The sequence below is a fragment of the Haliotis asinina genome, chromosome 2, assembly GCF_037392515.1.
Source record: "Haliotis asinina isolate JCU_RB_2024 chromosome 2, JCU_Hal_asi_v2, whole genome shotgun sequence".
Classification (NCBI taxonomy): Eukaryota; Metazoa; Mollusca; class Gastropoda; order Lepetellida; family Haliotidae; genus Haliotis; species Haliotis asinina.
The window spans coordinates 64,957,834-65,096,712 of record NC_090281.1 but is presented as its reverse complement, the minus strand read 5'-3'; the positions used below and the strand labels follow the sequence as shown (position 1 = coordinate 65,096,712).

General features: G+C 41.0%; 3 protein-coding genes and 1 pseudogene across 3 annotated transcripts; 1 reads left to right on the top strand and 3 right to left on the bottom strand.

Annotated features, from left to right (window-relative positions):
• Window positions 1-2,156: 2,156 nt before the first annotated feature.
• Window positions 2,157-19,431, bottom strand: LOC137274162 (uncharacterized). The gene is made up of 17 exons (XM_067807197.1): window positions 19,362-19,431; window positions 17,552-17,656; window positions 16,416-16,505; window positions 14,750-14,820; window positions 14,399-14,569; window positions 14,080-14,220; window positions 12,605-12,718; window positions 9,811-10,062; window positions 9,566-9,692; window positions 9,040-9,244; window positions 8,816-8,962; window positions 8,279-8,627; window positions 7,759-8,065; window positions 7,435-7,558; window positions 6,900-7,103; window positions 4,861-4,979; window positions 2,157-4,371 (listed from the first exon to the last, which is right to left on the bottom strand). The coding sequence occupies exons 1-17, from the start codon at window positions 19,418-19,420 to the stop codon at window positions 4,047-4,049; spliced, it is 2,910 nt and encodes a 969-aa protein (XP_067663298.1). The 5' UTR covers window positions 19,421-19,431; the 3' UTR covers window positions 2,157-4,046.
• Window positions 18,768-32,108, top strand: LOC137274171 (uncharacterized). The gene is made up of 7 exons (XM_067807209.1): window positions 18,768-18,811; window positions 24,659-24,862; window positions 24,948-26,134; window positions 26,793-27,124; window positions 27,309-27,510; window positions 27,829-29,328; window positions 29,719-32,108. The coding sequence occupies exons 3-6, from the start codon at window positions 25,957-25,959 to the stop codon at window positions 28,104-28,106; spliced, it is 990 nt and encodes a 329-aa protein (XP_067663310.1). The 5' UTR covers window positions 18,768-18,811; window positions 24,659-24,862; window positions 24,948-25,956; the 3' UTR covers window positions 28,107-29,328; window positions 29,719-32,108.
• A 9,756-nt stretch (window positions 32,109-41,864) lies between these two features.
• LOC137274177 (uncharacterized) lies at window positions 41,865-88,965 on the bottom strand. Its single transcript, XM_067807215.1, has 53 exons — window positions 88,887-88,965; window positions 67,488-67,577; window positions 66,384-66,454; window positions 65,566-65,736; window positions 64,529-64,669; window positions 63,973-64,086; window positions 63,350-63,601; window positions 62,891-63,026; window positions 62,454-62,658; window positions 62,229-62,375; window positions 61,454-61,802; window positions 60,919-61,225; window positions 60,546-60,672; window positions 60,095-60,331; window positions 59,757-59,966; window positions 59,233-59,507; window positions 58,331-58,490; window positions 57,876-58,097; window positions 57,599-57,743; window positions 57,225-57,508; window positions 56,366-56,563; window positions 56,131-56,269; window positions 55,688-55,737; window positions 55,093-55,219; window positions 54,532-54,764; window positions 54,273-54,446; window positions 54,004-54,175; window positions 53,661-53,906; window positions 53,356-53,576; window positions 52,556-52,661; window positions 52,259-52,375; window positions 51,872-52,004; window positions 51,084-51,258; window positions 50,549-50,825; window positions 50,279-50,468; window positions 49,925-50,139; window positions 49,611-49,840; window positions 49,231-49,384; window positions 48,947-49,125; window positions 48,718-48,858; window positions 48,469-48,634; window positions 48,088-48,229; window positions 47,841-47,962; window positions 47,564-47,700; window positions 47,335-47,476; window positions 47,025-47,219; window positions 46,712-46,915; window positions 45,851-46,609; window positions 45,291-45,506; window positions 45,032-45,127; window positions 43,839-44,164; window positions 43,231-43,432; window positions 41,865-42,836 (listed from the first exon to the last, which is right to left on the bottom strand). Coding segments are annotated over exons 4-53 (9,771 nt in total). The 5' UTR covers window positions 65,567-65,736; window positions 66,384-66,454; window positions 67,488-67,577; window positions 88,887-88,965; the 3' UTR covers window positions 41,865-42,561.
• A 1,260-nt stretch (window positions 88,966-90,225) lies between these two features.
• Window positions 90,226-131,327, bottom strand: LOC137274140 (uncharacterized; annotated as a pseudogene).
• Window positions 131,328-138,879: the final 7,552 nt, after the last annotated feature.

The following is a 138,879-nucleotide window of genomic DNA, read 5'->3' as shown; positions in this document are numbered from 1 at the left end:
GGATTGTCATAGGAGTTTCCTAAAATCAATAAAAATATTACTTATGGACCCATCTGAAAGTATACAAGGTATTGTATAATCGATTATGTGTTTGTGTGAATGTGTCACGTATGTGGTACCTATTGGCTGGATCAGGTGTATAATATGGCATCTGGATGACAATCGTGTTGGTGTGTGTCAGACGTTTTAATGGAGTCGGTAACTCAATTTTATGTCCTAATGATGGACATATGCACGCATATGATATATCAGTTCGATTTCTAGGAATTTCAACACTTGGTACAAAATCAGCAATCCATGAAAATGACTCGTGCCGAGTTTCATAGATATTAATTGTACGTATTGCAGTTACATGATGTCCTCACACATGCTAGTAAACAGCCGGATCGTAGCAAATTAGGTACGGTAGTATCGTCCATTGAACTCAAACATTCAGTCCTAAGACTCTGAGAGGATTGATGTGAAAGGTTTTTAGAGATGTGTTATTTAGGACATTGGCATCAAAGGGCTTCCGTAAAGGTCAAGGTCACTTGTCATTAATATCAATTAAGATTCTCGAGTACATCAATCATTCAGCAATGACTTATAGATTTTTTTGTTGATGGGGTATTAATTAATATAACACATTGCTGATTATTATTGATGGAGATAGACGTCTATCGCGCTTAATGATGCAAGGCCAATGAACGCTGGAGACTGGGTCGAATTGATCATGTCCCTCATTGTGGACATGAAGTACACTGACTGGATGTGTATACTTACATGTGTATAATTACACCTGTATACTTAAAGGTGCATGCTTGCGTGTGTATGCTTACACGTCTGTATTTCCATGAGTATGATTACACCAGAATACTTACATGTGTATACGTGCGTGCTTATACTAGCGTACGTGTATAATTGCATGTGTATACTTACACGTAAATATTTACGTGTATATACTTACATGTATGATTACACCTGTATACTTACATGTGCATACTTGCAGATGTATATTTACATATATTTACACGTGTACACATACATATGTATACGTACACGTGTATAATTACATGTGTATACTATCTTTACATGTGTATGCTTACACAAATATGCGGTGTATACTTATACATATGTACACTTACATGTGTACACCAACATGTACACTTGCACATGTATACTTATACGTACACGTATACTTACATGATAATACTTACATAACATGTCTCTACTTACATGTGCATACTTCCATGCTAATATTTACATCTGTATACTTACAAGTATATGATTATATGTGCATATTAACTTACATGTGTAACACACGTGCACGCCCACACGCTATGAACTGACCCTCAGTCACTCAGGCATGCCTTTGTCTTGAATAAAGGGTGACAGTAATAATTGGCATTGTGCAAGTTTGTGGCCGAAACATTGAAACAACCCCGCATTGTTGATGAAATGTAACATGGATATAACATGGTCTAAACTCAACTTTTACTTCACTCTCGGAGTACCCGTGAGATACAACACATAACAGAGCTGCACCACAAGTATGCACATTTAAACCTCCCACCTAATTCAAACCGTGTGTCTGGCTTCAGAAGACCGCTCACTCGATACCGTTGCGTGGGTAGTACAGACGAATAATTTTATATAAAACCATGTGACTACTCCGGGGTTTAAGAAACACACAAAGGGACATAGCTGTGTCGGTTAGTTAAATCGTGGTCGAACTGTATCTACGGAAATAGCCGGCGCTGCCTCACGAAAGACAGGAGCAAGCTGTCCGTTCTCGTGTTGATGCCGTCGTAGCTTGATTCAGCTGTACTTGACATGCCATTGATAAACCATCTCGTTGTGGTATTTGAAGTGATTTCAAACAGATTTCCTCATGAGATATCAGAACTGTCATTCTTCATTTAATCGGTAATAATTGTAGCAATTAATTCTTGACGGACAGTTTCACTAATTATACATAATTATCGTGATGATTTATTATTATTATATATGTCTAATTGTCGTCAGGGGAATTGTTGCTTCTCATTCTATCTTGGGAATATTCACTGTCTGTGTGTAGTTGGTTTTCTGTGTAGTTGGTTTTCCCATTCAGTATTGGCTTTGAGTTTGTAATCAGGACTTTTGAACACCAAGAAACATACACACACCGAACCCTCACAATCAATGGTATTAGTTTAATGATAGAGACACCGGCAATACAAGCATATCTTCACAAAAACCGGCCAGTCTCAGGAACGAAGCACGGTGCCAAACACAAATGGCTTTGGTCTTGATTGTAATACTTGGTTAAGGTTTCATACCTGCAGACATATGTACAGCTGTAAATCATGTAGGCATCAGTGTAATATTTAAACAGTTATTGAGTACGTACAAACCCATTGTTGTCAGTAGCGTGTTTAACCTTCAACAGCTGTCGAAGTAACATATATATTCTGGAAGCTACTTCTGGTGTTCCCAGACAGGTTCCATCTGCTACAGCAACAAAATATGTCAGAACAAATCCATAGACTTAAGTTAATAATGTATAGTATTGATATTCGGAGACTCACGATATAAGGCGCCCGGTAACTTGCATCGTGCCCAAATAGTTCCTGGGATATCATACATAATACTGGATTCGAACCAAGAATGTACATCTCATTCAATGAATTATTAATGGGATGGATATACGAAGCCTATCCATATGTGTAATCAAGAAAAACTGTTCAGTATGGAAGTTTCCATAAGGATAAATAGATAATTAGAAGATGTATGGCGACGTTGACGTGAACCCTACCGCAAATCTTGAAGGCGAATGGGATGCTGAGCTATGACTACTAGAGTTACGTCCCCTATGAAGCCTGACCGCTAAGAAAACAAGCTTTAGCCTCACTGGCGTTCCTTTCAATGAGTACAGAAACTGGTCAAGATGTAAAAATGCTATATGTGGGATCACACGTATTTGTAAAGTACAATTAAATCAAATTTCTAAGCCAGTTGACTCTCATCTGGGACTCGTCTCCCTCGGCTCTCTAACGATGCTTAACCATCAAACTCAAGGACAATCTGTAAAGTTTTGAATACACACAGAACGTACACAGAATGCAAGTGAAACACAGAACAGTATATTTTTGTACCAAAGAACACTTCTACAACGGCAAAACAGCATATGGGTATGTGCAATACTCTACAGAATGTCTATTCAATAGAGATCTGGAGAGACTTCAGAGATAATTGGCAAAACGTAACAATTACAGTGATAGCGAAACTCGTCTCCAACACCGATGACTCGTGTACAGACACATTCTAACCCTAACCCCAGTTTCATTTGTCAAATTATCATTTGATACGTGAAACGTCAAAATGCTCAAATATTCAAAACGAAAAGAGTGAGTAAGTGATTTAAAATTTAACGTCACTTCGGCAATATCTCAGTCATGTCGTGACGAAATCAATTTATATGAGAAAAATGAAAACATTTTGAAGAATGAAACCTGTCACGATGGACAGTAAAATTCTAGGGCATCACAGATATGGGTATAAAACTAATATGGAAAAGTAAACCATTCTAGCAATTAAACAATCCAAAAGAACATTTTTAGATGAATGTAGCTTTGATATCGTCTCGCACATTTTGAAACCATATAAATCCTGTCATGACGTTGATGAAAGGATCGGTCATAAAAATATTGCATTTGTTTTAATGTACGAAAACAACAAGATTATCCCCAACGAGTATATAATGAAGCTGTGGGGTAGTGAGTGTGATAAAGGAACACCTGGTGGACCAAAGTGACAGTGAACAAACGGATGAAGGTGAGCAGATAACCGCGAACACCACAATAAGTACACACTAGGTAGTGAAAGTGTATCTCTATATCTCCGCATTGTTCCTTTAACAATTGTTTCCTTTGCCGTTATCACATATTTGGTATTTAAGGTTACACTATTCCAACAAGTGAAGACTGCTTAAAACCAATTCAAACTACGATATTACAAGTAAATTAAACAGACATTTGAATATTTCTTTAGAACGTATTTACCAGTGATTAATTTGTAATTGGTCATATTCAGGTTGGTTCTTCTGTGTCATCCGTGTGCAATGTGGAAGGTAACACTTGGTCGTAGGCCAAATTTTCGTAAATCTGACATTCAATAGGTTCGTATATATTTGTTTCGGCCGTCCCATGTGTCCGTATAGAACAGTATGGGTCTTCCCCCGGGCCTCTATCGCGTAAGGTGAGATCAAGCTTGTCATAAGTCGCAGCATTAGATTGTTGTCCATTTTCTTCATGTTGATGTCCGTTCTCTTTAGTGCTATTCCTCTTAGACTGACCCTTTCTAAACGGTCCCGTGTTGTAGTATACAGCTTGATCAGAGATCTCAGGTTGACCCCTGAAATAAACATCAATATATGAACGTGAAATAACTCACTGAAACACATACTACACCTGATAAATCAGTACACCAGGTCAGGTCATTCTGAATAAAACTCACTTGCGAATTTCTTCCTCGTCACTGTTGTCTTACGATCCCTGAACATCTCTCAGCTTGTTAGAAGCAATGTCAAATTCTTCATTCACAAATGAGCACAAATATTTAAAATCTGGTTTATTTACAGTGTAGTATAATGCGGGTACATTTTTGAAAATGGTTGTGAAATGATATTCATTTGTGATTATGCCCGATTTGTAATAAAATGCCAGTATTTCAAACCAGTCAGCAATCTATTGAGCAGGCAGACACTACGAAGATGTATGGATCTAGTCAGTTCACTTTGCGAAGTAACTTCATCATTATGGTTCTTCAAACTGGGTCTTCATATCGACAATGTTAAGTGCACAGGTCATTGACTTTAGAAGGCGTTGCAAGAGAATATAGTACCTTCGTCTCCTCTTCCAGACAACAATTCCAACGATGATGCTAGCAGTTGCAACCACCGGGGACACAGTAGCCGACAGCACCAGTACAAGATTTAGTTCCGTAGAATAGATTACCTGAAACTAAATGATCTGGTAATAGCATTGTCATGAGGGAATATCATCCAAGCATAACATCCAAGATGGCAAAATAAAAAAACCCGTTCAAATACAAATAATAATAGTAATTTATGAAACAATTTGGACTAAATGACAAAAGAATTTAGGTAGCCTGTCTCGGAAGACATTCAGACTTATTATGAAAGTAGATGGATTGCACCAGACTGCTAATTGCACTGATGATTATTCACAAGCTTACGAGGCTACACAGTCAGTGATTCAGGCAGGGGTTCATAGGGGTAGAACCAAGGAAAGAATTTTATTTCTCGTTCAAACGTTTCAAAGTCTGGTTCTGAGTTTGTTGAGAGAATGTCAAGTTCTACTCTAGTTGGTCAGTACCTACTTGCAATACATGCATAAGCCAGGGCATATATATTTATAGTCGAAAGATAGCCATTCTTCTCACATGCGTGTCTCTGAAGCTATCTTAAGTTTCGGATGAGAAACACTGACAGTTTGGTTGAGAATCCTGTCTTGGACCGGGATCAGCTGGTTAAGTTACGGAGAGAAGGATTTAAAGTTCTTTCCAATACACACGTCCATCTTCGTAGAAGAAGCTGACAAAGTGTTCTTGTTTGTAGTTATTTTAGGGATAGCGTTTAGATGAGGATTCAGAGGGCACCAGATGTACTTGCTGAAAATGTATCCGAATGTTCTGAAAAATTCTAAAATAAGTTTGAGTTTCGTACATGGAATTCCTTTGGTCAGGTCACCTTGGTGTAAACAAATCTTGTGAGAACAACTTAGCCCATTTTTAAAACAAACTAATCTACGTCATGCTGTGGCTGCATTGCGCAAAATCTTCTTTGCATGTCAGATGGTTGGCAAATCAAATCATAAATATCACTCACTGAAGCCCATTCCAGGTCTTGAACAAACGTCAAGATCGTCGGTACTTTCTGAACAATAATTGGTTGTGACAGATTTCCAGGACAAGAATAAAGAGCAATGACTGATTGTGCTGGTCTTTCGCCTAATCTTTTGCCAGGCAATCAGTACAAGGTTACTGTTACTTAGTTTCCACAGGACTATTCATACAGATCATAACTCCAATTTCATCCTAATGGGAATTCGGGTGAGCTTAGACAAGACTCCGACTTGTGCATATCATCCTAAGTCCAGAGTTTGTTGGACAATGTTTCATCATTGCAGACAATGCAGCTCGTGCATTTTTCCAGTTCTAGGTCAACCATTATGCACCATGTGCATCATGGGTCACCATGATAAAATTGTTAGCAATACTGACTATGTTGTCTCTAGACAAGACCATGGTACAAAGTCACAACTTTGTCATGTCAATATCAATAGAAAGGATTATGAAAGAAATAACAATGCGCCTAGTCAGTGTGTTGCAACTGGTGCTCCTATGTATCTGATTGTGATACTGACGAAAGACTTTGTATAACTGAGTATGCAAGCAATTGTGAAATTTAAGATTTGATGTTAAATCCAGTTGTTATGCCAAGTCATTTGACATAGTTGATGAGTAAAAAATTGACTACTTGCTTCCGGGTATATCTGAAAGTACAGAGTTAGTCTCCTTGATGTAGATGTAGGTGACACTATGCTATGAAACAACATCCATACTTTATGACTGCAGCAAGCTTGAAGAAGGAGATTCAATAAAGGCCTAACAGTTTCGTTACTGAAGCAAAACTTACTATATAGAGTGCTTACTCTATATTCTTCTGCCAAAGCCAGGGGGACGTTACAGATGTTTTATTGGCATGAAACGTGTGAATACTGTTTTTCTATTTTTCATTTTCTAAAATACAAAGAAGTGATGACTGCGTCATCAAAATTGGTCAAGCCAAGGACATTAGCAAGTTTGACTGATGCCATATACAAACAAACCGGTTCGTTTAAGAATTTAGCTATTAATACCTTTACTTCCTGTTTAGTTTTGAGTTTAGCATGATTTGAAGCTGAGACTTCAAACCAGTATTCCTTTTCTTCAGCCAGTTTGACGTCCCTGATATCTGCCAGGGCTGGATTCACTTGGAAATGGGGATGATAACATGTGCCAGCTGGAGTACAATAACAGTTACCATCTCTTGCATCATGCATGGTGTTGCAGTCATCCGGAGTCTGGAATCATTTATCAAATTATACAATATAATACAGTGCAACTGTAGAATAACTTCCTATTGCGGTTCAGTTGGTTGCTCAAAACAATAACAGTTACCATCCCTTGGATCATTCATGGTGTTGCAGTCATCCCGAGTCTGTAACCGTCATTCATGAACATAAGCAATATCATGTAATACCAGTACAGTAAATACTTTTGAGATATTGAGTTTGGTTTGTTCAAGTTCAAAAAGCCAGGAGTACTAATGTGTGAAACGCATGGTTAGTTCTCTTAGTCACTGACGACATTGTATCATCTAACTTTGGATACCAACAGAAAACAATGACATACTCCATATCTTTGAACCGAGATACCATGGGCAGCTAGAGCAATGTCTCCTTCTTGTCGTTTTTCTAGGATTCTCCATTCCAAAGTTTCCACTCCACTGTCTTCATCGCGCACATCAAACTCCATTCTATAGTCAGATAAACACACACACACAATGTTTCAATTCATTTTCGGATTTATGTTTGAGTAAAACAGATACGCCATAACTTTATATTTATGACGTATTTCACTTTTCAAACATTCAGCATAAAATGTAATTGTTTTGGAGAAACGTGAGAAACTAGTTGCTTAATGATACATTGGAAAAACTACTTTTAACATTCTTACATTACATCATGTAGTTCCTCCACCCGAGTTATACTGATGTTGAGACTCTCGGTTGTGTTGAGGCATAGGTTCTCTATGGCTGGAGGTGATGTGTCTATGTTGACTGTCACATGTTCTTCAAGGAATTCCCGTCTAATGTCATAGGCTCGTACCCAAAAGCGTAGAGTGTCACCGTCCATTAGTGAGGGCGTTATGGTCTGTGACTGATTCAGACCTTGACTGATGAACATGTTATTATCTGGTTTACTGGTGATGGAAGACCCTCCTTGGTGGTCCACTTTGTATGATGACAAGAATCGTGTTATACCTGTTGAATATTAATGACATACTCGTTTATCAGAGGAGGGGAAGCCACTGTGATCTCAGTGTTAAACGTTGAAAAACATTCAACATGATTGGAGTCTTCTAGAGTATATGTACCAATGAACGGCTGTCGCATGGTATGGTAAATGTATGTTGCGTCGTTAGATTCAAGAAGGTATGTCTGTTGTTAAGAAACAAACTACTGAAGTGCGTCTACCCTGAACATTGTTGATGGCAGCAATAGTTCTGTCTCCTTCGTTGTCATCATAGTCCGAGCCCATGTCACCAAAAGAAGCGACGCCCAGGAGCCACTTGTTGTTGTGATGGACTGTGTTGATGTATCTGTTGGTCCAGTCTACTGTTACTGCAGATGACGTAGTTTGCCATTTTGCTGTTGCTGATGATGCTGTTATCACGCGAAGAGATGTATTTGCTTGTGTTGTTACAGTTGAAGTTCTATCATGCATCAATATTCTTCTGGCACTCCTGTGATTACCTCCCTTGTCGTAGGCTGTTAGGACAGCAGAGTATATGCCCGCCATAGTGAATGTGTAGCTGTTGGACGTCTGAAACATTGATTATGGAAACAATACATCAATATGTTCACTGAACACGTAACCACCATACAGTTCAACATCATCTAAATGATCACTGTTCTAGTATTACTGTTCTAGTAAACAATTTCTGACGGTAATTCACGCACACTAACACTGGCAAACAAGTTGATCTTTTTTAACCTTAACAACTTCCTCACCGTTGAGTTCGTCAACGTTGTAGTGTCAACACGATGTTTATCTTCGAGTACATCTTCAACAGCATGTAGTTCATACACGTCCCTCACAAAGTAGTCGACTCCTCCATCATCATCTGACCAGTCACTCCAGTGAAGGTTCACTGTGGACTGAAATAAGGCATGGAATCATTCTTCCTGTAACCATTACCATCAGGTGTGAAATGTAACTGTGGTCATTTACTTACAGTCTTGATAACATCAGGAGCAGTGAGCATGCTGCCAACACATGCAGCAGTACCAGTACAGTGATAGGGATCCACTAGGTCTATGGACAAAATGAAGGTGTGGGTCTGAGTGGCACCGTTGTAGTAGTACGTGACTAGGGTGTTACTCTCCTTGTTCCTGACCTTTACATACCCACCGTTGCTTGTTGAAAAAGTAAATTCAATTCTGAAAATAATGTTTGAATTTGGAAGTCTTGATGACAGTCACATTAACTTCTATAACTTATATTAAATGGATTGTAGGTTACTAACCTTCAACGATCCGAGAACATAAATAACCACTTCAATATTTCGTCATCAGCTGTGTATTACATATGCATGGAATTGATGAATGCAAGTCAGCATAATTCCCATTTAATTCTTCCTTAATTTAACATTTAGTTTGTATGACAAAGATTCAAAACTTGATGCTGAAAGCAAAAATTCGAAGTAACAGCTTAACTAACTGCAGTTAACCTGTCAAGCAGATTAATCTTCCAGTACTCACACATCTTTGTGTTGGAAGGGTAGAGGTAGTCCCGATGAGTTTCCTTCACAGGTGTACAGGTCTGTGTCTGGGCTGCTTCGACTGGCACCTCCACAGTTATGAACCTTAGTGGCGACAACACCTGCACCTTGGTACAATAACACAGTCCGGTGAGTGAATAAAGCTGTGAGTGCATAATTCTGCGAATAATGCTGTTCAAATATGTTGTACATATTGATACAGTTGAATGTTGATATTAAACATACCTCTCTTTAGTTTGAATGTAGCAGAGCCATTGACAATTCCAACACGGAAGTCTTCAATGAAGTTATGTTTGGATGGAGATACCATTTTGTATTTTGCCGTAAACTTGTAGTACATTCTGGATGGAGAATTGATGTTGGACCAGCTGATGGACTGAGATGGACCACTGTTGATGCCGGGAGGTGCCTCTGTCGTGTCGCCGTTGCTGGCGGTCAGTCTTAGGAGGTTCTGGTTTATTGCGGGCTTCGCTGTTACTGTAACATTCACGTATAAAGATACGTTCCTAGTCTGTGACTGAAATACATTACGCTGTAATTTAAATGATTTATAAACTCGGTAATACACAAAGTATACCTGAATACGAAATGTGGAGACTAGTGAAACCGATTAAAAGAATCAAAATTATAAGAATGAATCTTTGAAAACTAATGATGCCACCAGGGTTGGATATCATACCCAAACTGAGTTTTCTCATCTAATTTCTATTTTTTTAAAAGCTCTACTCAGTTAAATGTGAGAAATGAGTTGATAATTAAAAATATGCTAACTCAAGAATTCTTTTTGGGACAAGGGGAATTGATACCATGTGTCTTTGCTTACATTTTAGAATCCGAGAAACAGACCGAGTTCTGTTCTGTCGAAACACTGTATACCACTATCCCACATAACAAATGTTAGGATGAGGAGCCTCTTCAGAGGTTCAGGACAATATGTCAAAAATGAAAACAAATGTCCTGTGAAATACTGGACTTTCTCATTGATAAAACCTATGTGAAAACTGGTAATAGAACATTTCGCGACGGAGTAGGCATACCCACGGTCACTAATTGTACTCACGCCTTGTGGATCTATTTCGTGAAGAATATGAATTAGAATTTCTGCTTGAGTTGGCAAAATCAAAACAAGGTAGTCCGGCCAAGAAGTTTAACATAAGCTTCCATTACATCAGTGATCTGAAGTCCTTCAATAACCATCAAATCTTCAATAGCCTTCCACTGATTTATCCACCTGAACTTGAAATCAAGCAATCTAGTGAGACAACCGCCTCAACTGTTTGATTTTTAGATGTATGCAATAAGATACAGAATGACACGAAAACTCTTCGCAAAGCTGTTTGACAAAAGGTATTATTTCAACTGTCCAATAGTCAATTTCATTTTCATGCCGAGCATCTTTGATTTCAAAGATCGTCATGCCACTGAGTATGCTTCTCTACACAAACAGTCAGGGCTGTTTGTTGTCGCTGTTGGCGGTCTTCTGGATAATGCGTGAGATCACGGCAGGCCACAGCAGCAGGGCACCTGGCATACCTTCACAAAGCAGCTGGAGGACCTGAACTTCGCAGATGACAGCAGCCCTCTGTGCCAAAGGCAGCGTGATGCTCAAAATAAGCTATGCAGTGTTACAGAGAGAAGAGGAAAAGACTGACCTCAGAATCAACATCGGGAAGACAGATATCACGAGGGTGAACAATATGAAAGAAGACCCAGAGTAACTACACCAAGAAAACATCAAGGACGTCGACAGGTTTGGGACAGTGTCATCAGTAAAGGTGGGGACAGATGAAGACACCAAGTGCCAAACCAACAAAGTCCGTCAAGCACTGAACACCCTATGGCCAATGTGGAGATCAACAGACCTCTCAGTCCACAACACGATCTGGATCGTCAGCACCAACTACCTACTTTACGGCTCAGACAGCTGGCGGGTAACCAAGACCATTAGCCACAAAACTCCAGGGATTTACCTATAGGTGTCTCAGGAATATCCTCAACATCAGGTGGCCGGAATCGAAGTTCTCCCCAGCGAACAACTATGAGACAGGACCAGACACGTCCCAATCGAGTCCGAGATGAAGAAAAGGAAATAGGGACGATTTGGTCAAACGCTCCACAAGCCTGCCTCTAATGTAACCATGCAGGCCCTTGACTGGTATCAGCAAGGGGAGTGGAGAGTGGGTCGACCAAAACAGAGGCAAAGGCAGCCGAAACGACTAGGGTTGAGCTGAAGAGATTCTCCCAGGACCACGTCCGTTGGAGGGGTGAATTTCCTTTGTTCCCCGAGGAATTAAGAGATGGAAGAAAATAATTAATCAAGGTTACAACATTCACGGCAATATTATACACCCTTTATCCAGTGAAGGTTTCAAAACGTTTTATGGTAAGTTTCGAATATAATTCATCAGTAACAAAAATGTTATCCGATGCCTTTCCCTATTATTTCAGGTGAACAAATAACTAGCATTTGTTTATGACAGGTGCCCAGTGTGGGGCAGGATACACTCACCTTTTCGCGAACACCTGCTGTCATCACTTTCTTAAAGTGAATCATAAATACATTATTGTCCTGTAAATATTTCAATTATTCTCCTTCAAAGTAGAATATGTAAACATTTCCACATAGATTATTCTAAACTATTCCTAGTTCATTATACTAGAATACTCCTATCATCCACACATATTCAGCGTGTTTACCCACACCCAATCATAAGATTTATTGGCAGAAATTGCCAAACAATCCCGTTTCAGGAGTACATGCATGATAAGACGAATCTTAAACGTTCCGTCAGAAAATGATAAAGAACTACAAGATCAGCTAGTTGTCTCAAGACTTTCTCAGACTTTCTTTCCAAACCTTGTTTCTTTTTTTAATTAGCGCCGTTTCTTCACGAAAATTGTAAGCATACCCTTACGCTTCTGGCACTACCCACCACTCACTGACTTTTCTGAGGAGAGAACCACATAGTATTTGTTTCTATTTTGTTGTGGCTTGTAATTTCATAATACGTCAACTCACTTGTCTGGCAGTGTTTACCCGTGAAGCCGCTGGAGCAGGCACAGTTACTGGCGTACTCGTTCCTGCATGTCCCGGGATAACACCGGGTGCTGTCACTCCGCCACGAACACGCCTCTGAAGACAAAAAATGTAGGACCTACGATTCGCACACAATCATATTCAAACAGTTACGCATCGAATCTCATTCATAGACAGTATAAGAGATTGTTCATACTTACGAGCGGAGGTCAAAAGGTTTTGAGAATTTATATACAATTGACAGTCTTTTTTCACTATAGTCTCCTTTCAGTTCAACAAATTTCACCCATTTGTGCTGCAAGTTGACAATTCCAAGTTTCTATTGTTGCCTTGAGTACATCGCTGGCAAATCGTCTTCCATACAAGTGAGACTTCAAACAGATAATAATCACTGGGTGCCAGGCCATGACTGGATCTGCTCGCGTTGGTGCCATCTATTGCGAAGACACTACTCAGTTTTAGAATTTTCTATTGTATATCTCTTCCAGGTATCACAATATTAATATTGTTTGTTTCGGGACGTTGAAACTTTCACATGTATCTCATGAATGATCAGTGTATACAATACTACTAGCTGTGTAGCTTTTTCACAGCTTTAGGTTGTGAGTTCTCAAAACATCGCACCACACATTTCGCATACGATGACATGAGTCAACCAGGTCAGCGAACCTGACCACTCAATCCCGTTAGTCGCTGGCAATGACAAGCAGCTGTTACCAAAGACCTGTTCTAACCGGATCTTGTGATATAGGCATGGAAGTCAGACACTTATGGATAACAACTCTAATATAATCTACATAGCCACTGCAGCAACTCTTCCGCTCCCTCCAAACGACCCAAACCACAACAATCACGCCAACGCAACATAAACAGCAAGCAGACACTACACTGCCTTCTCACCCTCCCGCAGCCTCAGCAACCTTTTCCATGTTGATGGAAGAAAATCACAACAGTCACAACCCGAAATGTGTTTGTATAAATTAACTGCGATATAGACAGACAAGCTATTTCAGCTGTATAACAGTTTCCCTTGTCTAAATTATCCTTTTATTCCATCTCTAATCCATTTGGTCATTGACTGGCTTTGACAACAGATAATTATGTTGTTACTTTGGTTACACTCAGGGTGTGCCCCCGTTGCGTGCCTGCTCGACGACGGCTGAACAATGTACCGTTGCTGTTACAAAATAAACGTGTTATACATACGAATGTCATTAGTCATTAGTGTACTTTCATACTTCTAAAATGCCACTCAAACAGACCATTGAAATATGAATCAACATCTTGGAGTAACATTTATCTATTCAAAGTTGGTTGTGCGAGTGTCATAGCGCGGTGAACTGGAAAAGAGCAGCAACTGCAATGGGTCAACACAACGACACTTGTTGCCATGTGTCCTCTAACAAAATGTTCCAACTGCTATTGTGAACATATCGTTGACTCAATATTCAACTTACGTATACATGTTCTGTTATCCGAGGAAGCCACATAAGCCCTGTATCCTGCCTGGTCCAGCACGACACCCTCACAGCGACTACACATCTGATTGCTGCTGCTGGTGCATGTCTCAAGAGGACAGTTATTAATAGCACCGCACACTGGAGACAAAACATATAACAATTGTTTTATGCTGAGTAGACAACTAAAAAATGTGATATTGTGTTCTTACTGTTTGTAACATTACACAAGAACATTTCTACTCACACAAATGCCAGAAAGTGACCGAAAGGTCCTAAATGAAATTAAAGATATGACAGGAGACCTATATACACGTACTTCTGCACCGTTCTCTGCTAGGGTAAAAGCCTTCATTACAGTTGGTACAGATCCCAGGGGAAGTACAGTTGCCCCCACTCTTGTACTGTGTCGTGCCGTTACTGTAGACGATGTGGGATGTCCTGTAGTCGATGTTGCAAGCGATGGGATTGATCTCATTGTCACATACAGCTGTAATATACAAGCAGAGTACTAGTTTTATCATTATATCATTTATGGCTGTTACCTCAGCTGACTTGTTGATAAACGAAATTTAACAGAAGATTCATCTAACTTGTTGTTCCTGAGCGAACCAGATCGCAGTGTGACTGTTGTAAGTTTTACTCAAACCAAGTAGCACAATTCACATACGATGTGGGCAGCCTTTGTTATCTGTTGTTCTGTACCCTGGTCTGCATCTGAGACTCTTGTTTGACCGCTGCCTGTCGGAAACAAACTTACTTATAGACGTATGATATTATCATGTGCAACTTACAAACATGTTCAAGTGTGTCTACGGAATAAGCATGAATCAGTGGAATTTTTATTAGTGAACGAGGTCTTAGAGAAGGCTGTATTTTAAACCTTTCCTTTTAGCGTTTTTCATTAATTAATTGGCAGTGGAACCCAACTACACCTGATACATTACAACTTTCTGCTATTCTTGGCCGATGACATTGTATTATTATTTCGTGCTGTTAGCGGTTTACAGAAACAAGTACAAAAAAGACACATTTTCAGACCAATATAAGTTGTGTGTGCACAGAGACAAAACCCAAATTATCGTGTTTACGAAACGCCCAAAACTTTCTAATTATACATGTTATCACAAAGGACAGCTACTCCAAAGGCGTACCATGCTTCTTCACTCTAATAGTCATTCCTGGTCCAAACACACAAACAGTGTCATTACAAGCCTTGAAAATTCTAATATGTGTTTGTTAAATTAAAAATATGAGATCTTCAGCTGAAATATCCTTTAGGACATTTTAAAAAATATTCAGTGTGAAGATAAGTCCAGTACTTTTATATGGCTCTGAAATGTGGAGATTACAGCAAAATAACAGTTTCGGAAGAGTTCATAAATTCCTTGGTGTAAAACCAAACACGTGTACTATGATGGCTTACAGAGAATTAATTAGATTTCCTTTATTGGGTAACATTACTGCAAATGCCATGGCACAGTTTTTTGGAAAATGTTATATGATGAAATTGTATGATGAAAATGGAAAAAGAAAGTGTGTGATTGAAATTAGAGAGATGTACAAAACTGTTTATCGTAATGAATGAGTGTAATCACAATGCTCACCCCCCTCATCCCCATGCAAACTTTATTTCATCATTTACACAAAGGATGAAAGATATGTATTTCCAATCTAGATCGGAATCTTTACTTCTCTCCACAAAATGTTTGTACTATGAAAAGCTCAAATCGGATATACGTTTTGAAGACTATTTAGCACAAATCGACGTAAAGTAGTATCGCATAGCTCTCTCTCGTTTTCGTTGGTCTTCCCATGGATTATTTATCGAAACTAGCAGGTTTATAAAGAGAAAACAGAACATCATGTAATATGAATACCGTTGAGGATGAATTACATCTCCTTCTAATCTGTCCTGTTTATGCGACTCTACGAAAGAAATACCTTCCTATTAAAAGCATCCAAGTGTTACAAAATTTTCACTGTTAACAGATACTACCACATCACTGTTACAGAATCTGGCAACGCACACAATAGTAAATGACTTTTACCTACTAATGTACACTTTAAATGTACTACGGACCTGTGGTCTTTTAAGTACTGAAATAAAGACTGATTCATTGAACTTGTTATTTATAACAGGAGTAACAGCTTGAACTATGTTTCGGTCACTACAGTTCTGTCAAATGATTTTCCAGTGTGCAAAGAGGTGCTGTGACCGTTCGTTTGATGCAGCTCGTTCTTAAATACTAGAACAGGATTGACTAGTACCATAAAGAAGATAATTAGTATATTGATGAAAAATAATATTGTAAATATGAACAGCATGTGTTTACCGGTATCTTGAGCATCGATGCCAATTCAAAAATCCACACGCTGTTGTGTAACGCGATGACCTGTAGGTTATGACCGTCTCTACATTTTTCCTGAAAGATAGTGAAGCTTGCAATTGATGTTTATCAGCAGCTCCTCGCCCCAACCAAGGTGGTGTAGGGTGTTGAGAGGAAGACCTACGGATTCTTGCAGGCGGATTACAAAAAAATGTATGTTCCATACAGCTAGATCTGTTCTCTTTACGTTCAGTTATGACACATGTACACAGACATCTTTGCAAGAATGCATAACAAGTAAAGTGTTTCTCCTGAGACTGTCATTTGCCATACCAATGAGTCACTCCGGGATATAAGGCATAGTTAATACATGTTACGTTGGCTTGAGATACACACAGGCGAAATTAGACTACTAAGCTCACGACATTATACTCCGGGCATCCCGCTTCAACAGATGTTGAAATCACTGGGGAAATCACAGAATCGTTTGAACTCCAATTTTGTCGTTGTACACTGCGTGTGTAACGTACTTTAAAATGTTTATTTATTAAACGTTCACAAAATATCCAAAAGATATCAAATATTTTAATCTCAAGAGAAGCCTGCGCCTTCAGAGGATCAGGAGGCTGACAGGGGGTATGAGGAGGAGAGTGCTGTCTGTCATACAGTCACAAGCGTTATTGACCTTGAATCGTGTAAGACGTGCAAAATGACATTTTACATGTTCACATTCACTAACAGGCTGAATATTAAACATTTCTAGGCCATACTTGTACAGATATGGTTTTGCATGAAAATCAGTGGGTTCTTTTATGATGAGCAATTATCATCTCTAAACCAACATGGATTCCACTCATTTTTCCTCTTCTATGAATCAAAGGATAGTAAGAATAAGAAAAAAAACCATTATAGTTTTCCATCGTGGTCACCACGACAAGTTGGATGCACGTGTTGAGAACCTATCTTTGAAAACTTATAGGGGTACTTGACTAAGTTCCTTGTGTCTATATTCACAAAGCGTTCGAGTGAGAACGTTAATAACTGAAACCACACTTCTTCAGCCATATTGTGACTAGACAGGTTTTGCATATATATGAACATTTTGACAAAGCTCTAACGAGAAGACAGAAATGTTTTCTTACCCATTTTCTTGCAATCCTGTGCTATAATTCCACACAACAAGTGTACACACCCAAAACATTACATAGTATTGAACAGACATCGTATCTCCTCTCTGCCAACGTTCACTGAAGGACAAAAACAACAGTTACTGCATTCTATAGGGCTGTTGTATGCATTGTTTAATGTCCGCATTGCTACACATAGTGCATGTAGATTCAGTAAGGGTCAGTGAACTGGTATATTTAGACGTGTGTTGGATGCATACAGAAATATCTGGAAAGTACTACAGGGTGTTGTTTCCAAGGTGTTTTGCCACCGAGAGTTTTCTGATGTAGTAAGGAGAGATGGCTATTTCCGCTCATGTCGCATGTGAAAGATTCACTGCGTGTGATAAGTAGTATGGCTGAATACTCTGCCCAGCTGCAAACTGATTACTGTTGCTTAGAGGCGAATATTCCAGCTCTTATGTTAAATTGCCTTTGGATTTGTATTCATTTGTTATTCTACTTTGTACTTACATGATAGCGACACATTAATATTAACTTTAAAACTATTGTCTTCAAATCGCATTCTTGTTTTACTTCTATTTCCGACTTGGGAATCAACATGTTACGTGACCGAAATAATGACAGAAAGAAGAAAGACAACAACGCTTACTTATTCCACAAAACAGATCATAAAAACAGTTTATTTACCCAATGGAATCTGATTGGGAATCTTGTGAAACGTTGACTACCTGGGTGTCAGGTACTGGGCAGTAAAACATACGATAGCGACAGAAAACAGTTCTTCATTATAAGGATAACGCTATTTTTCAGGGCATTATCATTTGCAGAAGCCTGAGGTCTTTCATTAACTGCCCAACAAAGGAGGACATCTGAAAAAACCGATGCGACTAAAACTTTTAACTCACCCATTCACTCCTAACACATACGTTAAGTCCCATTTCAAATTCCCTATCCAATGTGTTCAAGTTGTACTGCAATATACATTATATAATTTTATGTTTCTTAAACTTCAAGTTATCTCATTAAAATGAAAATCTGGCTACAAGTCCTTCCCTGATTTTGCCGTTGACATGCTAACTGTTATCAGTACTGCAGTGGGCATGCTTATTCAGAAGTCGGGCTGACATTTCAAGTTACTGTGTAATCAGTATTAGCGGGAGATATCGCACTTTCAAGTCATGTGTTACCTCAGATATTCAGATCAAAGTTCAAGTGTATCATTGTAAATAGTACTAAATACTGCCTTGAGCTCTGAGGGAACAGCATTGAAAGGTCAGTTTGCGCAGCTTGTATTTCATTCGGCGCATATATGTAATTTATTCATTCGAGATAAACTCTTAACTTCAAATGCGGCCACTTGGTTCACGTAGCATCAGACAGACAGACAGACAGACAGAAAGTCAGACAGACAGACAGACAGACAGTCAGTCAGATATATTTTGTTTGCTTTTGTTGTGAATCAAAACAATCCAATATTTTTACTGCGTATATATTTTTGTATATGTTATTTCAACTAATGTAAGTACCAATGGTCCCTAGTGTGGTGATCTATCTTCAGTTGCTGACGATCTATAGCCTGTTGTTATATTGTATTGTCCATTTAATGATATTAGTTTTAACTTTCTACGCTAGTTTTAATGGTAATTGTGATATTTTAGTTGTTTCACTGTCCTTTGTCGACATGTTTTTATAATGCACATATATTCCATTTCAGTGTTAAATGTTCACGATATGGCTGAAATATTGCCGATGTGACGTTAAATATGAACTCACTCCCTATTTCAACTAAATTTTATATTTACTCACTCACGTAAATGTGTACCTCCAAATCTTGTCTGTGAGACGAACAGCAGTGTTCTGACCCGCCGGTATGACATTCATATATCAAGCGCAGGTATACCCTGGACATAAACAGGTTGATCCAAGTGAGCTATACCAGGAAGTTTGAATGTGCATGACATATAGTTTAAAAAATGGAATGCGATCAGTCCGATAAGATTAGAGCAAGGTAACTGTCTCCTATCTAAACTGACAAACAACAAATATCTTGGATGTCAAGGAAGACAAGTTTGACATTCCACGACAGCCATTCTAGGCCAGGCGTCACAGGCATCTATGCTTGTGAGACCAATCAAAAAACGCAAGTGCCACTGAAATTCAAAAAGATAAATTGTCAACACTTCATACACGTCAATATAGAAGCAGCAAGACAATGCAACATTTGCTTTTTAAAACTGCACTGACAAACGGTTCCGCGAACTAAATTCACGTTACAAAAAACAAAATAAAAACATGTTAACTGCACGTACGTCATACAGTGGCTTACAATACATCAGCCTGTGCTGGAGACTGGGTGGTCCAAAGTAAAGCCATTTTGTGTCCAATGAATCTCATCTCTTTGGAGACGTTCATCATGGGAACACGAGAGATTTGCATCGGACAAGTGACGTCATGTCAGCAGGACCTCGACATTTCGGCTAACTCATGTAAGGAATCGATTGCAGATATCATGTTCAGACCCTTCCTGGCTCACGTCCAGTGAGCGGACTGAACGGAACTGACTGAGGGAGTATAACCTCCGGTCCGGACGCTGTGCAATACGTCCAGTTCTGCTCAAACGTTATCAACATGGTGCAGGCAACATATCTGCGGTACAGGAGATAAGACTTGGCATCAGGCTTGGTTCACAGACGAGTTCAGATATTACCTGGACAACTGACCAGTCAAGGGTGCACAGACAGTGAGGTGGAACGTATGCGTAGGCGTTATGGTATTGGCTCGGGCAAGCAGCACATCCTATTGTCAAACACAACTTGCTATTTCCGTTGTCTGACAGGCATGCAGTCCAGGAATGAAGTCGCTGTACAGTTCATTCAAAGACTTCAGTTCAGTGGGTTTCTGAACTTCAGAAAAAGTGGACGCTCTTACTTTAGGAATTTGAAGGGAGGTGTGGGGTGTGCTGTGTGGGCTGTTGTCAGAAGGTTGACAATACACACACGCGCGCGAGCACACACACATACGCTAGCACGCACACATACACACTGAGAATGGTGGGCAGTGACAAGATATCACATGAAGGAGAGACCGTGAATATTCCTCACCTAACCATACCCAAGCATATCGATACATGCATCACATGTTGCGTCGTATGTGTGTGGCGACCTGAACTGCACATGACACATAGCTGACTTTGTCGAACAGGGTTGTACGTGTTTGTTGCATCTTTTAGCAATCTTCCCGTAATATTACGGCGGTTGACCCCAACAACTGGGCTTGACACATTGTAGGCATGTGGGGTCGCCTGGTTGCTGCTGGTGGTGCATGTCCCCAGGTCACAGTTACTGATGGCGCCGCACACTGGCAATGGAAAGATAAGACCTATCTTGAATACAGGAAATGCCTGGATTTTAACACAGATACAACAGTAACAAATTACCCATCATAAGCTTAGACTCACTTGTGTAAATGCAGTCACTTACTGCAGTCAACTGTTCTAAACTAGATTTTCTAAAATAGTCCAAACAGTTTAAAGGTACTTTTATACAACAAAAACATTTCAAAACAAATAAATAACGTCGAAATTCTTATTGTCCTGACTTCAATAAATGTTGAACCTCAGTGTAAATTGGCGAATCCTTCTCAAGACCTCACTCCAAACCTCAGCTGTTCAGGTATCTGCACACGGATTTCAGCAGTGTGATACATTACACTCGGGCAATTTATCTGTTTGCACTCGGTTCCCCAAGTTTGTGGAGAAATGCACCTTCTATGTAACCACATATCAGTACATAACATAACGTGAGGGCTCTAAATGGGTCTAAACCTTTGACGGGTTGTATATATTGTGATTGTTAGAGTGTAGGACTGCGTAACGGTGTGTCAGCTGAAGAAGAAAGCTTCAAGTGATGCACTTTTCAGGCGTTTTCCACTTCGGTAAAAGTACGAGTGTGGCACTGATGGGATACTGATCTGTGTGCATGCGTTGAGCATGAGTCAAGCAGCGGACTGGATTACTACTGTCACATACAGCTGCAAAGAGTAATATTTCATTGTTGGTGTATGGGCGGTTGAACATGCTACGTAATAATCACATGAATTCTGAGAGTCACTACTGGGCAAAAGAAAGTTATCACTTTTAAAGTAATTGCACAAAAAAACCAAAAACGCACGTACAGGTTTAATTGAGTGGGTGAGTGGCAGTATTTCAGCCGATTCGTAACGTAATTATATAAATTGTTATAAATTAATGATAAATGCACTCATTTTAAAAACGTACAAGTTTGAACCAAAGCAGAGAGCATTCACCAAAACACAATACGGGTGACATGGCAGCTAACTGAAGACCTCTTACGAATCGTGCATTTTTCAAAACGTTGATCCAAGTGCACGTGCATGATGGTGTTATACAATTATTGACGCAGGACAGAGCAAGCATGCAGTAACCAACCCACCACAACGAATATGACAAGACTTACGAAAGTACAACGAGACCGGTCGGCCGGTATGACATTATGTGGGATTCACAAGTGTGGTGGCGCGGTGGGCGAGCTGTCTAAGGCGCCAGGCTAGTAACCCATTGTGATTGGAGGCGCCGGGATCGAGCCCACCTATGACCAGGTGAAAAAACCTTGGAGTCACCTTTGTGTGCGGACTCTTCCAGTGTTCTGACAACTCCTAGTGTGCTTCTACCAAATTTCCTGATGCAATAACACTTCGTAGGTTGTTGCTCCTGTGATTGTCGAGGCTTTGAACATGTGTTTCACCTCAGATGGTTTGCCAGATGTTGTTCAGTCTGATAAAGGCTCTAACATTATGTTTCAGGTGTTTAAACAGGCTATGTAGCAGTTGGGTATTACGCAAAGTAAGTCTAGTGCTTATCGTCCAAAGTCGCAATTATCTTTAGAGAGTTTTCATCACACCTTGAAGAATTTGATCAAGACATTGTTTTTAGACAGAGAAAGATTGTGATGAGGGTATGTATTTGTTGTTGTTTTCTGTCAGGGAGTCAGTTCAGGAAAGTTTAAGGTTTAGCCCCTTTGAGGTTGTATCTGGTCACAGTGTGCGTGAGCCACTAACATTTAGAAGAACAATGTCTCAATGACAGTCCTGAGATCAATCTCAGTGAGTTGGAAAGACAAAACTTGAAACAAACTATGACAGAGTCAAAAGGAGTGAAATGTCATTTGTGGTGAGAAAGTGTTAGTCTTATGCCCCATTCCTGGTCAACGTCAGAGAGCCAGATATAATGGTCCAAATGTTGTTGACAAAAAAGTTAGTGACGCAGACTATGTGGCCCTGAAGGTTGGCCTTTGTAAACACAAGAGGGTGTGTCATGTAAACAAGATAAAAAGAAATCATGACAGGTTAGAAACCAAACAGGTCCATTGTATTGCCACATTCTACCCAGTTACCGATGGTACCACAGACAATGGTGAACATATTAACAACACTGATGATGGTGTTACCAGTGTGAAGTGTGATGACCTTAGTTATAATGTTCCACCAAAGTTAAAAAATTCTGATGTGTAAGCTCACCTACCTTGATTAGAAACTATCACATTTATCCCCTGAGCAGAAAGTTCAAACGTCAGATTTTATTCAGGAGTTCTCGCACTTATTTCCTGACGTGCCTGATCGAACTGATGTTGTTAGCCATGATACAGATGTAGGTGATGCTGTGCGTGTAACACCCACATCGAATAGCGAAAATTCTGTGGAAGGAAGTGAAATAAATGTTGGACAATGACATTACTGAACCCAGTGACAGTCCTTGAAGTTCAACATGTGTTCTTCTGCCGAAAAGTGGTGGGGGTGGTTGGCGCTGCTGTGCTGACATGAAAGCTGTCAATGCACTCTCACAAACTGATTCATATCCAATTCCGAGAGTGGATGATTGCATTGACTGCATTGGTCAAGCTAAACACAGAAGCAAGTTTGACTTATTGAGGGACCTCTGGTAGATTCCATTCACAGACCGTGCCAAGAAAATATCGACTACACCAGATGGACTGTATCAATACAAATTGATGCCGTTTATTCCAGCGTTGTTCCAGAGACTCATCACGTCTGGTCTTGATAGTGTTGAAGCGTACATTGGTCATCAGTTACGATAACGAGTGGGAAGACCATCTGAAGAGAATGCCTTCTATCTCTTCGAAAGGGAGTCTGAAGCAAAACTGACTGTGAATCTCGCCAGTGTGAATTTGAAAAGGCACATGTTGAATTGTAGGGCATGCAGTAGGGCACGGCCAGGTACAATCAGTTCATGCTAAAGTTGAAGCAATAGTACATTTCCCCGTACCTCAATCTAAGAGAGAACCCTTGGGTATGGCAGGTTGTTATAGAAAGTTTTGTCAATATTTTGAACATCCAGTTTCCAAGAAGTTTGACAAGCATCAGAGAAAATATTCTACCACTGGGAAAGAGACATTAGGTCTTTTGTTACCTTTACAGCATCTTGAAGTGTATCTACGAACCACTACTTTGCATGTTGAATTGTTTACAGAACACAATCCTTTGACTTTCCTTAATAAAATGAAGAACAAGAACCAAAGACTTAAGAGGTAGGGTTTGACCTTCCAAGGGTTCACTCTAGTGACCATTAAAGTCAAAACCAACGTGCTGATGCACTTTCCAGGCTGTAAGTGTATTGTGAAGATGCTGTATATCACAGTAATACTGCAAGATGTTTCCCATGTTATCCGTATTATTACATGCCTACTTATTATGTCAGTTATCTTGCTATGATATTAGTATTTTAGCGGCACGCCTTTCAATGCACCACTTTGGCGTTGCCACCCTTTAGGAACTCTTCTGTATATTTGTGTGTTTTGACTGTTGGTAAACAAGAGGCCAATCGCGAAGGTTCCATACTTCGCTGGAATACTCAGTATTCAGGAATCAGTAACTGTTTATGTAGTCAAAAAAGAAACTTCACAAAATGTAATTTTTAAATGAGCGAGTGAGTGAGTTTTGTTAATGCAAATAAAGCTAGTTTTGTAAGAAAATTTCAGTGCAGAAATGTAAACAGTGGGTATTTTCAGATTTAATGACACATTATAGAGCCACATATTTCTAGCTTGCGGGAACACTGCAAGACTGTTTCTTCCAAATCTGCAGACGTCCATGACGTGGGCTACCAAAGTTCTACATCCGAAGTCTCTGCTTCCTGGTACGGCTTCTCTGACACAGACTCTACAATCGTCTAGTATTTTTGGTGTGTGGGGACAAGAAAGGACACATCAGATTGCAGTGTGGTGGACTGATTTGATACTGGACTACACACATCCTTCAGTAGATCGCTTCCAACCCCATTGTCTGGAGGTAAGTACATCTAAACACTTGTGCCAGAATATACAATGTAGTGATACATTTCCTAACATCAAATATGTGCTAACTTTATTTATAGGTACAATATGGAGCAAAGTATATGCTGCTGACGCGGTTGGTCATGCCTCAGATGTGACTGTATCTGATGGAGTTGTCATCGACACATCACCCCCTGAACCTCAGGCGGTAGCGTATCTAGGATACAATGTTGTGAAGAATCCATCTTTCGAGGTGGACAATATTACAGAAGGTACGACACCCTGCAACCTTGTCATACCAAACTCATGGGAAACAGACCCAGCGTTGTGTATCAAGGTTCAGGCGCCGGACTCACCTTTAACTAAAGATGGACATATGTTTGTACCCGTCAGTGGAAGCATCCAACAAACAATCTCCGACATTGAGACTGGGAGGCAGTACAAGCTGACGCTGCATGCTGGATACCTTGAAACTGTTTCGAACACCCAGAGATCAGTTGATGCAATAGTTACTATTGGAAGTGAAGTCTTCAGCTTTACTCTTGACCCTAACCTCTGTAGAGGCACATGTAGTGTCGGAGATCACTCAGTCATCCTCTGGAACAAACACACATACGTGTTCACAGCCACAGATGCTAGTGTAGTGCTGAAGATATCGTCGTCGTCAAGGATAATGGAGTTTGTACTGGACCATGTTAGTGTCCAGACTGTTGATTATGTTGCTGGTCCGGACAGTATGGACACCGAGGAGCATCTGGTGGTCCACTCTCTGTTTCTCTCTCACTTGTCATCATGACATGCCTCCTGGCACTTTGAGGAACAACAGTCTCCAATTACACAGTACAAATGGGCTTACATAAACATGAATCAAGTCAAGTAAAATCATTTTTGTCTAACTCGTGTACAAAGTCTTGTAAGAAGCTAATTAGTTTTGTGGTGTCACAGATTTCACTTCGACAAGTGAACAATACTTTCATCAAATTTAATTAAATTCAAAGGAATGGCTACAGGACGATTCATATCTCACCTACTGATAGATACATTGTGGCCAGAGACTTTAACCTATTACAGGCAGAGTCCCAGGTGTCAGTCAAATTCAGGAGTATACGGATGTATGTATGCAGGAAGGTTCAGGGGGATATTTCAGGTCTGAAGCTGACCCACAACTCCACTATTTACATCACTGTCATGGCAACGAATGCTGCAGGACTGACCACTGTTTCCCATGGGCAACCCATTATTGTTGATCTTACGCCGCCAATCTTCAGTCACATCGGTGATGGTCCAGGTAAATGCTACAAAACACGTGACAATAATGTCGGTAATATCCAAGTTATGTCCATATCATCACGTCTTGGCCGGCCCGTAAAGGTCCGGGCTAAAACCGATCTTCAACAACCCATGCTTGTTGTGACAGACAACTAACGTGATCGGGTCGCTGGCTTGGGACGCATGTCATCGGTTCCCAGTTGTGCAGATCGATACTCATGCTGTTGATTACTGGGGTGTCTTGTCCAGACTCGATCATTTACAGACGGCGACATATACCTACTTAAATGTATCAGCCACATATGTATGGTTAGTCAAGAGGCATATATTTCTCTCTCTAAAAGAGCAGCAGATTATCCCGCTAGTGAGTGATCTGGTTATCAAAGTTATTAAAGCATTTCGAAAAAGTAAATAAGATTGGGATACACTGAAGATATCTGGTGAGATTATTTTGAAGTGTTATATATGTCATTCCATTGCGTTAAGGTTCAGATGAAGATCATCAAACAACAACTGTGGTTAGCCTCAACTGGAAAGTGACAGATGACGAGTATGGTGTCGACCACTGTGACTGGGTTATTGCTACGTAAATCCACACACATATATTACTATGCACGATAGCAATGCATAATATGCGTACTGCATCGTTTGTTTTATATTCTCTGTTTCCCAAACAGGAGGAAAGAAACGAGGCGATGACATCATGGCGTTCCGCACAATTGCTTCTGGACAGTCGATAGCTATGGTGGACATTCGCGATGCATTAAACACCTCGGCAATAACAGTTTACTCAACAGTACGATGTTTCAACAAGGCAGGCTTAGTGGTGGCTACGAAGACTGATGGGGTTGAAATTGTCAAAGAAAAGAACAAAATATCGCTACAAGAATTGAGTGTCTTGAGTGGAACCCAATCTGAATCCATTTACTCTAGAGGGGTGTATCATCAGGACCAGAACATAGTCAGGTTCCACTGGAGCCAGGCAGACCGACAGCTGAGATCCACAGTGGTAGGTGACTCACTGTACTCACAATCTGTACACATTAGTACGATCTACACTAATGGTGGAACAAATTGTTGAGGTAGCGAGATTTAGTTTGCATATTGTAAATCTGTACATTCTGATCTGTGTAGCTGTATGGAAAGAAACTATGGAGGCATATATCTCTACATTTTTTTCTACTGTTTTGTAGGTTGAAATTGTTGGTCACAGACATCCCTACCAGGATGATATACCAAACCATCTTCAGTACACATATGCGACATTGTCCAATGTAAACTTTGAGACTGGCTCAGCATGTAACGTCAGTGTAGTTCCTGTAGACATCTTTGGTGCAACTGGAGAGAAAACTACTTCGTACTTTACAGTTCCCACTGAACCACCAACTGTAGCTGGTAAGTTTTGTCTTATGATTACTTGGGCAGCTGCAGATATTTATTTGAATCGTTACCAACAACAACAAAAATAAGGTGAATGATTTAATAAGCAGTGATATTGCTTTTGGTCATTAAATCGAACTTGATTGGTTAGATTGCAAAATCATTGCCTTCGAAAGGAACCGTTAGGGACGACCTCCCTGAGTCCTTACACTTGCAAAGCGACTCCGAATATGAACGTTCATATTCGGAGTCGCTTTGCAAATGTAAGGAATCACTCTTATAGATTGGGTGAACCTTGCTGCTATATTGTCTGTTACTGATATGCTGTTACAGATTCGAGAAGCATATCGTTGATGCAAAACGACATAAAGCTGACGGCGTCGTGGAAGAATATGTTTGTGTCTCCTTGGAATGACCTTGACTACGAAGTTCACGGGGGAACATTGCTTGGAGGAGCTGATATTGTCGACAGAATGTTAACAAACAAGGAAGAAATTGTCCTTCGGCTCAACTCGAGACAAGCTGAATATATCTCTGTTATGATAACTGCTATCGATGTCTGTGGAGCTTGCAGTCAACGTGCTCAGCGATTAAAGGTCAAACAAGACTAGCTATTAGTCACATATTGTTTTTCAACATTTTGTAGGGCCTTGAGATATGATATTAGTCCACAATTTGAAAGAGTAGCTATCATTATAGTGCCACATATATCAAATCATAATTCACATGTCGTAATGGAACTTCAGTATTCGCTGTTGTATATTTATGTGTTAAGTGCTAGTACATTTAAGGCTGCATAGTTAGCCGCCCCCGTATGTTTGCAGTGATAGGTTTTCAACACGTACATAAAACGTCTCGTGTTAAAGCTTGACTTAACATCTGGCGGGTTGTAGCTACAAGGACAAAAGGGCCGTGGGTGAAAATCAAATGGGCCCCAAAAAGGGCCGAAAATAAAAAAAAATTGTTAAATTGGACACTGAAATTGCGGAAATAGTGTTTAGTTTGTTGTTGTTTTAGTTGTTTTGATTGTAAATTGAATTAGAACAGTGGACTAAAATGTTTTTATTGTGAAGACTCTTGACTCAGTGCCGTGACTAATTCATATGGGATTTTTGGTTGTTGTAAGTTTTTAATCCAAATCTAATCAAAACATGGGATATTTTGATTTTTTTTATTGTTTTATTGTTGTTGTAAGTTTTTAATTCCAAAAAAAAAAGAAAAAAGAAAGAAAGAAAACACGGAAGTCTAACGTTTTATTGTAAAGTTTCTCAATAAAGTATATAACCTGCATTCTGACACAACATTCACAACTCTAACCATGGCTGCCCAGTGTGTGCAGTGCTCCAAGACTGTAAGAAGGAAACAGCATGCCTTAGAGTATGGTCAGCGTCAGTCATGGACACACAGGATTTGTGGCACAGGCTGACCCGCGACGACTACCTGAACTTGTACATATCTGGAGAAGAATTTAATTCCTTGTGTCACCTATGCAAGACAACTACATCAAATTCACTCTCCAGTTAGATTCAACAGATGCACCATCAGTAGCTTTCGATCACGCTCTCGAAGTTCAGAAAGTGTAGGTATATTTAATGTATAACATGTATCATAAAACTTACAGAATGCCGATGGAACGATTATAAATAGTATAATCATATATTTTATGACTGTAAAAGCACGACGTTTTATTGACATAACAGATGCATGGAGGACGAGATTCTATCGGAGGAGCGGGAGGTGGAAGATACTCCATACACGTTGGTGTCGGACGGATCACAGAAAGAAAACCCCCAGCTGGTGGACAGGAATGGATTCACATTGGTACTAGTAAAGGTACATCTCAATCTTATATCAACCATACTATACCTGAATATTACCATATTTGATTTTACTGCTTTTGACATTTTAGTAACAATATTCAATTCCACCTTTCAGAAGAGCACTACGAATACGACTTACTACAGATGTACATGTACATTTACATGTACTTGACTGATTGATTCCTAAATAGAAGTAGTTACATTGTGTTTCCTTAATTCTTGACTGGAGATGGTCAGTAGCTGAAGATATCACCAGTGACATGGTGTGTTAATTGTGGTTACTTGCATCTTTTGACATGTGTTAATTTTAGTTACTTGCAGTTAATTAAATAACACCACAAAATAACTGTAGTTGTAACTCATGTCTATAATATAATATTTAACAAATATTTTTAAATGTTAGGTTGGCATCGCCGGATGAATGTGCCATCATCTGATCAGCAACTTGGACTTACAAGTTGGTTCCAGCGCTCCATAAAGAAGCCATCCTTCTGTCACTTCAAACTCTGCCCTTCATAGTGATGGACAATCTTTGAAGATGTACCGCCCTTATATCCTCAGACCCCTGTGATTTGCAAAATATGTTAGATTCTTTTCATAATTACTGTAAAAAGGAAAGCTAAAATTGAACACATCCAAATAAAAGGTCCTTATTTTTGATGGATCCCCAATAGAATATCTAAAAAACGTTTCAATATTGCAGATAATATCCTGGAAAATGTCGACTGTCATTCCTATCTTCGCATTATACTACAAAAGAATAGCAAATTTACTAAAACCAAACGTATACTAGTGGAAAAGGCAACAGAGGCAATGTTTTTCGTATTAAACCAAAGCAGAAAGCTTAAACTTTCCATTGCTTGTCATTTGAAACTGTTTGACTGTATGGTCACCCCTAATCTTTTATATGGATGTGAGGTCTGGGGTTTTGAAAATACCTCTTTCTTTGAAAGTGTTCATCTTGGCTTTCTCAAATATTTAGTATCACTCAGGAAAAGAACACCTAACTTTATGTTATATGGCGAGTTTGGCAGATTCCCCCTTGTAAATTTTATTAAAAGCAGAATGGTATGCTTTTGGGTCAGACTTTTAATCGGAAAATCGTCAAAAGTGTGCTTCTTAATATATAAATTAATATGCAACGATTGTATATTTGGCAGATGTGAACATAAATGGATAATGTATCTCAAAAGCATTTTCGACGATCTTGGACTGACTTTCATCTGGAAATCCCAAAATTTTGAAAGTTTATCTTAAAAACAGCTTAAAACTGTTATCAAAAGTAAATTAAGAGATATATATCAGCAAACATGGATTTTAATAATTGGAATCTCCTGCAAAGGAAACATTTATAGCATTTTCACAAATCCATCTCTCAAATTTGAACCATACCTCAGTTTTCTGCATTATAATAGATTGTTAGAATTCCGAACTTCCAATCATTTCCTTCCAATCGAGACAGGTAGATGGCGACGAATCCCAGCAAATGAAAGAAAGTGTAGTTTGTGTAACCTAAATGATATTGGTGATGAATTTTTCATTAATTTTTTATATGTCCCGAGAAAAATATATCCAAAATATTATTATATTAGACCAAATATATATAAAATGAATGTCATTTTTAACACGAACAAGCTAAGAAAACTTTCAATCTTCTGTAAAATAATTTTGGCTCTATTTAAGAGATAACTTCATTAACATATATGTAACTTCTCTCAATGAACATTGTATCAATCATACAGCTTGTCTAATATGATAATTTCTACACATGTAAACACTATTCATGCACCTCTTATGCTGCACTTTTGCAGTCTGAGTGAAAAAATCAAAGTTTAGTTCAGTTCAGTCTGTAGATCAAACTGAGATCTTTGCGGCTTGGCGAATGAACTTGTGTGACTTATGAGCAAATGTGAGCGTGTGTAAATATTGAACGAATGTGAACTGAATGCGAACTTGTGTAATTAATGAACGAACGTGCAAATTATGAACGAATGTGTGCAAATTATGAACGAATGTATGTAAATTATAAACGAATATGGCACTGTGTGAATCATGTGAACATTTTGTCAATGTTTTCATGATTTGAGTTCTTATTAATTACTATTGCGGTAGTTGTAATTGGGTCACAGTAGTTAAGGTTTTAGTGTTTGCTATTATGGATCACATTGCTTAACACAGAATTATTTAAGCGACACGCCTCTAAAGCAGTACTTTAGAGTTACCTTCCTTTGAAAAACAGTAACACGAGACTGTTCTAGAGCATTCCACGTTAGTGGCGATGATCGTATGAGCTCGAACTTTCAGGAAATGACTGGAATGTATATATACATGCTAGTTGCCGTGTTGGGACGGACACATTCACGGGAGTATACATCATAAATATCCGTCAACGTAGTTGCTGCCTGACCGCTCGCTGTGTTACATTCTGCGTAACTGTTTCTCACTCTCGCACTAAGACTTTGGTGACTTCCCTATATATATATTTTGTGACCCATTGCCTTAGATATTGTCTCATTTGTATTGTATTGTGAAATTGACTTGTGACTTTGTATTACTTGCTCTCTTTGCTTAATAATACAATATTTGAATGTTTTAGACTTGTCTTTGAACTGTTTTGCTGTTCACAGGGGATTTATTACACCTTTTGTCACGACAGAATTCTTAACCGTAACACTATATATGTCAGTAAATAATGTAAAACCTTTGTATATATTCTAATTACCGTTGTATTAATGGTATAATGATATATGTGTATTTCAATGCTTTATATGTCAATAAATAATGTACAAACCTTTCTATATAATTATTCTTATAACCGCTTTAGTAATGGTATGATGATACACGTGTTTCAATACCATATGTGTCAATAAGTATTGCAAAACCTTGCTAAACATCTTTTCTGTTCGGCCTTTTCGACTTTCACGTCGACCATTTGTCTTTTTTTTGTCCCTTTGACTTTGGACTTCTCAGTTCTTTTTGTCCCTTGACCCTTTTGAGTAGTTCCCTATCTGGCAATGTCATTATTCCTCACCTCATAAGAAAACCGTGCAGGAAGCAAATGTGATGTAAGTCCCCATAGCCTTATTGATATTGTATTGCCATCTTTGTTTCGATTGTGTGCCTTGTTTTCTTCTTTGCATATATGTTCTTAAGTTGAATAATGATAATTTGTATGTCAATATTTCTAACCTCTGAACACTAACAATACGAGCATTCTCAAGGAATAATCAATACAGGTGTCACAAACAAAGTCATGTATGTGTAACATTGTTTTCAACGGAAACTAATACGATGTGCGTATATCTATTGGTAAATGCACGATTCTTATTTATGTAAAATATTACATCTAAATCACTCTTCCTGTTACAAAAGCTTGCCACGACAATGCTCGATAATTTACGAACGGCCAATCATTTACTGCATCTGGAAAAACAGTACAAAGCTACAACACTATTTGGTTTGTTAAGTGTATCGAGTGTGAAATGTATTCTTGGCATACACGGCATCACCTTGGTGATCGAGTACAAGCAATACTTTCTAGTCATCCTTTTTCACCAAACAGAGAAGAATGGATGAGCAATCTTTGTTGTAATGCCTAAAATACTAATTTACCTCTAATTCATTGACATTCAGTGGGAATAAGTTACTGTCACGGTCAATGTAGTGTTCGTGTGCTTGATCTGAGCTTTGCTGTGGAACCACAGTTCAACAGGGGATTTTACGTCTTCTGAATCACAGTTCGATCTCAACATCGCATGTGCAACAGAAAGAATTCCATCGAAATCAAACGTCGGCACCCCAGACAACACAAGCCCACCTATCAGATGCATGTCTGTCGCAGGAAGCAAGAGTGAAAAAGAGTAGTAACTGTTACAGTTGCCGCCCTTGGACCGTATTTGTGTAGTACGTGACACATTTAGATGTATGGCATATTAAAACGAGTCTTGATACACGCCATTAGTCATGTCAACATCACATCTGTGACACGCATACAACAAACGGAATCATTCTGTCAGGTTCATTGCCCCTTGTTCGTAGTTATCACACGGGAAGAAAATTGTATCAATTCAAAGCAAGGTACATGTATTGACCAACAATCCATAAGAACAGCGCACCCAGCACATGCTAATGAGCCACAATACATGAGGTGGTTCACAGGCAAGTTCATAGGCAAGTGAGTGAGTAAAAGTTTTATGCCACTTTTAACAATAATCCAACAATATCACGGCGGGGACACCAGATATAGCCTTCACACATTGTACCCATGTGGGAAATCGAACTTCGGTTTTCGGCGTGACGAGCAAACGTTTTAACCACCTAACCGCCCCTCATACGGCAAGTAGCGAGTGATTTGTGTGTAGGCCTGTCAAAATCGTCTCCAAAGTTGTCCTGTTCAACCTGGTGAAGAAAGACGCTTAACTCACCTGTTACGAAAGCCCTTCTCCACTGCAATGGGCGAGTAACGTCGCCTAGCAAGCCCCAAAAATAAAGCATAGCTGCACTTCTCCAACCGTTATTTTCCTCGGAAACACTTCACACTTGTTTCCTGAACGATGAACTGAGGTGGGTTTTTCGTTTATTTCTACACGAAAACTACATTTGATGCATCATTTAGGGCTATTTTTTTCTCTGACATCTTATGGTTTGGGGACGTGTCTTGTAATTCGGTTGCTTTTCTTCTACCATTCTGAAGCAATATTTTTCTGCACCAAATTCAAATATCATGCACAAGATGACAACATTTGCCCCTGAGTATATACAAACAGGAGTCAGATGGGACTGAGTGAGTGGGTTTAGTTTTACGTCACACTCAGCAATATTCCAGCTATATGGCCACAGTCTGTAAATAATCGAGTCTGGACCAGACAATCCCGTGATCAACAACATGAGCATCGATCTACACAATTGGGAACCGATGACATGTGTCAATCACGTCAGCTAGAATGACTACCCGATCCCGTTAGTCGCCTCTTACGACAAGCATAGTCACCTTTTATGGCAAGCATGGGTTGTGGAAGGTCTATTCTACCCTGGGACCGAGCCAGATGGGAGAGACCCTTGCCCACGTTGATAGAATTTTCGGATGCTTCCGAGTGACTGTAACTAAAATGACACAACGCCACAGACAGACATGTCTGCATATGACAGGCCAGGAAAAAGCAGATCATGGCTAAATTCACCTCAGGAAAACTCGTACACACATACTAAACGTACGAGTCACGAATCGACAGTGACGTCATCACCGACACATATCGTATATTGTTAGACGACAGATGGAGTCCTGCCGACTGAGGTCTTACTGTTAGACACATATTAGATGATCCTGCGCACTAAACGCATTTGTGATAAGAGAGGCGGTACAACGATTTGGGCGAGTACACTTGGCTGCTACAGGTAGCTTGACGATTATGCACGTGCAATACATGCTAACCGTGACAAGAAATCAACACCGCATATTCCTTCGAATGATAAGACTGCAATTTCAGGCATAAGATACTGATATTCCACGCTAACCTTTAGTAAAGACGAAGACAAATAGATGCTTGGGGTATTGACAAGCATTTTAGATATTCAACAATTTTGTTAAAAAAAAACCAGGAAAATGTCATTTGCTTTGTGAAATGGATCGCTGGTCCTAAACATATTTGCTCAGTATACTGTGTTGATTCAATTCGTTGGGACTGTACGTGTTCCAAAATCGAGTGTGCTATAACAATTCATGAGTGAAACGCATGGGGAAAATGAACTTCTCGATATTTACCAGACAACCTGTCTCCCTCTTGTTTCAAGTGGATCGTTCTGTGGGGCGCTCCCAAGTATGCAAATTGGGGTCATTTGTCAGGTCGTGGATCATCTTATATGTGTTTACCAGTAATTAGTGCTTACAGGCCTTGGCAACAGTTACTGACAGTGCAAGATCGAGAAATTGAGATTGGTACGGGTCATAAATTGCTGGAAGGCACGTAAAAGACACAAAGTCTTCTCCTGTCTGTTCTGAGCGGTTTGATGACAATGGGGTTGTATAGCATGATGGAGGCGTTGCTGCTGCGTGCATGTGTGGGTAGGGAACGTCACCGGGTTACGTACATTTGCCCTGCACATTTCCGATAGAACGAAACGGGGATGTCAGAGGTGATCGTGTTTGACATCGACCATATCTCTTTTATTTCTTGTTTTTTTTAACGAAATGTAATCATGAGATAAATTTTGAATTTTGAACTGTTGTAAAATTAGTGTGTTGTTATGATTAACCTAGATTATTGGTGACGGTACCACTCATGGATTTAAAGTAGTGTCAAATTATTGCCTCCCTGAGAGTGGCACGTAACTCCTTACTAACTGAAGACTAATATATTATAGTTACGTTTTCAATATTTGTTAGTCCTGCATACCATTTGTGGCCACAGTGATGACCTAAATCCACCTGGAAGAGAAAGAAGCACTGTAACTGTGATATGGACGTTACTGTTTTATTGTCATTTGTAGACAGACTTTAGATATTGTTAAACTTGTTCTCATCGGTGTATGACTTCAGTACTGTCGATGCGATCTTCAATTTTAACCCACTAACTCATTCTGAGTGTTGCAACCGATTTAATGTAGATTTCGATCCGTTCAATACGTTTTGGTTCATGTGCATTTCTTTCTTTTTTGTGGATTTCATCAGCCACCAAATGTCATCAGCCACCATGTGATATTACAGGTTTTCTTTTTGTTTATCTAGCATTACATGCAAAAATGAAACTAAAGCATATTAAGAAACAGCTACAAACTTAGCTGGGAAAAAGACGGGTAAAGAACGCATTGCTACTCATAAATTGAAAAAAAGAAGTTAATTTACAGCATTATATAAACAAATATAGTCATTATGTGTTCACATACTGAGTAAGGTATTTGACCTCACTTCGGACATGAAAACCCAGATGACCCAATCAAACTTCAGTACACCATGGATCGGGTACGTTATGAGCCCACAACATACTGAGACGCGTGTAAATAATAATAAAAAAGGACAATTAATTGTTTGTAACGTACGCGTGTGTCTTGCAGTACTACACCATTTCGTTCTATTCTGCTCCATTAATTCCACAGCATATTCTTCATTTCAAATGATTGAAAGAATGCAAATCATTGAAACCTGATTCACACCATATGTTATACAGTGTCGTAGAAAGAACTAGTCTGGAATGAGTAAATTGGCTGTAAGCTCCACAGACATCGATAGCAGTTATCATAACATGGATATATTCAGCTTGTCTCGAGCTGACTGGCAATTTCTTCTGTCTTTGTAAACATTCTATCACCTATATCATCAGCTCTTCCGAGCAATGTTCACACGTGAACTTCACAGTCAAGGTCATTCCAAGGAGACACAAACATGTTCTTCCACGACACGATGACCTTTGTTTCGTTTTGTGAAGAGGATATGCTTCCCGAATCTGGAATTGAAAATCGAAACAGGATTTATTATAATGATATTAAATACTCACATAACGCTACATCCAACCACTAACTAGGTGGTCAGATATTAAGCCAGAGTGCATCGGATTTTCATACACTCGTTATTCAGGATATCGGACTTTAGGGGTATCGTTCCTCAGATATTCACGTCACATTCTCACCAATTAATGTTGCTTTGGGTATGATTAACGATGTATTTTAGGACTTGATATCCTTGTTATCTCAAATGACAGTTCCATTAACAATGGGAATTCATTACCTTACCTTCGGGTATACTGAATGCTTGACATGCATAATGCACCGTTACATATCATATCATGTTAGAACAGTGAACAGAGGCTGATTGTGTGACATCATCAGTACTAAACATATAAAGGTGGAGGTTCATGAGTAACTGTAAAGTACAAAATCGTTAACAGGAACGACAAAGACATAGCATATGCATATGCTCTTGTTGTAGTTTGGAATATCAGCCTGATAGGTACGTCCTTTATGTTCAGATGAAACCTATAGAAATATAGAGATATATGACAATAGCAGCTGAGTAACAACAAAATGTGTGTTACCTGTCCTGTGAAGGTCTAGCTTAGAACTACAGCTTGTCGAAAGAATCCACGTAAGTGATCCGGTGTTCAGGCACACTGACCTGATTGACACATGTCATCGTATCCCATTTGCCTAGATCGATGCTGATGATGTTGATCACTAGGTAGTCTGATTCAGTCTCGATTCGTATATATGTACCGACCGCCAACATATTGATGGAATATTGCTGAGTGCAGAGTTAAACAACAAACTATCGAACACTTTGCACTATTTGTTCCACCATTAGTGTACATCGTCTACAGAATGTGGGTACACCGAGTCACCTACTACTGTGGACCTCACCTGTCGATCTGCCTGGCTCGAGTCGAGCCATTTTGGAACACATCACAACATATCCTGACCACAAAATCAATTGGGACACTATCAAAACATGATTACAAGCAGAGAAAATTGGCAGAAGCTATTCACATCCGCAGAAACAACACTTCCATAAACATGGATCAGGGTATATTTCTACCTAACCAATTTGACACTTTAATAAACACATATTAATCTCTGGCTTCCGTCACTAATCCTCCATTAATTGGCCCCTCAACGCTGTATTCCCCGATCCCCCCCATCCCACCCCTGGCTTCACACTAATCACTGGTTATATCAACAACTCTAGTTATATCCTGATGTTTTTGTTATCTCATCTCCTCAATGATGTTGTTGTTATTGTTAATCTCCTCAGCTATAGCTCTTGTACCTGTATACAAACACCTTGTCCTCTCATATGCTTGAAATCGGTTTAAGAATCCATACCGAAACATCGTCATTGTGAAAATAAAGAAGTTGATCATTCATAAAACTTGTTCCTTCACCTTCACCTACACTGTTGACGACAACTACAAACAATTGGTAAACTGTTTGTTCTGGTACTGTTTGTTCTGGCAGATCGGGTGGATCCTTCAAGATGCAGCAAGTCCCTAGTGAGATATGTTTCGTTTCAACACACCTCATTGCCGCTTAGACTGAGTGAGTTTCTTTGTTTGACTGCATCATACACGTACAAGAGGTTTCACGTTTTATGTGTACCAGCATCATACACGTACAAGAGGTTTCACGTTTCGTGTGTACCAGCATCATACACGTACAAGAGGTTTCACATTTTATGTGTATCAGCATCATACACGCACAAGAGGTTTCACGTTTCGTGTGTACCAGCATCATACACGTACAAGAGGTTTCACATTTTATGTGTATCAGCATCATACACGCACAAGAGGTTTCACATTTTATGTGTATCAGCATCATACACGCACAAGAGGTTTCACGTTTTATGTGTATCAGCATCATACACGTACAAGAGGTTTCACGTTTTATGTGTATCAGCATCATACACGAACAAGAGGTTTCATGTTTTATGTGTATCAGCATCATACACGTACAAGAGGTTTCACGTTTCGTGTGTACCAGCATCATACACGAACAAGAGGTTTCATGTTTTATGTGTATCAGCATCATACACGTACAAGAGGTTTCACGTTTTATGTGTACCAGCATCATACACGTACAAGAGGTTTCACGTTTTATGTGTATCAGCATCATACACGTACAAGAGGTTTCACGTTTCGTGTGTACCAGCATCATACACGTACAAGAGGTTTCACGTTTTATGTGTATCAGCATCATACACGTACAAGAGGTTTCACGTTTCGTGTGTACCAGCATCATACACGTACAAGAGGTTTCACGTTTTATGTGTATCAGCATCATACACGCACAAGAGGTTTCACGTTTCGTGTGTACCAGCATCATACACGTACAAGAGGTTTCACGTTTCGTGTGTACCAGCATCATACACGCACAAGAGGTTTCACGTTTCGTGTGTACCAGCATCATACACGCACAAGAGGTTTCACGTTTCGTGTGTACCAGCATCATACACGAACAAGAGGTTTCACGTTTTATGTGTATCAGCATCATACACGTACAAGAGGTTTCACGTTTTATGTGTACCAGCATCATACACGGACAAGAGGTTTCACGTTTTGTGTGTATCAGCATCATACAGGTACAGGAGGTTTCACGTTTAATGTGTACCAGCAACATACATGTACAAGAGGTTTCACGTTTTATGTGTACCAGCATCATACACGCACAAGAGGTTTCACGTTTTATGTGTACCAGCATCATACACGTACAAGAGGTTTCACGTTTTATGTGTACCAGCATCATACACGTACAAGAGGTTTCACGTTTTATGTGTACCAGCAACATACACGTACAAGAGGTTTCACGTTTTATGTGTACCAGCATCATACACGCACAAGAGGTTTCACGTTTCGTGTGTATCAGCATCATACACGTACAGGAGGTTTCACGTTTTATGTGTACCAGCAACATACACGCACAAGAGGTTTCACGTTTCGTGTGTACCAGCATCATACAAGCACAAGAGGTTTCACGTTTTATGTGTATCAGCATCATACACGCACAAGAGGTTTCACGTTTCGTGTGTACCAGCATCATACACGTACAAGAGGTTTCACGTTTTATGTGTATCAGCATCATACACGCACAAGAGGTTTTACGTTTCGTGTGTACCAGCATCATACACGTACAAGAGGTTTCACGTTTTATGTGTATCAGCATCATACACGTACAAGAGGTTTCACGTTTTATGTGTACCAGCATCATACACGCACAAGAGGTTTCACGTTTTATGTGTATCAGCATCATACACGTACAAGAGGTTTCACGTTTCGTGTGTACCAGCATCATACACGTACAAGAGGTTTCACGTTTTATGTGTACCAGCAACATACACGTACAAGAGGTTTCACGTTTTATGTGTACCAGCAACATACACGTACAATAGGTTTCACGTTTTATGTGTACCAGCATCAAACACGTACAAGAGGTTTCACGTTTTGTGTGTATCAGCATCATACACGTACAAGAGGTTTCACGTTTTATGTGTATCAGCATCATACACGTACAAGAGGTTTCACGTTTCGTGTGTACCAGCATCATACACGTACAAGAGGTTTCACGTTTTATGTGCACCAGCAACATACACGTACAGGAGGTTTCACGTTTTATGTGTACCAGCAACATACACGTACAAGAGGTTTCACGTTTTGTGTGTATCAGCATCATACACGCACAAGAGGTTTCACGTTTCGTGTGTACCAGTATTATACACGAACAAGAGGTTTCACCTTTTATGTGTACCAGCATCATACACGTACAAGAGGTTTCACGTTTTATGTGTATCAGCATCATACACGTACAAGAGGTTTCACGTTTTATGTGTACCAGCATCATACACGTACAAGAGGTTTCACGTTTTATGTGTATCAGCATCATACACGTACAAGAGGTTTCACGTTTTATGTGTATCTGCATCATACACGCACAGGAGGTTTCACGTTTTATGTGTATCAGCATCATACACGTACAAGAGGTTTCACGTTTTATGTGTACCAGCATCATACACGCACAGGAGGTTTCACGTTTTATGTGTACCAGCAACATACACGTACAAGAGGTTCCACGTTTTATGTGTATCAGCATCATACACGTACAAGAGGTTTCACGTTTTGTGTGTATCAGCATCATACACGTACAGGAGGTTTCACGTTTTATGTGTACCAGCAACATACACGTACAAGAGGTTTCACGTTTTATGTGTATCAGCATCATACACGTACAAGAGGTTTCACGTTTTATGTGTATCAGCATCATACACGTACAAGAGGTTTCACGTTTCGTGTGTACCAGCATCATACACGTACAAGAGGTTTCACGTTTCGTGTGTACCAGCATCATACACGTACAAGAGGTTTCACGTTTCGTGTGTACCAGCATCATACACGTACAAGAGGTTTCACGTTTCGTGTGTACCAGCATCATACACGCACAAGAGGTTTCACGTTTTATGTGTATCAGCATCATACACGTACAAGAGGTTTCACGTTTTATGTGTACCAGCAACATACACGTACAAGAGGTTTCACGTTTTATGTGTACCAGCAACATACACGTACAAGAGGTTTCACGTTTTAGGTGTACCAGCATCATACACGTACAAGAGGTTTCACGTTTTATGTGTATCAGCATCATACACGTACAAGAGGTTTCACGTTTTATGTGTACCAGAATCATACACGCACAAGAGGTTTCACGTTTTATGTGTATCAGCATCATACACGTACAAGAGGTTTCACGTTTTATGTGTATCAGCATCATACACGTACAAGAGGTTTCACGTTTTATGTGTACCAGCATCATACACGTACAAGAGGTTTCACGTTTTGTGTGCATCACGTCTGATTATTTTCCTTTCATATGTCCATAGTATATACTACTGGATGTGGTATTAAACCCAACTTACACACTTTAAGGTCCTATTTTCTATAAAAGGACGATTTAAAAACTAAACGAACTAGGAACCAACGATGCATTGTGCATTGTCGGGATTTGCTTGCGATGGGTTCCTCCATGCTTGAAAATACAAAGAATGCATACCACGTGCACGAATGAAACTACACAAAGTTACAAAAGTCACGTTTATTTTTTCATATAGCTTCCAAAGTGAGAAATGTAAGTGAAAGTCGGATTGTGACATAAGGGAGAATATCTTAATAACTCTCCATATTCAGGAGCAGCCAGAAAAAGAAAAATCAGAGTTACTGGGCTATTTGCAACCTGGGGTATTCCCCTATTCTTATCTAGTATACTAATCGATACAGCATCTATACTAATCGCTACGATCATATTTCCGTTATTGACGTGCTCAAGTACAAGGATGTACTTGTGTTTGTTTTCTTGTTTACTTTCAGTTATGGTGGTTACTTAACTGATCGAATATGTGAATAGGATGGGTGAAATATGTAAATACCAAAGTTTAAAGAGAATCAAAAAGCACGCCGGTTAAGTATAGCAAAATATATATATGTGCAAATGTCCATGCTTCTTTTTCCCCTTTTCACTTTAGCAGTCTGCATTCATACAGTCGCGAATAAATTCCATCTTTTTCCTAGGCGACATGCTCATGACACTACGAGTGTGTTTACGCTGCACGACAGGAATAATGTTGTTAAAAAAGCATAGCATGTACAATTCAGTGAATTGCCATTCAGACTGAATAATTGCATAATATATCATAATTGAAGAAAATGAAAACCAGTGCACCGTTCTAGTGGTTGGTTTTAAATTGTACCACTAATTAGGAAACGTGAGTGTAGAGCATTCAGTTTAAACTAATTGTTTGTGTGGACCAGGTCAACAGACCACATGTATCAATAGCTGTTAGAGTGACATAAATCTCATCAAATCGAATTTGCGAATTTAAAGTCATTGTGATTTCATCATTCTCTGTTAAGAGCTTGTCTACAATATCGGCGCCTCCGAGAACTGTTCCAACGTGAACTTCATACGTCAGGTCGTCCCAGGGTGACGCAAACATATTCCGCCAGGCGACGGTCAGTCGGTCGCCAGCTTTGACCATAGACAAACGGCGGGAAGCTGTGGGAAGATATAAAACATGTGAATATTTTCACTCACTACTTGACCGTACATGACACTCCTCAGCAGAGTGAGTGAGTTTGGTAGCAATATTCCAGCGATATCACGGCGGGGGACATCAGAAAATGGGCCTCACACATTGTACCCATGTGGGGAATCGAACCCGGGTCTTCGGCGTGACGAGCGAACGATTTAACCACTAGGCTACCCCACCCTCAGCAGATGTCATATTGGCTACATATTGAAATACTTCTACGAAAACTATCCATTCATATACCTTCAGACTGTGTGACTTACTTTATCACTGTCGTTGAGGAATATAATGCAAGATATCTAGCATAGACATGCATTTGTTTGGCACGCCTATGCTGTTTTTACAACACAAACCACATACCTGCTATCGCTGGTGAAATCCCATGCACCGTGAAGTTCAACATTGTTGTGTCTCCGCGTGTTCCTAGTCCGCCAACAGGAAATCTGAGGGCATGATATGTCGATCCATTCTTCAGTGTTACACCCACAAATGTAGCAAAGGTGTACTCTAGCTGGACGGGGACGACGTTCTGCTGAGTCAGCGCATCTCCCTCAATACCAATCTGAAACACCAGAAAACACCAGCAACTACTGAAAGTACTGTTTCACTATAGCTTCTACTGGAAGTACTCTTTTACTATAGCTGCTAGTGGCAGTATGTTCTTGCTATAGCTAGTACTCTAAATACTGTTTTACTACAGCAACTACTGTAAGCATGTTCTTACTACAGCTACTACCCTACGTAGTGTTTTACTATACCAACTACCGGAAATACTTTTCTACTATAGCTACTACTGGAAGTATATGTTTTTTTACGACAGCAACTATTATAAGTGCTGTCTTACTATAGCTATTGCTCTAAGTTGTTGTACTTCAGTAACTACTTTTAGGATTATGATAGTAATCAGCTACAAATGTATACATCTGCAATAGTTGATGTTTCTTGATTTTTAAATAATATTCCTTTACCACTGTTTTAAAATGTCGGCTGGTTTTGTCCCATCGGAGTCGGACTCTCTCCTGACTCTGGTGACACACATCCCTCTCTCTGTACACCGACTGACTTTCTGTCAGGACACTGAAGCCCGGAACTGATGTCTGGTTCCTTGTCTGGACCACTTCAACTCCATCCGACGTCACGGCCGACGCCAGCCCCGCTTTGTTGAAGCAGCGGACTGTAGAGAAGACTGTCACAGGCGACGAGTGGAGCTTAGAGGTGACGTCATGTTGGGCTGTGGACCAGCCTGGGGGTACCCTCTCAAACTGCTTCATGTCACTGCTGCCTCGGGCTCTTCCTTGTCATTGAACAAGACACATCGCATACGTTCAAGAAATGGTTAAGATGTATGCATACATACTCATGGGAACGAATAAGGGAACACATGAAAGCACAAGTGTTTCTATATTCTCTTCAAGGTTTCTTCACAAGGTATGCATTGCACTGTGGGTGAAATCCTGGAAATAAGTAAAGGAACACAAATGCATTTATTTGTTCCCTTTTTCGTCTCTATAGGTATATATGGATACAAAAGAACTATTTATAACTACTGTGACCCTAACTCGCTACACGTTGAACTGTTTCCATCTACATTCCATATACATCTCAAACAGTGTAGATACGCTTCTTCCATTGTAATTAATTATATTGTATGACTCATTTTCGGTTCCATACACACATGCATGTTCTATACTGTTTCTATGAGTGAGTGAGTTTAGTTTTACGCCACACTCAGCAATATTCCAGCTGTATGGCTGCCGTCTGTGAATGATCGAGTCTGGACCAGACAATCCAGTGACCAACAACATGAGCATCGATCTGCACAATTGGGAACCGATGACACGTGTCAGCCAAGTCAGCTAGCCTGACCACCCGAACCCGTTAGTCGCCTCTTACGCCAAGCATAGCATGGGTTGCTGAAGGCCTATTCTACCCCGGGACCTTCACGGGTCTGTTTGCTTACAATTGTCCGAAAATCCCTGAAATATTTATTTTCATTTTGTACAACAATGTTGATTGTGTTTAAAACTGCCTGCATTTGTGTCTGAAATAAGATGTTTTACTCTTTGGAAATATCCAAACATGTGCAAATGTTTTTGTCCCTGTAAAACAACAGAGAAAATGCCAGGTTTTAAGATTGTTGGCAATGAAGTATACCACGTACCAATAGCCCAATCGCAGTGCTCTACACCTGATTCTTCATCTCTGACTTGCCAATAGACAGACACAACACCTGACGTCTGATAGTCTTCATCTCGTCCTGAACCAAACAGGAAACACCCATAACAATGTGTGTGCACGAAACATCTAGATTATTATGGTACGAAAAACTCTTTCAACTATTTGATTTAATATGAATCCATAAAGAGATGTAGACTTCCACGTTAGTTTTGATTCAACTACTCTATAAATATCATGTTTACCATCCAGACCATCACTGACGAGGTCGAACTGTGGTGCAGTCATATCTACTGTGATGGCGTCAGAGTATGTCACAGCAGACAGCCCAGCGGCATTCGTCGCCATGACCGTGATGTAAATAGAGGCGCCATGGAGCAGCTGCACATTAGACAATGTTCCCTGTGTGTCTCGTCCTAGGTCTGTGTAGTCCTGGACATGTATGCCACCTGGACTTGCGCCTGCAATACAAGGACCCTCTGAATTCACGAACGCACAGAGTATGTTATGAGAAGTAACTTGTACAGTGACTAATCATTATCAAATTAACAGCACTTTACAACAATAGTGGGTTGGTGATCTCCCGGAAGGTTGGAAAGTTCTGTGTACAAAAAGGAGTGAGTGTCTGTGTGTGAATGTGTGTGGTTGTACGCAATATTCTAGCAATATCAAGTTGGAGGACACTAGAAATGTACTTTACACATTATATCCGACATTTGCCATAAACTCAATATCAATGTATTACATAGTGTTGCATTACTAACTTAGAAAAGTCTATAACGGTAATGACAATAAATTTAGTCACCAATCGCCCACTTGTACTGTATAATTGGAGATTGTTGATCCGCAAAGTGCCAGGACGCATGCAGAGATGACCAGTGAGAGAGGAACACGGAGTGGACCACCAGATGCTCCTCGGTGTCCACACTGTCCGGACCAGCAACATAGTCCACAGTCTGGACACTTACATGGTCCAATACAAACTCCATTATCCGTGTTGACGACGCTATCTTCAGCACTACACTGGTATCTGCGGCTGTGAATCTGTATGTGTGTTTGTTCCAGAGAATGACTGAATGATCTCCGACACTGCATGTGCCTCTACAGAGGTTAGGGTCAAGAGTAAAGCTGAAGACTTCACTTCCAATAGTAACTATTGCATCAACTGATCTGTGGGTGTTGGAAACAGTTTCAGGGTATCCAGCATGCAGCGTCAGCTTGTACTGCCTCCCAGACTCAAGGCCGGGGATTGTTTGTTGGATGCTTCCTCTGACGGACGCAAACATATGTCCATCCTTAGCTAAAGGTGAGTAAGGCGCTTGAACCTTGATACAGGATGCTGTGTCAGTTTCCCATGATGTTGGTATGACAAGGTTGCAGGGTGTCGTACTTCCTGGAATATCGTCTACCTCGAAAGATGGGTTCTTCACCAGATTGTCTCCAAGATAAGCTAGATCCTGACGTTCAGGTGGAGATGCATCAACGACGACTCCATCAGATACAGCAACGTCAGAGGTGTAACCAACACCATCCACAGCATACACCTTGTTCCATATTCTTGTACCTGAACACACGATAATTTGAGCATGTTTTATGTAATTTCGTATTTTCGTATTTTACTATTATACGTGATATTGGCATAATGTGCCTTTGAATATTCACTGACCATTTACGATTGGAGATAGCATTGACCTCCGAGAAAATGTGTGTAGTCCAGTATCCAACCAGTCCATCACACTGCAATCTGTAGTGTCCTTGCTTGTCCCCACACACCAGAAATACTTGACGATTGTAGAGTCTGTGTCAGAGAAGCCGTACCAGGAAGCAGAGACTTCGGATGTTGAACTCTGGTAGTCCATGTCATGGATATCTGCATTAGTTTTCAACAGAATGTAAGCATGCTTATACATATACAGTATATATCATACCTATATAAATAGATATTCACAGAGAAGAAAAGGATTAGCAATATTACGAACCAACTCCGTCTTTCACTGTGCCTGTCACTGGAGGCTTGACGTCCACCTGTACTCCATCAGAGTAGGCCCAGCTGACCAGACCAGCCTCGTTGTAAGCCAGGACACTGCAGTAGTAGACTGTGTTTGGGCGTAATCTCAGACCTGTCGCTGTATAGCTGGTGGAGGTCAGATCCCCTGAAGCGTGGATACTGTGACCTGCATCATATATTGTTTTAATCTAGGGGTATTGCCACGCAAGAATGAGATCCTTCAAATTCGACAGTTACACCATTATCTGATGAAATAGTGAATTGCAGTTAAACGAAATTACCTCCTTGCACTGTGCTGACAAAGACCCTGTATCTGAGGATGCCGCTCTGAATGAACTTTCTACTCCACTGGACAAATAAAATTTCTTTCTCTCTTTGGAAGTCTGTATCTTTGGTTTCAGATGGGCGTGAAAGCTCTTTTACCTGTTATAAACATATTCATCTTTCACAATACTGAAAGCAATGGCAGGTCCGTAAGGATATGTAAACAATATGATAGCAAATACTTACATCTTTTCCAGTTTTGGCTGCTACAGTGGGTGGTGTAGTTTGGATAAGGATGCCATCCGATTTGAAGATGGTGTAGGTTTTGTTATACCATGCTCTCACAAAGAACGAATATTTAACACCAGATGTCAGCGACGTGCCTGTAAAATAAAAACACTAATAACAGTTTGTAACGTACATTGAAATGTAGTGTTATACAGAATAGTAACTGAATGAGTACCAACTGATTAAAGCATATTTGTATCGTGTGAAGTTGTACGCTAGTGTGATTCATCCTCACCTGCAGGTAATGACACAAAAGCAGATGTTTGTAGACCTGCATCAAACCAAACCCTGCCGGTCGTGGCGTCAAACACTCCCACTGGAAACGGCTCAATACTCTCTCCAATACTGTATTCATATCTGTATCAAAGGGCAAATATTACAGATGAAAAAACCCAAACTATATGCCAGGGTCCATCTGCTAACTCAATGCCATGTATAATATTTTATAAAGTATGTACAGAGTATATGGAGTAACCGCTTACCGTGTCACAGGTGATCCCTTGGACGAGTCAGCCCAGGTGGCAGCCATGACGGTGTTGAACAGACTTACGTCGACATCATTAGAACCATCCAGGGACATGAGGTCCACCACATCTCTGATTGTGATGTTTTTCTCTGCTCTACCTTGGTGTGAAAGGGGTTTGAAGGTTTCGTTAGAAAACAGAAATGTAGGTTTCTAGCAGCTGCGTAATGGATAAAATCCTCATCCGTCCTGCTCTCCGACTGTTAACCTGTTGTGAGTGTATTTACTGGACGCTCAGCCATAAACGCAAGAAAAAGTGTGAGATATACCAACTAAAATGATACAATGTGATTGTAAGGACTAATGCTTGTTCTGTTTGGTTTCTCCTTTCTTCACAAACCTGTATTATCTTTTGGACATGCTTTACTGGAAGAACAGGTACGGTCCTGCACGGCACAGACGCAATGTCCCACACAGTTGTAGGCTTGGCACCTTCTCACCAGCCAGAGAGTAGAGTCTCCCTCCAGGACCAGTTCAGCGTGGTAGGCATCACTCTGTAGGCCAACCTAGAAGTAGCATTGGTTTCTATTGGTCTGAGTATCGTATATCTTCACTTTCAAAAGGTTTAGGACAGTGTCAAAGTACCTACCCCATTCACACCCCAGATAGCTACAAATACAGATCCTGATGACGGCAGGGTACGAGTGTGTACTGTGAAACGTTGCAGAAATCCTTCATCACCCTTGTTCCCACCCGAAGTGCTGTGGAAGGCCTTCTCTGGTAGTGTACCCTGCAATAAACATATATCTGTGCATATGCAAGGTAAATCAATTCTTTAATTCTTGCACATTTATTTCTTGTTACAGCTATATTCTCACCGTATTGTAATCCGTTCCGAATTCGTAAGATCCTATTGTTACAAGGTAATGATCCATCCCTGAATGTAGGTCAGAGAAGCCAAGCCACGCCAGGTTCACACTGTTCCTGTTCCAAGTCATCCAGCCAGTCTGATGCCGTGAGAGTTTCAATGCATGGTCAGTTTCTATGGCGAACGTACCTGTACATTAAATATTACATCATCATCATCATCGTCATGAGATGTCTCAGTAGAGTACGACTACCATTCCTTGATCTGTTAAGTTGCATCACAACAAAATCATACCTGTATTTGGTTTCGAGCTGTCAACCAAAATGTTGTTTGTATTTGCCGATACACAGAGACCCGCCATATTGCACGCAGTAACCTTCACCTTGTATTTACTTCCATCATGCAAGTCAAGGTTCACAAAAGTGTATTCTCGAAGTAAAGCAGGAACCTGGAACAAACATACATGGATGAATAAATGAATGTTCAGTATTTCTGTGTATTGTATTTTTTAGCTTGACGTTACAAGACCTGTTTATTCTTTGTCAAACTATGTGATGACCAAGTCACCGAGCCTGACCACCCGACCCCGTTACTCGCATACGATTTGCACCGTTATGATAAATATGGGTTGCCAAATATACGGTGTTTCAGATATATATAAGACAAACCATTACCTCAAGATTAGAACTATCTATCTCTCCAAGCTGGTGAGATGATAAGGAGAGGTATTGGCGTTCTATGGAGGATTCAGCGTCTTGGAACTCCCAAAGTAGACTAAGAACTGTCCGACTGATTGTTGTGTTGGGAACAAGGGACATCAAACTTCTCACTGTCGGAGGAGTAACCACAATGGGAACGCTGTCATCCACCAGTAACCCATTAGATGTGGCCTCTGAATACAACCCTGAAACAGGATGCATTGTGTCACGTTTCTATCTACCTGCTTCACCTACAAGCCGACTGTTGTTGTCAAATGTCTGCAACATACCTGCTTTGTTGAATGCCCGGATAGTGATGTACAATGTCCGACCTAAGGGTAATTGTTGGTGACGTTTCAGGGTGTGGAAGATGACCTCACGCAAGGCTGCAGTCCTGGCTGAGAGAATATCACCAGCCCCTGGGTTTGTTCCGACACGCCATTCGTAGTGATCTAATCCTGATTCAGGGTCGCTAAATCCTCTCCACTTGCAACCGATAAATGTCCTGTGAAGCAGATCAACTGTAAACTGTAAACACTGCATAGTTCCATTGAATTTCAATGATCTTTCCTTCAAGATAGACCTAGCTCTACGTAATCATTTCTACGAGATACACTGATGTAATAACAAATACTCCGTATCACCTCGTCGCCTGGAACTGTATGTCTACGTCGCCTGTGCCATCCTGCACTGTTCCAGGAACTGGAGGGGAGCTGTCCAGGATCACACCGTCTGAGGTGGAGGAGCTGCTGCAGAGGCCTGCTGTGTTACAAGCTATCACTGTGGTGAAGTACTTCACTCCAGGGGAGAGTAAGATGTGCTGGAGGCTGATGTCTGAAATTGAATCGTGTCGATATATTACCTTGACACTATTTTAAGAAAGCACTGTGGTAAAAGGAATGAACAGTCCTCACATTTATGTTGTCCTGTCTTGGCTTCATTCATCTTGTCATCACAACCTTTGCAGGTTCCGACTTTGACCTTATACAATGCGACACTTGAATGAGGATCGTCGAAACCTTCCCAGTAGGCTGCCATCTCTGAGACAATGGTGATATAGTCCTTGTCTTTGTCGTCATGTGTGACATCTGACCGTACTCCGTCATAAACGTGGCCAGTAGATGGACACGTGGTGTCCACAACCAGATTTCTTGATGAGGACAGTGTGTAGAGGCCTGCTCCGTTGACGGCCTGGAAGAAGGAACTCGCCTGACATAGTGGCCTCTTGACCATTCCTAATTTAGTGCGAACAATTCTTTTGTGTTTATTTGTATCTTTAAAGCAGAAACGAATGTTTGTTTTAAAGTCTGACAGACTAGACTCCTACGACCACTTCAACGAACACGATCTAGAATGAATAAATAGGAATCGTTTGGATTATGACTGTTTGTGTATATAACTTCGACGTTCAGTTGTTTTTTTCTACAGGATAGAAACGTCCACAGTTACCTTCACAGTTATATAATACGAGTGACCATCCTCTGTTTTGTTAAATGTGTCAATGTCCAAGCATTCCTCAGCGGTCATCGTGTAGTCTGACACATCCGCATATGCATGTCTGGTGCCCATAGCAACACTGTATGACTTCATCCCACTTTCCTCGTCTGAGAAAACGTTCTTCCAGCTGTGGGGCATATTAACGCTTTCATTTTATCCATCAATAGTTGCGTGATAAAGCACACGAATTTGGTACCGTCGTGCGACTTCCTCAGTGTATGTTTCGTTCACCACTAAAATAAATCATGAAACCATACTCCTTTGAGGTTATAAACAAAGTATAGCTAACCCACAAAGTTTATTTTTTTCTGTATTGTACTTTTGCGAATGTTCCCATGTAAACCAATTAGAATTCAACACAGGAGAATAATTAATGATATATGATCAACTGAAATCAGTTTTAAAAAGGCGAACTAGTTTGGTAGCTATACGTCATTGCGAAAATAGAAGTTAATCCGAGCGGAACTTCAGCTTCAATAAGACAGGAAGTACGTTCTCCACAAATGCAGAGTTGATAGATAGAATTTGGGTTTAGAAATGAATATATATATATATCACGAACAAATGAACAAAGCCTATGCATTTATTGACTCAACAAGGTCGGGGAAATAATAATGAAATTAATTTTTGTAAATGATGCTAATTTGGTTCGAAAACCCGACACATTAGCATCAACCTGTTTTTTCTTAGGTTCGTTGAAAATATTTGTAGCAGCTCGTATGTTACTTTGTCAATATTACCAGACATGCATAAGACGTGATGAAATGTATCGTTCCTCTACTTCAAGGAGCTGCCCTGTTAGAACTGGAGGTGTGGCATCGACAAGGAAACCAGCTGATACAGCAACTGTTGTCTTTTTCACAAAATCTGTGGCTGCAAGAAATATTATTAGTGGTATGACATTTGTTAAGAACTGAGGCATAATTACCTAAAGTATACCAATTGGTGTATGTATACCCAAGAGTTTTCATCCTATGACAGAGACAATGAATAATGCATTGATGCCACCTTTGTTGGATTTGAATGAAAGTGAGTGTCAAAACTGACACAATAAACATATCAGGTCTGTAGCTGGGTCTTTTCCAAATTATGGAGTCTAGATAAAAACACATACATTTTCTGCATACCTCTCACTGAGACATAGTATGTACTTCCAGTGTGCAGATTAAGGCTGTGTAGAATATGTGTGTTTACATATCCAACACGGGTGTAAATGACAACATCTTGTCCACCAGGGAAAGTACCTGAAGATAGAAAACATTTATATGACATTTTGCCAGGAGTGTAATAGATATACCCTTGACGGTGATGCTAGCAATTGTCAAGAAATTTGAAATTAAACATTTTTATGGTAAATCAGCATATTCAGCTTTGAAGCACATAGAAAGTGGAAACTGTGTTTGAAGAATTAATATGTTCATTACCCAATGCGACTTCATAAAAGGCAATCCCAGCAGCATGGGCAGAGAACTCTTCCTCTTCCACATCAGTGAAGCCTGTCCAGCTAAATGCAACTTCTGTTCTGCTCACCTGTACAAAATAAATGTATCAATGTATATGTTAAAATACAGTACGGGTGCACATTACACCACTTGAATTGCTCGTTTTGTTTTCTTCACCGAGTAGTCAAACATATCAAAACCATGGTCTCTGTATTCAAGGAATCCCAGGACCTAATTAGTGCATTGCCATGTTTCTGAACGACGATATCAAATTGAAATCCATTCGGAGCGGTGGGGTGACCTTATGACTACGGTGTTCCTTCGTCACTCCAAAGACCCAGGTTCGAGTTCAGTGTGTAGAGCTAATTGATATTTCTGGTCTTGATATTTCTGGAATATTGCTAAAAGTGGCGTGAAACTAAACTCATTCACTCACTGATATACGTGATATCCGTGACAACAGTGCATATGAATAATATTTGCCCAAATCGCGAAAAAAGAAAATTTCCAGTAACCTCACTCTAACAACCCAGTGACTTTATGTGCTGTCAAAAGCAAAGGGACCTTTGTTGAATAGGGTTCAATATACCTGAAATGTTCCGTCTAATTTATGGTGGTCCCTGCCGTGGTATATATGACCCAGTTGAATAATATTTGCCCAAATACAAGATGTTTCTTTTGAAGTTTTAGCAACATCATTTCCAGTGGCCTCACTCGTGCAAACCAGTGACATTACGAGCCGCCGATACAAAGGAAATATTGTTGAAAAGGGTTCAATATACCTGAAATGTCCCGTCTACAAGGTTCTCGACGTTCACTGTCCCCGGTGTAGGTGGAGTTAGATCGACCGTGATGCCGTCACTGCAGGCGTTCACTTCAGTCAGACGTGATGTCCACTTCTCAAAACGAATGTCTTTGCCATCTGCATGGATGCACACATAAAATCTCCTGCCATGTTGTAAGGAGGGCAACTCTGCAAATTCCACGTTGATGTACTCGTTGGCTTGATAAAATGAAAAGGTATGGATGAATGCAACATCTTTTGTAAACATCAAATTTCCGAAAGATTGTTAAAACACACACTCACCCGTGTGTCCACACTTGATGACGTCCGGCAATCTACAGGGGTCAGGGACGGTCATCAGACTCTCTCTCTTGTAGTGAGATGAGGGGTCCACCCGGTCACCTGCCACCACTGCCCACGTGTAGTTTCTGTGACGCAAAGTCGGCCACACAGCAGACAGGATGTTCTTGTGCGGAGTGTAGTCAACATCGTGCCAGTGACTGTTCTGATCTAAGGTTATTCCTTGATCAACGTTTTCTTTGTTTTCTCCTGTAATCAATCATGGATGTATCCATGTGATGTTTCAGTGACTGGGCATTCAGTTCATGACAATTTTCCCCGAAATTTATTGTAACTTTGCACTTACCGATAACATCTAGGACAACTGCAGGCACGATGTTCGGAGGATCATATGCTGCACATTCTTTGACATCTGCTGACACCGTTGTATGTAAACCAGCATGGTTGTAGCCCCTCACTGATAGTCTTCTGCACTTGGTAAAGTGAAGCCGTTTTGGTAGGTTGACCGTGAAACTTATCTGGTGATAGAAGAAGCCAACGCATATATCATTTGGTTCAGTGATATCGCAAGCGTATTGAAAGCACAAATGATGCATAGTCATTGGACATTTTTACCTTGTCATCAGCCACACTTTCTATAGAATTAGCATCCACCGTCTGCCAGTCTATCAACATTTTGTCGTTGTGACTGTCATCTGTAAGACCCCACTCGTATCGGTCCATGACGTCATAAGCTTCTTGTAGTTGCTTTATATCAGGATCACGAAACCGAGACATCTTCACCCGAATCTAAAGCACCACCAATAAATAGTATAATAACAGAGCAAGTTCGGATGTTAAGAACGGAACGCAAGGGAAGAGATATGTATCTTACGTTTGTTTGTCCACTCTCAGATTCATGATACGTCAGCGATATATTGCCTGGTGTTGGAGGGTGTGGTATGACAGTCACACCGTCACTGTAGATGGGCTTACAACATACATTCACCACACAGAACTTTACAGCAGCTCTGTAGGTTGTCCCTGGTTTTAGAGACAAGTTGCTAGCCACCACCATATCCGATGTTCCAAGAGGCTCAAACGTTCGTTCAGTATCCCAAATGTCCACTGTTGGAATACAAACTGAATGGCAGTTTCAGGACTCATTACATCTTCATAGAAACTATTGCATTTTTTATATGAGATACATATTTTACACTTAACATTTCGTGGCGTTTACCTTACAATACATCTCTTCCGTCATGCACAATGATAATACGACATCACATCAATGAGGAAGGAAACACATCGTGGTTTAGACATGTCCATTACGTTAATGTCTATATTTCACACATCTGTGATACATTTCCAGCAGGTAAATAGGGACGTTCAACTGATTTTATACTGCTCTGTGGACAATCGTAACTATATTAATCATTCAGCGATCTCTATTTACCAGTTCGATGAACTTTCTTTTGCAAACTCCATAGTACATCAGGATAACTGAGCAGCCAGTTGTTTGTCTTCCAGTGAGCCGCATATGATGAAGTAGACACTTGGTATGTGTTATCTCGTGAACATCTCTGTTTAAATATTCATCAAAAGAATCTGAAATCTCATGCATAAGACTGCAAGCGTAACGACTTTGCATCACACAAACAATATATTACTTACATGGCTAAGGATATTATCACATGAGTGTAGGAACACAAAATTGTATTTTCAAAACGATCGAGGAATACATGTACTAACTGTCAAATAGAATCGTGAGAATACACGTTAAGAAATCTTCATTGTGGAGATTGTCCATATTAGTTCAACGAATAGGGAAAGAACTTGTTTTATCTACCTTCGAGGCGTAGCCTCTTCCGTACTGAATGCCTTATTGACTAGATATCGTGCTGACATAAACCCGACGATAACTGACTGAGACGGCGTTGTGCATGTCACAAATCATGTGCACAAAGTATAAGGTTTACGTCTAATGTGTGCCTGGCTTTGTTCATATGCAGAATAACCCACTAATTTGAGTTACAGAATATACCACTCACCGTCTGGTTCCCTGCACTTCGGAAAGCAGCATTCACTGAAATCAGATCTCCTAGAAAAATCAATCAAGAGCATAGTTTGACGGTCTGGTGGATTTTAGTTCACTTTGATTTTCTTAGCCTAATAAGAATCCTGCGTTTTGATCATTTTTGTATGTACTAAAATAAACAATTAAACTTCTGAAACTAATATTTCTAATTACAAAGTATCTTTTAGTGTGGAAAAGCCATGTCTCTTGGCAGTTCCTATCGAAACTGTCAAAATGGGAGAATTACAGAATTACATGTAAATTTTTAATTTTTCATTATGTCAGACAAATTGGAACTGTTCCTTATCATACCTTATCATTCCTAAGGTTAAAGCAGCTGAGTTACAAAAACTGTAACAAATCATAAAGTATATGCAACATTTTGACACAGGTTGTCTTGACAATGACAACAAATACCAGAATCATTGCATCCTAGGCCATCTTTGACAATGACATCTGTGATGTCAACATTAGACCTGATGATCGTCACACCATTAGAGGACACCATCACGTCTCCGCCTCCGCCAGTTGAAGCCACGACGGTCACAAAATACTTCTGAAATTATCCAGAGAGAACACATCATTGCACTTATACAATCCTGGAAACAATGGAACAATTTGCAAGTTTTTCAGTAAACATAAGTTTGCCTACCTTTCTCCAGTGCAGACTCAAACCCGTGAAAGAATGAAAGGCTGTATTTTCAACATCGACATGCTCCTGAATATCTGTTGTAAATGGCTGAGACCCAATTCCAACCCTGTACGTAGTGACAGTTATTCCATTGTCAAAGCCATACCATCTAGCTGTTAAAGTTCGTGTTGATATTTGGTAGTCTGCGTCATCAGTATCCTGAAAGTATACACATAATATTTCTGTCTTTTACGGTTGTAGCACATACTATATGTATCGATGTATAAAACAAACATTAAAAACGTTGGGCCGTCTTCGTAGTAAGCTTTGACCTCATCAGGTAAGGAGAGATTTACAAACACATAATATAAATAACGCAAACATAAAACAATCAAAAGAAAGCATTTGTTTTGAAGCAAGGCTGAATGAATTTGACCCTATTTACAATGCCCAGTTGAGAGTTGTACTTTTGATATACTTTTGGCATTCAAGAACTAAACAAAATGTTCTCAAAATATTCAGAATCTTAATCCCTTTCTTTAGACGTCAGCACGACTTTATCTTCATTATAGCAAACTCACAAAAAACAAGGTTGTATGAGCAAAGACGTATTCTACTAATCACAACGTTTATGACAACACGTTTTGATTATTATAATTTCTGACTTCTTACGCGATGACTAAAATGCCCACTATCGTTACAAAGAAAACTGAAGAGTTTTTATTATCATTTACACGATGGAGTCATGTATATCATCTAAACATACAAATTATAAAAAATCACTACCTCAGAATTGTGTGAATCTGTTTGTTTCCTATTCAAACGCACATTCAATTTCGTTTTTCTAACACGTGATTAATAACATTAAATATACACATACGTGTATTCTGAACAATGTTTCTTCTCCAGGTGGAATAACGTCTACTACTACACCATGTAATGGCGGCATGACATCATGGACGTAGGGTTCAGATACTGCCACTGTAGATAGTCCTACTATGTTGGTGACTCTGACTGACACGAAGTAGGTGTGGCTGTGATGGAGATCCCATTGCAGGTCTGTGGTGGCGAAAGCTGTACACGTGGGTGGAGACGTCAGTGTACAACCTCCTCCTGACTGTAGCGTCGTGAAGGGGATCATCGTCGACTTGCCGACCTTAGTTCCTGATGAACGTTATGTACGTGTAATGACAGATTCATAGGCATTTGAAATAAGATGAAGGAAATTAGAGGTATAATAAGAACAGCACATACCCACTGCAGCTTCATATTTCAGATGTCGTGTGTCAGTGAGGGCTGTCAGTGGCCAACGTGCTATTAAGTAGTTGTGTTTCAGAGTCACGGTCATTGATCCAATAAATGCTGGATGTCGTGTATACACGGTTACAGGTCCAACCACCTTTAATGAAAAAAAGTTATATCTGGTCATTGCGGCCAAGGGCATGTGGTTATTCTGTCATCAGTCCAAAGAAATTCATTTTTTTATAAACATACATCATGGATCAAAACTAATTCTCATCTTTTCCCTTACTCTGACAGTTAAGATCCCAGCTTTGTTGATGGCCTTGATGGCGATGTAGAACTGTTGCCCTTCACTGAGATGTGGATTGTAGCCCTGATACTTAGGATGGTGATGAGTGGATGTGTAGGGCAGAATATCTGGAGCTGCTTCACCAGAAGGATCTGACATCAGTCCCAACTCGTAGTCATAAATACCACTCTGAGAGTCACTGCCAGTCCAGTTTACAAACAGCTGGTGAAAAAACACTTTACCGTGAAACAGTTTGTAACTGACCAAGGTACAATCAAAGTCTGAACAAGGATATGGATAACGAAAGTGTTACTGTGCATATTAATCATGTAGTCATATTAGATGCATGGGGAAACGAAAGCTAAGTTTGACCAGTTATGAGTTATAAAAAGACACAGAAGTGGTGAGCATGTTGGTACTTCATGACCATATGCTTGAAGACATAAGGAACTCACGTGGTGTTCCCTGTAGATGTAGAGTGAGTTGATGAAACTGACGGGAAATGTTTGTAAACGTTTACACTCAAGGTTGTTGAGCTGAATCTCACTTCCGTTATTATAACGATGTATTGGAAACAGGGACAGTCTCTTGTCATCTACTGACGTGGCCTGTGAACTAGAGATACGTGTTATATGTGTATAATGGGAAACTGAGCTATGTATCTATACACTGGGGTATTGGAAACAGTGTAAATTTTGCCCGTGACCCGCTGATTTCTTCTGTTGAGGACATCGATATTTAACGATAGGTATGCTAAAACTTGTCCGCGTTATCAAATGACTATTTCATCTTTGATTGGTGGTGTCGAATCCGATGCTCATGAGATAAACTTCAGTTGACTGTGAGCGAGACACCAAAGTCGGCTAATCACGACGACATTCACATCGTCAACATAACATAATTTGCGTTTATGTCGTTGAAAAGTAGGATTCTCTAATAAGAATGATAGCCTGGAGTTCAGATGCATATCAATTTGTTTTCCTGGGTGCATACGCTTTATGTTTGCTAGCAGTTCTATGTATACAAGTAAATGTACAATTATACTTTTAAACCTCCAACCGTATTTCATCTATCGAGATAGAGTGTGAAAAGGAGAAATGTAAATGAATTGATACTGGAAGAAGTTTCAGTGATACCGGACGTATGGACATCATACGGGACAGTCACAGAATTAGATAAAATATAGAAAAGGACCACATATACTTTTCAATTAAACGTTTTTGTACAAAGTTTTTGCACTTGATATCTCCAGTAATGCACATGCAAACATGAACCTCCAAAGCCATTCCATATACGCTTATTCAAAAAAATGTAGACACGTACCCGAGAAAATCTAGTTTTCACTAAACTGCTGTACCTGCATCTGACATCTGGATTGACCACCAGGGTACGTCTTCTGTGGGCATCGATGTACCACACAACGTTATCTGATGACTTGACCAGCCCTTCCATCACCCTGGAGTCTCTCACTGCAACCTCACTGACGCTGGGTGGGGTTGTGTCTATAGTCACTCCGTCAGAACACACTGGATCAGACACCTCAAGTGCTCGGTTGACGGCCACCACTGTCACGTGATACTTGCCTACAGATGACGCTGTCCAAGAAGCTGATGTGGAATAGGTTTCCGTGACCTAGACGTGAGGAGTGAATGAGACATTTTGATATGGATTTGTGATTAATTTTTACAAGAGAAAAAAGAAGAGAAAAAACATTATTACATTATAGTGCAGGAGATCCTTGATCTTTTCGCGGGACCACGGTGTCGTTACGTGTTTTCAGTGATCCAATCGCCTAACACAGCCCGTTTCCTCTTTACAACAAATTTTATTTACAGGATAGACATGACTGTTTGTTGTTTAATACTGACGCTCTCTATTCACCTCAGATGGATATCTATTAACTCCAAATGCACTCGGTGAGAGGCAGTGAGGGCCAAATTTATATTGGTAAAATTTGACTCCGCTTTCTTTATCAAAAAATCCGTCCCAGTGGCTAAAGAGTCGGAGATGCTGCTGGTAGTCCACTTCAGGGTTTCCCAACTGACCATCGTGAACAATGCCAGGATGAGGCGGGCTTGCATCAATTGTCACCTAGACAGGATCGTGGAACAGCATTTTATGAGACAGATCATGTGTATATTGAGCAAAAGGAAATCATTTATACTGGGACATAATTCACAAAAGAGGGATCCACGAATCACACGACTGAGTCCACTTACTTTAAACTCCATCTTTGATGTAAGTTTGGCGTGGTTTGTCACAGTGACCTCCAGATAGTAGTCCGAGTCGTGTGATCCCCTGCTTCTGTTGCTGAATATTCCTCCATGTTGGCGACTACTGTCTACTACGATAGGCTTTACTTGGAAGTGACGATGGTAGCACCCTTTAGCTGGCGTACAGTAACAGTTAACTCCCCTTGGGGCATCAGCGTTGGCACTCTTGCAGTCAGCAATACTCTGTGTTATTTACGTATAAGATATTTTAACAGTACAACTAACATTTAAAGCAAATTGGTTTTATTGATGATGTTTGACTCCATTGTCGAATATATAAGTTACATGTGAGTTTGCTTAACAAGAGAAGCAGTATAGAGAAAGGAGTACAGCGCATGTTCCATTACCGCAAGAAGAACAACTGTGATATACCAGGCGTGTACACGAAATTGCTTACATTTGTTTCTCCTTGAGCTGTGATGTGCTGATCTCCATGCACGATGTCTAAACCCTGGAATGTATCTACAATACGCCATGACACCGTCTCCAAGCCACTGTGCTCATCGTATGCAATCCACTCCATTCTGAAGTTGTATAACAAGTTTTGACAATTTATCACATCAGACCTTTGTCTCAGACGTTTTACTCCGATGAGGGTAGTTCACTGTTTTGAGTAGTACTTAGGGAATGTTGGACGAGGGGCAAAATACAGACCATATCCCCAATATATGTACCAAATGTTTTTGAGGGAATCTACAAATGAACTAGCAATAATAATATTTATTTATAATTATTCATTAATGAACACCATAATGAAACGAAAGACTTGCGTCATTTCGGAAAATTCCTCTGTGCTGTGAACACTGATATTCAGTTTGTCTCCCTTGGTCAGCCACAGGTTTTGTATGACTGGAGGTGAAGTGTCGATGTGGACTGTCACATGTTCTTCAAGGAAATCACTTCTGATGTCATAGGCTCGCACCCAGAATCGTACAGTGTCCCCGTCCACTAGTGAGGGTGTTATGGTCTGTGACTGACTCAAACCTTGACTGATGAACAGGCTATCAGCAGGTGGACTGGTGATGGACGACCCTCCTTGGTGGTCGACTTTGTATGACGACAAGAATCTTGTTACACCTGTTGAATATACATGGCCATACTTACTTATCAGGTGCGGGGGTATGCTTAGGATTTCAGCCTTAAACTTTATCGAACAATACGATTACGAATGCTTTTCTATGGCCATTATTAGTCTGTTAATAAGTCTGTATACACCAGTGATGAATTACAGTCAATGAAGCATGTGTCGTTAGATTCCAAACCATGAGTCTGTTCTATGTACACAAGCTGCTAAATCGTGCCAACCTTGAACATTGTTGATGGCATCCACACCTCTGTCACCCTCGTTGTCATCGTAGTCCGATCCGATGTCAGCAAGAGAAGCCACGCCCGAGAGCCACTTGTTTTTGTAATGGACTGTGTTAATATATCTGTTGGTCCAGCCTACTGTCACTGCTGATGGCGTAGTTTGCCACTGCGACGATGCTGATGATGCTGTTATCACACGGAGGGATGTATTTGCTTGTGTTGTTACAGATGAAGTTCCATCATACAGCAATATTCTTCTGGCACTTTTGAAATTACCTCCCGTGTCATAAGCAGACAGTACAACAGAGTATACGCCTGACGTAGTAAATGTGTAGCTGTTGGACTTCTGAAATATACGATAACAATACATACATATGTTAACTGAACATGTGATCACTATTTGGCAGGTGAATTAATGTCTTTGGAACTATGCTCACGGTAGGTAATGAATTTTTATCTTGAATCAGTTACATGATGATTCATGCTACCTATTATCACACAACCACAACCATAAGCATTTGCTGCTTTTAAAAAGATGCAATACATTGTCAACGTAATTTGCTATATATTCCTCATCATACGTTTTGGGCGAAGTACAGTTGCCGGTATTTTCTGTACACATAGTCAGTGATCTCCTGCAGAAGTACGGACTTTTTGTAACCCTCTGACTGACCATCCGACCACTTTCTAAAGGGCAACTTGTGCATTCATATTCATCCATGATTAGAGGTGTGTTTATAAAATTTTGCAGCTACCACAACGATTCCCTCACCATTGAGCTGGTCAACGTTATAGTGTCAACACGATGTTTATCTCTGAGTACATCCCCAACAGCGTGGAGTTCATACACGTCCCTCACAAAGTGATCGACTCCTGCATCATCATCTGACCAGCCAGTCCAGCGAAGGTTCACCGTGGGCTGAAACAAGACATGGAATCATTCCCCCTGTAAACCAATACCATCAGGTGTAAAATATAACTGTGATCTTATACTTACAGTCTTGATAACATCGGGAGCAGTCAGCATGCTGCCAACACAGGCAGCAGTACCAGTACAGTGATAAGGATCCACCAGGTCCATGGACACAGTAAAGGTGTGAGTCAGCGTGGCACCACTGTAGTAGTAGGTCGCTAGCGTGTTGCTCTCCTTGTTCCTGACCTTCACATACCCACCATTACTTGCTGAATAAGTGAATTCGATACTGAAAATAATAATGTCAAAATACTTGTGTAATCCTTCTGATAATGAAAATCATATCAAATGACAAACAATTACATTGTTCATGGGCTGTATTCATGTTTTTTTCTTTCGAATATATTTTGACATTCAGATTGAAAACTGAAAGATAACAGTACGGTGTCTGACCAACCGAAGTTAAGAAAACCTCGCCCCCTTTCAACACCCCCACCCTCCCTTCCCTGGTCACGACCTACTCATCTCTATGCTGGAAGGGTAGAGGGAGAACAGTCGCCCCTGGTGGGTTTCCTTCACAGGTGAACAGGTCTGTGTCCGGGCTGATTCGGCTGACTCCTCCACAGTTAAAGACCTTAGTAGCGACAACACCTGCTCCTGCACAGTCAGGTGAGTGAATAATTTTGTTTGGAAAGATGACCTCAGCAGCACAAAAGCAAATAGCATGAATTTATTAGTTAGATGTTTCATAACATTATCACTGTTTGCTGGGGATTTGAAAACTCGTGATACAGTAGAAATTAACATTCGGCTTGAATGTGAAATGAGAATTTGAATTTAAAACTAACTACCGGATAGTATATACCGTTGTGCACCCAGATAAAATTAACTCTATAACACCTACCTCAGTAAGGATACATTAGATAGTATGGTGAATAACCTCACATTATACAGATTGTTCCCTCTGATATTCAACAAACCTCTTTTGAGTTTGAATATAGTAGAACCACCGACAATTCCCACACGGAAGTCTTCAATGAAGGCGTGTCTGGATGGAGGTATCATTTTGTATTTTCCCGTAAACTTGTAGTACATTCTGGATGGAAACTTGATGTTTGACCAGCTGGTTGACTGAGATGGACCGCTGTTGATGTCTGGAGGTGCTTCTGTCGTGTCGCCATTGCTGGCGGTCAGTCTTAGGAGGTTGAAGTGTATTGTTGGTTTCATTGTTACTGTAACATGGATGCAGTGTACAAATGTGTGAATAATAACAATAAGACGAACGACGATACGGACCATTTCAGGGTCAAAAGATTATATACGATGGTTATTCCTCTAAACAGCATACGTTCAATCATAGAAACTACGTAAATATGAAACGCCAGTGAAAGACCAGTGACGACCATCCATAGAATCAGATTCAAAGAATCCTGATACAAAATAGCGCTGACAAGTATATGAATAAAAGATCGAAAATCAATGATGAGACAAGGGTAAGCATATCCTGCGCCCCTGGAGGCATGTGAAATTAATAACCTGCAAACGAGAAGGAATTCGAAGTGTTTGGGTTTACTGTCTGTAATCCGAGGACGAGTCAACTTACTTGTCTGGCAGTGTTTCCCTGTGAAGCCGCTGGAACAGGCACAGTTGCTGGCGTACTCGTTCCTGCAGGTCCCGGGATAACACCGGGTGCTATCACCCCGCCACGAACACGTCTCTGTAAACACAATTAGGGGATCTAGCTTTACATGATCAGATAAGTGTTTGAGTCTGTTTTGTTCGGTGAGGTGACGGCAAGTCAAATTTTGGCTTCTACATGTTGTCAAAAGACACAGTATACACTGACCTGATGTCTAGTTCCTGGCTTTTGACTGCAAATGATTTTGCTTTATTAGACAGGTTTAGAGTTAGAATAGAAGTGTGCGATACAGACAAAACGCAACAATAAACATCATTTTAGTAATTAAAGGTTAATGATTCGTAGGACTTCTCTCACTGTAGGATTCTTTACATTTATGATTAGATGTAACACTTTCAGAGTCAGAAGTCTTGCAGTTTGAGAGTGCTGTTTCCATTCATAGCTAAATGATGTCGAAAATAACTGTAGCAGGAACCTGGTGGACATAATGTTGACTGGTTATTCATCGATTAGAACTCACGTTTGCATGATCTCCGATTATATGATGCCAGATACGCCCTGTGTCCTGCCTGGTCAAGCACGACCCCATCACAGCGACTACACACCTGGTCGCTGCCGGTGGTGCATGTCTCCAGGTCACAGTTACTGATGGCACTGCACACTGGCAAAGGTAACATATGACCTATCTTGAATACAGTAAATATCTGACTTGTAACACAGGTAGCAGTATTATACTTTTACTTTAAAACAGCAAGCATAGGAACAGTTTGATTTGTAGGAAAATATATACTATTAGGCTTTAAAACGTCACATCAATGGTACTCCACAAGCATTGATTTAACCTACTACTGCGTGTCCAGAAAGACCATTCCAAACATATGAATACGGGGAGTGTTATTGCTAGACCCAGGTCATGTTGAGACCCCCTCCACCCCCCAAACCCCTACCCCTACACACACACACATGCACCCCTCCACACACACACACACACGCGCACACACACACGCGCGCGCACGCACACACACACACACACACACACACACACACACATGCGCGCGGGCGCGCACCAGGATTGCTACATGCAGATGAGCCATCTTTGTTCAGGCACCACGGCCGCATCAGCCAAATACCTGGGCCGCCGAATCTCCGACCAGGTGGTTTGTATCGACGCGGTTCTTAATTGCATTGCCAGTATACCTAGGTTAAACTTATGGACAGTGGTGCACGTTGTATTATCTTGAGCAAAGTGAATTCTCAGCTTATACTAAAGATGTGCCAGATGATCACCAGAACTTCTTTGTATAAGTGGCCTGGGCTGAACTCAACTTTGCTGTTAAATGCATGCCAGCTTAATGTTGGAGGGAAGCTTCAAATTATGTACTTCTTTGGAGTTTTTCGCTGTGGTAAAACCACTAATATGCTGATAGAGCATGAACCCAAATTGTGATGAAACGACATTTGAACTCATATGGTTTAGATTTTACGTGTTCAAGTGAAGTAAATTTGCATGGTGAATGGCGGCACTTAAGTGTTTTCGATATGAATGAATGCACGTACTTCTGCATCGTTCTCTGCTGACGTAAAAGCCTTGATTACAGATGGCACAGATCCCAGGAGAAGTACATTTGCCTCCACTCTTGTACTGTGTCCTGCCGTTACTGTAGACGATGTGAGATGTCCCGTAGTCGATGTTGCAAGCATCGGGGTTGATGTCACCGTCGCAAATAGCTGCAATGTGTAAATCATGTTTCTTTGTTACGTTATGTGTGGCTGAACCTGTTCATGCCAAATCATAGGGATTCTGAGGTATCTGGTGTGATAAGATGTGCCCAATGAATCTGCTCTGCAGGTGTATTGCTCGGATGAACTGGTCTTCAGCTGCCGTTGAAACCATTGGTCTACCCGTTTGGCGACGGTTTTGTGTCTGGCCTGTCTGTTCGTAAGGGCTCAACAAACTGGTAATAGTTGCTTGGCTTCAGGTAAAGACTCTTTCAATGTGACGTTCTGAGGCCCCTATGTCTGTGATACCAATGCCTCTGTCGCGTTCGGCGTGCAACAGTTATGCACGAGTATTTTCAGCAAACTCCATGTATGATTTTAGAATTTTTCATGCCAGCACGAAACTCACTTAATCAGAGAATAATGCTTGCTACTCGAGCACCGAATACGTTTTGGCAAATGTTTCCTGACAACGTTTCACTGTATGACAGTACCTGCAATTGTGAAAACGTTAATTTAAACTGATAAGTTTCTTTTGACCAGTAGTTTATAACACGCCACACCCAACATTAACTTACCAAGATATGCAGATCATCAGATCATTATCGTACCAACTGAAGTATCGTTCCTCAATCAAAGTAGCACAGTTCACTTACGATGTGGGCAGCCTGTGTTATCTGTTGTTCTGTACCCTGTTTTGCACCTGTAATGTTTGTACGACTCTCTCCTGGTAGAAGAAAAATGTGTTCTCTTACGACGCGTATGATATTGTCAGAATAAGAATGTACGACTTCGCATTAATATCATATGTTGTAATATCATAAGGGTAACGCTAATTTCCAAGGTATTATGATTTGCAGGAGCCTGAGGTCTTTCATTAATTGCTCGACTACAACCGAGGGTTTCTGCAAATAATCATGTCATGAAAATTAGGGTCACGAAATCAAGCACACGAGACCTGGGGTCAAAATGAAATGTTACCCAATCACAGAACATTCACAAGATCATTTCAAGTCATATTATGAAACTGCCCAAGCCTTCAGTATCGTGTGCGACGACCCCTTGAATCGATACATGGCAAAACGCATCACTGCTGTTATAGCTAAAATGTATAGAATTTCCAATAAAATACGATTTTATAAAATAACGGCATTTTGAAGCATTGACTTTTAACAACAATCAAAAGAGGACAACAATCAAAAGAGGTTACTGACATATCTTCTACAAAGATTGAAACGACATAAAACAAAACTGCGGACGTCATCATTGAGAGTCACGATATTCGATCTTGACTTTTGGCCATACCACTAGACGCTATTCTTTTCAGTGCTCAAAAACATGAGAGTTCTAGTGTATGTTTTCATCGCGTTGGCACTGGCAAGAAAGTGAGTAATGACACAGGTGCATGTGACGAATGTGAGTCAGAAATATCGTCAATAATGAATAAAGTTCAAACGAGCCGTAGGTGATTGAACGTCAACAGCTGGGCCACTTATGACGTCACCTAACAGCGGGTTTGATGATGGCCCGTCGTGAAGCTTTTAGAGTACACTATCAAGTTACAGTGGCCTACTCATTTCTGTTAACATGCGGGCGTCTTGATGATAATTCTATTCATTTTAGCTATAATCTGATGGAGTACCTACAAGTATGTCGGAGGATTTCCATTTAGAATAGAGGTCAACTATGAAGGCCAGTGTCGGTGGTCAGAATACTACTAAACATTCGATGAAAACTCATCAGAGTAATTTACTTTGTACCTGTATCTTGTGCACCGACCCCAGTTCAAAAAGCCACACGAGGTTGTGTAATGATATGACCCGTAAGTTCTGTACGCCACCACATTTACACTGAAAGGAAAGTAAGACATTATTTCTTCGCCTCGCACGTGTAAGTGTAATATACAGAAGGAAATAAAAAAACAAGTGTCGCAACGCCCAAGTTTTATATCATGTCTATATTTAATCACATCTTATCTGTCATGTGCGGTTTTACAGGAAAATATCTTATGGCCAAAGTGCTGAAAAGACTATTTTAGCAACACAAAAAACAACAATAAAGAATATGAATGGAATAAATTAATTTAATATGGGTCCTTTATAAATAAAGCTGAATTTAAGATAACACGATGTGTCAGTGAAAGAATGGTCATCTTAAACGGGTAACACGATGCATTGCCCTAAATAAGGTCTCTAGTGCCAGGTATGACACAGTCATTATCTTGCGTAGGCTCTGTGCATCTGGATACTGCTTTGAACCCTTGAGCGCACAATGACTCCGTTGTTGGGGCAACCTGTTCCATTCTTGGTGTACTGTTTGATCTAATCAATATTCTCAACAGGGGGTTCTCTCTATCGAATCAAACGCCCCAGGATGTCCCAAACATGCTCGATAGGGCTGAAATCAGAACTTCTGGCTGGTCACAGAAGGGTTATAAAGGCTTCTTGATGCAGAAAATCAATGACTGCGCGATGTGACTTGGTGTTGTCATCTTTAGACACTGGTCTTCTTAATAGGAGATGATTGTTGAAATGAGGCACAACATGGCTCCTCAAGATGGTATATTTGTCCATTCAGATTTCCTCTCATAGTTTCATACAATCAAGAATCCTCCTCTAAATGGAACTTCTTCCATGATGTTCCTTTGAACATGTTTCATGTTCCTTTGTCACCATACACCCGTGCTTCCGTCAGTAGCCAACAGCCCAAACCGGTCTAAAAATAGGTTTTCCTCCAAGAAGCCAGCTACCACCGATGCCGATCACGGCACCACTGTAACCCCAGTTGCTTGCGTCAATGTCAATGCATGCCGCTTATGACATGGATAAGACATCGTGGGTGTTCTGTCTAATTGAAACCGTATTTTCACGACACGAGTGGTGCAAGTGTGTCATAGTCCTAGATGATTGATGACGCCGTATGTGTATGAATGTATGTATATGTGCGTGCGTGCGTATGCGTGTGCGCACGCGTGTATGTGTGTGTGCTGTCTGTATGCCCATGGCATCACGGATCTTTGTTTCATAAATACGAGTCCAAGTGTTCATACACATACCTTCTGTACACACTTGCTGTCAGTGTGCTTTGCTTGTTTTATCTACAACACAGGTCTGTGTTGTACATAAGAGCGACTAACGGTACTGGATGGACTTATACACTTCATCGTATCCCACTTGCGTAGATCGATGCCTAGTCTGTCGATCACTGGATTGTCCAAGTTATTTACATTTCGCCGTTATATTGCTGGAACATGTGGCGTTATATAACAAACTCAACTAAGCAACAAGCAAACAAAAAGACCTCTCACACCCATGCATGAATTCTGGTCCAGATTTGATTATTTACATACCACCTCCATATAGCTGGAATGTTGATATTACTCAACAAACTCGAATATTTATTGCTGTTATATCATTTGTACACGTAGTCTAAACTTAGTACAAGATATGGTGTTTATCTAAAATTGCCACTCATGCATGTCTTTCAGACATATTTTGAATTAACTATCGGTGTCCGCAATAGTTTAGGTGCATGGTGATTATTACCTCACTAAACTAACTAACTGCTGTCATGATGGAAGGGTTTGTTAAACCAGCCCGAACATAGAAATGTTATCAAATGTTACTCAATATAATCTCCCTCGACAAATTATCTGGACCTGAGACTACATGCTGGCAAAAGTCAAGACAAGTACGCGTCAACACAATGTTGGTGTCGCAGTGTTTACCAGGGCGTACATGACTTTCGTCCAGCACAGATTACTTAACAAAGAGACACATTAACTGACGAGCAAAAGAAACGACACCACGTCGAAATAGCTGATATTATATACACGCATGTTCATGTTGCCTATACGCCTGTTGTTAAAATCCACTTTCCATTTTCACAATGACGATTTATAGTTTTGTTTTATCAGTGATTTCGACATAGTGTCGTTTGGTTTGTCCGTTAGTTTATTGTTATTGACAAAAGCTGAACTGTGAGTTTGTTCCATAGCATCGGTATGTTGCATATCATTATTCACCTAAATATATATTCAGTTTAATCAATATGCGAAGCTGCGACATTTGAAGTAAGAAGCACCCGTCTTTTTTGCCGCGTTTCATCCTTTACACCAGGTACCTGTTACCTGTAAGCGACCATTGTCCATGTGTAATACATTATATAGTATTCACAGAAATTATTGAGAATCATGTTGCGTCATGTAACTCATTACGTTTATTAACTTCTGGCGTTTTACTTACATAAACATGTTAAAACATCATCCTTTTACAGTCTCAGTCTTGTTTTAGTACTTTGTTAGACCTCCTCGCTCAGCAATGCATGCCTGAATACGCCTAGGCACACTACCCATCAAAATTAGTAGGTAATCGTGTGACAGGGTATCCCAATATTGGACCACCTCGGCCTTCATATCTTCAATATTTCTCAGTCCCTTTTGGTTTATTCTGTCCTTCATGACTCCCCACACATTCTCAATTGGGTTTAGGTCTGGGCTGTAACTGGGCCAGTCTAAAACTTGAACATTTTCGTCCGACAACCACTGTTTTGTGTAGCGCGCAGTGTGTTTTGGGTCATTATCATGCTGGAAAATCCAATCATCTTCCACAATGTTTGTGCTGTCGGAAGAAGGTGACCATTTAGAATGTCAACGTATCTTTCTTTTGTCTAGTTTCCCGTGAAAACACACAATGGCGTCACTCCGCGAGCCGATATGCCACCCCACATGTGAAACTTCGGGCTATGTTTTGGTCCCTGGTAGATAGGTTTGACAGTATCTTTGGTCCAAATTTTCACACAATTAGGGAAAAGCCAAACAGAACTTCCGAAAAGAAAACATTATCCCAATCTTGATTTTCATGAGCCCGACACCAGTTTAAACGTTTTTCCTTTTGTGCATCTTTCATCAACGGCGAGGGAATTTCACGTTTTTTTTTCACCCAATTAAGTCTCTGTAATTCCTGCCTAACTGTTTCATTGCATACCTGAGGACTTCCTCTGCTAATCATTTCATTTCTGATGTTCTCAACACTTTTCAATTTGCCCCTACTCACAATCTGCCCAAGTCTTCGGCGATCCACAACACTGAATTTCCTAGGCCGACCTGCCCCTGCTTTGTGCTCTATCCCGGTTCCTGTTTGAATATTCTTCAAAGTTCTGTATACTATAGACAGAAGAATACCATGTCTACAAGCTAACACTTTAGCATCTGCCTCACCCCTTTCAAAATCATCTAGAATGAGCTTTCTTTTCTCTCTTGCTGTAAATTCTGCCATGTAGTAGTATATACAATGGGGGTTTTAAAACACTTTCAAGAAAAGTCTCTACAAAGCCTTATTTACTAAATAAGGCTTTGGTTGGGCCCTTAGCTCTTGCTACTATTACCCCTACTACTTAACGTGTGTTGGAGGTAACACTGTGCCGTACGGTACGATCAATAATTCTTCTCTTACAAACCCCCTACCCGGCCCATCCCTCAAGTAGTATAAGTTAGGTTCGTCGGCTTTCATATCCACTTTATCTATGTTGTAAGTTTTGACTGACCATATAGGATCGGTGGCCCGCTTACGGCTATCACCCTCGTGTTCCCCCGGCTGGTATAGATACCTCACTAGGGCCCTATCTGGTATCTGTTTCTCCTTCCCACGCAATGGAGCGGCCGACTCTGCAACTATTGATTTTAGTTTGATAGCGTCTGCCGGTTTCTTACCGGTGAGACGGGTGACTTCATGGTTGATTGCCGACACCACCTTGGGTAACCTCGTGACCCATTCAGTCGATCGTTTTCCAGGGGTGGTCATCTCCCTAGCATACTGATGGCCGAACAAGCGCTCAGCCAAAGTCCTATTAAATCTCTCAACTATGGCTTGGCTGCGATGGGCTCCGGCCGTGCCACGCCTCACCTTTGTATTGTGTTTGGCTAGCAGTTGTGACACGGCACCCATGAACTCCCGTCCGGGGTCAACTTGCAGCTCTGTTGGCCACGTCAGCGGGCTGCGTTTGTATATGCGTTTGAATCCTCTGGCTACCTGGGCCGAATCTTTCGTGGTCAAGGGTTCGGCTTCCTTGTAACGACTGGCTACGTCCACTACGGTTAAGGCATACTTGTACCTCTTGTCGTGGGGTAGGAACAGTAGGTCTGCCTGGTGAACGCTATTAGGTATGTTAATACCGAACCTCCTTCTAGGCACGTAGCGTGGTGCCGGCAAATAGATCTGCCACAGGGCTTGTTTTTCAAGCCACGCTTTGGCTTCCTCCGGGGGTACTCGCGCTATTTTAGCTAGCTTATCTACTGCGCTAGCTCCTTTCCAGTACCCACGCGGGCTGTAGTAAATAGCCTCAAATTTTTTCATGTCCATACGCGTATGTGTTTATCCCATCAATAGCTATCCAACGTTTCGTGTCCATAGGCGACAGGGACGTCTTGTTTATAGTCAGTCCGTATATCTTATGTCCATCACTTCTAAGTGTGTTCATTTTATGCCTAAAGGTACGGGTCTTGAACAGGGCTTCCTTGAATCTGGCGTGTTTGATGTGTTGTTTCACCACATACTTCTTAACCCCCTTAGCCTTCCGGATCTCACTATTGTCGGCTTTCAGTATGGAGTACATCTTAGGTCTCAAACCTATGTACTCGGCTATGGGCGTGCCAGCACACTCGTCCTTCATCTTACCTAGGACCTTTTTATTTACCGTACTGTGTATGGTATGGGTCTTAGGGTAGTCGCTGGTGTCGTATAAATCGAGGTGTTTTTTCATGTCCTCGTACACGTCCTCGGTTCGAATCTCCATCAGCAGGGAATCCGTGTCAGTGTACAGCACTTCACACCTGTCGCCGTACTGTTTCTTGAGCTCGTTGTAGTAAAAGTCGTACATCAGGTGTTTGGATAAATCGAGGATGCTCATCCCCACGTAAACAGGCCGGTTGAATTTTATGTGGCTTTTCTTCATGTGTAGGGCAACCAGGTTGTCTGTGAATATCTTACTACGGTTGAATGCCGGACTGGCTATCAATCTCCTGAGCTTGTCTTCCTCACTCGACCGAACCAGCTTCACGGTCACGCGTTTCCTCAGGTTCTCCATAGTCTTACCAAACACCGAGTTGTTCATGAGCTTGTAGAGATTTTTCTCAAAATCACTGGTGGCTTTTTTTCGTAGGTCTGTGTTCATTCTGATGTAGGGCTCCATCCATGGGCTCTGGTCGAACATGAGCACCCTGTGTATTTTGGTCAGCCTCATACCCAACGACAGGTACAGCTGTAGGTTGCGATAGTGAACGATGTACTTGGTCTTATTCATTAAGTTAGGAACGAGTTTTTCAACGTCTGTCACACGCCCACCTAACAAGTTATGTTGGTACTCAGACATCCAGTCTGGGTTAACCCTCATACGTTCGGGGGCCAGGGGGTAGCTGTTGTGTGATGTGTGTAATTCCTTGGTATACTCTAAGTCAACCTCGAGGATATACCCTTTGTTCGAATCTGGTGCAACCCCCATAACATCAACGTGGGGTACCCATTCGAATCCCCCTGTAGGTAGATACTGGCTCATGGCCCAGCCGTACAGGTTGTTTGCGTCGAGGTAGAGAATGTGATTGGTTGGCTTGTTAGGATCGTAACCTTTCACGTATTGATTATTTGCTTTCGCGTATCGTTTGGATGCCATGGAAATCCCACCTCGCAAGCCTTTCTCAATGAATAGGTGCATGTCGTAATCTGTGAGCAATTCCAAATTAACTCCGGTCTTTTTAAGCAAGGCGTCCCACGACAGACCTGGGCTGGTGTAATACCATGCGGGGTCGAGTTTATACTGCTTGAAACACGTCCGCCTAAACGTCTCAAACACGTCGGCTAACAGCAGTACATCTGTCCTCAAGTACAGGTCGTGATAATCACCCAGGTTCTTACAACCCAGTTTATTCTATACGTTAGTCGCGTGCGAGTAATCATCTCGTGAGACGGACTCCTCATTCAGCTTGCTATAAAAGCAGTCAATAGGGGGTAGTCTGGTCTCGGTGAACTTGACCCAACTATCCATGTACTCATAGGGGTACACACCCTTCCTCATAAGCAGGGGTCTAGTCTCGGCTTCTGTTTATCGATCGGTGATAGGGAAGGTATTGTTGGCCTTGACCAGACTGTCGAGTGACGACAGGAGGAACTGAAACGAGTCAATGAACCTAAGTCCGTTTAAGCTGAAGGAGATGTATCTCTCCATGTTGTTGGGGATGCACGTTATATTACCATCGATTTTCGCGATGGCCTGCATGATCAAGTGTGAGTCGTACCCTCTCAAGTTGTGAAAGACAACGGGGATGTTTATTGTCTTAGGGTTGATTTTAAGCTTGAGGTTGCACGCGCTGTGAGCGGCGCCTCTATACTTACCAGTTATGTGGCAGTGGTCTCTCACCGAATCACTGTTAAGTGGTGAGTCACACACGTGACAGTTAGTGCTACTAGCGTGAGCTAGCCTGTCGACTCGGGTCATACGCATGGGAGCGATTCTATACAATGCATTCCTAATAATTTTTTCTTCCTCCTGCAAACACTTTAGAAACCTTTCAGCCGCGTCAGGGCCCCTATACACTACCGGAGCTTTCGTTTCCCCGTCACAATGGACGACAATGTATCCAAACCCACAGGCTTTATGCTCATGTGTTTTGTGGGTGAAGCTACCGGCGGCACCACTGGGGGATTCCCCCACCACCAAGGCTTCGAAGTCGGCGTATATGATATAAGGCACAGACATTTGGTTCTTGTGGTTACCGAATTTTAGGATATTATCACCTTCCTTAGGCATGTCGACTCGTATGGCCGTCTGCCCCACACCTTGGCAATCCTCCCGGTGGGATTCTAATAAATCAGCTCGTGTGAAGCCATGTAGGCATCGTTCACAGAAGTGGGTCTTTTCTCTGTGTGCCGATTGGTCATACAACAGCCTGCTAAAGTGTTTTATCCATGTGTAGTGATACTTGTCACCTCGCTGGATCATGAATATATTGATAACTTGGCGATCCTTCACTTCGCTGACCCTGTGTACTATTGTTGTGTTACCTTCGTGCCCAAAGACATTTATAGCCAGATTATTCTGTTTTTCTACTTTAGTGATCTGGGATATGGGGGTGGGTTCATCTATACCATCCCAGTTGAGCCCATCATCCTGAGGATAATTAGAAGGCCTGTTCGGATTAGTGTCAGCTGGAAATAAGGCTGACCTGATAGCTAACCTCAGGCAATCGTTTCCTCTATTCTTAACGTTTACTATGGCATGTTTGTTCCTATAGTAGGGGGGCAAGGCTAGGTATGACCCGCCTCTGAATGGCACGTAGTTAGCTATGTCTAGATAGACATTATCGATTTTATCTACAGCCCACCCGGACCCCAAGTGTGTGTAGCGTTCTAGGTATTCTCGTATCTGCTGAAAACTGGTATCGATTGATGCGTCAATGGTCTCTGTATGTGTGACAACCTCTTGTTTACCTCGGAAGTAAGGCTGAACATACTCAGTGGTCCCTGTGGGGCCCCCAACCTGCTTATCGAGTGACATTTTCACTGTGATCTGAAACTTGATACTTCCTAGGTTATTTAGTTCCTGGTTGACCTTATCAGCTATCAGAGGCTTGATATCTGTAATGTCTATGTTTCTATCAACGTGCATGCGCCAACCTCTCAAATAGTTGCCTACAGCGCGCTCAGTGCGCACGAACTGTAGGTCAATAGCTCTATTCTGTCGTAATAATTCTACAAGCTGTGGTTTTCTCATACGGGAATACCCGCCTAAACCCAAATCGTGTGCCTCGGCTTTCAGTTGTTTTACAGTGGGACGTGCTACGGGGGTATGTGATAACAATTCGACTAACCCGGCTCTCCCCAGGTTTGAATAACCCGTGTATCCAAGCTGTTTTGCTTGAGCTTTTAATTGTTTTACCGTAGGGGGGGCTTCTAAACCTAGTAATCTCAACAATGCTGACTTCCGCATTCGAGAATACCCGATCACACCTCTCTGTTTTGCGACCCGCTTAAGCTCGCGTACAGTAGTCATAGTGTTTACACCTAACATAACCAATGTCTAATTGGGTCACAGTAAAGGGAGGTAACCCTTGATAAAACATTTATTTGGAGTCTATCTTGAGCAGTCGCCTACGTTCTTTTATGTAGTCCTTTTTATTCTCGTAGATGAGTTGATGTCTGACTACGTTCGCTCCGTGAGCTTTACATAGACAGTAGTGTCCTTTAACCCCGATACCACACACAGAACACGTGTAGTTAGGACTTCCCATATGGAAACAACAGAACCCCTGATTCCTGCATTTCCTACCACAGGCCTCGGTCTTCCCCATAAGTATGTATTCGCATCGGTATGGAGCGGGTCTCATGTTTACTTATATAGGTATTTAATTTAATTGCTTCGCAACCAACGCAGTAGCTGCTATGCCCAACACTATGAAGCCCAGTTCATGATTCATTTGTCCCTTGGATGGTGTGTAGTACTGAGCGAGTGTGGGTTTATTGAGCGGTTCCAATCGTTTACCAGTTAGTAGGTAGTATTCTTTCATTGCTTCATCGACATCGTTGAATGTTTGAACGGCATGGTTTTCACGCTGGAGTTGTTCGTTAATAAAATCGATCCTCTGGAGGCGTTTTTTAGCGTACTCGGCCTGTGCCTTTTGTAAGTTCTCAGTAGCGAGATCGTGCCGCTTCCTTTCTTCCTGTATTTCAGCCGCGTGATCATCTCGTAGTTTCGAGAAGAGGAAATTACTCCCGGAAAATGCCAGGGCATTCACTAACGCCCCACCGACCATCATAGCTATCGTGGCCATCCCTATATTTATTTCATTATATTATCAGGTATTATCCCTTGTTTTACTAGGATGTCTTTTGTGGCCATCGCCATACCAAGGTTCATTATGAGCATACCCATATCCTGCAGGTTGAAATCTAGCTTGATAGTTGGTTGTTTAAGCACCATTTTAGTCAACCTAGCGTACCCTACTGCTAGACTGGCGACCACTGTGGTGTGGTATGCGTCGTTGACGAACGTTTTCCCCTCAGACATTATGTATATATAAAAATATTTTAAATTATAACATGATATGCGGGTCGACAGTGGGAGGTACCACCTCAGGTACCACCTCATGGTGAGGGTTTCCCTCACGTGTATATAACCACGAGATAGCCAAGGCAGCAGTTACGCCTACAACCAACAACAGTCGGGTTGGGTTGGTCACTGTAATAATTTTATGTTGGTTACACCACCGTTTTTTACCGGCAGCTACTCTCTTAGGATTCTTCTGTCTGGTTACTGTTGGGGTCACTTCCCTCCCTGTGGGGGTTTCCTCCAGTGGAGTTTCCCTCACTGTTGGGGGTGTGGGGGGTACCACCACTGGGGTTTCCTCCTCCTCCCTGGCATCCATCTATACTATTATTATTATCATTTTTTCTCTCAAATTGACAATGCTTTGCCGTGATAATCGCCGCCGTCAACAACATACCATATTTGTGGTACAGCCCGCAGCTGATAGAGCTCACGGCGTGTTCGATAAAAGGGTCTTTCTCGAGGTCCTCCCACAGGTAAAGTCGGCGCTCTGGTGGAATGGGAAGGAAGTATGATACAATACCGGTGTATATCTGGGTCATAGCCGATCCTATTGTCTTTGTCATTTCTGCTCCGAGCCGGGACTCGTATCTAGCGTACAGCTTATCGATTTCTTCGGCTGACATTTTGTGAATTTTATCCGGAGTGTAGTCTCCAAAGTAATGTTTGGCTTTGCCGCCAACAGCCAACGCCACCAGTTTCTCTCGCTTGTCATCATCCACTACCCCAGGTACCAACAATTGTTCGAGCAATTCCTCACACTCCATCTTATAATATAACAAGTAAGATTTAGTTTTAACTATATAATACCCGATGCAGAAAAAACACAGAGAAATGAAGGTTAAGTTGCACACAACAAACACTTCAAATATCATAGCTATACTTAGTATTTGCTTAGCTTTAGCTTAGCTTTGCTTAGCTTTGCTTAGCTTTAGCACACTCTATATGCTACTGGTTGGTCGGTCTTGAGCACGAGCTTAGCGTGTTTAGTTTCAGCGAGCTGTTTCTTCACCCGTTCCCGTTCTAATTTGCTCATCACATCGTTCTCTCTCAAACACTCCTCGAACGAATCCCTGTCCTTGCAGTGAAATAAGGCCACCCATCGCGTCTGCTCCCTGAGGTCTTTCAACACCGAGTTGAACTTCTGCGTTAGCACCCAGACGCTGTGATTTGCATGCCGGCCGGAGAAGGCCAGGTACGATAGCATGTCTCTCTTTTTTGTTATCTCGCGATTAGCGCTGCAGTCGTCCAGTATGAACAGCGTCGGTTCCCCTTTAAATTTCTCGTGAAGAGCTTTCAACCAGTCCTGCAGGCGTGTTCCAGGGTCGATTTTGTGTACGTCCGGGTCCGTCATCACCCAAGGTCGCGCGTACGTTTTATTCATGCTCAGAGTAGGGCACATGATAACGATGTTATCGAACACATCCTTGTAGTAACCCTCCAACATATCCAACACGAAAACGGTCTTCCCACAGCCAGTCTGCCCGCACACTATGGCGCAGTGTGGGTCAGTGGGTAGTTGTGGGTACTCCCGGGGGGTGTGGGGGTCTCCCCCACTAGTAGATGGCTTGCACGAATCTACCATTGTCTATATTAAGTTGCGCGTCCATAATAACGTACAGATATAATTTCAACTTACCAGCGGGTTGAGCCTTCTTAGTAATCTGGATGGTTATCCCTTCGCTGCCGTTATCTATACGGCGCCCGCTACCGTGCAGTTTATCATCATCCGTGGATCGCATGTCCAACCATAGGGCGTACTTGGTGGTCAGGTATTCACCGATCTGCACGGAGCCGAGGTCCTTTGTTATATAATGTGGGGTCCCCACTGGTAGCTTTTTTATCTCATCCCACTGCTGGTGTGGTCTCATACCATGACTGAACAGCTGGTTGGGCACGCCCTCGATGGTCACTTCCACCTTTTCAATCTCGGGGTTGAAAAACTTCTCGCTGTCCCTCCGGAATGGCTCGTAATCCTCCACGGGGACGACCAGGATACCTTTCATCGATCGCGCCGGCACGTTCAGGTTGATATTCCACACAGTGTCGCTCTTATCTCGCACGACTGATCTATGCCTCAGTACGCGATCGTACAGGATAGCCATCTTCCCAGAGTACTGGCTTCGAACCTGCCTGGCCAGCTCCGGGCTAGTGACCATGTCGAACTCCAGAGAGATGTTGTCTATGGCATAACTGGCCTCATCACCGTTCGGCGTACGCACTACTTTGCTATAGTCGTTAAACGTGAGCTCGTATTCGAGCCTATCACCCAGCGCGGCCTGGTAAAACGGCGCGTGTCCCGTGAGCAACTAGAAGTCGAGCGGCACGCAGAATCGATTCCCATATGCTCGAGCGATGGCCTTTTCACCGTCCGATAGCTTGTCTAGCTGGTCTTGTGTGAAGGCATACCCTATGCGCGACCGGGTTGATTTGCTGATACCCTGGTACACATCATTGACTCGTTCTCCCTCGCTTTTCCAGAGATCCCCGTAGCAGTGAAACACGTCGCTGTCGTCGATACTCAGCACCTCGTTACCGCTGATCTTGACGGTCGTTTTCTTGATGATAGCTCGACCCACGTTCCGCACTAGCTCGCGTTTGTCGTTGTCGGAGGTCAACGTGATATTGAACGCCAGTCGAACAGTGCCTGGTACAATGAGGTCATTCTCACCAAGGTTTGGAAATCTAACCAGCAGAGTTTGATTCTGGTCTATCTTGCTGGGATTGTTGGTGATGGTCACCGACTGGCGCACGGCTCTGGCACCTAATGGCTCTCTCAATCTTCTGAAAGGATCTAATTTTCTGCCGTACATTGTTATATATAAATAAAATATATTTAAATACTAATGGATGAAGACATAGATATGACGGAGATGCGGGGCGCTAGTGCCCAGGCATCTGATGAGCAGGAGACCTCATTTACTAGTTCACCATTGGACCAAGAACTTTTGGAAACAACGGTAGATGATTATTACGAAAATTTAAGAAAAGATAAAAACTACGTTGAACCACAGGGTCGATACTATGATGATTTTTTTATTGGTAAAAAGGGTGTTCTACGCCTTAAGTCTAAACCAGAGGTTTACCTCTTTGACAAGCGCACTAAAAAACCACTGGCCTTGTCAACTCTAGCCAGCCGCCATGGTGTCGAATTTATCCGTGAAAATCTAAACATGCGTAATTACGGTGGTGCAATACCTAAGGCCGTTAAAGAAGATCTGCAAGCTACCAGATCCCACCTCACCACTAGAGATGAAATGACACCACAGCGTGCTACAGAAGCCTCGGACAGCATAGAAAAACTGTTGAGCACCTACTGGGACAAACCGTTACCGGGGTTTGACTTTCCGGTAAGGGAACTGCACGGCTTAGACGAAGCCGTGAAACGCGTGCGTGGAGAACTCGTGAACAACATGGGGAAACTGAACGAAATCGACGAGCACATCGCTAGGGAAAAAACCAAACTCAACGAAACTGAAAACGATGATATGAAGCGTCGTATCAATGAACGACTACGTGATTTAGAAGACGAGAGACGTACACGATTGGAAGCCGCTTCCTCGAATCGTGAACAGCTTCGATCCCAGATCAGTCGCATTCGGGAAACAATCGATAGAATACTGAACGAGGATACAACTTTAGCCAACAGGATTCGGATATTGTTCCGGGAGCAAGGGATCACCATCGCCAGCATTCTGACTGCATTGGGTTTCATCATATCAACCCTGGTGGTGTCACTGACAGGGGGTACTGTGGGGCCTGCCGGCGGCAGAACTCCCACACCTGGCGGCGGTGTTAAAGACTGGATAAAAAAACTCGGGGAACACCTAGCTAAACTAGCTGGTAAAGCCGCCGAAGCCCTCCCCGGCATCCTGGGTAGCATCGTCTCGTGGTTGTTGGGCGCTCTGGCTAAAACTGCCATGTGGCTCAGTCAAAACATGTGGGCAGCCATCGTCGCCGTGGCGGGTCTGGTGTACGTAGCGGCTAAGAAATTTTTAACCAAATAAGTCCCAAAGCTACCCCACCAACCACCAGGGCCGTTTTATTATCAATATGATTGGTGGCCTGAATATGGGGGTGTGTGGGGGGTACCTCCACATGAACTTTAGGCTCCGGGGGTGGCGCCACTATACCCGTTTCACGTGGTGGGATGTGTGGGATATAGGGGGTGTTAATATCGGGGTTGATACCCAACTTTTGATGCGCCGTGGCTATGACTATTTTGTTGTTACAACCCACCACTTTTTTTACTCTCAGTTGCATATCACTCGGAGCCATGTACAGCCCCACGCTGAACACGTAATTGACTTTCGATCTGGCGTATTCTAACACGTTTTGGTAACGGTCGATGGCCCGCGGGAGATCAACTGGAGAATTGATAGCATCCTCAACGTTGGAAACGAACTGTTTCTGAGCGTCGTAAGCAGTTCCCTTACCTAGGATGTTGGAACGCGTCATCGACTGCGCACCCAACAGCGCCCACACGTACGTTCGAATTGAGTCGTTCAAGCGTATTGTACCAGCACGAGTGAATTCTTTCGATGTTTTTGAGATCATTTTAGTCCAGGCTGTGGCTGCATCAGGATTGATTTGCTTTATACAGCTGACATGGACCTTTTCATTCGTTGTGGGACCTGTAAATGTATGTTTGCTTGGGTTGTATGAACCATCTTTAGAACCGGCCTGATATGTTCCGGACCTGTAGAAGTACACGAGAACTATACCGAGACCATGGTTCACACCAGGAAGGCGAAAGTCTTTATTCGTTGGAATCTCAAACTCCCCACAAACACGTTCATAAGCGCGTTTATCATAGGGGTTATTCGTCATACTCCACGCTTTATCTTGGGGAAGAGGAGCACTTATTTCCTTCAATATTCGTCTCGTTTGATAATAAATATGAAACAAAATAACCGCCTTACTCAGTTCGTCTATACCGTAGTCTGGTGTCACACCCGACCCTGTCGTCGCACACCACACAGCAAAGTTGAGTTGGTTCTGCCAAAACTGCATTGGGTTTTGATTCCAGTTTACCACCGCCTGCACGATATAGTTTTCAAAGATATTAATAAAGGTTGTTTTAAACCCCGTACTACCTTCCACCACGATTTTCAAGTGTGCTAAATCCATATTATAATATATAATTTATATATTATAATATGTACATAACACTTCCAGGAATAACGAGCGGTGAGGCCGTTCAGCTGACGCACGCGATCGATAACACGTCAGGTCAACTCGAAGTCGCACTCTGCGATATCACCTACCTACCGCAATGGACTAACATCAACGCCAGCAACAATAAGCTGTTCGTCAGTGGGGCTCGCAGTCAGATAACTGACGGCTACTACAGCGTGTGCTCTCTAAACGACGAGGTCTTCAAACCCCTGGGAGCCGAACTCAAGATGAACGACTCAAACGGTACAGTGGTGTTAATCAACAACGGAAGAACCTCATTGAGGCTCGGCCGACCATTAGCTAGGATACTCGGTATGTCTCCTGACGAGATAAAACCAACAACAACCGTCACAGGCACGAAGTTACCCGACCTAGTACCGTACCGAGAGCTGTACATTCATCTCGGTCAGGTGAGCACAACGTACAACATTCAAGGAGGTCACCCTTCCACTATACTGAGAGCAGTGCCGGTGAAAACTGAGAAATACAACGACGGTAGAACCGAGTCGTTTTCACCACGGCAGTATAAGAGATTAACCCAGGGCAACATACCTGAGCTGACAATATCGGTGTTAGATATAAATCATAATCCTGTAAATTTAGGATACCTCAGCTTAACGCTTCATGTAAAATGACCAGCGCACAAGGGCCCGGAGTGAAAAAATGCGTCAATATCGGGATCTCCGACCTCGGAGACACGCGCGGTTTCGACGCTCCCGGAGTAGATGGTAAATCGTATGCCTTGCAACTGAAAAACAACATTTACAAACGCGTTGAAGTCTCCGGTGGAACCCTAAGTGATATAGTAGATACCACAAGAGCAACAGTCAACACTAAGTACGCCCTTGTCAACACCGGTGATAATAACTGGATAATATACCCATCGTTGGGGGGTAAACTGTTCGAATTAGACGATGTTGAGAGCACTACCGTCGCCCGAAACAAGCCATATATGCTCGTCTTCACCGAAGATGACAAGTGGGTGTTGTTACCCGATAACGACGACTGGTTTCTCAATATTAGACTCTTCTCCCCTTACGTGTTCACGGATAACAAAGACAACCACCTAAACAAAGTCGTGAACAATGGAACCCTGCTCGTGGCTTATGTCCCAACTCAGAGACGTAGCGTAGTCGTCAGCCCACTCAACACTATGGCAGCCCACATGCTATCGAGTAAACTAACCATACAAAACGTGACATTGCAGTTGGTGTCTGAATTCGAAGGCGTGGTCAAGATACTAGAGAGTCTACCGGCAAGCTCAACACTGATCATCAAAGTCTACCTAGGGGAACCATCGGGGAATGATGTCGAGATCGTGAAGGGGATCAAACTGGGGTGGGTGAAACGCCACCAGTACCAAGTTTGCAACGTTTACGTGCGGGTGGGTGTTGGAGCCGACACCAGTCTGGAGGGGGTCAACGTGATCGTGGAAAACAAGATATCACTAACCAAGATCTTCCTGCCTGACAACATACACTTCATGGGTATGAAGTTAACCCCTGAATTATTATCAAAAAACCAGTTGGAAATTATATCGTAATAGTATAATAATGGCCAGTCATCCCAACACTACGCTTAACGACCTAGGAGATACGGAGGGATTCGATCAGCCTGGTGAGGAAGACACCTTATATATCCTGCACTTCAAAGACAACGTGTACAGACGGGTGTCGTTATCAGATTTTAAAGAGCCCAAATGGCTGATCAACTTAACACTCACCTCACCTTATATCACATTAACCGAATTGGGGCGTATCTCTAAGATTAGGAACAACGGTATCTGGGTCGGGGATTTCATTCCGGAGAGGGAATTAATAAGAACTAACAAAAATAGGTTAATAGCTGCATTCGAAAATAAATTAACATTTAGTAATCCTGAAAGAATATTCCCCCCTTTCACACTCATCATAGAAGTCTTCTTTGAGTATTCAGACAATGGAGACCCCCCAATAGTACACCAAATTTTACCCGGGGTGTCAATACACTGGTATAGCAGACACAAAGGCAAATATTGTCGTATTGTTATACAACGGGATACCACGGGTCCTATAAACCACTTAATAAGTCTCAGTGGGGTTTTAATTACAACAGAAAAGTCTATTAGCCTCTCACCTATTACCCTGAGTGGTAGTCTAGAACTTGTAGACTTCAAATTCATTGATAAACTATTAACTGAACCACAATTAAAATATCTTTCATAATATATATTATAGGATGGGTCTGTACCCAGTCGTAGAGGAAGTAGCTAAGACGCTGGAAACCGTAGATGGGTTCCGCTTGAGGCAGTTATGTGATGTGAAACGCCAACTAGAACAAGACCGTGACACGCGGAAAGCACTATGTAAAAAGTACCATAGAGCTTTCAATATCGTGGACGGGGCTGACACTACCCTTATGGCAACCAGCATGGGACTAGGGGCGGCAGGCGTTGGGTTGTTAGCTACCATCGTGGCCGCACCTATAGTGCTAGGTATTGAAATAACAGCTGGGGTGGCAGGGTTGGCAGGGTTGGCGCTTAAGTTAGTATCACGCAGACTGCATCGTAAAGCATTGAAACACGACGAGATCAGGGTTCTGGCCGAAGCAAAGCTCAACACAGTGAGTGAGCGTATTTCCACGGCACTCTCTGATAGTAAGATCTCAGAAGAGGAGTTTCGTTCAATTCTCTCTGAACTCACAAAATATAACGGAATGAAACAAGATATTCGATCCAAGTCTCGTAAGTCTGCTATCAGTGAGGACGAGAAAAAAATGTACATAGAACAGGGGATACAAAAAGCCCAACAAGCCTTTATTATGAACACCAAAGAGATCATAGGCGGTTCACGTTAAACTGTTTCATCGATATAAACGTGACATAGTCCGGGTGATCGTACCGTACGGCACAGTGTTACCTCCAACACACGTTAAGTAGTAGGGGTAATAGTAGCAAGAGCTAAGGGCCCAACCAAAGCCTTATTTAGTAAATAAGGCTTTGTAGAGACTTTTCTTGAAAGTGTTTTAAAACCCCCATTGTATATACTACTCATGTCAACACAGGAAGCCGTCTGCTCAGACAAGGGAGATAACTCTTGACGTAATGAGCTGCCTTCTAAGCCTTCAAGAGTTGTCTCCCTTATTTAGTATGCTTAGTGCATAGTGAAAGCCCTTTTTCCAATCTTAGCATCATTAGATAAAAAAAACAAAGATTTTCTCAATAATTTCTGGGAACACTGTACTTAACATGCAATTAAAGTAGGCCAGAAGCTGTTCTGATCAGCTAATGCTCTACCACTTCCAAAGCCTGACCACGCTTAAACCATTTGGGAAGTCAGATGACATACATTTACTTGATTTTTGCGATTAAATGGTAAACACTAATCATCATAAGGGCTGGCGACATATCTGTTTCCGAGGTAATTTAGCTCGAAAAAACAGTCAGGTGTGTACTTAAATGAGAATTTGATACTGAAACCTGTATATTTGTTATCAGATTGCAAAACAGATCAGCCATAACGCTAAGATAGTCAGTTCACTACAGGTTCAATATCTATATAAAATATGTAGAAACAGATAAGTAAAGAATACTTTTATGGCGTGCTATATCTTTTTTCCTCCGATGCAAACGTCTGCATATAAAGTAAATCTATGAACGCATTGAACATACCTTAAGGCAACGCAGGCACACTGGATGTTATTCGATGGGTTTCGTGAACATGAAATCCGAATCTGGTAAAAGGTCCTCTTACATACTGGTGATTTTACAATTATGTATAATGTTTTACTGCGTTGCATTTAATATTTCAACGGTTCTTACAGACGTGTTCGTGCGGCAAGCACTACTGAGCAACTAACTTTCAGTATTATACCAACAATAGCATATTGCTAAAACATATCATGTATACTATTATTAAATACTATAGAGCCTCATTTTGATATTGCTACAAAGGACTTTGGAACTAACACAGCAAAAATAACAATAAAAACAAAAATAGTTTCCGTTTGTGCGGAAACCTAATGGATACTGGGTGATGTAGTTTCCGTATAGTTTACAAAACTGTGAAAGGTTCAACATCTCGCAACAAACAGCATGAATACGGTGATAAATGGAAGAAAGATACCCTAACATGGATGATTCCAAAACTAAAATCTGTAGTTCATGTCTTCACACTAGAGGACACCTACTCAAGCACAATCCACGTGCACACCATGACTGGGACCCCTAGAAGCGATATGCCAATGATAAACTCAAGGCTACGGGGGAGATCAAAATGTTTTGAGAACTTCTCGTCTCAGTAAGGTATCTCTCTCCCAGTTATTACAGTATTCATAGTTACTGTTACTCGAAACACTCAGATATCTCATGAACGTATACAATACTTGTAGACTGGTACATGGAAGCCGCTTATTGAACTGTAGTACTAGTGATCCCATTGTTTCTTGAAATTCGAGTGATGCCGCGTTCGTTTTGCACAATTATATGCCGAGGAACATTCCTCGAGTACCATACGACGTTTAACTTTCAGACGCAGGGGTTACCTTCAAGCAGTGGGAGCCAAGGTAAGGCAAAAGGTCGTAGACAGGATACTTTGTTACCATGACTAGCTCTGTCGTTGGCGCATACCCAGTAACTGCTAGGCTCTGATTGCATAATCATATTAAACTGTGTCGTGCATCAGATCAGTCTTGCACTATGGGTTCAGACAAATACGCTCCAAGAGCAACCCATAAAGACCCGATTTAAAATTGGTCTTGACCAACCCACGCTGTCCGTAAAACACAACTCCTTTGGGCAACTAACTTTATTCTCAGACAAATAGCTGAAGGAACAAAACATGAGAATAATAGACATCACTTAAGTATGGAATACTGTAAGGACATTCTCGAGATCTCGCATTCTTAAGCTTACGCACAGTTGAATAGTTAAAATATGACATGATGATTAGTAGGTAATAATAATAGGCACATAATATTATCTTACCTCACATATGAATGTCGCTTTCTGATTGGCTAAGCGCTATTCTATTATTTTCAATGTACTCCGCTGGGAATTCCGAACTCTTCCGGTGCTTCATGGTAGTACTTTTTTATCTCGAATAACGTTGAATCATGCACCAAGCACGGAAATTACCGATGTTTTGCGATTGAAGATCGATGGAGGGGAGATAAATCTAAATCTGTTTACCACGTGTTGTGTGCAACATGGCGATTCGTCTCGCATTCAGCTGAAGTGCTTCAAACAGATAAAATTAAAATTCAGGTGCTCCGTAAGATAAATACGTTGTTCACTTGTCCCTGGGGGTCCATGGGCTCGTGTACCCTCCAGGTTTGTTTATGAACATAAACAAACCTCGAGGGTACATGATCCCATGGAACCCTTGCGACTATTGAACAACTGATATTATCTAATGACAACTGATATTATCTAATGATACAAACATGATACAACTAAATTAGTACCTGCATAGGCCAAATTTCTTGAGCAACCCACTTCTCTCGTAAGGGATAGTTGACGGATAAGGTGGTCAGGTTCGTTGGTTTGGTTTACACATGTCATCGTAAGCCAGGTGCGTAGACCGGTGCTCATAATGCAGACTACTGGTCTATCTGTCATATCGCCCTCATATAGCTGGAATATTGCCTTGTATGACGTTATATAAACAAACAAACAAACACAGAAACAAAAAAAAAAAGCGTACTCACTTGCATGTCACATTCTCTAAAAAGAGCGTTAGTCTCGAACCATTACGTTAAACACCTATATACGACTTGACCCCGTTTTCAAATGTTTTGAACACATTATGGTTTAAAAAAAACTCGAAACCGGAAGACGACGACGCACACGCGACACTAAGTGATTGAACAAGCTTGGTTCCCAATTGCGCATGTCAATTCTCTTGTTGTTTGTCACTGGATTGTCTGGTCCAGACCCGATTATTTGCAGACCGCCGACATATAGCTGGAATATTGCTGAGTGCGACGTAAAACCAAACTCACTCACTAACCTCCCAAACGTGCTCGATAAGGCACAGATATGGAGACAGAGCTGTCCAGCGGAGTACCGGAATAATCTTGCCGAAGCGGGCATTATCTTGCTGAAGCGGTGAGTTACGTCTCTGACGCGCATGGAAGGCTCCACGTCTCCCATCGCCGCAAAAATCATCTCGAGTTGTCGGTGGCTCTTACGCATCGGCATCTCGGCATCCGCGTACGCGGTGTTGACGAACCAGTTGATGTTGCCGTGGTCCATCACTCTGTTTTCACCTGCTTTCTGGCGGCAGCTGACATTTTGTTTCGTCCCACTCTGTCGATGCACATCTTTTCGTGGATTTAAAAAACAGTCCACGGGAAACGACAACCCCTGCCATTTATACGGATGCTGTTGAACGTGCAGTACAAGCAAATATATTCAGTTTAATGTGGTCTGCACGGGGATGATGTCTGACGACATTACATTTTCTATCTCATATTTTCAAAGATGTTTTCCGCTGGCATCTACATTCACATGCTATTTAAACCAAACCAGGATATATATATATATATATATATATATATATGTATGTGTGTGTGTGTGTGTGTATGTGTTTGTGTATGTGTGTGTGCATGCATGCATGTATGTATGTATGTATGTATGTATGTATGTATGTATGTATGTATGTATGTATGTATGTATGTATGTATAATATATGTAAGTCATATATATGTATGACTTTTCAAGGGTATGCACTTTAGTACATATTCTAACCATTCTAACCATGTTTTTTCAATAAGGTCTGACCTGTTGTGCAAAAATATGCACTACAGTTATACGGGTGTCTGTCCTTGCATTCCAAATACGATTTATAGAATATCACCTAGACTACTGCCGTCGTGAAATACAAAGTGATAAGATGGGATGTACTTACCCATAACGTTGTAACCCTGAAGTAAACTCCCACGTAGTCAAAATGCACAGCCAAAGCGTGACAACATTACACACAGACATAGCAGCGGCAAACACAAGAGGACTGAATCTAGTGTAGGCAATATACATATCCTTCGGCTCTACAAGGAAGTGAATTTACAATAAAGTCAATTATAACGACGAACTGCCCTTTCAAGTAGATTTTAACAGTCGTCAAATATCTGATAAACGTGATTCCACTTATCGGCATCCGTCATTGTATCACAATGCGCAGAAAACAAATATACGCTCTGAAATTGATGTGACGTGTTAACTGGTGATTGTAAGTGAAGTACACAAACGTAACGTTAAAACAGAAATCAAACCAGAGGTTTGTTTTATAAGTGAACTTATGTTTGATGCACGTGACTGTCATGAAGTAATGATATTCATATGAACAATGAGATAGCAAGGAAGAGGTTCCAACAGACAGTTGTTGACAACCGGGCAGGGCTGCACAGTTGAATTACTGAGAGTATAGTCGACTTGGAGTACATACTTGATCATTGTTTTCCCTTATTAAATATTTCCGGTCTCACTTGAGAACTTAAGTATCAAGCTGTATCGTGATGTATAACGCCAATGTCGAATCCAGCCCACACTCTACTGCTGATATTTACTGCATTGGACAACTAGATGTGGGTGCATATGCATCACACAAGTCTTATTAACTACAGCAGTTACATTCTCATTTCGTCTTGTCTGAAGCCCGTGGAGGTCAGGGTTAGAAAGTATCTTCAGTAGCCCGTGCTTGTCCTAAGAGAAAACTAAAGCGACCGGGTGGTCAGACTCGCTGGCTTGATTGACACATGTCATTGGTTCCCATTTTAGCACATCGATGCTCATGATGTTAACCACTCGATGTTCTGGTCCAAACTCGACACGGTTTGTTTTGTTTATGTTTTTATTTTTACGCCGCTTGGCCTTCACATATTGTACTCTTGTGGGCAATCGAGCCCGGGTCTTCAGTGTGATGAGCGAACGCTTTGGCCACCAGGCTACCTCGAGCTCATCGTCGCTTAGGTTGTATTTCTTGGAGTGACAACATCGACATCATACACATACAAGAGGTTTCACGTTTGAGATTATTGTCCTTTACATATGTCCATGCTATATACTGTTGAATGTGGCGTTAAACCCAACTTACACACTCAAAGGGTCTATTTTCCATAAAAGGGCGAGTTATGAAATAGGCGAATTACAACCCCATGAATCGGCAGTGCACTATGCATTGTAAGGAATCGCTTGCCATTGAGCTCTTCAGGCTTGAAAATACAAAGAACGCATGTCAAGTGCACAAATAAAGTTACACAAAGTCTCATTTATTTTTCACATAGTTCCAAAATAAAAGTGAAGGCGAAAGCAGGGTTTTGTAAAAAGGGAGAATATCCTGATACTATCCGTATTGATGAGGAACCATGGTTCAATCACTTTAGAAGAATGCGACTGCAGTGTGCTTATCTAGTATGCTAATCGCCACAATCATACTTCTGTCACTGACGTGCTCAACAATAAGGACGTATGATTGTGTTCTTGGTTACTGTCAGTTATGATAGTTATTGAACTGTTCGAATATGTGAATAGGGTGAATGAAAAATGTAAATACCAAGGTTTTAAGAGCAATAGAAAAAGCACGCCGGTTAAATATAGCAAATGTATGTATGTGCAAATGTCCACGCTTCATTTCCCCGCTTTAAGTTTAGCATGCTGCTCAGTCCATGAAAAGGCGAGAATCTTCCGCCTTTCTGCTGGTGACATGCTGCATCTTAGTCTAATAGTCTAATAAGTGTAGTATGTATTATTAATTCCTATTCAAACTGAATACTTTTAAAACATATCATGATTTAAAGAAAATGAAAATCGGTGCACCGTTCTATTGTTTGGTTTTAAAATTGTACCATTATTTAGGACATGGATGTACAGCATTTAGCTCAAACTTACTGTTTGTGCGAACAAAATCAACAGACCATATGTATCAATAGCTGTCAGTGTGACATAAATTGAAGAAAACAAAACACTCGGTGCATCGTGGAATAGTGTTTGGTTATACATTTATCATTGTTTTGGAAGCATGAATGAACCTCTGTCAGTTCAAACTAACTGTTTGTGTGGACCAGGTCGACAGACCACAAGTATCAACAACAATTAGAGTGACATATATCTCATCAATTCTCCGATATGGCGAATTTAAAGTCAGAGTGATCTCATCATTCCTTGTTAAGAGCTTGTCTACAATATCGGCACCTCCGAGAACTGTCCCCACGTGAACTTCATAATTCAGGTCGTCCCAGGGTGACGCAAACATATTCCGCCAGGCGACGGTCAGTCGGTCGCCAGTTTTGACCACAGACAAATTGCCGGAAGCTGTGGGAAGATTTTAACCAAGTGAATGGTGTCATTCATGATCAACTTGATCCTACAGAGAACTGTAGATGTGGTGTTGGCAACACACTGAAATACTTTTACGAAAACTATCCATACGTGTACCTTTAGATTGTGTTACTTATTTTATAACTGTTTTTAAGGAATATAATGCAAGATATCTCGCAGAGACATGCATTTGTTTGGTAATTCATGATCAACTTGACCGTACATAGAACTAACCAGTAGATGTCATACTGGCAACACACTGAAATACTTTTACGAAAACTATCCATACGTGTACCTTTAGATTGTTACTTATTTGCTCACTGTTTTTAGGAGTATAATTAAAGATATCTCGGACAGGCATGTATTTGTTTGGCACGACTAAGCTTTATACAACACAAAACACATACCTGATAGCACTGGAGGAATCCCATGGACCGTGAAATTCAACATAGTTGTGTCTCCGTGTATTCCCATTCGGTCAACAGGAAAGCCGAGGGCATGATATGTCGACCCATCCTTCAGTGTTACACCCACCAATGTGGCAAAGGTGTACTTCAGTTGGACGGGGACAACATTCTGGTGAGTCAGCGTATCTCCCTCAATACCAATCTGAAACACCAGCAACTACTGCAAGTACTGTTTTAATATATCTCCTTCTGGAAGTATGGTTTTACTACAGCAACTACTATCAGTTCTGCTTTGTTGTTGCTACGTCTTGAAGTAGTTGTACTATAGCTTCAACTCGAACTATGGTTTTACTACAGCAACCACTCTATGTCCTGTCTTACTACCACAACGTCTTGAAATAATTTTACGACAGCAACTATTTTAAGTGCTATCTTACTATAGCTATTACTCGAAGTTGTTGTGCTTTAGTAACTACTCTTAAGATTATGATAGTAGTCAACTACCAATGTATACATCTGCAATATTTGATGTTTCCTGTTTTTTTAAATAATATTCCGTTACCACTGTTTTAAAATGTCGGCTGGTTTTGTCCCATCGCAGTCGGACTCTCTCCTGACGCTGGTGACACACATCCCTCTCTCTGTACACCGACTGACTTTCTGTCAGGACACTGAAGCCAAGAACTGATGTCTGGTTCCTTGTCTGGACCACTTCAACTCCATCCGACGTCACGGCCGACGCCAGCCCAGCCTTGTTGAAGCAGCGGACTGTAGAGAAGACTGTCACAGGCGACGAGTGGAGTTTAGAGGTGACGTCATGTTGGGCTGTGGACCAGCCTGGGGGTACCCTCTCAAACTGCTTCATGTCACTGCTGCCTCGGGTTCTCCCTTGTCATTGTCATACATGGCATACGTTATAGAAATGGTTACGATGTTCGCATATATACATCATGGAAACGAATAACGGAACACATGAAAGCAGAAGTGTTTGTATATTCTCTTACAAGTTTCATTGTGTACAGTAATGTGGGTTGTGTTTAACATTGTCTGCATTTGTGTCTGAAATAAGATGTTTACTCTTTGGAAATATCCATGAAGTGCAAATGTTTTTCCCTGGTTCTTTCATTCCTGCCTCTTCATGTAAAGCAACAGAGAAAATGCAAGCTTTCAAAATTGTTGGCAAGGAAGTATATCACGTACCTATAGCCCAATCGCAGTGTTCTACACGTGATTCTTCATCTCTGACTTGCCAATAGACAGACACAACACCTGACGTCTGATAGTCTTCATCTCGTCCTGAACCAAACAGGAAACACCCATAACAATATGTGTCCATGAAACAACTAGATCATTATGCTACGAAGAACTCTTTCAGTTATTGAGTTTAATATTTATCCATCAAGAGACGGAAACTTGCACGTTAGTTTTGATTCAACTACACTAAAATTATCACGTTTACCATCCAGACCATCACTGATGAGGTCGAACTGTGGTGCAGTCATGTCTACTGTGATGGCGTCAGAGTGTGTCACAGCAGACAGCCCAGCGGCATTCGTAGCCATGACAGTAATGTAAATAGAGGCGCCATGGAGCAGCTGTACATTAGACAATGTTCCCTGTGTGTCTCGTCCTAGGTCTGTGTAGTCCTGGACATGTATGCCACCTGGACTTGTGCCTGCAATACAATGACCCTCTGATTCCATGAACGCACAGAGTATGATATAAGAAATAACGTGTACATGGACTAATGTATATCATCATTACGTTAACAGAATACTGATCGAGTGGTGTGTTAATGTTAGAAGGCTCTGTGTACAAAAGTGTCTGACTGAATGTGTGTGTGTTGATTGTACTCAGTATTCCAGCAATATCACTAGGACATTAGAAATGTACTTTACACATTTTACCCACGTGAATCAAAGCCGAAAATCTGGTTTTGACAACCTCAGATCTGGTCCCATGACAGTGATTACGCTTTCCTCCCCGTCCCATAGTGATAATCGTTGAAACAAGTAACCAATATTCGAGGTAATTAATATATTGTCCTGGGAACCGTAATATGGGACATTTGCCATTAGCTCAATCTCACTACATCACACGGTGTTGCATATATTAATAAATCTACTTACCAATCGCCCACTTGTACTGTGTAATTGGAGATTGTTGGTCCTCAAAGTGCCAGGAAGCATGTAGAGATGACCAGTGAGACAGAAACACTGAGTGGACCACCAGATGCCCCTCTGTGTCCACACTGTCCGAACCAGCAACATAATCCACAGTCTGGACACTTACATGGTCCAGCACAAACTCCATCATCCTTGACGACGACGACATCTTCAGCACTACACTGGTATCTGCGGCTGTGAACCTGTATGTGTGTTTGTTCCAGAGGATGACTGAATGATCTCCGACACTGCATGTGCCTCTACAGAGGTTAGGGTCAAGAGTAAAGCTGAAGACTTCACTTCCAATAGTAACTATTGCATCAACTGATCTGTGGGTGTTGGAAACAGTTTCTGGGTATCCAGCATGCAGCGTCAGCTTGTACTGCCTCCCAGTCTCAAGGCCGGAGATTGTTTGTTGGATGCTTCCACTGACAGACACAAACACATGTCCATCTCTAGCTAAAGGTGAGTCAGGGGCTTGAACCTTTATACAGGACGCTGTGTCAGTTTCCCATGATGTTGGTATGACAAGGTTGCAGGGTGTCGCACTTCCTGAAAAATTGTCTACCTCGAAAGATGGGTTCTCCACCAGATTGTCTCCAAGATAAGCTAGATCCTGACGTTCAGGTGGAGACGCATCAACGATGACTCCATCAGATACAACGACATCAGAGGTGTAACCAACACCATCCACAGCATACACCTTGTTCCATATTCTTGTACCTGAACACACGATAATGTGAGCATGTTATATGTATTTTGGTATGATCATATATCTATTGTATGTGATATTGACATAATGTGCCTTTCAAAATTCACTGACCATTTGAGACTGGAGACATTGACCTCCGAGAAAATGTGTGTAGTCCAGTATCCAACCAGTCCATCACACTGCAATCTGTAGTGTCCTTGCTTGTCCCCACACACCAGAAATACTTGACGATTGTGGAGTCTGTGTCAGAGAAGCTGTACCAGGAAGCAGATACTTCGGATGTTGAACTCTGGTAGTCCATGTCATGGATATCTGCAATTTTCAGCAAAATATAAACATGCTTAAAACGTACTGTATATATCATACCTATGTTAATATCATATTAAGAAAGAAGAAGAGCAATTACAATACTACGAACCAGCTCCGTCTTTCACTGTGCCTGCCACTGGAGGCATGGCATCCACCTGTACTCCATCAGAGTAGGCCCAGCTCACCAGACCAGCCTCGTTGGAAGCCATGACACTGCAGTAGTAGACTGTGTTTGGACGTAATCTCAGACCTGTCGCTGTATAGCTGGTGGAGGTCAGATCCCCTGAAGCGTGGATACTGTGACCTGCATCATATATTGTTTCACGCTATTTCCTTTCAAGAATGGGATTACACAATTGTCCAATGAATTAGTGAATTGCAATTAAAAGAAATTTAGAATTCAAAGTACCTCCTTTCACTGTGCTGATAAAGACCCTGTATCTGAGGATTCTGCTCTGACCCTGAAGGAACGTTCCTCTCCAGTTGACAAATATGGTTTCATTCTGTGTTTGGAAGTCTGTATCTTTGGTGCTACTTGGGTGTGCAAGCTCTTTTACCTGCGGTAAACACATTCACCTTTTAAAACACTGAAACCAATGACACGTCTGTAAACAATAGAATAGCAGATACTTACAGCTCTTCCCGCCTTGCCTGTTACAGTGGGTGGTGTTGTTTGGATAAGGACGCCGTTCGATTTGAAGATGGTGTAGGTTTTGTTATACCATGCTTTCACAAAGACTGAATATGTAACTCCAGATGTCAGAGACGTGCCTGTAAATCATGAAAAACACATACGACAGCTTTTTACGTACATTGAGATTATTAAAGTGTTATATCGAATAGTGACTGAATCAATACCATCTGATTAAAGCTTCCATATGAGCACGTCTGCATTGTGTGAAGTGTTCTACACGAAAATGATTCACTCTCACCTGCAGGTAATGACACAAAAGCAGATGTTTGTAGACCCGCATCAAACCAAACCCTGCCGGTCGTGGCGTCAAACACTCCCATTGGAAACGGCCCATCACTCTCCCCAATACTGTATTCATATCTGTATCAAAGGCCAAGTATTACAGATAACATAGAACAAAAATTGACATGCCAGGCCAAGGTGTATCTGCTAACTCATGTATAGTATGTTACAAAGTATGCACCGGGTATGTGGAGTGACTGCTTACCGCGTCACAGGTGATCCCTTGGACGAGTCAGCCCAGGTGGCAGCCATGACGGTGTTGAACAGACTTACGTCGACATCATTAGAACCATCCAGGGACATGAGGTCCACCACGTCTTTGATTGTGATGTTTTTCTCTGCTTCACCTTGGTGTGAAAGGGGTTTGAAGGTTTCGTTAGAAAACGGAAATGTAGGTTTCTAGCAGCTACGAATTGATAAAATCCCCATTCGTCCTGCTCTCTGGCCTGTTGTGAGTGTATATGCTGGACATGGAGCCATAAATGCAAGGACAAAGTCTGAGATATATACGCTTTAAAATGACAGAATGTGGTAGTAGTGAGTGAGTGAGTTTAGTTTTACGTCGCACTTAGCAATACTCCAGCTATATGGCGACAGTCTGTAAATAATCGAGTCTGGACCAGACAATCCAGTGATCACCAACATGAGCATCGATCTGCGCAATGGGGAACCGATGACATGTGTCAACCAAGTCAGCTAGTCTGACCACCCGATCCCGTTAGTCGCCTCTTACGACAAGCATAGTCACCTTTTATGGCAAGCATGGGTTGCTGAAGGCCTATTCTACCCCGGGACCTTCACGGGTCCAATGTGGTAGTAAGGGCTAATTCTTGTTCTGTTTGGTTTCTCTTTTTTCACAAACCTGGTTTGTCTTGTGGACATACTTTACTGGAAGAACAGGTACCGCCCTGCACAGCACAGACGCAGTGTCCCTCACAGTTGTAGGCGTGACACCTCCTCACCAGCCAGAGAGTAGAGTCTCCCACCAGCACCAGTTCAGCGTGGTAGGCATCACTCTGTAGGCCAACCTAGAAGTAGCATTGGATACTGTTGATTTGAGTATCGCGTATCCCCACTTCACGAAGACTTAGGAGAGTGTGAAGGTACCTACCCCATTCACACCCCAGATAGCTACAAACACAGATCCTGAAGATGGTAGGGTACGAGTGGGCACTGTGAAACGTTGCAGGAGTCCTTCATCACCCTTGTTGCCACCCGAGTCACTGTGGAATACTTTCTCCGGTGGTGTACCCTGCAATAAACATATAGTTGTGTATGTAAAAGGTGCATTGGTTCTTTCCTCCTTGCACATTTACACCTTGTAACATTACATATATAAACAGCTCCTATTTCTATATGTGGGTAGTGCGATTTTTGTCTCAAAGAAATTTCTCACCATATTATAATCCGTTCCGAATTCGTGAGATCCTATTGTTACAAGGTAATGGTCCATCCCTGAATGTAGGTCAGAGAAGCCAAGCCACGCCAGGTTGAGATTGGTCCTGTTCCAAGTCATCCAGCCAGTCTGATGCCGTGAGAGTTTCACTGCATGGTCAGTTTCTATGGCGAACGTACCTGCAAATATAATATCTTCATCATCATCGTCGTCGTCATCGTCATGAGTTGTCCCAGTAGAGGAAGATTGCCATTCCTTGATCTGACACGTTGGGCCCCAACAAAATCATACCTGTATTTGGTTTCGAGCTGTCGACCAAAATGTTGTTTGTATTTGCCGATACACAGAGACCCGCCATATTGCACGCGGTAACCTTCACCTTGTATTTACTTCCATCATGCAAGTCAAGGTTCACAAACGTGTATTCTCGAAGGAAACCAGGAAGCTGGGATAAAACAGACAAGGATGAATAAATAAACGTTCAATATTTCTGTCTATTAACAATAGTCGTGGTCCCTCATTACCACACCTCATTATTCTTTGTCAATCTTTGTGAAGGCAGTCAGTGAATAATCGATTCTTGACCAGACAATGTAGTTATTTACATTATGAACATCAGTGTACGCAGCTGGGATACGGTGACATGTACCAACCAAGTCAGCGAGTCTGACCACCCGATCCCATACGATCAATACCGTCACAATAAATATGAGTTGCTGGAGACCACTTATAACTGTATGCCTATACTGTAATTTGCATATGTAAGACAAACCAATACCTCAAGATTAGAACTGTTTATCTCTCCAAGCTGGTGAGATGATAAGGAGAGGTATTGGCGTTCTATGGAGGACTCAACGTCTTGGAACTCCCAATGTAGACTAAGAGCTGTCCGACTGATTGTTGTGTTGGGAACAAGGGACATCAAACTTCTCACTGTCGGAGTAGTAATCACAATGGGAACGCTGTCGTCCACCAGTAACCCATTAGACGTGGCCTCTGAATACAACCCTGAAACAGGATGCATTGTGTCACGTTTCTGTCTACCTGTTACACCTACAAGCCGACTGTTGTCGTCAGCTGTCTGCAACATACCTGCTTTGTTGAATGCCCGGATAGTGATGTACAATGTCCGACCTACAGGCAATTGTTGGTCACTTTTCAGGGTGTGGAAGATGACCTCACCCACGGCTGCAGTCCTGGCTGTGAGAATATCGTCAGCCCCTGGGTTTGTTCCGACACGCCATTCGTAGTGATCTAGTCCTGATTCAGGGTCGCTAAAGCCTCTCCATTTGCAACCGATGAATGTCCTATGAAGCAGAGCAGCTCACTGTGAACACTGCATCGTCCCAATATAATTTAATGATATTACAGTCAAAATATAATTGGTTGTACTCAATCATTTCTACGACATACAGCATTGTAATACCAAATACTCCGTATCACCTCGTCGCCTGGAGCTGTATGTCTACGTCGCCTGTGCCATCCTGCACTGTTCCAGGAACTGGAGGGGAGCTGTCCAGGATCACACCGTCTGAGGTTGAGGAGCTGCTGCAGAGGCCTGCTGTGTTACAAGCTGTCACTGTGGTGAAGTACTTCACTCCAGAGGAGAGCAGGATGTGCTGGAGGCTAATGTCTGAAATTGAATCATGTCGATATATATTTTCTTGACATTATTTATAAAACACAGTCGAAAAAGAAATGAACAGCCCTCACATTGATGTAGTCCTGTCGTGGCTTCATTCATCTTGTCATCACAACCTTTGCAGGTTCCGACTTTGACCTTATACAATGCGACACTTGAATGAGGATCGTCGAAACCTTCCCAGTAGGCTGCCATCTCTGAGACACTGGTGATATAGTCCTTGTCTTTGTCGTCATTCGTGACATCTGACTGTACTCCGTCATAAACGTGGCCAGTAGGTGGAAGTGTGGTGTCCACAACCAGAGGTCGTGATGAGGACAGTGTGTAGAGGCCTGCTCCGTTGACGGCCTGGAAGAAGGAACTCAATGAAAATCGCCTGACATAGTTCAGGACTTGACCATTCCTAATGTAGTATGAACACGTTTTTTTGTGTTTACTTGGGTCTTTAAAGCAAAGAAGACTGTATTTGGCAGACCAGACTAATACGACCCAGCTACGTCAACGAACAAAATCTAGACTGAGTAATTAGGAATCGTTTGGATTATGACTATGTGTGTATAGTTTTTATACAGGATAGAAACGTCCACAGATACCTTTACAGTTACATAATACGAGTGACCATCCTCTGTTTTGTTAAATGTGTCAATGTCAAAACATTCCTCAACGGTCACCGTGTAGTCTGACACATCCGCATATGCATGTCTGGTGCCCATAGCAACACTGTATGACTTCATCCCACTTTCCTCGTCTGAGAAAACGTTCTTCCAGCTGTGGGATATATTGACGCTGTTAATTTTCCAGTGTTTAATTATACTCCATCAATATTTGCCTGGTACAGAGCATGAAACTAAAAACACCATGTGACTTCTTCAGTGCATGCTTTGCTCACCACTGAAGTAAATTATGAAACCTTAATCTTTTGACAATGTGTGATGAGATAAAGACAGTATACCTACCACGCATGTTTTTGTATTCTCTATTGTACTTTTGTGAATGTTACCTATGTAACACAGTTAGAATTCAACATATGCGGATAATTAATATATAATCAACTGAAAAGAAATTTAAAGAGTTTTAAAGAGCACATATACTCCAGGAGGTGCAAATGCATAAATCACTAACTGACATCGTTATAAATGAAACCCGGTCATTAAAACTGATCAATTCGATCTTTAATTACGTTACATCGACCTTTTTGACAACAGTCAACAATTCTCAAACGCAAACGAAATTTCAACAAATCAGAGATGAGCGTCTCTGTGACGTAATGGTAGATATAGATAAGAGGGTCTATGCAGAATTCCTCTACATTTCAGGGGTAAACTATTTCGTTTACTGGTTTGCACAAACCTGAAATCGCGAAACCTGTTGTGAAAACTGAAAGCTCTATGTTCTTACAACCTACTATCATTTAGTTTTGTCTCCTGCTTTGCCTTAAGCTAGTTTCCGAGTTACAACCCTTGGTTTCATACACGATCTTGTCAAAATCGCTTGGTGTCGCTAGGTTGTAGGTGTTAGGTGGTATAAACCTACACGTTATTTGTCACCATTCACTTGATGCTCACTTAATGAATTTATAACAGGTATAATTAGAGGTAACGCCACTTAGATTACCCGAAAAAGGTCCCCATTTGGCATTTATTGCGTCAGGATCGATCGAAGAATTAACCGATAACACGCTGATTGATTAATTAATATTGTACGGATTCAATAGGGATTAGTCAAAAGGTAGTGTTTATGTATGTACATTTAGTAATCTATACTGAATACACTCTGTCGTGTATGTGTCTATGTAAAAACAACGCCCTTCTTTCAAAGGATTAATTGTCAATACATTGATTGATTGCTCATTATTGGCTCACTTAATTACTTTTTTAAAAGAATGATGCACATTATGCAATTAGTTGCCATATGTGCTATCTTGGGTGACTATTGGGATTATACAGCAATGTGAAAAACCTGAAACGATATTTTTCGTATATTAGATTGTTAAAAGACACATCACGTGGGAAAAATGCAGATGAATCATACATCACTCGTTCTTGTGGATATTGATGGATACATTCCTCGAACAAGGTAATAGCCTGACATTGCTCCTATAACTTTAATTTGTTGTAATTTTAATATTTGCATTTTGATTTTATTAAGTTGTCGTAACTTTCAACAGAATCATTGTTTTCGCCGTGAAATTGTAATGATACAGACGACATACACTGGGGAGTGCGTGCGTGCGAATTATGATTCATATAGGAAAACTATGAAATGTCTACATATTACATTCCTGTTATACATTCGCAGATCGCTTCTTTTTATTAAGTTTCAAAATCCATACGGGTATGATTATAAAGTAATAAGGATTATCAGACCAAATTTAAAGACGTATATTGGCAAGTGTCTACATACTAGTGAGTGAACGTTTACAAACCAAATATATTTAGCAAGTGTAGAAATTTATCGCGCAGTATTTTCACTTCGACCCCGACCCCACTTATGTTACGTTACAAGTTGTGTCATGCAAAATCCTTTCGGTCATGATTCAAATACATATTTAACTGCTGGCAAAAAGTAGTTTTGATTTTCTAACTTGATGAAAACAAACCATAATCTCATGAATTCAAATGGACTTAAATCCGTGACATCACGATTTTAAAAAATGGCAGCGCCCTGTCTGAGAATGAATGCTAGTTTGTTTTCACCGACTTACAAAATCAAAATTACTTTCTGCTTGTAGTAAAATATGTATTTTATTGATGGGCAATAGTATTTTGCATGACATTGCTTATAACATAACCATTTCACTCTTGGAAGCGAGATGGAGGGCAATATAATATTACTAGCAATATTAATGTCACTTCGACCTCCACCTTGCTTCCGTGGAAGAAGTCGTTATGTTACAAGTTGTGTCATGCAAAGTCCCTTTGGCCATGATCCAAATACACATTTAATGTAGTAAAATGTAGTTTGGATTTTCTAACTTGATGAAAAGAAAACATAATCTCAATAATTCTAACGGACTTTTAGCCCGTGACTTCACTATTTTCAAAAATGGCGGCGCCCTGTCTGAAGATAAATGCTATTTAAGTTTCTTTTCACCGACTTACAAAATCAAAATTACTTTTCACTGGTAATAAAACCTGTATTTTAAAGTTGGACATTAAGATTTTACATGACATTGCTTATAGCATAACAATTTCACTCTAGGAATCGAGGCGGGGGCCGATATAGTATTATTTACGGTAATGTCCAAGAGCGTCCGTGGCCTTGGCCGACACCCCGACTACCCGCACAATCCGTCCACTTCTGTCGATGATCTAGACTCCATGGTTGGTCTTGCTGGCTGGATGGTGTCGCTGGATGGTCTCGCTGGATGGTCTCTCGACTGACCATATCAGCCAGGTTTTTATACACAGGGCCATTACGCCACATTGTGCAAGGTCACTGGCCCATGCATGTACACACGTAAGATTAGGCGACTTAAGGAGGTGTTAATTGACATGTATCAATAGCGTTTGAGAATTAAGGGTCCTGCCCGGTGGGGGGTTTATGATAAGAGGGGATACACCGAATGTTTGCCGAATACATTACATAGACAAAGGGGATAGAATTTCGGTGCACTTTGGACTTATATTGAAACAAATAGATTGTTTGAATAAATGAAGTTTTAAGGAAACCTATTGAAATGATTTAGTCTATGACAACACCCCTGAACGTCGTGGAGCTTTTGTCCTCAAAAGCGCTTTTTAAGAATAGTGACAATATTGGATGTACATGTATACGGTGAATGGCATAAAACGTTGACGCGTTGACAATATTCTGGCACAGGCATCGATCATAAGTCACATAATCGTAATGGCATATACAAGAACGTCAAAGTAATAAATGAATCGAATTGTCAACATTGGTCAGGTGAAACATAACAATAACAATACCGGACGTTTATATACAAAATACAGGTCAGCGGAGATTCCAGCCGTTAACAAAAGCACAGGTGAGCGGGTATCCAGCTCGTACAAAAACACAGGTGAGCGGCTATCCAGCTCGAACAAATAAAACATTGGACGTTTCCACCGAGCGGCAAAATCCTGCTCACGGTCGACCATACAGTCGGAATACCTGACTGATAAGTACACGTATGACTTACAGGAACAAAAACAGAATGTGGGTAATGCGTCGTCTTTTGCATTTGAATGTAATATTTTCATGACAACGGTAAGATCTTTGAAATTGGGAGTCTTATATTGGTGAGCCTAGACTCGACAAGGCTAGCAGATGTAGATGTGATCTGCACTAAAAGTAGAATTGGCATGAGAAAAAAAAATAAACCTAACCAACTTCAAAAGTCTAAACCGAAAGTTGATGAAAAATTAATTCAAGTGAAATTGGCTCAAAGATATTTTAGCGAATTGTATATTGTGTGCCAGTTACCATAGAAAGTATTATGCACAAGGATACTAATTTTCGCCGGTATCATAACTAAGCACAAAAACACGTTGGCAAAACGAAGAAGTAGGATGTAGACTGGGTAAACAGTCTCCATCAAATAAGCTTGGAGAGACATAGCTTATTATACTTCTACGACTGCTTTTACCACATAAAAAGATTTAGACGTTTTCACGAAGAATAATTACAGTATTGCATAGCTCGTTATAAGCTATTGTCCATAGTAATAGTTATAGAGGAACAAATTGTTAGAAAAATCCTTGAAACCGGGAGTCTGATTTGAGTGGGACGACTCGGAACCCGCAGATAGCGTTGATCTGCATTAAATGTGTATATGCAAGGATGTGTAGTAAAGTAAGAGCCTAACCGACTTCAAAAACCTAATCTAATAAAGATGTACGCCTCATAACATCACATACAGATAGCAATAAGTACTCAGTAGATGAAAAATATGACACATATAAATACATATGAAACAATGGCCGGAGAAGATTGACATACCTGACATGTACAACAATGTCCGAGGGAAACGTATAAACACAAAAGTTGTGAGAAAGTTCGAAGAAAAGTTCACATAAATTGTCACACGAACACAACGTGAAGCACATGATGAAGAATCTTGAGTCTTGATGACATGATCTTGAAGAGTGGTGTTGAAAGTTGTTGTACTCACTCGATAATATGACTTTGCTGGGTCTGGTTGTTGCTGTCGATGACATTGCTGGAAGTGCTGAGGTTTGCCGGCTATGAGTTGCTGTTTCGCTGATGACTGTCGGGTCGGCTGACTGTCTGATGTCTTCGTTCTTCCGCCAAGATGGCACCTGACGTTGACGCTGCTCTTGTCAACCACCATCTCTAAACTACCGGTTGCTTTGCTGCGAGTTACGGTAGGGGAATCGTGCGTGAGTCACAGCAAACTCACGCTACCCGGATTCTCCACCATCTGTCCAAGAGCGTCCGTGGTGGTCGCTCTCGGGTGGTAGTTTAGGATGGTGGACAAGAGACAGGGAGGACATGAGTCGGTGTTAGAGTTGAAGACAGCAGCAGCCATGTTTTATTACTGTTTGGTTGAATGATGGTCGAAATGGTACATACAGTGGTAAACATGTGACAGAACGCACATCGGGACTGAATGGCCAATGATCCCGATGTGGAGACCCGCTCTGTCACTTACACACATTCAGAAGTCCGACGGCGATTCTTCGTCGTCGACGTAGTCGTAGGTGGGGCGACGGCCTTGGCCGACACCCCGACTACCCGCACAATCCGTCCACTTCTGTCGATGATCTAGACTCCATGGTTGGTCTTGCTGGCTGGATGGTGTCGCTGGATGGTGTCGCTGGATGGTCTCGCTGGATGGTCTCTCGACTGACCATATCAGCCAGGTTTTTATACACAGGGCCATTACGCCACATTGTGCAAGGTCACTGGCCCATGCACATGTACACACGTAAGATTAGGCGACTTGAGGAGGTGTTAATTGACATGTATCAATAGCGTTTGAGAATTAAGGGTCCTGCCCGGAGGGGGGTTTATGATAAGAGGGGATACACCGAATGTTTGCCGAATACATTACATAGACAAAGGGGATAGAATTTCGGTGCACTTTGGACTTATATTGAAACAAATAGATTGTTTGAATAAATGAAGTTTTAAGGAAACCTATTGAAATGATTTATTCTATGACAGTAATATTGGCACTTCGACCACAACCTCGTGTCCGAGGAAGAAAGCGTTATATTCACGTAAAATCCTTTTGGTCAGCAATGTATAGTAAGCAGTCTTTATTTTATAAACTCGATTAAACTTGAACTCCATTTTCTATCCTTGAAGCGTGGTAGGGGGCGAAACATCCAATTTAGTATATACCACAGGCTTTCACAACGCTTGCTTCGCATACACAAACAACCAATTGAAGCACAAACTACGGGGTCCGGTGGAAATCTATGCATAGTGTCACCATCACCCGACCCCTAGGAGTAACTGACGGCAACACAACAATCCAACGTCCAGAAATCAGCAAAATGACGAGCTTGGTGCATATTTTGTATGCAAGTAACTGGAAATCGTTCATTTTATTCCGGTTCTCTGGTGACAGTGTTGCGTAACCGTGTCCGTGGTTTCGTTGGCGGGCGAGAGAGAAGCAGGCGGCTTTTTAGCAACTTTTAGGCGCTTGGTATTAATTAACCACACTTTTTTACAACACAAAAAATGGTGATCAGTTTATGACGGACCAGGTCTTTCATATGCAGTGATAAAAAAGAGTACTGAAAATTGAGTTTAGTGGCCCTTTAAAGGCCGAACTAGCTTGGCAGCTATACAACATTATGCATGTTAAAAGTTAATCAGTGGAGTGACATGTCAGCTTCAATAAGACAGGAAGTACGTTATCCACAATTGCAGAGAGATCGCAATTATACATTACTGTTTAGTTCTAGATAGAATGTGGGTTTAGAAATGAAAATATATCTATCTCGAACAAATGGAGACTTTGTATCTATTAACTCAACAAAGTCGGGGAAATAATAATGAAATATATGTATTTAAGTGATGCTAATTATGCTCGAAAACCCAACATGTTAATGTCAACCTGCTCTGTTTTACCCTAAATAGGTTCGTTGGAACCATTTGTACGAGCTCGTATGTTACTTGTCAATATTACCAGACATGTATATGACGTGACGTAATGTATCGATCCTCTACTTCAATGTGTTGCCCTGTTAGAACTGGAGGTGTGACATCGACAAGGAAACCAGCTGATACAGCAACTGTTGTCTTCTTCACAAAGTCTGTGGCTGCAAGAAATATTATCAAGTGGTAAGACATTAATTTTGTTAAGAATAATAAAGACAAGCAAATGTTGAATGTATACCTAGGACGTTTTCATCCGACGACCAAGACTATGAATAATGCGTCATCTTTGTTAGATTTGAATGAAAGTGGCACAATTCAAGTCAATCACCTATAGCTGGGTCTGTCCCCAAAGTCCTGATAAACAAACAATACTTTTTAAGCCTACCTCTCACTGAGACATAGAATGTACTTCCAGTATGCAGATTAAGGCTGTGTAGAATATATGTGTTTACATATCCAACACGGGTGTAAATTACAACATCTTGTCCACCAGGGGAAGTACCTGAAGATAGAAAACATTGTCAGGAATTTGATAAATTTACCCTTGACAGTAGTACTTGTAATTGTCAAGTATATCCATTTTCAAAGCAGATCAGCATCTTGAGTATTGAAGATTTGAAAAGCGAAAACTGTGTTTAACTGCTTTGTGCATTACCCAATGCGACTTCATAAAAGGCAATCCCAGCAGCATGGGCAGAGAACTCTTCCTCTTCCACATCAGTGAAGCCTGTCCAGCTAATTACAACTTCTGTTCCGCTAACCTGTACATGATAAATACACCACATGAATCGCATGTGTAGCTTTCTTTACCGAGTAGTCAAACATATCAAAACAATGACCCCTATATTCAAGGAATCCCAGAAACTAATTAGTGCAATACAGCATTTCTTGACGACGATACTAAATCGAAATACATGCTGGGTGTTATCCTAATGATTCGCTCGTCACGTCAAAGTCTCGCCGTCGATTTTCTACAAGGGCCCAATGTTTGAGGCCAATTTATGGTGGTCCCTGCCGTGGTATATATGACCCAGTTGAATAATATTTGCCCAAATACAAGATGTTTCTTTTGAAGTTTCAGCAAAATAATTTCCAGTCCCCTCACTCATGCAAACCAGTGACATTACGAGCTGCCGATACAAAGGGAATATTGTTGAAAAGGGTTCAATATACCTGAAATGTCCCGTCTACAAGGTTCTCGACGTTCACTGTCCCCGGTGTAGGTGGAGTTAGATCGACCGTGATGCCGTCACTGCATGCTTTCACTTCAGTCAGACGTGATGTCCACTTCTCAAAACGAATGTCTTTGTCATCTGCATGGATGCACACATAAAATCTCCTGCCGTGTTGTAAGTAGGACAGCTCTGTGAACTCCACGTTGATGAACTCATTGGCTTCAAAATGAAAAAACAAAAACAAAACAGAAATGTTAACGGCATGTTAATGAGACGTCTTTTGTAAACATCAACTCCACATGTTTGCGAAAGATTGTTAAAACACACACTCACCCGTGTGTCCACACCTGATGACGTCCGGCATGCTACAGGGGTCAGGGACGGTCATCAGACTCTCTCTCTTGTAATGAGATGAGGGCTCCACCCGGTCACCTGCCACCACTGCCCACGTGTAGTTCCTGTGATGCAGAGTCGGCCACACAGCAGACAGGATGTTTTTGTACGGAGTGTAGTCAACATCATGCCAGTGTATGTTCTGATCTAAGGTTATTCCTTGGTCAACGTTTTCCTTGTTTTCTCCTGTAATCAATCATGAATGTACCCATGCGAGGTTTCATTGAGCGAACATTGTTTTCTCTACACTTAGAAAATACTTTCTCCTGACATTATTGTAACTTTGCACTTACCGATAACATCTAGGACAACTGCAGGCACGATGTTCCGAGGATTATATGCTGCACATTCTTTGACATCTGCTGACACCGTTGTGTGCAAACCAACGTGATTGTAGCCCCTCACTGATAGTCTTCTGCACTTGGTAAAGTGAAGCCGTTTTGGTAGGTTGACCGTGAAACGTATCTGGTGACAGAAGAAGCAAACGCATACATCATTTGGTTTAGTGATATTGGAAACGTATCGAAGGCATAAATGATGCATAAATAGGCTATCAACATGTTTACCTTGTCATCAGCCACACTTTCGGTAGCATCAGCATCCACCGTCTGCCAGTCCATCAACAATTTATCGTTGTGACTGTCATCTGTAAGGCCCCATTCGTATCGGTCTATGACGTCATAAGCTTCTTGTAGTACTTTTATATCAGGATCATGGAACCGAGACATCTTCACCTGGATCTAAAACACAATAAATAAATAGCGTTATAACACAACAAGTTCGGATGTTAAGAACGGAACGCAAGGAAAGATATATGTAACTTACCTGTGCTTGTCCATTGTCAGATTCATGATACGTCAGCGATATATTGCCTGGTGTTGGAGGATGTGGTATGACAGTCACACCGTCACTGTAGATGGGCTTAGAACATACATTCACAACACAGAACTTTACAGCAGCTCTGTAGGTTGTCCCTGGTTCAAGAGTTAAGCCGCTAGCCACCACCATATCCGATGTACCAAGAGGCTCCAACCTTCGTTCAGTGTCCCAAAGGTCCACTGTTGGAATACAAGATGAATGGTAGTTTCAGTAAACCATATTACGCATTTATAGAAACGACAGTCCGATTGCACATGTGTATATGAGATACATAGTTTAAACTGAAAATCTTAAGGCGTTGATCTTACAATAATCTCTTCTGATATGTCCAACGGTGACATTACACCAATGTTAAAGGAAGTACATTATGGCTCGAACACGCACATCACGTTAATGGATATATTTTACCTAATTATGATACATTTCCAGAAGTTAAGCCGATTTTATGCTACTGAGACTGAGGACAATCGTGACTCTCTTAATCTTGTAGCTATCGAGCGATCTTTAGTTACCAGTTCGATGAACTTTCTTTTGCAAACTCCATAGTACATCGGGATAACTGAGCAGCCAGTTGTTTGTCTTCCAGTGGGCCGCATATGATGAAGTAGACACTTGGTATGTGTTATCTCGTGAACATCTCTGTTTAAACATTCATGCATAGAATTTGTCATCTCACACATAAGACTACAAGCGTAACGACTTTGCATCACACAAACAATACCTTACATAGATAAGGACATCATTACATCAGTATGGGAACACACGATTGTATTTGCAAAACGATCGAGGATTATATGCAAAGACTAGATCAAGTTTCGTAAAATGGTAAAGATACACTTTATAACCTATTCACTATGGAGACTGTTCGTCGGCGCGCTGAGTTTCCGCTTGAATATGGAAAGAATATGTTCTATTTACTTTCGAGACGTAGCCTCTGGGCTGAATGCCTTATTGATTAGATATCGCGCTATCATAAACTGGACAATATCTAACTGTGTCGGCGTTGTGAATGTCGCAAACCATATGCACAAGATATAAGGCAAACGGTTAATATGTGGGCGGCTATACTTCAATCATATGCACAATAACCCGAGCTACATAATGTATCACTCACTGTCTGGTTCACGGCACTTCGGGAAGCACCATTCACTGAAATCAGATTTCGTCGAACAGACAATCAAGAGCATAGTTTGATGTGGATTTTAGTTCACATTGGTTCAGTTAGACTAAAAATCAGTTTTATATGTATAAAAATAAACAGTTAAACTTCTGACACTATTATTTCTAAGTATAAAGTGATTTTGTGAGGAAACGTCATGTACTCTCAGCATTTCCCATCGAAACTGTCAGAATTGCAGAATTAAAGATTAATATTTCATTATATCAGACAAATTGAAACTGATCCTTTTCATACTGCTAAGGTTAAACCAGCTGAGATAGAAAATGTGAAAAAAATGTTCAGAATTATTATGAACTTAAAGTATATGCAAACTTTTGACACAGCTCTTCGTCATTTATGACAGCGACAACAAATACCAGAATCATTGCATCCTAGGCCATCTCTGATAATGACATCTGTGATGTCAACATTAGGCCTGATGACTGTCACACCATCAGAGGACATCGTCACGTCTCCGCCGCCGTCAGTAGAAGCCACGACGGTCACAAAATACTTCTGAAATTATCCAGAGGCAACACATCATTGTACATATACAATCCTGTAAACAATGGAACAAATCGCAATTTGCAGGTGTAAACGTCAGTTTGCCAACCTTTTCCCACTGCAGGCTCAAACCCGTGAAGGAATGTAAGGTTGCATTTCCAACATGGACATGCTCCTGGATATCTGTTGTAAATGGTTTAGACCCAATTCCAACCCTGTACGTAGTGTCAGTTATTCCACTGTCAAAGCCATACCATCTAGCTGTTAAAGTTCGTGTTGATATTTGGTAGTCTGTGTCATCAGTGCCCTGAAAGTATACACATAATATCTGTGTCTTTTACAGTTGTAGCACATACTACATGAGCAATGTTGTATGTAAAAGAAACATAAATAATGTTGGGCCTTCTCCGCAACTAGCTTTGCATTCATCAGGTAATAAGTGATCTACAAGCGTTTGTTTTATAAATAATGCAAAGATAAAATAGTGGAAAGAAAACATTTGTGTTGTGAACAAGAGTGTTGTACTTATGGGCTGCAATTAGAATAATGATTTCAAAATATTCAAAATCTCTATCCGTTTCTTTAGCACGTCAGTACGCCTTTATCTTTCTTACTAACGAATCAATAAGGGGTTGATACACAAAGAAATACATTAACAGTGACAACATTTATGACTACACGTGTTGAAAACTATAATTTCTGACTTCATACCTGATGACAGAAATGCCCACTATCGATACAAGGAAAGCTGAAGAGTGCGTATTATCATTTACATGATGGACTCATGCATTTCATCTAATGATACAGACTATAAAAATCACTACCACAAAACTGTGTGAACCTGTTTGCGTCCTGATCTGATAGTTAAACACACATTCAAATTCGTTTGCCGAATACATGATTAGTAACATTGCAGCCAAACGTACGGGTATTCTGAACAAAGTCTCTTCTCCAGGTGGACAAACGTCTTCTACTACACCACGTAACGGCGGCATAACATTATGGACGTAGGGTTCAGAGACTGCCACTGTAGACAGTCCTATTATGTTGGTGACTCTGACTGAGACAAAGTAGGCGTGGCTGTGATGGAGGTCCCAGTGGAGGTCTGTGAGGGCGAAAGCTGTACACGTGGGTGGAGACGTCAGTGTACAACCTCCTCCTGACTGCAGCGTCGTGAAGGGGATCATCGTCGACTTGCCAACCGTAGTTCCTGGCGAACAGTACGCAAGTGCAATTGCAGATTCATAGGCATTTAAAATAAGATGAAGATAGTAGATTGATAACAACAGCACATACCCACTGCAGCTTCATATTCTAAATGTCCTGTGTCAGTGAAGGCTGTCACTTGCCAACGTGCTATTAAGTAGTCGTGTTTCAACATCACGGTGATTGATCCAGTAAATGCAGGATATAGTGTATACACGGTTACAGGTCCAACCACCTTTAATGAAAAAAGTTTCGTTTAGACATGTGTGTTTACAGAACGGGCCATCAGTCTCAGGAAATAATTCTTCATGAACATACAACAAAAGTAATTCTCTTCTATGCCCTTACTCTGACAGATGAGATCCCAGCTTTGTTGATGGCCTTGATGGCGATGTAGAACTGTTGCCCTTCACTAAGATGAGGATGGTAGCCCTTATACTGAGGATGATGATGAGTGGACGTGTAGGGCAGAATATTTGGAGCTGCTTCACCAGAAGGATCTGACATCAGCCCAAGTTCGTAGTCATAGATACCACTCTGAGAGTCACTGCCAGTCCAGTTTACAAATATCTGGGAAAAAAACAAGAAACTGTACAGTGACGCAATTTGTAGCTAGTCGACACACAATCAAATTCTGGATCGGGATATCGAAAGTGTTCCTGTACACAATAATCAAATGCTGATGTGAGAAGCAGGAGAGGAAAGTTAAGTTTGACCAGTGCTATAAAAATACACATAAGGAACTCACGTGACGTTCCCTGTAGACATATAGTGACTTGATGAAGCTGACGGGCAATGCTAGTAAAGATTTACACTCAGGGTTGTTGAGTTGTATCTCACTTCCGTTGTTGTAACGATGTACTGGAAACAGGGACAGTCTCTTGTCATCTACTGACGTGGCCTGTGAACTAGACACACATGATATATGTGTATAATGCCAAACGGAGATATGTATCTATATCCTGGAGTATTGGAAACGGTTTAAATGTTGTTCGTGACCTGTTGATTTCTTCCAATGAGGACACTGTTTAACGATAAATATGTTAAGATTTACCAGCGTAGTCAGTAGTAGTCATTTGTGATTGGTGGTGTCGAATTTGATGTTCAAGAAACAAACTTCATTTGGTTGTGCGCATGACACCAAAGTCGGCTGATCATGAAGACGACGTTCACATCGTCAACAAAACATAAATTACGTTCATATCGTGGAAACGTAAGGTTCTCTATGAAGAATGATAGCCTGGAGTTCAGATGCATATCCATTTGCTATTCTGGGTGCTACAGCATTATGTTTAGATAATTCTGCAGGCAAACTTACAATTATCCTTTCAAACCTCCAACCGGATTTCATCTATTGTGACATCGTGTGATTTTCAAATAATGTTTTGTACCTGCAGCTGTCATCTGGATTGACCACCTGGATACGTCTTCTGTGGGCGTCGATGTACCATACAACATTATCTGATGACTTGACCAGCCCTTCTATCACCCTCGAGTCTCTCAGTGCAACCTCACTGACACTCGGTGCTGTTGTGTCTATAGTCACTCCGTCAGAACACACTGGCTCAGAGGCTTCAAGTGCCCGGTTGAAGGCCACCACTGTCACGTGATACTTGCCGACAGATGGCGCTGTCCAGGAAGCAGATGTGGAATAGGTTTCCATGACCTGCGTGTAATAAGGTAATGAACCGAAATATGTGTGAATGATTTTGACGACAAAAAAACCCAACAAGATCATGTCAAGCCTCAACTCTTGTACAAGCACGCACACATACACATACGCACACACACACGCACACGCACACGCACAGACTCCTCTGTACAACAAACTTTTTTTCAAAGAAAGACATAACTGTTTGCTCTTGAGCACTGACGTTCTCTATTCACCTCAAATGAAGATCGGTTTACTCCAAATTCATTAGCTGAGAGACAGTGAGGTCCAAATTTATATTGATAAAATTTGACTCCGCTCTCTTTATCAAAGAATCCGTCCCAGTGGCTGAAGAGTTGGAGATGCTGCTGGTAGTCCACTTCCGGGTTTCCCAACTGACCATCGTGAACAATGCCAGGATGAGGCGGGCTTGCATCTATTGTCACCTGGACAAGATCGTGGAACATTATGTTAAGAAACAGATCATATGTATATTGACCAAAAGGAAATCATGAATACTGGGATACAATGCACTGAATAGAGATCCATGATTCATTCGACCGTGCCCACTTACTTTAAACACCGTCTTTGATGTAAGTTTGGCGTGGTTTGTCACAGTGACCTCTAGATAGTAGTCCGAGTCGTGTGATCCCTTGCTTCTGTTGCTGAATATTCCTCCATGTTGGCGACTACTGTCTACTACGATAGGCTTTACTTGGAAGTGACGATGGTAGCAGCCTTTAGCTGGCGTACAGTAACAGTTAGCTCCCCTTGGGGCATCAGCGTTGGCACTCTTGCAGTCAGCAATGCTCTGTGTTATTTACAGACAAGATATTTTAACAAATCAATTAGTTTTCAAAACAAATTCATTTCACTGATGACGTCTGACCAAACTCCATTGTCAATTATGTAAGGTACATGTAAGTGTGTTTAACAGGAGAAGCAATGGAGTACAGCGCATGTTCCATTACCGCACGAAGAACAACTTTGATATACCAGGCGTGTACTCGAAAATACTTACACTTGTTTCCCCTTGTGCCGTGATGTGCTGAACTCCATGCACGATGTCTAAACCCTGGAATTTATCTACAATACGCCATGACACCGTTTCCAAGCCACTGTGTTCATCGTATGCAATCCACTCCATTCTGAAGTTGTACAACAAGGTTTGACAATTCATCACATCAGACCTTTGTCTCAGACATTTCACTGTGATAAAGACATTTCACTATTTTGAGTAGTACTTAGGGAATGTTGGACGAGGGTCAAAATGCAGACCGAGTCCCCGATATACGTACCAAATGTTCGTTAAGAGAATCTAAAATGAATTAACAATAATAATGTTTATTCATCAATGAACATCATAATAAAACAAAAGACTTGCGTCATTTTGGAAAATTCCTCTGCACTATGTACGCTGATGTTCCGTCTGTCTCCCCTGGTCAGCCACAGATCCTCTACGACTGGAGGTGAAGCGTCGATGTGGACGGTTACATGTTCTTCGAGGAATTCTCTTCTGATGTCATATGCTCGCACCCAGAAGCGTACGGTGTCCCCGTCCACTAGTGAGGGTGTTATAGTCTGTGACTGATTCAGACCTTGACTGATGTACAGGTTATCAGCCGGTGCACTGGTGATGGACGACCCTCCATTGTGGTCCACTTTGTATGACGACAAGAACGTTGTTACACCTGTTGAATATTAATGACAATACTTATTTTAATTTTTCGGAATAGGGGAAATGCTTATCATCTCAGCCTTAAAAGCTAACAACGATTACAAATGCTTCTGTATGGCCATTATCTGTCACTTTGTTGCATAAGAATGTATGCAACAATTATAAATTGTTGTTATGTAGTGTGATAAACGAAACATGTGGCGTTTGATTCCAGAACATATGTCTATTCTATATACACACACTGCTAACTTGTGCCAACCTTGAACATTGTTGATGGCATCCACACCTCTGTCACCCTCGTTGTCATCGTAGTCCGAGCCGATGTCACCAAGCGAAGCCACGCCCAGGAGCCACTTGTTTTTGTGATGGACTATGTTGATGTATCTGTTGGTCCAGTCTACTGTCACAGCTGATGACGTAGTTTGCCATTCTGATGTTGCTGATGATGCTGTTGTCACACTGAGAAATGTATTTGCTCGTGTTGTTACAGCTGAAGTACCATCACATATCAGAATTCTTCTAGCACTTCTGTGATTGCCTGCCTTGTCATAGGCAGATAGTACAATAGAGTACACGCCCGCCTGAGACAGTATGTAGTTGTTGGAGGTCTGAAACATTTACAGTTATTTAAGAATTGAATGTCATTTTGTGTGTTTGCTCGTAGACCCGCTCGTCCACAGGAGTTTGAACAAAGCTTTGACATCGTTCATTTTACAGTGCAAATACATAACCTGACATTCAATTCTTATAATTTCGTAATTCGAAGTTTGTCCAGTTCTTTTTACCCACTTCTACGTGGTCATCGTTTACAGTGATGTGTCTTAATGCATGTAATATGTAGTAATTTCATTCTGTCCATGACCGTATTGCAGAGACCCTGCAGAAATCGTTCTCAAGGTGCTCCTTGATATAGCCATAAAATTGTCATTATATTTGAAGCTTTTTGACATTTGCAATGGACCTATTATAAGATCTAATGCTGCCTTCGGTCATGTGGCCAGATGAATATATGATGTGCCTCAGTTCAACGTTTGCATAGATCGGACACAGTGTGCGGTACATACGCGATTGATGTAACTCCTTTGAAACCACTCGGAAAATTTGGCTGAGTTTATTTTATCATTTCATATATACCAACGAGTAAGAAATATGTAAGTGTGTGAGTTAATATTTGACGTCACATCGGCAATATTTCAGTCATATCGTGACGGGAAAAAACACTGAAATGGAATACATGTGTATTATGAAAACCTGTCAACGAAGGACAGTAAAATAACTAGAATATCACAATCTGAATTAAAACTAGCGTGGAAAGTTAAAACTAATATCACTATTCGGACAATACAATATAAAAACAGGCTATAGATCACCAACAACTGAAGGTAGATCACCATACTAGAGGCCATGGGGACTGCTACCTGAATGGTCATAGTTGGAGTTACGTATTTTGGGTACCCTCTCAGAAGGTCAAGAACTTTACGGTACTTCAACCCCCCTCGAGGATACAGCCACTAACAATCTCAGTTACAAATTTAACTTCCAATAATAAAATACTTGTATGTATTTACAAATCTAATTCTTTTTAAAAAGCAATAAGTATATGAATCCCCTGTGACGGAACATTTGATGCAGTCAAGCAAGATATGCTTGACTGTGATTATTTCAGAACGGAGAACGGAGGATCCTCACCTTTCAATACATATTCATGAGTATGTCTTGTATGACTAATACGACATCGTCGCATGATGACCTCTTCAAATCTGGACCGACAGCTGAAGTACGTGAAACCAATATACGGTTTTACTTCATGTAATTTATTTATACCTACTTGGGTGTCCCACTTCTTTTGCATCAGATCACGGATGTAAGTTCTAATGCTAGCTTTGTAATCAGAGTATAGGATAAGAAGTGTTGTCACACATTTGTTGCGTGCTGCCTTGGCAGCAAGATTGGCCACTGTGTTACCGGAAATGCCTACGTGGGTGGGTAACCAACAAAAGACGATGTCGCTCTGGCCAGCAGCAAGATTATTATACAATTCAATAATTTCAATTAAAAGTGGATGTTTGCAAGAAATATTTTTAATAGCCTGAAGGCAAGAAAGAGAGTCGGAATAGATTATATACTGTTTATGCGTAGGGTGTCTTTGAACATATTTAAGAGCCGTTAATATGGCGTTATCTTCAGCTGTAAAAAGAGAGCTGTTGTCTGGTAATCTAAGATATTGTTCTGGATCCGATGACCATGGCACAAGCCACTGCGCCACCGTCCTTGGACCGTCTGTGGATAAGGATTTGTAATTGTTATATTTGTTTTTTAATTGATGATATTCTTGCTTATATTGTAAGTCATTTGTTTTTTATTTTTTTAAATGATGTTAATGTTAAGTCAACCTGTGGCCTAGCCAACTGCCAAGGAGGAGAAGGAAGAAAGGAAGAAGACGGGAAGGCGATATACTTTTCAGCTCAATGCCGGCTGAAGAAAGAAATGGTTTAATTCTTTGCCCTAGAGGCGGAACAAGAGCAGATTTCTTGTTGTATAAATCCTCATAAAGGGGATTGAAAACACAGTTATAGGCAGAGTTACATTCATGAGAGTATAATTTAGTACAGTACTGTAACGCTAATTTTATACGGCGCTGCTCAAGAGACGGTTCATCGGCCTCAACGTAAAGACTTCCAATAGGTGAAGTTCTAAAAAACCCAAGACAAAGTCTTACACCTTGATGATGGACAGAATCAAGAAGTTGTTAAGGTTGCTTTTGCAGGCTCCACCATATACGATGGAGCCATAATCAAGTTTAGAACGCAAAAGTGATCGATATAGATAGAGAAGGGTATATATAATTTAGTAATGTATTGTAAAGACACTTTTATACGACGTTGTGTAAGACATGGTTCGTAAAGATTATCAAATCAAAGTCTCAAGCCTTGATGGTGTGCAGAATCAAGAAGTTTAAGCTTGCTTTTGCAGGCTCCACCTATATATATACCTATTTATATATATATAGGTGGAGCCTGCAAAAGCAAGCTTAAACTTCTTGATTCTGCACACCATCAAGGCTTGAGACTTTGATTTGATATATATATATATATATATATATATATATATATATATATATATATGCCATAATAGAGTTTCCAACGAACCAGTGATCGATATAGGTATATAAGAGGGTCGTTTGATCCTCTCCCCCCTTTGAGTTGGAAACAACTTTCAACAAATCTAGTGCCTTCAGGCATTTAGCTTTAAGGGATTTAATGTGCGGTAAGACGGTTAAATGAGAATCGGAAATTAAACCCAAGAACTTGGCCTCCTTTACAACTTTGATGGGAGTGCCATTAAAGATAGTTCAGTGTCCTTATGCGGCTTATATTTTCTACAAATATGTATGCAATTAGTTTTGACTTAAACAATTTAAAACCGTTTTCAAGACACCATTTATTTATTTTGTTTAAACACAACTAAAGTCTTTCAATAGAGTGCATACTTTTACCACGACAAGAAATATTAAAATCATCTACAAATAATGATCCATCAATTGAATCATTTCAAACCTTGGGTAAACTGGTGATCTTAATACTAAATAAAGTGACGGACAAAATACTACCTTGAGGGACACCCTGATCCCGATTGTAATGATCAGACAGGGTTGAACCCACTCGGAATTGAAATTGCCTGTCTTTTAAAAACTCTGATATAAAAAGAGGTAAACGGCCTCTCATCATGTAAATCCTTCAAAATACCATGTTTCCAGGTCGTATCATAAGCTTTCTCAAGATTGAAAAAAATTGATACAGCCTGTTGTTTATTTACTATGGCATTTTTAACGAAGGATTCTAAACGTACCAGATGATCAATGGTACTACGATTTTTCCTAAACCACAATGAATATTTGTAATATGATTATGGGTTTCAAGATACCGGACTAATCTATTATTAACCATATGTTCCATGGTTTTACAGACACAGCTAGTGAGAGATATCGGTCTACATATAATTCGACGGACCTGTATGATCCCTGCTAGGTTTTGGCATTGGGACTGCAATTGCATTACACCACGAAGGAGGAAATTTTCCAGACGTCCATGTTTTGTCGAATATATCTAAAAGTGTCATCAGACATGATTCTGGCAATTGTTTCAGTAGCTGATAATGAATATTGTCCTTAACTACTGCTGTATCTTGAGCTTGCTCAAGAGCTGTATGAAACTCATGTAATGAAAACACTTCATTATAATCTTCACCATTAGTTGATTCACAATTAAGTTTTTTCTTTTCCTGTTGTTTCTGATATTTCTGAAACTCGGGGATATAATTTGCTGATGAACAAATTTTGGCATGTGTTTCGCCAATTTTATTTGCAATTTGAGATTTGCCAGTAATTAAATTATTACCATCTTTGAGATGGTGAACAGCAGATTTTAAACCTTTGCCTTTAATTCTTTGAACCATGTTCCATACTTCGGACATTGGCGTGCGTGAATAAATTTTGGAGATATAGTTCCTACAAGATTGTAGCTTGCTTTGTTTAAAGGTACGACGCGCCTTTGCATTCAGCATTTTAAATCTGTTTGAGTTATGGACAGTTGGGTGATGGCGGAAATATTTCTCTGACTTTTTCCTTGCTTTTCTAGCATATTTACAGTCTGTCGTAAACCATGGCTTTCGTACATGTGGACTTGTAGAGGATCTTGGTATGCACTCATCAGCAATTACATTTAAAACGTCAGAAAATACCTGAATAGGATCAGCAATATCAATGAAACATTCGGGCCTTAGTTTAGATGTGCATTGAGTTGGAAATAAGGATCACCCCGCCTCGGAAAAATTCCATCTTGTATAAGATGAAGACTCAGTTGTAGAAGATTCAGATAATATCGTTGGAAAGTGATCACTTCCACAGAGATCGTTGTGAACTGACCAATCCAATTCATTAATTAGATTAGAGTCTGCAAGAGACAAATCTAGAGAAGAGTAGGCGCCATTTGCAGGATGCAGATAAGTGCTTAAAAATCATTAAAAATGCACAGGTCATTATGTGAGATAAAATCTTCCAGTATTTTATCTTTAGTGTTAGTATCTGTATCGCTCCAGAGCGGATTGTGACCATTGAGATCACCCATTATAATGCATGGTTTCGGAAGTTGATCATAGAGAGCTTGGAGATCAGTCAGGTGAAGTGTTGAAGAAGGCGGAATATATAGTGAGCATAATGTAAGGACAACATGAGGTGTAAGTCTCACTACAAAAACTTGGAGATTAGTTGTAAGTGGTACATGGCTGTGGATAACATTCTGCTTAACAAGGATTGAAGATCCACCAGTGGCCCTATCACCCGAAGGTGAGACATAACGATATGCATCGTACTGACGTAAATTAAAAGTATCTGTCTGTTTTAGATGAGTTTCCTGTAGACATAATGATGATGGTGCCAGATCTTGGACAAACAGATGTACCTCATTATAATTAGTCTTCAGTCCTCTACAGTTCCATTGTACTATTCTCTTTTTCGTGGATTGATTGGGGATCTACCCCTGGCATTTTTGGAGGGCAACAAGCTATGTGCCCAGGGGTGGATGTTTTCTGACACATCCATGTCCTCGAGTGAACCATATTTACTGTACAGTTTGATTCTATTTTCTGACCCTTTCGGGGCTCTGCCACTTAGTTCTTTCAAAGGATCTGGCTTTTTAGGTTTAGTTTTAACGGTTTCTGAAGATTTTGAAGTTGATTGAGAAGATGACTTTTGATCAGAGGATGCTACTGATTGGATTTGAGACGAAAGATTCTGGCGTTTGAGTAGATATTGTAGGTGAAAAAATCAGATAAGCTTTTGATGTAATCCATGTCAAGTCTATTTGACAGCTTGCGGTTGATTTTGTTATACTTGCTTCCCACGGTGTTTTGGTTATGGAAGCATAGCTTTCTTTAGGTTCAGAACTTTGGACCAGATTTTTGGCATTTGCAAAACTAATGTTTCGGGTGAACTTTAGTTTGTTGATCTCCATGTGATACTTCCAGACAGGACATTCTTTAGAAAATGATGAATGGGCACCAGTGCAGTTTGTACATTTCTTAACGTTACTGTCACAGTCTTCCGTTGTATGTGTCTTTTCGCCACAGTGAGCACACACAACAGACAATGTGCAGTTATTAACCCCATGGCCGAACTTTTGACATTTGAAGCATCGAAGAGGGTTTGGAAAAAACATTTCAACATTGATGTTACAGTATCCTGCTTTTAGTGATTTTGGAACATTTGGAGAAGAGAAAGAGAACAAATATGTATTTGTGTTTACAGTAGCATCATTTCTAGGGGTTGTAAAATGTTTGACGTAAAGCACACCTTGATCCTTCATCTCCCAGACGATGTCAAGTTCTGACATGTCAGCAACCAATCGTTCAAGGTCCCTGACAATTCCTTTGCTCGTGTTAAGTGTTTAGTGAGCAGACATCGTAACTGGGATGCCGACGAAAGATTTAGTATTCATAAGGTCGGTGGCTTGCTGCCTTTTTGCACACTCAACCAGCAGAGTACCGGAACGTAATCGCCTAATGTTCTTAACATCACCGGCGATGCCTTGTATGCCTTTAGCTAGGGCAAAAGGATTTATCTTCAAAGGTGTCTTGTCAATAGTCTCAACGGCAAGAAAACGTGGCCAGTAATCAATTGAATTGGGCAGTCTGTGGTCCGTTTCAACGGGATCAGTATCAAGTTGACGTTTGCTCTTTTTTGAGGGTTTCCGTAAGCCATGTTTAGTTGCAGCACCAAAGATACTCAGATGATATACTCTAAGGGAAGAATTATAAATAACTAATCCCCCAGATTGGCCCATGAGCCATCGCCTTCTGGCATAAGTGAGTGAGGCAAAATTTATCGTCACATCGGCAATATTTCGACCATACCGTGACGAACAATTAATTTCATACATAATAAGTAATGGGAATTTGTATAAACCTGTCAGCGAAGGACAGTAAAACAACTAGATTATCACAGATTCTAATGTAAAACTAGCAACTAGATCTAAAAAAAGTTTAACCATACAGTACAACACAAGGTAAAAGCAAGCTATATATTGCCAATAACTGAAGGTTGATCACCACACTAAGGACCATGGGGACTTACCGTGCATTTGCTTCCTGAATGGCCCCTAGCTGGATTTACATCATCCCCTCAGTCGTTAGCAACTGAGACACATGTAGCTATAAATTAAAACTACACAAATTCTACGCTTAAAAAAGTGGAACGTTTAAATTTACTTGGAATGTCCTGTGACTTACGTACCCTCTCAGGAGGACAATAATTTTACAGTACTTTAACCCCCCTCGAGGATACAGCCACTAACAATCTAAGTTACTAATTCAAACCTCCAATCATAAAATAGTGATATATTTACAAATCAGCCAACAAATCTAATTCTTTTAAAAATGCAAAAATTAAATGAGAACTTATGTTGCTAAAAAGACCGTTCATAGTACGTGATTCGAAATAATTATCCCTTGTGATGGAATATTCAACACAGTCAAGCAAGACATGCTTGACTGTGATTCTTTCATCACAAGGGATGCAAAATGGAGGATCCTCACCTTTCAATAAGTAGTTATGAGTGTATCTCGTACGGCCAATACGACATCGTCGCATGATGACCGATATATGGTTTTATTTCGTGTAATTTATTTATACCTGCTTGGGTGTCCCACTTCTTCTGCATCAGATCACGGATGATGCTCTAATGCTGGCTTTGTAATCAGTGTATGGAATAAGAAGTGGTGTCACAGATTTGTTGAGTGCGGCCTTAGCAGCAAGGTCGGCCATTGTGTTCCCAACAAAAGACGAATTGGCCAGTAGCGAGATCATTACAAAGTTCAAAAATTTCTGTTAAAAGTGGATGTTTACAAGAGAAGTTTTTGATAGCCTGAATACAAGAAAGCGAGTCGGAATAAATAATATATTGTTTATGTTTTGGATGTCTTTGAATACATTTATGAGCTGTTAGTATGGCTTTTGCTTCAGCTGTAAAAAATGAACTGTCATCGGGTAATCTAGAAGAGATTGTTCTGGATCTAATGACAGTGGCACAAGAGACTGTGCCACCGTCCTTAGACCCATCTGTAAATAAGGATTTGTAATTGATATATTTACTATGTAATTGACGATATTCCTGTTTATATTGTAATTCATTAGTTTCTGATTTTTTAAACTGTGTTAGAGTTAGGTCAACCTGTGGCCTAACCAACTGCCAAGGAGGAGAAGACAGCAAACGCAAAGGAGCTATATTTTCCAGCTCAATGACGGCAGCAAACAGGAATGGTTTAATGCTATGCCCAAGAGGTGGAACAAGAGAAGATTGCTTGGTGTATAAATCCTCGTAGTGGGGACTACAGACACAGTTGAAAGCAGGGTTAGACTTGTTAGAATATAACTTTGTAATATATTGTAAGGATAGTTTTATACGGCGCTGTTCAAGAGAAGGTTCATCTGCCTCAACGTAGAGACTGTCAACGGGAGAAGTTCTAAAGGAACCAAGACAAAGTCTTAGACCTTGGTGATGGATAGAATCTAACAGTTTATGGTTGCTTTTGCAGGCTCCACCATATACAATGGAGCCATAATCAAGTTTGGAACGCAAAAGTGATCGATATAGATAGAGAAGGGTATATATAATGAGTGATCTATATAGATGAAGGAGGGTAGTTTGATCCCCTCCCCACTTTGAATTGGAAACAACCTTTAACAAATCGAGTGCCTTCAGGCATTTAGCTTTTAGTGAGTTAATATGTGGCAGGAAGGTTAAATGTGAATTGAAAATAAGACCCAAGAACTTGGCGGCCTTGACAACTTTGATGGGGTTGCCATTTAAATATAGTTCAGGATCGTCATGTGGTTTGTATTTACGACAGAAATGGATACAATTTGTTTTGGATTCAGAAAATGTAAAGCCGTTTTCAAGACACCATTTATTTATTTTGTTTAAACACAACTGCAGTTGCCGTTCAATAGTATGCATGTTTTTGCCACGGCAAGAAATGTTAAAATCATCCACAAATAATGATCCGTCGATTGAATCATTTAAAACATTTGACAAACTATTTATCTTTATACTAAACAGTGTAACGGACAATATACTGCCTTGTGGGACACCCTGGTCCTGATTGTAATGATCAGACAGGGTAGAACCCACGCGGACTTGAAATTGCCTATCATTTAAAAAGTTGGATATAAATTGAGGCAAACGACCCCGTAATCCAAAATCATGTAAATCTTCTAAAATACCATGTTTCCATGTGGTGTCGTATGCCGTTTCTAGATCGAAAAAGATCGACATTGAGTGTTGTTTATGAACTATGTCATTTTTAACAAAAGATTCAAGACGCACTAAATGATCGATGATACTACGGTTTTTACGGAAACCACATTGTATATCAGTTAGAAGATTATTGGTTTCCAAGTACCAAACGAGCCGATTATTGATCATGCGTTCCATGGTTTTGCAAACACAGCTAGTAAGTGAAATTGGTCTATAGTTTGAACGATCAGTATGATCACGTCCAGGTTTAGGGATAGGGACAATTATACCATTACGCCATGAAGTAGGAAATGTTCCAGATGTTCAAATATCATCAAAAATATGTAACAGAGTTTCTAGACATGATTCTGGTAAATGCTTCAGGAGCTGATCTGGCATAAGACTCTAGGCAAAGTTCATATGATCGTACTTCACAATCCAAAACGTTACAGATCAACAGTAGTGCCAAGACCGAATTTCAAACAATTCCAAAACAAATTTGTGCAATATCACATACACAGTCCATCCAGAGGGCTTGGCATGACCAGCCGATTGGTTGAACCGGGCCCATTCAACCACCCGTCTAGGTGAAGTCAGGGCCAAAGTGGTGTGTTGAGTAATAACAACACGGTTCCAAGTACTCAACCAATAGGGTCCCTTCCTCCACCGGCACAGGACCGCAACCAACGACAAACGGGTTGGTGGACCAAATATGCCCCCGGATCCACACGGGGGGTTGGCGAGCACTTAGCGTTAGCCATCACCCATCACGAGGAGGTGGCGCGCCTCTTGTGCCGTAAGTAATATATTAAAACTAAAAGGAGTGTGAATGCAATTAAGGTTTATTTTGCTTACGCGAAGGTGGTGAGAGAGTATCCTGCTCGGAAAGCAGTTCCTGCAAAAGTGACCTTGATCGGGTCGAAACCGTTCACATACGAAGAACGATTTGGTGGGTTGAAGAGAAATACAGCTTGAAATTTAGATCCCATGACTGCTCTCTCAACCAACCACTGAACACGTGACCACACACCGCGACAGTTCGACTTCAAGGGAATTACTATCTTTGTAAGTTCAAGTGAATTAATATCTTTGTAAGTGTCATTCTCATGTCAGTGCAAGTGTATGGTGCAAGTAAACACGTGTTCATGCATTCCCACAAGGCTTATTATATTCGCGAGACTGCAAATGATCAACCATGGTTTGAATTTTTACAAATATTGGAACTACTAGTCCTCACCGTTGAGCTGGTCAACGTTGTAGTGTCAACACGATGCTTATCTCTGAGTACATCCCCAACCGCGTGGAGTTCATACACGTCCCTCACAAAGTGATCGATTCCTGCATCATCATCTGACCAGCCACTCCAGCGAAGGTTCACTGTGGCCTGAAACAAGACATGGAATCATTCCCCCTGTAAGCCAATACCATCAGGTGTAAAATATAACTATGGTTTTATACTTACAGTCTTGATAACATCGGGAGCAGTCAGCATGCTGCCAATACAGGCAGCATTACCAGTACAGTGATAGGGATCCACCAGGTCTATGGTCACAGTAAAGGTGTGGGTCTGAGTGGCACCGTTGTAGTAGTAGGTCGCTAGTGCGTTGCTCTCCCTGTTCCTGACCTTCACATACCCACCATTACTTGTTGAAAAACTAAATTCAATTCTGAAAATAATTACGAAAAATATTTATAGAATCCTAGGATATTCAGATTTCAAGCTCAAAGATGAAAGGAAATATTTAAAATGAACAACCGTGTCTGTAATGTTGCTATGTATATCAGAATGTAATTTAGTAGCAATATTTACACTCAGAAAATAGGCTTTGATTGTTATGGAAACGACAAAAATATCGTGATGACATAGTTGTACTCAAATATCAGGGTAACAATACTCAACCGTCCTTTCATTTTGACATAGTTTAAACTGCGTCCCGTCATTTACAGAATTGTTGCTCACACATCTTTGTGTTGGAAGGGTGGAGGTAGTACTGATGGGTTTCCTTCACAGGTGTACAGGTCTGTGTCCGGGCTGCTTCGACTGGCACCTCCACAGTTGAAGACCTCAGTGGCGACAACACTTGCACCTTGGTACAATAATACAGTCAGGTGAGTGAACAATACTTTTGAGGGAGGTGACCACAGCAGCAGTAAAGCAAGTAGTATGAGTTTATCTGTTTGATGATTCTGGATATTATCAGCATTTGATGGTGATTTGAAAACGCATGCTCAGTGGAAACTGAAGATTTATATTGAATGTGGAAAGGGTATTTGAATTTGAATTAACTAATGGTTAATATATACCGTTGAACAACCAGGTAAACGTTACACCATTATACCTAAATCATTATGTATTCATTCGATAGTATGCAGATAAACGCCATATTGTGCATATTGTTCCTTCTGATATTCAACATACCTCTCTTGAGTTTGAATGTAGCAGAACCACTGACAATTCCCACACGGAAGTCTTCAATGAAGTCATGTTTGGATGGAGATACCATTTTGTATTTTGCCGTAAACTTGTAGTACATTCTGGATGGAGAATTGATGTTTGACCAGCTGTTGGACTGAGATGGACCACTGTTGATGTCGGGAGGTGCGTCTGTCGTACCGCCGTTGCTGGCGGTCAGTCTTAAGAGGTTGGAGTGTATCGTGGGTTTCACTGTTACTGTAACATACTTGCAATATACAGATATGCGAACAACATAACATAAGCGATGGGGCAAAAGAGTGACGGTTACACATTCCCATGTCAAACGTTTCAATTCATTTCTCCAACGGATATGTATACGAACGACAGCCAGGTCAAAAATTTATATTCATACCGTATCCATTCCGCTAAAGGATACTCGTACAACTCGTCCGAAATGCACACCTTCCATACGAAAAAGGAAGCTTTTATTGTTTGCTGTCTGTATTCCCACGAAGTGTCAACTCACTTGTCTGACAATGTCTTCCTGTGAAGCCATTGGAGCAGGCACAGTTACTGGCGTACTCGTTCCTGCAGGTCCCGGGATAACACCGGGTGCTGTCACTCCGCCACGAACACGCCTCTGTAGACACAAGTGGGGAATCTAGCTTTACAACATGGTCAGTTAAGTGTGTGAATCTGTTTTGTTATGTATGTCACGTGACATATTCTATCTTTAACATAATTTCTTGTCAGAAGACACAAAATACGAAAAACCAATGCCTTGACGTAAACTGAGTGAAAATGATTTTGTTTCATTTGGCAGACTGAAGTATGAGATACAGACAGATAAAACCCCTTTTAGTAAATTAATGACTGATCTTGTCTTATTTTTGTAATGATAAAGTCTATCACCAGCTCACAATTTAATGTCAATAATATATACTGAGTCAAAAAAGAAATTCACAAAGAGTAATCTTTGAAAATAATGAATATGTTTCTCAGATGATACATCTGTGTACCCGAAATGGGATCCGTATCTTTCGACTCTAGAAAAAAAACGTTAGCGAAACCCACTCAAACCCATCCATCCGTTGTGCAAACGACGCTAGTGCCAAATCAGATTTTGCACGTGCAGTCGAAGTTTTCCTCATTTGCACGTGTTTGCATTGACTTCAAGAATTGAAAAAAACACTTTTAAACCACAGTTCTAACGGTACTTTAAATGCCACGATTGTCAAATGTGCAAAGTGAACGTGGCGTTTGCATGTTGCAAGCGGGAAAGATCAGTAATTCACGTCGCATGAGCAATGGGATGCAACCGTCGTACTGTGCATGACTTGCGAGGTCGTCTCCAACAAACTGGCACCACTTCTGATCGTCCAAAGTCGGGTCGTCCACGTGTGACGTCAAGAGCGTCAAATCGTCTTCCGTCACCTACGATTTCTGAAGGCTACGCAAACCAGGACTGAGATGTTTAGAAGTCGACTGTCCTCACAGGCCATTCGAAATCCGTTGCGGACTGCCAGTCTTTATTTTCGACGTTTATATCGTGGGCTAATGTTGACGTCACCTCCGATGGACTCAGAGAGACTGGAATCGAGTCGTCTTTAGCGATGAATCCAGGTTTACCCGCAGATTCGTGGACGGCAGGCACAGAGTCTGGAGACGTCGTGAACGGTTTGGTATGCCTAGTGTTGTATACAGGAAGTCGACAGATTTAGTGGCAAAAGTTGCATGATGTGGGTTGTTTTCTCTGGGAACGACCGTTCCCGACTTCTGGTCATCCGTGAAAACCTCACAGCTGCTGCTTACCGGGACCAGGTGTTCACCCCCTAAACTCGTTCTTTTCATGGCGGCTCATGGTACAGTTCCAGCATGATAATGCTCTACCGCATGCAGCGATGTTTACGCTGGAATCAACGTCATGGACTGGCCATCGAGGTCCCCTAAACTTACTCCAATGGAGTACGTTTGGAATACACTTGGGAGAAAGCTTTGTGATCTTAGGAACCAACCTCAGAATTTGCAGGAACTTGGCGCTGCATTGCAAGAGCAATGGCGTTGAATCCCCCAACCACTTGTTCACAAACATCAGGAAGCCGATGAGGAGACGGTGTTTGGCAGTGGTGAATGCGCGGGGCGGCCACATACAATACTGAACTGAGAATTTTTATTCTTGTGACTTGACATTCTGTATATCCATGTTTTGCAACGGCGGTGTAGCCTAATTGAACTGATTGTGGCACTGTCAGTGTATCGAGTAGATCACACAGACTCAGTGTATTAATAATATGGGCATTTGTAGAGCGCAGTAGTTATTCCACACCTGAAGGGCAGTCTCTTTTGCAACAGTAAATATGTACACTGTACACAGGAAGAAGTGATATAAGATTTAATTGTGGTTGAACAAGAGTCTTGATTTAAAGATGGAGATGGAAGGAGATCAAGTGACATGGAGAGTCAGTGATTTCCAGAGGGAATTTGCGTGTACACTGAAAGATCTGCCATCAAAAGTTTGCGACTGAGAAGACCTTTGTCTTGAGATTTGAGACGCCTTGCTGGAGGGTAGAGTGTTATAAGATCTTGCATGTGGGAGGGCGGAAGCCACAGGAACGACATACATTAGTGATGCGTTGCTCCATGTTGAGACCAAGATTCTTTACTACAGGGAAAAACACTGTGTTAGCATCTCTAATCCTGATCTCTAATTCCATGACAACAATGGTGAGTTCTGATTGCCAACCATATGGAGTCGTCGTTGTATGGTTCGTCTGCTGATGGGGTGTTCCACGGCCGTCACCGCCACAGACGTCGCTGTGACGAATTGTCCAGATGTGGGCGTCTTCAACTGGCGTGATGAACCTTGGTGTACCCGTTCTCGGACGATCTGGTCTGACACATTGCCTGACACAATGTGACGTGAAGCCCTCATTTCTGCTATACCAAAGGTTCGGTCAACGTTGGGCGTGTGGTGTTCTTTTCATGCTGCTTGGTTGCACTGTTCTACACCTGTATTTATGCAACAATTATGCACTTTTCTGCAAAGTCCGTTTATGCTGTTTTGGGATTTTTTCATGCCAGCACGTAATTCCCTTTATCATGGACCTATACCTTGCTACTCCCCCACTGAATATGAGTGAGTGAGTGAGTGAGTGAGTGAGTATTTAACGTCACACTGGCAATATTGCAACCATATTGTGACGAGAACGATTGATAATAAGTATGACTACACGATGCCGTGGGAGCCGTGCCAATTTACACTTATCAGAGGGGTACACAAAGTACGCAGTCTAAACTACCAGTTGTCCGACTTTCATTTTTGTGGACGTCGTGGTGGCTGAGCGGGCTAGGCGGCTGTCGTTGTGTGCTGACGATTAGGTTGGGATGGGACTAAACCAAAAATGTACTAGAATTTCTACTTTACTAAGAAAGTGAAATCCCAAATTTGACATATGCTGATTAACAATAAAATACAAATGAATTAATAGCACATACATTGTAAAATCTGTTAATTTAAGTGATCAGTTACTTTTGCCCGGTAGTTTAGTAGGAACCTACACTCATGGATATTTGTAACTGGTGGACATAATGATGAGTCGTTATTCATCGATTGCAACTCACGTGTACATGATTTTCTATCAGAGGAAACCACATAAGCCCTGTATCCTGCCTTGGGAAGCACGACCCCCTCACAGCGACTGCACACCTGGTTGCTGCTGCTGGTGCATGTCTCCAGGTCACAGTTACTGATGGCGCTGCACACTAGCAAAGGAAACATATGACCTTATCATGAATTTTGCGTGTAGCAAAGATATATGGCAGAAACGTTCGTGAACAGTGAAGGGGCTCAACGCAGCAGTTAAATGCATGCCAGCTGACTGGAAGGAAAGTTCCAAATCTTCTCTGATGTTTATCAATTTGGTAAAAACACTAGATAGGGCTGATAGAACAAGAGCCCAAATGCCCGAAACAGGATTTGAAACTATATGTTAAGGATTTAACGCACTCAAGGAGGTAACTCTGCAAGCTAAATGGCGGCACACTCAACATATGTGCACGTACTTCTGCATCGTTCTCTGCTGGGGTAAAAGCCTTCATTACAGTTGGCACAGATCCTGGGTGAGGTACAACTGCCCCCACTCTTATACTGCGTGTTGCCGTTACTGTAGACGATGTGTGATGTGCCGAAGTTGATGTTGCAAGCAGTGGGGTTGATTTCATTGTCACATACAGCTGTAATGTATAATAATTTTCGATGTTACAGTATATGTGGTTGTAAAGTTATGTAAAATCATAGGAATCCAGAAGTATTGTTATATGGTCAAAATGCACCCCTAAATCAGTAGGAGAATTACAACAGATTCCGTATATAGATTTGGAGTTTGGCTCTTGAGTATTAACGGTTCAACACTTTTTGGAATGGAATGGTGGAAGTGAGACAGAACACAATAACAAATCAACACAAAGGAAGAGTTACCGAACATTGCTTACCGATACTTTCCCAGTGATAATAGCCTGGGCTGTCATGAGATATAGGATTAATGAATCAAAACGACGAGTTGAAACATGTGATCAAGATCAGGCCAGGCTCGAACCATTAAAGGGACAGGTTTGGTACTGAGCAAGTGGTGCGCACTTTGAAGTGACAGAAAACAGTCCACGCCACTCAGTTGCCCTAGGTGGTACGAGCCTATTCTGTCTGTTGATGAAGTGTATTTAAAGTTAGACTGAGTGTAAAAAACTAAGGGAGTATCACTTCGTGTTGCGTTATTTAGGAATGTATGGGTGCCTGTACATGAATGTAGTATGGCCAGTCAAGGGACTAAATGAGTGGAGCACCAGAGCTATCATCATATATCAGGTATAAAGATCATTGGATCATAATGCTAACAATTGTAGTTCTTCAATAAAAGTAGCACAATTCACTTACGATGAGGGCAGCCTATTTTATCTGTTGATCTGTACCCAGATTCGCATCTGTATGTAGTGTGTGACATCGTCCTGGTTGAATAAAAACGTGTTCTCTTTAGATACATTTGCATGCTATTTTTGTCACATGCCTGTGCAACTGCGAAAAAGGTTCTGAAGTTGTTCCTTCCTCAAATATGGTTTGGTCACGACAAATCTGTCAGAGAATTTCAGTTAGCAGTATACATACACGGGTTCTGAACCGAATACAAATGTTAAAGCAATGGGAAAAACACCTGTGGGGGTCATTTTTTACTATTCTCCTGCGTATCGAGACACTTTGCATCAACATACGGCAACATACAGTATACGGCTACATGCAGAAGGCAAAAAGTAGTCCAACACATACAAGTAGTCTTGGTGTAGGTGCATCTCTTCTAAGAGCACCTGTAAAAGTGCACCGTCCAAAGAGCCACAAGGACTCTCAATGCCACAAAAAGGAGATTTTTGTACAAATCTAGTTCAGGAAGACGAAAAGTGTCCCTATACAAGTGATTTGCAGGTGGGTGGAAGGAGGATGGAAGACAAGAAGTGTCTTGACATACAGAACAATAGTCAAAAAAGGGTTTTTTTCCTCATGGCTTTAATGTTGGTGCACCTACGTGGTGCAGAACCCCAATTATATGTACTGCTCGGTCTGTCATAGAAGCCAGTAGTCACATTATAACGGATTTGGAGTCTTAGATGGAACATTATAGCATTGTCTCCCTTGGAAAAAAACCATGCAAAAAGTGTCAAAACTGACAGAAACAGTTCGACAATGTGCTGCATTGTCACTATGGCGCATTGTGATGCTTTCAGTTATGTTTTTGTATTCATCCAAAGGGCGACAAAGCGATACATGTCTTACAGTTTTCCAGGTCAAAATATGGCACGTTGCCTCCCCATTTGAGATGTCAAAATGATATTATTAAATGTACAACAATGTGTCACAAGGCATCTTTCGCCCTGTCGAATTATAGCCCTTTACAATTAGTGGTGTGCAAGCATCTCAAGTTAATCAGTATACATATGCACAGAAACAGTTATTCTCTTTTACAAAGGCCTTGTCTTTTGTTAAGGCCATTGGTTTCACAATTAGTAAATGCCAAGGTGCCTGCTTTTCTGGAAGACGACACAAGTCTTTCATCTTTGCTTTGAAAACTATTTCACATGTTGTTAATGAATGAAATAATGGGAATCAAATGTGTTTTCTTTGCACTTCTATTTTTGGTTTCTATTTAACTTCTCAAATCGATGACGGCTCATATGGACCCTAACAATTTTTGACTGTGCAATTCGCTGTGCAAAGAAATATATGATCATTGTTTCAGATCCAATATTCAAGGCATTCTTACAATGAGCAGTTTGGACCGTGTACTCTCTGGAAGGCAGAGAATTACTAGAATAAGGGCACCTACATGACAATATGATAACGTCTCAATGTCAGTTCTTGGATGCCATAAGAGATATTGGTTTAAGAGTCAAAACGAGAAATAGATAGCGTCATGTTGGAAAGGACCCCCATTATGAATCATAACCATTCCGTTTCAGCAATGACGATTTTACCTGGATCTCCTGCACCGACTCCACCAACCACAGTCCGTTGTGTAGTGATGTTGCCAATAAGTTGTAACCGTCAGTACATTTACACTGAAATGAAAAGTGTGTGCTGGTGTGTTATTTTTAATTAATATTGATGAAACGGTTTAAAAGTTGTTGTTTTTTTATTAAATCCTTTCGCTCCATGCCATTCATGTTAAATGTATTGACTCAGTATTTTCACCTATTGTTTTACAGAGGTGCATATCATACACTTCGGTGAATTTGCACCTGTAATAATTGATGTCAAGACCACAAAAATAACACCCAATAAACCAAAATAAGCAGACAAAAAATGTGTAATGTGAAAGAAGGCAGAAACAGGGCCTGTCATATCGCTGAAATTGCAAAACCGAAAAGCCAGTTTCATGTGAGAATAATCTTGGATAGTTGTCGTTTGTGGGTTCGATTTCACAACCCGTATTTCACCTTGTCAGTTTCAAATTTGTTCCAGGATTTGTATTTAGGTTTGTGCAAGATCATCAATTTCTCTGTTGAGTTAACCTGCCTCTTAATTCATATTCTCCCACAACAAACGTGCATGGGTGAGTGAGCATGCATGCAACAGGTGACAAGTTAAGAATTTATAGTCTGATGAAATGTGCATGCAGTCACCTGGTTTAACTGGTGTTACAATCATATTCACAGCAGTGATCATGGACAACACAACATCAGTCCTTGAACGCATTGGCAAACCTTGAATCAGCTTCAGGCAATATCTGCGTGCTCATTCTAGCAAGAGTGTGTTGCTGGGAATGGTTTACAGAGTCTCAGATCCGCAGATGGCTCGCTTGGGAACTACATGTACACATTTATACACAAAATAGCAGAGGTGAAAGCATGCATTTCACCACCAAAGGCTCCAATGTGCTTAGTAAGTTGTGTTACGCTTTCTGCAGATATCGTTGATATGCTGTGAGGTGTCGGATGTCTTGTTGACCTTGAATCCTAAATACGTGTAGCTACTCTCTTCTTCGACATCCTCAGCACCAAGAGATTATGAGCGTTCTGAGCGTTCGTATGACTGGTGCCTTCGTTGAAACGACAACAGTAGAGTTCTTGGCACTAAGATTGAATCTGCACTTACAGCTGTATATGTAGCAGATATCTATGGGAGCCTGTAGACCATTCCTAGTTACTGATAGGAGTGTTATGTAGTCATCCTCTGTTGGAGCACAACGGGGAATACCATGAGGCGATAGACCATATCCCTGCTTCTGTGAGTTCAGCTCATGATCGCTAAGACCATCTTCCATTATATATAAAACATTTCCTACTGTAAAATCGCCGTAATCCATCGATGTATGTTTTTGGGGTGTTTTGGGTTATTTTTATCTTTTTTTTTGTATTGCTTTTATTTCTACGTCGGCCATGTCTGTGGGTAAACAAAAAAAGTTCATTACCAAAACCAGGTATAATTGCGCACTGAAAATCAGAATCGTATATAACGTAATTATATACCTCTGAATGACTTTAATTAAGCAATCACAATCCAATATTTCCTGAAGCCATGGTAGAACTCCGAATGGTTTGCGCCGATACTCCCATCAAACCAGGCACATTGTTTACGAGAAGCTGGACTTCGAGCCTATTTTGGACCTGTACTGCAGCAACGTTCGATCCTAAAATCTACAAAACTGGCGACTCCTATGGTTACTTGACGAATCTGCTCCTGTGCAGTAACGGAGAAGTACGTGTCTTTGGGTGTCGAACGTTTTGCTCAGGGCTATGTCGCCCAGATCTGCTAGTCAGCGAAGGAACGAAATCTTAACGATTCCCATTTTTCTGATCATTGAGCTGCTGATGCCATGCAGATAATGCCAGGTCTCACACATGACATGCCTCTATTCAATAGGTCAAATTCAAAGACATATTCTACCGGAGGAAACACAAAGCGCCCTTAAACAGTTGAACTAGCGAACTGGATATCTACACAAATGTCTAATATAATATTCAGTCCATGCCGATACGCTGCACAGCAGGTTTGGGGGTACATGGTGGCCACAACGTATATTGAAAACAACACTCAGCTGAGAAAGGACGCTTTCCTTTATTGAACCTGATATAGGCTGTTTATGATAACAGAAATTTGAATTCTCAGACTGTGAGATTTGGCTGCAACTGAGCCATTATTATACGTATTAACTCCTTTAAAACGTCCAGATTAAATTCATGAAAAGACACAGCTGCATGCGTTTACTTTTGGCAGTATATTCAGTTTGAGTGTCTAGAGGGACATGACTTTCTTAAGCTTTAGTTGAAATGTCTTCAGATTCCAAGTATGTTACTTGGACGTGATGTACCTAAAGTTATGCTAGAAAGTTTAGCGACGTCTGTGGACTTCAAGTGAAGTTGGTGAGGAGGATTTTGTCGAACTGTACACATACTTACGTGTACTCTCTTCAATAGTTAGACTTATTTTCTGTGAGATAAATTCTTTACTCTATACCTTGTCGCCTAAACAACAGAACACGCACACGCACACGCACACGCACACGCACACGCACACGCACACATGTCGTCTATCTCCCGGCACAGCAGTTTTTCATTCATGTCCTTCGGGATTAGTCCTCAATGTTCTACGATTTCCCTGCACTCGTTAGCTAGCAGACATGTTTTCGACTGTTAAGAACTGATAGACCAATTACAGAATCATTGCATATTATGGATGTAGAAGGATGCATTTCCTAATACATCGCGTATCTCTTACGACATTCCTCTGATTATTTACACACGCTTCTTCTCTCGCTCTTAATCTGGTTGCAATACCAGTAGTATCTCATGCATGATCTGTTCTGTGACGCAGGCATCTTGACAATTACCACTTCATGTCACTCCAAGGCCGAGGTGAGTTGCTACAGCTCTCGGTCATACATCATATTCTACTGATATCCATATATATATTTACAGGTCTGCTTCTACTGTTGTCTACTTTCTTTGACATCTAAACATATACTGAAACCCATTAAAAACGCACTTGGCATTTGTTGTCTTTGATCTTCCAATAGTTCTATTTAAGAATTTTGTCCCACAATAGTGTGATGTAGGGACAATAGGCTGGTATTCTGGCCCAGTTCGAGTGTTGTTCATAATATTCAAAATGCAATATTACATAAAATATGATCACGAAGCAGTTGAAGTTAAGAACCATCGAGCTCAGACAGTCTTTGGATGGGTGACCGTGTTTGGCAGCTTGACACTCCTGAGGATTTCTAGGACTTCAGTACTTTTAACACAGCTTTATCAAGGCTGGCTGTCTTCTCTTGATGCAATCAAGTGTCCCTACTTGGGGACAAATCCTCAGTGCAATCCTCTTCAAAGATAAGGGGAAAAAATCACCATATTTACTGTTTAAATACACATACATCCATGGCGCCTGTATTTCGCACAAATTACAGGCACAGTTTCACCATTATGTATCCAAATGTCCACAAAAGTGTTTTCAAGCCGGATGTGTTTGTTTAGCCAACGTGAATACAGTCATGTTATGAACTATTACTCTCGAGATTCTCAGATCCACTGAACCAGAGACTAGTTTTGCCTTCTGCCACACGTCAGTGTGGAATACAAGCCAGTGTTACCACGATAGTGTCACAGAGATCACACGATACTGCATGTGACTCCCCCAACACAGGTTGCATTACTTTTTTACATTACAAACCTTTTCACTTTTTTCTTGTTGACAAAATTTGTACGGTAGGTTTGTTAAAACGCATCAGCATGAAGGATATAATCATGTGCCTAAAATGCTAAATCGTTAGTAATCAATGAGGTTAATGTTCAGATGCGGGCAGGTGTAGCCAGAGGCGAATGTCCACCTTTTCGCTTGACAGCTATTATTTTAGGTTCCATGTGTTTAACGCACACTTCCGCCGGTATCTCGTTATTTTCACGCAAGTGGGAAATATATAATACCTAATATACAAGCAGAATAGATGGGAGGTTATTCTCATCAACAAATGCTGTATCACTCCTCACCATCCCATCCCATTCCACCCCACCCCACCACACGACACACTGATCACCCCTGAGCAATCAATTTGTATTTATGAGGTATTGTCACGTGAAACGGTTTGGGGTGATTTACGTAGCAGCCGATTGGTTCTAGTTACTTGCTATGTGAATGTCTTTATATAACACACACACATTATCTTTTTGTAAGACCATGCATGTACTAGCGGTGTTATGTTCGATGGTTTGCTGAACATGAAATATAAGTCTAATACCTACTCATAATGTTGATAATTATGGTGATAATTATGATAATTATGCGTTATACTTATAAGCTAGACGATCCATTCAAAGACAAAAGTTAGGGCGATAAAAACCTAACTTTCAGTATTTTACCAACGATTGGCGAGATTTTAATTTGCCAAATATCGCTGTGTTACCTTATCCAAGACATTGCCGGCGACGCGGAGAACATTAAACGATTGCGTTCTGATGCGCTTTTGATTGAGTCATCTAACCTACTGAACACCAAAACTTTTGTTGGCATTTTTGTTACCGTCTCAACTCGCAAGACCATTAATACGAGCAAGGGAATTGTTAAAGATCGTGAAAGATTGCTAGCTGGCATGTCGTACCTACATATCGTCTCTCTGAGATGAACGTTCAGGGTGTACTGTATGTTAAAATTTTCTCAAATCGTAAAAATGACACAACCATTAAAACCAACACCTATCTGTTTTCCGTTTCTCTACTTAATGCACCGAAACCACTGAAGGCAGGTTATTGTAACCTCAATCTTGTGACATACATTCCTAACCCTTTTGGTATTTTATGTCAATGGTTTGGGCGCGGTGGAAACACTTGCACATTGTCCATTGTGTGTGCTTACTCTAGTGAAAAGATACACACAACAGACGATTGTGACAGTAATGTCAAAACATGCACTAATTGCAAAGAGGAACGCCCATCATTCTCAAAAGACTGTCCTGTTTGGAAAGAGAGCAGATGGCTATCAATAGAATAACATTTACACACAAAAAAAATTTTCGAATCCCGAGTCTGAATATTTTTTTGTAATTTGTATTTCTGTATGTATGTATTTCTGTATGTATGTCTTTCTGTATGTATGTATTTCTGTATTTCCGTATGTATTTCTGTATGTATGTATTTCTGTATTTCTGTATGTATGTATGTATGTATGTATGCTTGTATGTATGTGTGCGTGTGTGCATGTATATATCTACGTATCTATGTGTGTGTGTGTGCATGTATGTATGTACGTATCTATGTATGTATCTATCTCTGTATCCATGTATCTATGCATGTATCTATGTATCATGTATTTATCTATGTATGCATCTATGCATGTATCTATGCATCTATCTATGTATCTCTGTATCTATTTACGCATCTATGCATGTATCTATATATGTATGTATGTATGTATGTATGTATGTATGTATGTATCTATGCATCTATGTATCCATGTATCTATGTATGTATCTATTATCATGTATGTTTCTATGTATCTATGTATGTATCTATGTATGTATCTATATATCAATGTATCTATATATTTATGTATGTATCTATGTATCTATGAATATTTTATTGTCAGATTCGAGATTAAAATCTTAAAAACATGAACACTCAAACCTACATTTTTTCCTTATTTCAGCGTGAACTTTGATTTTTTATTCGGGTTTCGGCATTTGAATCCCGAATCTGAATATTTTTTCAGATTCGGGATTCGAATCCCGAATCCCGAATCCGTTTCTAACTTCATGTTCCTCCAAACTATCTGTAAGTTGTCAGACCAACTTAACATGGGTGACAACCTCAACTTATCTCACCTGCCATAATCTACTCAAACAGCCTACCATTTCCTAGTACATCCCAAATCCAATCAGAGACACCCTCTTATCATGAACCATCCTCTCAACCAGCAGTGAAGTCTCAACAAATCGCTAAAACAAAGTTAAAAAGCCACATTCCTCGAAAAGCCTCAGTGGCCGAACTTTCAAAGGATCAGAAAATAAAATTCATTTGTTCA

What these genes read in the sequence shown, in the direction of transcription:
- LOC137274171 (XM_067807209.1), top strand. Translation starts at nt 25,957, where the DNA reads ATGTATGTATGCAGGAAGGTTCAGGGGGATATTTCAGGTCTGAAGCTG. An exon ending in GACAGCTGAGATCCACAGTG is followed by an intron (nt 27,125 to 27,308) that starts GTAGGTGACTCA and finishes ACTGTTTTGTAG; the next exon opens with GTTGAAATTGTTGGTCACAG. An exon ending in TGAACCACCAACTGTAGCTG is followed by an intron (nt 27,511 to 27,828) that starts GTAAGTTTTGTC and finishes ATGCTGTTACAG; the next exon opens with ATTCGAGAAGCATATCGTTG.
- LOC137274162 (XM_067807197.1), bottom strand. Translation starts at nt 19,420, where the DNA reads ATGAATGTCATACCGGCGGGTCAGAACACTGCTGTTCGTCTCACAGAC. An exon ending in TACATTCAAACTAAAGAGAG is followed by an intron (nt 9,693 to 9,810) that starts GTATGTTTAATA and finishes TATTGTACCAAG; the next exon opens with GTGCAGGTGTTGTCGCCACT. An exon ending in CCCTTCCAACACAAAGATGT is followed by an intron (nt 9,245 to 9,565) that starts GTGAGTACTGGA and finishes CATTATTTTCAG; the next exon opens with AATTGAATTTACTTTTTCAA.
- LOC137274177 (XM_067807215.1), bottom strand. An exon ending in CCCTTCCAGCATAGAGATGA is followed by an intron (nt 62,659 to 62,890) that starts GTAGGTCGTGAC and finishes TATTATTTTCAG; the next exon opens with TATCGAATTCACTTATTCAG. An exon ending in TTTTGTGTCATTACCTGCAG is followed by an intron (nt 47,701 to 47,840) that starts GTGAGGATGAAT and finishes TTTATTTTACAG; the next exon opens with GCACGTCGCTGACATCTGGT.